The sequence below is a fragment of the Ambystoma mexicanum genome, chromosome 3q, assembly GCF_040938575.1.
Source record: "Ambystoma mexicanum isolate Mex_15411 chromosome 3q, UKY_AmexF1_1, whole genome shotgun sequence".
In the NCBI taxonomy this organism is placed as follows: domain Eukaryota; kingdom Metazoa; phylum Chordata; class Amphibia; order Caudata; family Ambystomatidae; genus Ambystoma; species Ambystoma mexicanum.
The window spans coordinates 361406663-361550841 of NC_090926.1; positions in this window are offsets into that span (position 1 = coordinate 361406663).

Genomic DNA, 144179 nt, shown 5'->3' on the forward strand with positions numbered 1-144179 from the left:
ATGCAGGAGCAACCCACGTTTCAACAGGCACTTTCAGTAGACTCGGCATGGCCAGCTGAATACATAAACAGCCAAAGCCTCACAGTCTTGCTGCAGCTGTCCAGACTGGTATAAATGTCCTGCAATGTAGAGGCATTTTTTTTCATAAATTAAGTAGTGTGACCAATTAAAAGTGCAAAGCCCAACTTCCAGTATTCGCTCAAAAGTGTTTCTTACTTCATCACAATAAGACATGTATCACATTTAAAATTCTGGACACACTTATGTTCCCATAATGCTCTTTGCTGTTATGCAAATTGCCAGGACTGGATTCTATGAAGAAATTCTGTAATGTGACCTGGCCTTGGACCACACTTCTCGACCCCCGCCCTCTACTCCCCATGATCCTGCCCCTCCAAGAATCAGAGGGTTCCCCCAGTACATTTTCCCATTTCCAGCACTGCACTCCATGATAAAAGCAACGAAAGATATGCACTGGTGCCAGTGCTTTCCCTGTTCTGTTTGTCAGGGATGCTTGCAATATTGCTTCCAGTGTTGTACCTTTTTTGTGTCTGAGGGAAGTTTGCACTGCTGCTACGTGTTTTTTTCCTGTTCTATGTATGCAATACGATTGCACTGCTGCTTCCCATGCTGTGCATGTTGAGTGTGCACGACTAAAACCTCTGCTACTTCCTGATCTGTCAGAGTGGAAGTATGCATTGCTGCTGCTTGTGTTGTACTTTGACTACTTGTGCAGTTCCTGTTCTATGTGAGGTGGGGTTCAAATGTGCATCTTGCGATGGAATCATACACTGCTGCTCCACTTGTTCTTTTGGGCTGTCTGTGGTAAATAATAAATAAAGCCATTGAAACATGGGGTTATGGCAGAAGCACAGATCCTACAGATAAACTGGATATACCTGTTTGCATTAAGTCACACTCCCTGGTAACACGCAAGATGGATGCTCTTATAGCTGAGCTACTTGCTTATCTATTGTAGGAATGTCCCAAACACATGAATATCATTATCATGGACCTTTACATAAGAACAAACCTTGACTCTTTCATTAGGAGGAAGCTCAGCCGCAGAAATGTGCATATTACCATACAGCGACCAATATCACATAGCATTGGTTCTAAGTACACTATGAAAAATATGGTTACAATATCACTGTAACCTGAAATACATTTCATAAAGAATGGATCACCATAGGTATTGGCAGAAAAAACATGCGATAACTGCAACTTGCGAAAAGCAAAATGCATAGAGCCTCATTACACGGTAGGCGGTAACCATGGCGCTATTAGCGCCATGGTTGCCTCAGGATCTTACCGTGTCCACCTTGGTGGATGGTGGAATTACCGCCCTACTCCAAGGCGAGCGGGGGCGGTAATTCCCCATTCACCAAGGCTTTTCCCCATTCCCATTTTTGCCCCCATAGGGCATAATGGGAACGGGGAAGGTGCTAATTACGGTACCGCAAATTGCGGTACCGTAATTAGCTCCAAGGTCCCTTTGCAGCACCCACCTTTAACGGCTGGTAAAACCAGCCATTAAAGTCGGGTCCCGCAAGGGGAACTCGTAGTAAGGCGGTAGGGGTTTACCGGTACCGGTGCCCTTACCGGTACCGGTAAACCCCTACCGCCTACCGTGTAATGAGGCCCAAAGTCTAAAATGCATGCTTATTCTACTCTAAATGCCTTGTGTAGGATTTAGTCTGCATTGTGAATTTGAGGTGTTTAAGAACAGACTAAATCAGTGACTCACTCCCTGAAGATTGCCTGAAATAAACCTATTTCCTCATTCTATTCTTTCTTATTTATGGTCACTTCTCCCAGTGTTACACTTGTGGAACCCCTGTTTTTTTTTAAGCAGCCTGAACAAAAATGCCAACAACTCTAGAAGCAAAGAGGCACATGGCATTGTCCACAGCGCAGGAGTTTCAATTCATACAACAGAAAATGCAAAAAAAGTAAAAAAATGTTTAGGGGTAGTAAGGGAGACCACAGGGGTAGCAAGAGAGACCTCTAAATGACAACACTGCTTGGAAGAATTTAAAATGATAAACATCTCGAAAAGGTCAAATGAACTATACAAAGACATCACTAACTTTTAAAAAGGATATTGCCTATCACTACTTTACAAGTGACTACATTCCAGCACCTGGATTCCATACCCAAGTGGTTGATCTTTTCAGAGCTTTTCTTCAGAGCACAATAGTCAAGGGTGTTAGAGGTCAACATGGCGAAATACAGTACTGAAACGTTTTAGGAAGAAGAACCTGTTGGGATGCAAGTGCACCATCCCAAACATGGAAAGAGGTTTAGACTGAGTACATTGTATTAGCAAGAAGAGCTGGTCATTTAGTGTCAGTATTTTGGCGTGTGGTTTGGCAATTCTGCACACGTGTTAATTGTAGTTAGCTTTGACAAGCTTTAGAGCGCATCACTGGGCTTATATGATAAAAGAAGGAGCAACAATGTAATAACATTGCTTATTATGTTCAGAGGTTAGAGCCAGGGTGTGTTTAATGGATTTGCAGCTAGTAGTAGTGATTGATGTGGTGCTTAGGTTGCATTAAAGAGATCTTAGAATATGCTGTTTTATTTTATTTCGAGGAAAACTCTTGGTCGCAGGTGAAAATGTAGCTGAAGTGTCCAGCGGCGAGCTAGGGTAGGGTGGTGCTTTAGTATCATGAGGGCTGTGTGCCGCATGAGCAAAAGTTCTACTATTTTGTAATAGGCCTCATTAGAAGTTGCAGCTTTTGGTAGTCAGAGAATTAGGCTGCCTTTTGGAGTTTTTTCTCTGTCCATGTCATTAGAGTGTATGCATCCTTTCTCCCAGCGAGTATGCAGACAGCCAAGGTTATGGAGAAATGGAGAGGCGCAGCACAGATGGCTGTTAATTATGCCAGGCTGGGCAGCACACAGGTGGTGAGACTGCATTTTTGGTTTCAGACTATTAGATTAGTGCTGCCGCTGTGAAGGCTGAACTCTCTTAAGAACAGAGGCTGTTGGCTGGCATTGCCAAGGTGACAAGCTAGGTTTTCAGTAATACTGCCCCCATAGTGAAGTGGCCAGTCCATTTGAACTACAGGTGTCTGAGCTAATAGAACAAATACATGTGAGAAGTGCCTTGATTGTGTTTTTTATAAAGCACCTAGTTCCCAGAAGAGATACAGTAGGTGGCCTGCCGAGGAAGTAACGTGTTCTAAGATGGTAGTAGCAAGAGGTGATGCCAAAGAGTACACCTGTAAGGTCGAAGTGGATCGCTGGTCATGCTAAATTGTCTGGTCTCATGATGAAGCCATTGTATTACCAGGCAGGGTTGATTTCATTGTTCGCATTCGCTCACTGATTGTGTCCTGTTGGGGGAATGCTCATCACGAGTTGTTCAAAATTACCATGACCAATGAGGAGATCCCATTGTTGCAACAGAGTACCTGAATATAGTGGACCAATCACATCGCAGTGTTTTCTGCTGACTGTACAATTAGGTCATCTAGTAAGAAGTTGTATTTAGATATGCACGACCCATGGGGTAATGAACTATAGGGGATGTCTAGATTTCAGCATAGTTGTTAGTTACTTGGGAATTTGAGATTATGATGTATCTGATATGTTTTGCTTAATTTAATTCACAGTTTTCCATTATAAAAGATGTAACTTGAAACGGGTGTGTCGAGCGTGGTTCCTATTCTTAGCTTTACGTAACTGACTGACACTCTAGGTCGTATTTGCATGTAATACAACTTTGTTTTTCTTGCAAACGGTGCACTTCTTATTAGTCCCCTTGGAGTTGTTTTTATCGATCAATGTTTGGGCCCAACATGCTTCTATATCCTCCGTTAAACTGGGGGCTTCCCTGCCATGCATGCTGGGCTGGAGCACCCATGATTTTTTGCCAGAAGTCCTGCCTGATCCTTGGAGCAGGGCGCTGCTCCCAGATGTATAGGCGATTGGAGGGGGACACTGCATTGGAGGAGCCCAGAAGAACGCTTAGCACGTGAGTGCATTTTTCAGGAAAAACAAAAATGGGTGACAGTTTTAGTTTGATTGTGTATGAGAGTGTGAAGAAAGAGCAGGGTGATTTCCTCCAAGAAGCGGAAAAGCATGTGATGACATTATATATGTTTTTGAGTATTAGGAAGGTAAATCTCCCCAGCTGCTGGGAGAATGGCATTAAGGTAGTGTAGTAATGCTAAAAGAGAAGAATTGATGTGTAATATCTACTCCTAAATGAGGAAAGACAGCGCTGTAATTGAGATGACTGTCTCTTATATAGAGGACCCGGTATCCTGCCGCTCTATAGTGAAAGGGGCATGAGGAGGGTTAAGTTCCCTCGTCTTGAGAGAAAGGAGACAGAGAAAGGGTCTGCATCATTGTGTAAATACCTATGTGTTTATTTAATGATTTTGTTAATAACTGTGTATGTAAAAGTGGAGTAGTGTGGAGCAGTGGTTGCCCATTTGTGTGGATAGGGGTTGTGTGGTGGTGAGTGCATGAGTAGAAATGTTTTGAAGGTGTGGGGTTTGAAGTCTGAGTGTGGGAAGGAGAGTGTGACTTTGCTGAAGCATTGCCAGGTTTTGGAGTAAGATGTTGCTACACCAGTGATTGGTAAACCTATGTTTTTTAATAAACTTGGATTTGAGAAGGAGAAGGGGTACTGCATAAGATCATATGTGTGTGACCCTTCCACGGTACAGGGAGAAAAACATGAAGTGCCATCACGAGTGGGTTCAGGGGACTGAAGGAAGGATGTTTAAATCTTGGCCCGAGGAGGGCACAAACAATAAAGCAGTACTCAAACACATGTATAAGTATTTGGCATCAAAATATAAAGTAAAATATTTAAAAAGCAGGCAGAATATAGTTGAATTGTAGAAAATGTTTCAAGATTTAGAGAAAGCCAATGACAACAGAGAACAAACCCAGTACACACACATGACACCAGCATCACTGCCCCGCCTCCTTATGGTTACTTTCCTCTGCAGCCCGCCACGGTTAACACATACCCCCAGTATGCCCCCCCCCCCCAGCCCAGGCAGGGAACCCCACAGGAGAGTAATGATACAACAAGGGACCCATTGATTATGGAAGCATAGAATAGGGCATGGAGAGAATTAGAAACAATGCTGAATAAATCAGAGGCGTTAGTGTGAGCAACACAGGGACAAAGAGTGGGGCGGAATATGGCAATAGGCATAGATCAGTGGAGGGTATGATAGATTCTTTTTAAAATAGGGCAGGGGCACCATGGGGTCCGATGCTTAGAACATATCAGGGCCAAATAGCCCTAGCAAAAGCCAGCAGGGGAGGGAGAACACCACAGGCTATGAAGATAGGAGCACAGTTCCCGTTGTTGTTCAAGTGACAAGGGAGAGGACACTATGTGCCCTGGCCGCATATGGATCGTAACAACTAAATTAAGGTACCACTCTCACTCACAGCGGGGGCGAGTAAGTGGATAAATGCACTAGCAAAGCAGACAACAGGGATCAAGTTAGCTGTAGTGGACATTAACAGTTTGTTCATCGTGATGTTGGGGAAACCAGCGAAAGAAATATGGAGAAAGATGGGGTATTCAGGGGTACATATGAACAGTGTTGATCATGATGGAGCACCATTTAACAACTGTTGAACACACGTACGGAAAGCTTTGAGGTTAGCATACCCCGACACAACTGACATAAATTAAATCAGATGAGGACCCCATACTGTATCAGATTCAGGAAATGTGGCGAGCAATGTCACGGGAAGCGTGGGACAGGAATATAGCTTTATGTTATCCGATGTTACGTATGGGACTCCCCAAGGAAGTACAACATGGCTGAGATAATGTGGTTGGTATCGAGGCAAAGGGATGGCCAACATTCAGGCACATATGGTACATCACTGTAGAAGCAGACCAGGGAAGGAGAAGGAGATAGCGCAAAGGGCAGTGGCAAAACTGGTACAGAAGAAGTTAGCTAAATTGAGTGTGGAAGGAGGTTTGATTACTAGTACCACACAAGGGCAGCCTGACCCGAGAATAGTGCGGGAATGGGTCGAGGGGTACACAGACAGAAGAAGGGAAACAGGAAGTTTCCAAAGGGGAGGAGGAGGGGCTCAGGGAGGCATAGGGGTAATTATGGATGGATAAGGCCTAGGGCTGGAGGAAAGTGTTGGTCCTTTAGGAAGATGGGACATTTTGTGTGAGAATGCAGATGCAGACCACCCTATTCTTATGATTCCTGCACCTACCGCAACGGACCAATGTTTGCACTCACTTACTGCCCACCATCGAAGATGCTGCCCCCAGTTACCTAATCTGCCCCAGGTCCAATACCCACCCCAACCCACACTCCACTACAACCACAGCAGTTTCAGTACCCAATGGGCCAAAGCCAATTCAATACCCTGCACCAAATGCTACACTGTCATAAGTGCAGCAGCCACCCGTGCATATATGGGATACAAATCCCTTGCCATAAGGTACAGTGATGCATTACACCACAGCAAGCATTTTAGGGAGAAGCCCCTTCCCACTTCCCAGAACATATGCCTAGCCCTAATAGAACAGCCCACCAAGAGCTCTTAGGTGCCCAGTTCTGTCAGTCACTGCTGATCCTGAAGAGGAACCCCAGGTAGCAGTGCAGATACAAAATAATTCATTCACATTTATGGTTGACACAGGAGCTACACGTCCTCTATAAGGGAAGGAAGGTTTCCCTTGTCGGTTGAGATAATGGACACTCAGGGATTCTCTAGGGCAAATACGTTGATAACATTCACTGAAGATGTAGCCATCACAGTAGGCACACAGGATGTGTCAGCTCTCTTGTTGTATTCAAAGGATACCCCAGTCAACCTTTTGCCAGGGCTGTGGTGATAACGCAAGCACTTTACAGTGACAATGCCACAAGAGGAGTGCCCTTATCCAGATTATTTTCCTTTTGTACCAGCTGAGTTTTTGTTCAGGTTAGTGGTCTCCCAGGAAAATGCTTATTCAAAACATAAATGAGTTAAAAACATCAAAATTGGAGAACATACACTCGAATGTGCACAAAATCCATGTGTGTGAGGTTAGTGACAAAAAAGTGCAATGTGCATTGAAAAAATAATCAATTCACATAGATCAAAAGTACTTGATGCATAATAGGGACAATGGTAAGATAATCTCACCCCTTGTGGTCAACAGATATCAAGGACACCTAGCCTGGTATCCCCTAACCTGAGTTTTAAGAGTGGTTAGATTGCAGTGTTGTGGCCATGAAGCAATACATTTAAAGTTTGTGCAATCAGTCTTGATCCTTGTGGTGCCATGATCACCAGAGGATGTACAATCTATAGTGAAAACAATCTCTTAAATACTTTTATAAAAACATTTCAACACAGGTGTTGCGGCCAAAGAATGCCAGGAGTACACCCATGCTTAATGCGCCACCAGCATCATTATCTGGCATTTATCGTTAAATAAGATGGGATTAGTAATCACATCATCAGATTCTGCGTACTAAAGACTGTATAGCCGTGAAATACCAGAATACGCAGTAGTGGGGCATAAAGATCATACCCAGGTCCATCATGCACCGCTAGTACCCATTAAAGGGGATGTTCGCTCAGAAATGTTATTGGCCCAATCGATCAGGCATGTTTTTTTAATCATATATCTATTGACCTTAAAAATAAAAATCCAATGCATCTAACCTTGGTTTCTCTCACATTTAAAAATGCAAAATTGCCAGGTCGGGTACCGCCATCTTGTGCTAATCTTGTGTCATTGCAGCAGTAATTCCTATCACCTGCCCCTAAAGCTAACTTTGCTGGTCAAAACAATATGCTCCACCTATTCCCATGGCATGCATGGGCAGCATAGCCAAATATACCCTGTTATCCCCCACGTCATAACGGTACCTAAAGCAGAACCAGAAACATAAACACACACATCCACACATAAGTTTTGTTTCTTTTTGCAAAAAGAACAAAGAAAACTTATATTTTGAAGAAAAGAGCAATAGTCAGGAATGTAAGAAGTAATTTTATTTTTGACATAACACTCAAAAGAGAAGATTATGTACACAAAAACATTGATTTGTTGCCAATAGAAGGTATAACTAGCAAACATTGCATACTTTACACTTTTCCTATAACTTTAAACGTTCATCATCTAATGCTGATTGCATTCATTGATCAAATAACCTCTGTTTTTGCATTCTTTAGTGAACGTTCTGTGTGGTTAAATCTAATGCATTTATGTTCCTTCAAAGATGTTTGATCGACACACATGGCGTTCCGTTAGTGAGATGAAAGGAGTTGTTTCACTTCCAAATTTAACACTTTTACATCTGCAATTTTTATAACACAAACACTGCCATATTGCTCCTTATTACTGCTATCACAAAAGGACATGCAAATCGTCAAAGATAATGATTTTCACAGATGGTTATTGACAATTAATGTCCAATTCTGGTTGAAGAAACCGTCAACTGGAAGATTGAACGCATGACAAACGCACACTGGTAGAACGCAGCTACATAAAATTGGAGAATAGTAAAAGATACTTTGACACCCAGTTTATAATAGAATATACACAGTACATAAATATGTTCACTTACAATTGACAATTGATTCTTTTTTGTCAAATCTAGCATTCATCTATCGCATCATTAATCATAAAGCATATAGCACACATGCCATCTACAGTCGCCTACATATTAGGTGAATCTTATCTATTCTTTGTGGATATTCGACACATTGTGTCCATGAAATTGTTAGTAATGTTGATTCATGGACAAATACCATGGAGACCCTTTCTTGTGTGTTCTCAGCCAGCCACTGGTTGGTTTCATTTTCAGGACACATGTCACAGAAATGAACAATATCATTTTCTGCTTTCAATGTCAAGCTTTGCAGTGAAACACATTTTTCAACTATTGTATATCGCAAACTATTTACTTCCATTTGAAAGGTTTTAAGGCACATGGTCCTACAACATGTATGAATTCTTTCACAGATGCTTCTAGGCGAGGTGCAGACAGCCTCAGACTGCCTATAGGGCAATAGGGCAATCCCTGAAACAAATACTAAAAATACTAGTGTGGGACCGTTTGTTTGGTCACAATGTACCACTTTTTAGCCCAACGTGGTCCACTTTGGTGAGATACTTCACAATGTGGCTATCAGTTTTGACCATCATTGCTGAGTAAACATTCTTTACATTTCACAATTTGCATTACATTTTATCAAATAAACTCCCTTTTGGGTATTATTCAAAGAGTCTATTACAAAAGGAATGAATTGCCATTTGCAACTGTGGGACTTTTTTTTATTTTTGCCCGAGACAATATTATGCCCCAGTCCGGCCCTTGGTGCACATCACACACATCACACAATGCTGTTTGCTAGTGCCCACAAACAGGCATTTCTGCTCTGGGCATGTATGTATTGTTTGAAATAGATATCCAGAAGGGAGGCCATCCTGCAGCTTTGTGGTTGGGGTGCAAATATGTCTGCACATACGGTTCAACTTGGGCTAGATGATGATTGCCTTACTATTGAGAGAGTTTTTACAAACAAGTGACAGACTTTCTTGAATGTAAAGTCAAGCAGCAACATCACAAGGAAACCTAATTGTATTGTGCCTACGCATCCAAATCACCTCCTCCATTCTCAAAAAAAAAGAATTCGAATACCCACCATGTAAACAAGCTTTTCCACCTCGAACCCAATACTATGACTCGTGAAGACTCTGCAACCTTTTGCAACATTACTCAATGATCCTACTTCCCAACATCTGATACAAATGTATTGCTGTTATGTAACTAGCTATTTGATTCCCACCTTAGGTTTGGATTAAAGACACACAAAATCATTTCACAAATAATATGGGACATATAAGGATAGTTACAGTGCTAAATACAGATGCGTACATATTGATGGAAGACAAGTGGTGGGTTAATATGTGGAGGTGGCATGGGCGGACCGGGAAGTCATGGGCAAAGGGATGATTGGCTGTCAGGCTTGCTGGACTCTTACTGCCAGGCCACACATGCAAAGTGGGGGAAAAAAGATGCAATCCTTACAATTCCAGCATGCCTAGAATGAGCTGAGTTTTAGAAAGGGTTACTGGCTTTTGTGTAGATCTACTCCAGCAGTCATCTTGATTTCTGCAATTTTGCAGATGCAACTGGGTGGCCTCCACGTGTGGGCCTCCACAGTGAGATGGAGATGGGCAAAGGTCACAGGCACATCTTCATAGTGCACATCGGCAAAGTATACATTAAATGACATATCATATAATTTAAATGACATATTCTGTCACCTGGGATTTCAATGAAGGTTAACACTGTTTCTTATAAACCTTTGGTCTATTGCAAACTGCAGCCATTTATCACGATTCCTACTTGCCATTAAAGTTAGACTCCATATATTAAAAGAGTTTTTCCTTGCTTTCATTCCACACTTTTCTGATGAGATTCTTGAGCACTTGTGAGTTTATTATCAAACATTTTTTGTAGCACCCTGAGTGATAACCACGCATAATAAAATGATGGTTGATTGTGGGACTCATTTTTGGGTGCAGTTCAATAACACGCGCAGAAGGATGTAACAGTCAGATATTACATATTATAATAGTACCATTAACTGTCATATTCTATGCACATAATAGACAATATTGTCCCCTTAAAGCATTTCCTGTGAAAGGCCGTGGGAATGTGCACATTTGAGATGCCATCCTTTTCACCTCTTTTGATGGCCCTTTCTAAAAACTTTGTCTTTTGAAGGAAACCTCCTCTGCTTCGTGCAAAACACAAAACATATTAGTGGTCAGACTTACTCCTTCTCCATAACCATATCCATCATGACACACCACACAGTTACCTCTGCTTCCCTGAATTCAAATATGCTGCAAATCTTACAAGAAAGCGCAATATGTCAGCAAAATAAACGTGAAGTCCACTCAGCGTCTTTCCCTGTGCTGTCCATGGGCAGTCGCCAGCGTTGGATTGAGTAGTCGGCCAATCGGCCCGTGGCCGAATAGAATTAGAGCTGACTGGACTATGGGCTGGTTTTATTCAGCACCTAGGAGCCGATTTATCACACACACACATAATAAATAATTCATGTCCATTACCATTTCCACTCAGCTGCCTTGGCTCTCAGCCTGATGGCACCAGCGGGCCGGCCCGCAGTGCTGCCTGGCCGGGCACGGTGTTGTTATTTTGTTACATTTCAGAAAAGTAACAGTCTCCGTCCGGCGGAGCGCGCCCATATGCCCACAGGTGAGAGAGCAGAGCAGGCCATTTAGCATTTGGTTTCGTTTTGCTTCCTTTCAAATTTTGCATTGAAAGGGAAGCAAGACTTTGAGTGCTGACTGCCTGCCGAGAGGAGCAAAGTGCTCCCTGCAGAGGCTGTGGGGAAAGCGTGCACACAGCCATGGGGAGAGAACATAAATCCGACGAGCTGGAGAGGTTAGTTGGCGGGCACACATAAACCTTGTTGTTCTCCTTTCCCAATGCGTGTGTGCCCGTTTTGGGATTACTAAATGATGTTCTTGCTGACTCGCATTGGAGCTTCAAGCATGAATTGTGCAGCCCGTACTGTAGAAAATATATATTTTTTTTTTAAATTGATTGCATTCCTCATACACCAAGAAGGGAGGGAAGGAGGCAGGTAAAGGAGTCAGCTCAAGTTATTGATCAAAAGTCAACCGCAGTTGTATCTGTGCATTCATCGCAGGAAAGTTGTGCAGCCTCTGTTTGCCTAGGCTGGCAGGCCTGGGCTGTTGCTTTTACAGATTCTCTTTGCTCAAATTATGTTTTCATGTTCGCTCTGATGTGCACCATTTGCCAGGCTGTAATGAATTAATTTCAGTGCTTTGAGGCAACAGCGAGGTGCGCTATACTGGGTTCGGAAAACCACCAACCCATTTATTTTTCTGTTGTTAATTAAGACAAACAGCAGCGCACAGTTATACCGAGTCATCTCGCTGTGTGAGATGATTATACACAATCACCTGAGAATTTTAAAGAAAGGGTCCCATTTTACCACGGCTGTGAGGTTCGAAGAAATTATAGGACACACTTATGAATGCAGCATTTGGAGAAAGTGCAGGCATTTATTTCAAGTAGTGCAACCGCCATTGCTATGTTGAAAAACCTCTTTTCCATAAGAAAATAAAAAGCCTGCATTAAGAGCCTGCATAGCAACTTATTGGGCTCATCAGTTAAGATGCTTAACACAGTGGCAGCTGCCCAGCCTTGGCATTAACTTTCTTCGGGCGCCCTCCCTCGCGGCCCAGGCTATGACGAAAGAGCTTCTGAAAATCTCAGGCCGATAAGGCGCCGGCACTTCCTGCCCTGCGTTTAACTGAAATGTAAAAAGTTACAGAGCAGACCTGTGGCAAGTAAAACACGAACACTCAGGATCTGAACTGAAAGTGGATTGGTGAGGCACAAGGTACAACCTCACAGCCAGGGGTGCGCACACCGGCCATGGAAGATCCAAACCTAGCTTCAGCAGCTGTTGCTGCGGCATCTATATGGTAAGCAAGCACCCCATTCCTGGTAAGCAAGCACCCCATTCCCTGCTGCGAGATTTCAGGTAACCTTATGATGCATGACTCTTTCAGGCTTGTTAAACCCCTTGTTGAAGCATAGTATTGATATATTTGTTAAGCCTATACGTTTCTCATGCATGTTTTCTTTAGGTGATAGTATATGTGTTTGACGTGGTCCAAAACGCCTGTGTGGCAAATAGCCTACGCCTTCCTGACCTCGACTGGCGAATTAATTCAAACATTTTTTTAATTCCCCCAAATTGGGATCCCAAAATCTCTGTGAATTGTTGATCATTACCACAAAAGATGTTAGAAATTGTGCCACTATGTCTTGCCTGCTTGAAATGATTTCATGTGGGTCTTGTAGCTTCCTCTCTGTAGAGTCTGCATTTTGAGGCGTCAATTTGACGAACTGATGATGTGCACAACAATTCAGTAAAAAACATGACAATGGGGAACGGGGCACTGGCATTTTCCCTTCCAAAAGGTCCCAGCTTTCTGATCCACGAACTCTGCATTCATATTTTAATGACCGACTATGGGTTTCCTGCCCTTAACTGCCACCTTTCTCTCCCATGCTTTCTGTGAAATGGATGCCCATCCCTGCACTGTATGTTTATGCCAAGGTAGAAACGAGCATACTGTTTACTCCTCCTTTTCCTGAATGTACTGGAACTTTGTGAGGAGAAGCCACGTGCATACTTTCTGACAGCCTGTTCTCTTTTGTTGGGCGAGGACTGCCCGGGGTGTTAGCAGTATAAGTTGCCTCAACAGCGGAAATGTGGGGTTCTGCACAAACATCATTGCAGAGAGCACATTAACCCCTTAAACTTGCATACTGGGGTGGGACATTCTTAAATGAAGGGAACGTGCTTCTCAGTTCACATTGGTACTTTAACACCATGCATTATTTTACATGAGTGTGAAGCTCCTTCTATGAGCTGTCTTGGTTTGGGAGTGTTCTGTAGGAGTCACAGGATTCTCTTGAAGAGTTGAGAGGGTGGCTGGACTGAGGAACACCACACACATGTTATGGCCTGCACATGCTTGTATGTACAGTCCAATAGGCGAGGGTGTCTCTGCTGTCGAGTCACACACGCAAGGTAGGGGAGGGGGGTACGGTGTGTGTGTACGCGCAGGTGAGAGATGCTGCCCCTCTGGAGATGTGGCTTCGACCAGCAACCTATTGCATGCACCCTGAAGCCTGAAAAGTAGATGCACGCAGGCACATGCATCCCTATTTGCACCAGACGTGTAGATGAACTTTACTGGTCTGCTGTTCAATTTCAGTTACCAGATTAATGGTATCCATACCACACTAGAGAATAATTGCTCATTTTACTATAGCTGATATGATAGCTCAGTGGGTTGAGTGCTCACTGCTGCAATGAGTGTGTGATTTGCAGGTTGCAGGTTCGAACTATCTCAGCCTTTCATCCTTCTGAGGTCGATTAAAAAAGTACCAACACAGGTTGAGTCATATTGTATGCATATTTGTTCTATAAAAAAGAGCTTAAGCGTAAGTGCTATACAATAGCATATTATCATTTGGCCTTGGACGTCTGCTTGCATTCACAGTAATTTGACATTTTGGATCTATACACACAGATATTAATGATACACATGGTGATCCATTCTTGTATGAAATGTATATCACATTAATGAAATCAGAACCATATTTTTTGTAGTGCACTTATGAACAATGCTATTTGATGCCACTTCCTGTTTTGTTAAGGGGTGAAAGGTCGTGTTCATGCCACCTCTGCGCCTCATAGCTGTGGACCCTGTCACAGAACTATATGCAACGGTATGTTATTTTATGAGTTGTGTTGTAATGTAACAGACACATGAACCCTCCATAAGTAGCATTTTCTGGAAAGTCATGAATTGACGCGATTCACGGATGATGGTTTGAGGGCCACTTTTTTGAGGTGAGGGGTGGGGCACTTTTTTTTATGTCCGGGCCTATTTCTTGTCCCAGTCTGACCCTGGCAGTTGCCATAGCTACAATTAACATCACGTGCCCAACCACAACTTCTTCTCTGTCTTGCAAAACATGAATGGCAAATAAATGTGATCTACCATGTACATGTTAACCAGGGCAATGGAAGGGGGTGAGTTACAAGCAGTTAGTCAATGGGCAATGTGTGCAAATGAAATGGGTTGCATGCCAGTTAAGATAAGGGAAGTCATTAAAGAATAAAAGGAGGGTGCAAAATGGTAACAGATGTATGAAACTTTATTGTAAGTAAGTGTAGGATGAAGGGGCATCCAGGACGTGGTGCACTGGTAGAACACCATATGGTGTGGTGTATGCAAAATAGGATAAATGAGACAGAGGTATAAATCATGAAAGCTGGGTCATTAGATTGAGTGGCCATTAAAAAAGATGTACCCTTGATTTGCAAGTCTATGCAACTCCTTGTGGAACTGGTTCTACTCCTTACTTGTTGTAACAAGGTCATGCTTCATTTAATTCAGAACATATGTTTAAATTACAACTAGTGTTACTGACTCTTCTTAATGCTATGTGGCAGAGAAGCAATGTTCGTAAAAAAGTTTAACATTAAATGTATCTTTGTTGCATGTTCAAATCCATATATTGTCAGACTATTTGCTGAGCGTTGTGCACAGTACAACCTTAAACAAGTGTTCAAGTCCCAAAAATAGGGTTGGCTCATTAAAATATCAATTGAATATTGTTTTATCTGAAATTAGCAAATGAAGGTACAGTCTGGAAAAAGCGAGTGGACTACTGGAAAAAGTTTGGGCTACTCAATCCACACTTGTGTCCCTTCAACTTCAGCTTAGTCATTTGTATTTGTATTTATTTTATTTAAATAGCGTTTTAATCCAAAGCGCTTTACAGATAATGCTTGATTACTATCAATCACACAACTAATAGTTACTGTCCCATCAATCCATGTGATTTGTGCAAGATTCATTGTAACCATGTTATTATTACAATGATATTGAGGGAAAGAAATATAAAAAAGGACAAGTAAAATAGAACTACTAATGTTTATGGAGCAAGATTATATCACAAAAAATTGTAATTAAAACAAATGATTCAACAATTACATTGTACATTTTATACTGTAAAATGTTTTGTATAATCAATACAGTTTCCAAACATTGGGCAAACGATTGAAACTTGCTTTGTGAAAAATAGTGAAGACATCTACACATCATATGCATCTTGAAATCAACCTTTCAACAAGTTAATGTTTTGGACGGAAAACCTCTTTTGCAATGTTTTGTGCAAAGACTGCTCCCTGAGAACACAATCTGGAGCCATTCCATGCATACATGGCCAGCACAGTCAATGTCAGATCTTTAACAAATTCAAAATCCATCTGCTGCAATGTTGGCTTCAACACCCACTGTTTGCTTATTTTAGTAAATGCCATTTTGTAACAAAGCATCCAGAAAGTTCCTGCAGTTTTTGCTTGTTCTCTACCAATGCTCTTGTAGTGTGCAAATATAGCCAGTCTTATTTTGGCATAAATAACATTTTAGGCCTTTACTTTAGGCACATATTATAGGCGTCCTCGAAATCTCCAGTTTGGCAAAATTTGGTTTGTCCTTTCATGTCTCTAGAAGGCATTTTGTCATACACAATCTTCTCGAGTTCTTTGTGAGGAAGGGAGCCTTTCACCAACTACCTTTTCTTACGCTCCTAATCCTTACCATGCCCATGTGCACATTTGTGGAAATGTTTGTTTTCTTCCCAATAGTGTACGTTTGAACAATTGTGCAGCATTGAACACCAGTTTTCAAGCAGAATATCTACAGATCCATCACAAGTTTTTGAGAGCCACCAAAAATGGTTGCTGATTGACTGTGACCAATTTAAAATGTTTTCTGTATCCTTTTATTGCCAGAAAATATATTTTGTTTTAACAATTGATTTTGCTATGTGCCAAATATCATATTGATGCTGTATATGTGGAAACTACTCTTGCATGACCTTTGCTGTTCCAACATGCCTGTCAGTGGATCTATTTGAATTCCTCTGGATTGCAGAAGTTCAATGGATTTAATGAAACCATATTTCTCTATGGCAACAGAAGATGTACATTCAGACACTTGCCCAATGACGGAACTCAATATGTTTTGCGTTCCATGTCTTGGAAGTGTTAAGTGTTGTATTTAGCAAAATAAACAGGACTGTCACACTGTGCATCAACAGCAAGCCTGTGCCTTTTGCCAGCGGGAGCATTGTACATCAAAATCTGTTCAAGATTCCAGACCTGGCTAATAGTGGGGAAGAGGAAAGTGCTCTGATATTTGTAGTGGACAGCTTTAGCAAGGAACTCTAGTCCCACAAATGTACAGAAATGTGAAATTTTACTGAACGTTGATCTTCTAAATTATAAAGATGAACAAAGTACATTTCCAGCAGGCACTTTTCCAAGCATAGGTTGAGCTGACCAGGAAAATGTGTTATGATGGTGGACACAGCTACCCTTGATCTTCTTCAGGTTGGTGCCTTTGACTTCACAAGTAAACTTCACCAATGGCTCCCCACAAATCCTACTACGTAGTTTATGATTGCATGCAAAGAATGTCATAATATCCAGCAGGCAGCAGTCAAATGCAATGTATTTTGGTTCCCTTTTTAGCCAATTGTCCTGCAGTACAGTTTTTTGTGATTCGATGGTGGTGGACAAGTCCTACACACGAGGAAGAGTGATGTCCAGATCATGAACACATTCATCTATCAATTGCTGAAGATGCTTCAGTTATTTCAATCAATATTTCCTGATTTTCTTCATGTACTGGGGAAACATGGAACATTGTCTTTTTGTTCAATTAAACTTTTTTTTTTCAACATAATCGGTATTGAGTTTTGTAGTACAAACAATAAATTCTACTCCCCCTCCTCCCCCACATCCCCTTCCCTTCTCTGGATCCCTTAACAGAGGCTTTGATGTTTCTTTTTACATTATACCTAGGATGCGCAGTCCCTGGGGGAATATAGATTCCCTAAAATCATTGCGTAGGAAAGTCATTACCATTCCCCAGTCTCTGCTAAACAGAGCATGCTCGCCCTGGATAGAGTATGTCAACCATTCCATTGCAACAAAGTACCACATCTTAATACACAAGTCCTGTTCCATCAGGGGGTCTGGCTGCTACCATTTTTGTGCTATTACCAACAGCGCTGCTAGAATCATAATAACTTGTGACTTCCTCTGGCTTTTGGGCATGTGTCGATGAGCCTGTTTCATCAGGCCCAATATAGCTTGTTCAATGCCTCCTCCCGTCACATGTTAAACATTTCTTCCAAGTAACTGTTCACAATCCCGTGGTTTGGGGCTTGCCCACCACGTATGTTCCCAATTACCCACCCCACCTCATACCCTCCTACATAAGTAGGGTATATTCTTTTCATTTTAGCAGAAGTATAGTGCCACCTCACAGTCACCTTCAACCACATCTCCCGGATCGGTATTGTCCTCGTCAATTTGGGGATTTCTGCTCATAGTGTCTCCCATTGTTCTAGTTGTATTGGATGCCCTAAGGTTGTGTTCCAATGTTTCATGTAAGGCCATTTGAGGACCACTTGATCCACTGATAAAAGTTTATAAAGGTCAGAGATCAGCTTTCTATCTCCATGTTGGCAAACGGATATGGGGTTAACCAGCCGGAGCCGGAGTCGCTGATAGCAAAATATCTCCTTTTTTGGTACTCCAAAGTCAGAATTACATTGCTCAAATGTCTTGACCTCCGCCTTGTACATCCTCCTTCTTTCCAATGTCGATATGGTATCTCTGTTCTACTCGTTTCCTCAATGTAAGCGACATGATGCCTTTGACGAAAGTGCCCTCTAGAAGAAACACATTAATTGATTGATTGATTGATTGATTGATTGATTGATTGAGGGTCCTCCATATGTCTCTTAATGTCATGTGGTCTATTCTTTGTTTCAAAACATTTGTGGGGGTTACCCAGCCATGATATGTTCTAGCGCTGCAATCTTTTTGAGGGTCCCATGCAATGTTCAAATCCCCCATAAGCATTATTTCCCCAGTGACAAACGTCTCCAATTCTGCTAGCATGGAGCAGAGAAAACTGTCCTGTCCCATATTGTGAGCATATATGGAAGCAATAGTCATAGTCACTGTCCCCATTTTGAATTCAGCAAATTGGTAAATGCCTCCCTTGTCTCCCTTAGTGGCCAGGATGGTTAGGGCTTCAATTTGTCTAAATACTACATTTGCCTGTCCCTCTTACAGATATGGGTTTCCTGGAGAGCTCTTACCACTGCTGTTTCTCCAGTTTCTGTTCCAGTTCCTTTCTCTTGACTGGGAAGTTTAGCCTCCACATAATATACGTTAGAAACATAATGTGTGGGCCCATGTTTTATTTCTGCCCTGCCTTCGGCTTCCGGCCGCCCCTTTGTGAGTCGATATTGCCCCCATATGCAATGGCCCCTTTCTTTGCCCTCCAATGTCAGCTCTTGGAATGTGCATGGATCCGGGTCTCCCCTTCCCTCCCCCTCCTTCCAAACCTCCTCCCCATCCCTTTTCCCTCCCCCTCACGCTCCCATCCCCCACACCACCCCCCATTCACCTTCAATTGGCTCACCAGCTATCCCAGAGATAATGGAGGGAATGACTACCTATTCACAGATTACAGAAATAGGTTATGTCCTCAGTTGTGATTATTCAATCGTGTTGATAAATACATCCTATTTGTCCTTTCAACCAATCTATCTAAGCCCTCATGTGAGAATTAAACCCTAGGATATGGTGGTGTGCCGCTTATCTAGTGTTAGGGGAGAGAAGAAGAGGCTTTCCCTAACTTGTGGTAACAATGTGCAGGACTGCAAAAAGTGGCTAATTTAAAAACACCTTGCAGGTGTTGCTAATCAGGCCCCAAACAGTGTTGGAAGTCATACAGTATTCAGCTAATTACTTTTAATTACCCTGTTTTATGGCTTCAAAGTTGTTAAAAACAAAAAATGAAAAAGGTTTGAACTAAAGTCTGTGTTTTAATGGCGCAAGTACATCATGCACTGAGGTTCCTTTAGTGCAAGCTCCTGAGTACTTAGGAGGTTGCAGGAACCCTTCTCTTGGAACGACTGGTTTCAGTGGTAGTTTGTGAATGTCACCACTTTATTCAGAGCTGTGGTCCACTTATGGGCACCACACTCCAGTTGAGGTACAGACTGGTTCTTGCTCCTGTACAGGAAAAAGAGTTCAGTGGGGAATGATATCACCGTTATTAGCTGAAGGGCATGAATGTTAGATACCGAAACCTTTAAGCTTTGAGAATGTCCTCACCCTCAATGTGCAGTGCCACATTTTTCCTCAATTTCCTTTAGTCACGATTGCCTCCTCAGTTTCGGAATGTTCTGTAGTACTGATTAATGAGGCGTGAATTGTTGTCACAGTCATGTTTCGTAGTTATGAGGGCATTTTGTGGTTACATTTTGCATTATTTACATGGTTTTCATTATTTTAGTCTAATCATTTCCAATAATTTCCAATAATTTCCAATAATTTCCAAGAGGCTACACAGTTGTGGATCAACTGTCGATCCCACAATTGCTATAGGCTCTTGGGCGGACGATTAGCTCCTACGGAGGCATGGGTGGGTAGATGTTCTCTGATCTTTCTTTTCCCGGTTCTCGAATAACTATCCCTTATATCCTCCTTTACACCAGCAGGTGCCCCCTTCACACAGTCCTGGCTGAATCTATAGACCTTTGGTAGATTCTGTGGGTTCGCACTTTTTAAACCCTAGTGCTCATGATTCATATTGCGCTTCTCTGAGATCTCTACGTCGAAGGTGAGGGTCACAGTCTTTTCCCAGCCGTGGTTGCATCTCACTCTCTCGCTTTCCATGGATGTTTCTTGGATTTGTTGAAGATATTGAGTCTGACCTGCTTTCTCATGTCTTTGCATAGTACCTTCAGCCATTCCCTGAGTTTCCTTCATGGTGGGGGTCGATTTTCGCTTGAAGTGTCTCCTTGATCGGGCTCTTTATCCATTTGTAGTATGGTCAGTCCCTCATCACATGTCATAATTTGGTCTTATCTGCCCTCCCAGGAGAACAGGAGGCCAAACTGAAATGTCAATGTGTACTTTATTTTCCTTTGCAAAAGGGCCCTCGTTACTAGGCCCATAGCTTGGCGTTTACTCAGCATGGATTGTGCTATGTGCTGGAAGAGGAGTATCAATACCCTGTACATTCTTATTGCGCCAGAAGAACGTGCTGCAGATATGATTCTTTCCTCTTGCTCTGGCCCTGGTTTGTTCCTCTCGGGACCCACCCTGTGTATTATGTCACTTGGGATAAGCTCATCTGGGCTTTCTCCTAGGACTTCCCTGAAGACATCTTGCACCGACTCTTTCAGGTCCTTGTCTTCGAAGGCCTGCAGAATATTCTTAATCTGAATATTTGTCCTCTGGGAGCGATTCTCCAGATACTTGCACTGTATTTCTAAATGTTGTGCCACACTCAATAGATTTTCCAACAGTTCTTTGTCCTTTCTCAAGTTGTCCACCAATTCCTGGATAGTAATTTCATTGGCTTCCATCCAATCACCCAGGAACGCTATGTCGTTTCTCATTTCTTGCATGGTTTGTTTCATTTCAGACTTCATCTCTGTGAATTGCCCCTGCAAGGACTTCGTCATTTTGGTTTGAAGGTCTTGGAAACATAGCAACGTCTCCTCCCTATTCATCACCATTGTGGCGGCATCGCCTGTGCCTGTTTGTGGTCCTTGCAGTTCCCTAGGGGTGGATTGACCTTGCCTCTTGCTCTCCTGTTCCCTGCATTGCTGTATGCTTCCCTCCTGATGTCTCTGCATTTATTTTGTAATGGCTGACCCCTCCTTAGGCTTATTTCTGGGCATTGGTGGGGCACTTCGCTGGTTCATCCCTTAGGATCCCTTTTGCTTGCCCTTGCGGAGGACACTTGTGGTCACATTAATGATACTCTCTGTAAAGACCGGTGGGGGGGTCTGTACTTCCGCTCTCTATATGGTAGAGGAGAGGCACAGAGGACCCCAGCCAAGATTCTCTAATACGGTAGCGATGGACGAGCAATCAAGGCCTAGCTTCTCAGGAGGTGATGCAGGCTGGTTCTTAAGTACAGTGTATCCCCAAGCCCCCCACAAAGGAATGTCCACACACTGTATTACTGAAAACACAGTCTTTATATAATTAATATTCAAGGGTTATGTACACTTATCACAACAACGCACTTTGTGCTCAGGAAAACCAATAATGATAAATATCTACAATTCTAAAGTGGTACCACTAATATTAGACCTCATTAAAGTGCATTCACAATACTGTAAAAATGGCACACAGATCAATAAGAAGGAAACCAGCAATAGAGAGAGGAGAGATAAAAGATGGTTGAAACAATAGGCAGAATACTGGCCCTAGCTACTGGACACAGTTCTGTGTGGAGATCCCCCCACCTGGGCAACCTGTAAAATAAAGGGATATGACACCAGCCCAGTCCATATATTGTTCAACAGTCTTATTCTCTCCTACAATGTTTTTACCCCCCCAATGTACCTGGTGGAGTCGAGTTCTTCGAAGAGGCGTCGACAGATCCTTCTTGAATGACCCCCTTTTAAGCAGGAGTCACGGATCGTCGAGAGGCGTCGAGAGACGTCGAAGACCTCGGGGTTCGGCGACGGGGAATCGACGGCCCTTCTCGAATGCCTTCCCTTTCAAGCGGGAGGCACGGGGCGTCGAACGTCCGTCGACAAACGAGGTAGAACGATGTCGAAGAGGCGGCAGCTTCGTCCGAGCGGTGCTCGTCGGCGTCGGGGCGTCGGCGTCCTGCAAGGCGGAGGTGTGCGGGGCACCTCGATGACAATAGTTCTGGACCGCAAAGATTGTAGAGACGGGAGCCCAGCAAGGGCGTCGAGTCGCTCGAGTCTTTGGGATCGTGAGGTGGCGGGAAACCCACCGGCGGATTCTCCTCGGCGCGTTGGTCGTCCTCGACTTTCTCCGGCAGGGCAAGAGCGGTCGACGGTGCGGACGAGGGAGTCCTTCGAGTCAAATGTTCTTAGGCAAGGAGCGGACGGCTCCGGTCGTCGGCGGCTCGGCGTCAAGTGGTTCCCCCGGCTGGGCAACACAACTTCGACGGGCCTCCAGCGGTTGCACAGACCTGCGAACCCTGGTCGACGGCAATGGACTTCGACAGCGTCGATGTCCGGGTGCTTTACTTCGGTCTCCTCGGCAGTCCCCTTCTCCGGTCGGCAGCCTTTCGATGGTCTGGCGTCCAGGGAGCTTCGGCGAAGATTCAGCGGTGCTCGATGGTCCCTCGGAGCACGGGAAGAGGGCGCCTTACCAGGTCCTCTCTCGGGTCAGTCCTCGACGATTTCGACAACCTTCAGTTCCGTCGAAGCAAATGCCACAGCAAGTCTTCTTCTTCCAGCTGGACGTCGAGGATCAGCAAATCCAGTTACTCTTGAGTGGAGACTCAGCTTCTGAATGCTTCTGAACAATTTCCAGTGGTGAGAGGTCCCCAGATATACTATTCTGTCTCTCATCCACACTGCTGGCACACACACAGCAGCCAATCACAAAGAAGGGCATTCATGCAGTCAGTCAGCCAATCAGGCACACAGTGCATTCAGGCCACACTCCTCCCTTTCAGACACTCACAACAAGGAATGTGGATTGGGACAAGTACCCAGCCATTCAACACTACACACTGCATTCAGGCCAGTTTCGGGCAGGGCTGTCTCAGTCTTTGTCTCTCATGCCAGAAACCAGACAACCACAACAAGGAGTGTATATTGGTCACACACTCCATTCACCCAGGTCCCACCCACAGGAGGTACCCACAACATACAGTCACTGGGAAGGCTCCAGTCAGTCTAGCTGGGCCTTTACAACAACACCATATATGGAACTTCCACCCAACAGCCAGTCAGGGGGAAGGGACAGAGTCAGGGCTTCCCAGGACTTTGGGAAAAACAAGATAACAGGCAATAGAAAGCAAGAGGCCACAGGGGCCATCTTGTTTCCTATCAGGAATCAACTGATTCCAATGGCAGGGCCTGGGTATCCCAAAATGGAGGACACCCAGAGCACCTGTCAAATTCAGCATGGAGCTGCCACCAGCCCATACCCTGCTCTGTGGGCCACCCACAGGTGCCCAAAAACATACACTAGGGGCACAGGGTTGTACCCCTACCCATGGGTGCCATAAGGGTATCCCATGGGTCTGTTCACCAAACCAAAAGAGAGCTGCACTGCCAGGAGTCCCTCATGGACTCCTGGGCAGAAAACATGACAGAACACACGGTAAAAACAGAAAAAGGACAAGGATTCAGAGGCCCTGTCCCTCAGATGCATTTCCGGCATCACAGTCGCCCCCCCCAGACTGAGGTGGAGGGTGCCTAATCTCCCACGGGATAGACACCCTCATCCAGACGGTCAACATACCTTCTGGAAAGGCCATCTGCATTATCGTGACTCTTCCCTGGTCTGTGCTCTATGGTGAAGTCTAGCCCTTGTAGGCTAATCGACCACCTGAGCAATTTCGGATTCTCACCCTTCATCTGCATAAGCCACTTCAGGGGCTTATGATCTGTTTGGACCTTGAAGGTGGACCCCGTAAGGTAGGGCCTAAAACGCCTAAGGCTCCAAACTATACTAAAACATTCCTTTTCAACAGTAGCCCACCTAAGTTCTCTACCCTTGAGTTGTCTACTGATGAATATGATAGGATGTTCTCTCCCTTTGTCATCTAACTGGGACAAGACAGCTCCAATTCCGGTGTCGCAGGCATCCGTCCGGACGATAAAGGGTCGGCTGTAGTCAGGCGCACTCAACACAGGTGCCCTACACAGACTTTCTTTCAAGCCATCAAAGGCCCTCTGACAGTCTTCAGTCCAATTAACCTTCCTAGGCTGTTTGGGTGAAGTTAGAGCTGTCAGGGGTGCAGCTATGGTTCCATAGTCTGCCATGAAATTGCGATAGTACCCAGTGAGGCCCAAAAAGGCTCTCACCTGGGTTTGAGTAGTGGGAGTCTCCCAGTTCTGTACGTCCTGTACTTTACTGGAGAGAGGTTGGATTTGACCCCCTCCTACCTCATGACCAAGATAGGTAACTTTCCCCTGAGCTATCTGGCACTTGGTGGCCTTGATAGTGAGGTTAGCCCTTTTCAAGGCCTGCAACACCTTATCCAGATGTGTCAAATGCTCTTCCCAGGTGGAACTGTAGACGGCAATGTCGTCTAAGTAAGCCACACAAAAGGCTTCCAGCCCACTGAGCGCATGGTTGACCAATCTCTGGAAGGTGGCAGGGGCATTCTTCAACCCAAAGGGCATGACCCTAAACTGGTAGAGTCCCTCAGGTGTGGAGAATGCCGTCTTTTCCTTGGCATGGTCCGTCAGAGCTATTTGCCAATAGCCTGAGGTAAGGTCAAAGGTGCTCACAAATTTGGCAGCACCTATAGTGTCCACGAGCTCATCAGCCCTGGGCAATGGGTGCGCGTCAGTTTTGGTGACGGCATTGACTCCTCGGTAGTCCACACAGAACCTCCAATCCTTGGTACCCGCCGGGGAACTTGCCTTGGGGACAAGGACCACTGGACTGGACCAGGGACTGGTGGAGGGTTCAATAACACCCAGATCCAACATCTTGGCGACCTCAGCCTGGATGTGGTTTTTGACGGTATCTGACATACGATAGCTCCTGCTTTTGACAGGCACACTGTCACCAGTGTCAATTTCGTGCTTACACCACGGTGTAAGGCCCGGTGTCAGTGAAAACAGAGGGGCATACTGCTGGAGCAAAGCCCGGCAGGCCCTCTGCTGCTCTGTTGTCAAATCGGGAGAGAGTTGTACTCCCTCCACTGAGCCATCCTGAGGGTTGCTATGCAGCAAATCAGGAAGGGGCTCACTCTCATCCTCTTCTTGCCCTGAAGCTAGCAAGAGACATGAGACCTCTGCTCGCCTGTGGAAAGGCTTGAGCCTGTTGACATGGAATACCTGGGGGGCTACCCCAGAGGCTCCCATGTCCACCAGATAATTGACTTCGCCCATCTTGGAGATGATCCTGAAGGGTCCAGTCCACTTGTCTGCCAAAGCTCTAGGCTTGGTAGGCTCCATCACAAGGATTTCCTGTCCCGGAGTCCAATCCACTTGCGAAGCTTTCAGGTCATGCCAGTACTTATTCAATTCCTGGCTGGCCTTGAGATTTGCTGTTGCCTGACCCATCATTTGTGTCATCCTCCGCCTGAGGCCTAACACATAGTCCCCCACTTGCTTGGCGGGACCTGGAGGGGTGGCTTCCAAGCCTTCTCGGATCAAGGCGAGGGGCCCCCTCACGGGATGTCCAAAGAGTAACTCAAAGGGGCTGAAACCAACACCCTCTTGAGGTACCTCTCTGTAAGCAAACAGCAGGCATGGCAGGAGGAGATCCCATTTCCTCCTTAGGGGCTCTTCCAAAGCACCTAGCATGCCCTTGAGAGTTTTGTTAAATCTCTCAACCAGACCATTGGTCTGGGGGTGGTAAGAGGTGGAGAACTTGTAGGTTACCCCGCACTCTTTCCACATGGTTTTCATGTAACTAGACATGAAGTTGGATCCTCGGTCAGAGACAACCTCCTTGGGGAATCCAACACGGGTGAAAATGCCCAGGAGAGCCCTGGCAACCACCTTGGCAGTAACAGTCCGAAGGGGTATTGCCTCAGGGTACCTGGTGGCATGATCTACCAAGACCAGGATGAACCGATGTCCACCTGAAGTGGGAGGGTCAAGGGGACCGACGATGTCGATGCCCACCCTCTCAAATGGTGTGCCAACCACTGGTAATGGCTGCAGTGGGGCAATGACCCTGCCTCCAGTCTTGCCAGACAACTGACAAGTTGGGCAGGTCCTGCAGTGGGACTCCACCTCTACTCCCATCCGTGGCCAGTAGAAATGGGCAGAGAGCCTCTGCTTAGTCTTCTTGGTCCCAAGATGACCAGCCAAGGGCACCTCATGCGCCAACTGCAGTAGGAAGGGCCTGTAAACCTGGGGTACCACCAACCTCTTGCGGGCACCAGGTTCGGGCTTAGTGGGCTCACTAACAAGGAGCTCACCCTCCCAATAAATCTTGAATGTCCTAGGCACTTCACCTTGTGCCTGGGACAGGGCCTGTTTCCTCAGGCCCTCGAGAGAGTGGCACTCTCTCTGTCCCTTACAGAAGTCTGCCCGGGAGGGTCCCCCTTCAGCTAACAAGCATTGAAGGTCGGGATGATCCTCCGGGTTGAGAACCTCTCCCACAGGAGAGTCTTCTGTCTCTTCTCCCACAGGAGTTGAGTTTGGGTTTTCCGCTGGACCCAGCCCGTCCGGAGCATGGATCCCAATGGGTGCTGTCGGAACAGCAGGAAGAGAAGGTGTTCCCTCCACAGAGGTGGCCTTCTTGGTCTTCCTTCTTCTTGCCTTAGGCCTCGCCTTTGGCTCGGGTACCTGACTCACAGCCAGACCCGGTGTCACCTGTGACCTAGTGACTGCAGCAGCAGTCATGGGAAGACCATCCGAGATCAACCCCAACTCTACTAGATCATTTCCTAACAGAATGTTAGCAGGGACATTGTCCTGAACCAGGACAGGAAGCTTTGCTGTCTTGTCTCCAATCATGAGTGTGACTAGGGCTACAGGCGATAATTTGGGAGGCCCACCAGCTAACCTGGTGGTTCTCAGAGGAGCACCTACATAGTCCTCTGGCTTGAGCAGGGTCCTGTCCACCACTGTCATGCTTGCCCCAGTGTCTCTCAAACCAGTAGAAGGCTGGCCATTCAAGAGGACACTTCTCAAAAACCTACGGGTGTTCTGCGGGATAGTTGCCAGTACTTCTGCGTACTGGTCCCAGGCCCCAAGGGACACTAAGGAAATCTCTACCGGAGCACCAAATGTGATTCCTGTAGAGGAGGGGAGGACAGTGGCCTCCACCTCAGCCACGGGGTAAGGGTAGGTCAGGCTGACAGCCTGTACTCCAAGTGCCTTACCTTTACACTTGGGGTCACCCCTTTTGTGATCCAGAGCCCCACAATCCCAACAAGTGCCAGGAGTGCGGGGTACGGTACTGGAACCACTGGGAACCTGCTTTGCAGCAGGTGGACCACTACTCTTATTCCCACCCACAGAGGACTTATCCCCACCAGATTTTTGGGTCTTAGGAGAGGAAGGTTTTGGTTTACCCGACTGTGATTGCTTTTGGGACTCCTCAGCTTTCTGAGAGGTCCCCTTTTCTTTGTCCTTGTCCTTCCCACTGGAGTCCTTAGGGGACACCCGGTGGGAGACCCACTTGTCAGCCAACCTAGCCAGCTTAAAGGGGTCCAAAATGTTCTGGTCAGCCACATACTGACGCAGCTCTGGTGAACAGGCTTCAGAAAAATGCTCAAAAAACAAGAGGTGGGACAACTCAACAAAAGTTTTCACCTTGTAACCGTCAATCCACCCCATCATGTTCATGTGCGCAGTACTCACCCAGTCAACCCAAGACACATTCTCTCTTTTCTTAAAATCCCTGAACCTTTTAAGGTATTGGGTAGGTGTCTTGCCAAACTTGGCAATCAAAGCAGACTTCATACACTCATACTGACCCCTTTCCTCCACACTCAGCTTCAGAATACAGTCATATCCAGTTTGAGGCACTCTGCTTAACAAACACTTAGCCCAATCTCTTTTATCTACATCATGAATTGCACAAGCCATTTCAAACGCTTCAATCCATTGGAGGATATCTGAACCCTCCACAAACACACCAACCAAATCTTTCATAAACTTGGTGGCTGGGGACCTGCCACTCTCAATTGGTCTAGCTGAAGTCTCCACTCTAGCTCTCTCTAGCTGGATTCTCTGACATTCAGTGTCCTTGTCTTTGAGCGCAAGATCCCTCTTCTTGAGTTCCACTTGCTGTGCCAGCTCCTCTTTCTTAAGCTCAGCTTCTATTTCCAACTTGCGATATTCAAAGGCCAATTTCATCCTTAATAACTCAAGTTCCATGGAATTGCTGGGGTTTGGAACAGAGGCAGCAGGAATGGTGGCATTCCCAGAAACAGATTCAGCGACAACCCCAGGGGCAGAGTCCTCACTGGTTGCATCCCCCCCTTCATCAAGGGTTTCACCATCAGTCTGGTAGTCCACCAGGGCAGCTATCAGCTCAGCCCTAGACTTATCCACAAAGTCCAACTCCCTGGCTTCACAAGCACTCTGGAGAGCCTCTAAGCTCATCCGAGTCAATTTACCATTTGCAATGGGCTCCATTGCCTGTAATGCAGTTATTTGGTACACACCCAAACCTTAATCTAATAAAGTGCGGATATTTTGTAAGTGGCACGGTTATACACTGAGTCTTAAAACCATAAGCATCCCACCGCTGCCACCAGCTTGTAAAGACCGGTGGGGGGGTCTGTACTTCCGCTCTCTATATGGTAGAGGAGAGGCACAGAGGACCCCAGCCAAGATTCTCTAATACGGTAGCGATGGACGAGCAATCAAGGCCTAGCTTCTCAGGAGGTGATGCAGGCTGGTTCTTAAGTACAGTGTATCCCCAAGCCCCCCACAAAGGAATGTCCACACACTGTATTACTGAAAACACAGTCTTTATATAATTAATATTCAAGGGTTATGTACACTTATCACAACAACGCACTTTGTGCTCAGGAAAACCAATAATGATAAATATCTACAATTCTAAAGTGGTACCACTAATATTAGACCTCATTAAAGTGCATTCACAATACTGTAAAAATGGCACACAGATCAATAAGAAGGAAACCAGCAATAGAGAGAGGAGAGATAAAAGATGGTTGAAACAATAGGCAGAATACTGGCCCTAGCTACTGGACACAGTTCTGTGTGGAGATCCCCCCACCTGGGCAACCTGTAAAATAAAGGGATATGACACCAGCCCAGTCCATATATTGTTCAACAGTCTTATTCTCTCCTACAATGTTTTTACCCCCCAATGTACCTGGTGGAGTCGAGTTCTTCGAAGAGGCGTCGACAGATCCTTCTTGAATGACCCCCTTTTAAGCAGGAGTCACGGATCGTCGAGAGGCGTCGAGAGACGTCGAAGACCTCGGGGTTCGGCGACGGGGAATCGACGGCCCTTCTCGAATGCCTTCCCTTTCAAGCGGGAGGCACGGGGCGTCGAACGTCCGTCGACAAACGAGGTAGAACGATGTCGAAGAGGCGGCAGCTTCGTCCGAGCGGTGCTCGTCGGCGTCGGGGCGTCGGCGTCCTGCAAGGCGGAGGTGTGCGGGGCACCTCGATGACAATAGTTCTGGACCGCAAAGATTGTAGAGACGGGAGCCCAGCAAGGGCGTCGAGTCGCTCGAGTCTTTGGGATCGTGAGGTGGCGGGAAACCCACCGGCGGATTCTCCTCGGCGCGTTGGTCGTCCTCGACTTTCTCCGGCAGGGCAAGAGCGGTCGACGGTGCGGACGAGGGAGTCCTTCGAGTCAAATGTTCTTAGGCAAGGAGCGGACGGCTCCGGTCGTCGGCGGCTCGGCGTCAAGTGGTTCCCCCGGCTGGGCAACACAACTTCGACGGGCCTCCAGCGGTTGCACAGACCTGCGAACCCTGGTCGACGGCAATGGACTTCGACAGCGTCGATGTCCGGGTGCTTTACTTCGGTCTCCTCGGCAGTCCCCTTCTCCGGTCGGCAGCCTTTCGATGGTCTGGCGTCCAGGGAGCTTCGGCGAAGATTCAGCGGTGCTCGATGGTCCCTCGGAGCACGGGAAGAGGGCGCCTTACCAGGTCCTCTCTCGGGTCAGTCCTCGACGATTTCGACAACCTTCAGTTCCGTCGAAGCAAATGCCACAGCAAGTCTTCTTCTTCCAGCTGGACGTCGAGGATCAGCAAATCCAGTTACTCTTGAGTGGAGACTCAGCTTCTGAATGCTTCTGAACAATTTCCAGTGGTGAGAGGTCCCCAGATATACTATTCTGTCTCTCATCCACACTGCTGGCACACACACAGCAGCCAATCACACAGAAGGGCATTCATGCAGTCAGTCAGCCAATCAGGCACACAGTGCATTCAGGCCACACTCCTCCCTTTCAGACACTCACAACAAGGAATGTGGATTGGGACAAGTACCCAGCCATTCAACACTACACACTGCATTCAGGCCAGTTTCGGGCAGGGCTGTCTCAGTCTTTGTCTCTCATGCCAGAAACCAGACAACCACAACAAGGAGTGTATATTGGTCACACACTCCATTCACCCAGGTCCCACCCACAGGAGGTACCCACAACATACAGTCACTGGGAAGGCTCCAGTCAGTCTAGCTGGGCCTTTACAACAACACCATATATGGAACTTCCACCCAACAGCCAGTCAGGGGGAAGGGACAGAGTCAGGGCTTCCCAGGACTTTGGGAAAAACAAGATAACAGGCAATAGAAAGCAAGAGGCCACAGGGGCCATCTTGTTTCCTATCAGGAATCAACTGATTCCAATGGCAGGGCCTGGGTATCCCAAAATGGAGGACACCCAGAGCACCTGTCAAATTCAGCATGGAGCTGCCACCAGCCCATACCCTGCTCTGTGGGCCACCCACAGGTGCCCAAAAACATACACTAGGGGCACAGGGTTGTACCCCTACCCATGGGTGCCATAAGGGTATCCCATGGGTCTGTTCACCAAACCAAAAGAGAGCTGCACTGCCAGGAGTCCCTCATGGACTCCTGGGCAGAAAACATGACAGAACACACGGTAAAAACAGAAAAAGGACAAGGATTCAGAGGCCCTGTCCCTCAGATGCATTTCCGGCATCACACTCTCCCCGGTTGTGGGATGACAATGTTGGTGCTGATCCCCTCTGCTTTCCTTTTCAACCCAGTGGTGTAGCGTCCATCTAGCTGGGAGGTAACCCTCTTTGGCTGTTTTCTCTTGATCTTCTGCAAGGGTGTTCTCTCGCTCTCTCTTCTAGTCCAATATGGGAGTTTGCTCCCTTTTACCCTTACACGGCTCCTGCTTTGTTCTCCCTGTCTATTGGGCGCCTTCTTTTGTGGGTCTCTTACTTGCCCTCGTATCCTTGAACTCTCCCCTTGCGTTATTGCCGCACGCCGCTATGTCTTCCCTTCATCTTAATGCCAGAGATCTGCTTCTCCACAGGTTGCTTATCACACTGGTATGTTCTTTATTGCAGCCGGTCCTCTCTCACCCATGTTCTCATTCCGGGGAGTCCCCTGTGGCTTCTCAGTCTTTGCTCCTCCTCGTCAAACCTGTGTTCCCCTTATGTGTGCTGTCCTCTGGCCTTCACTGAGGCCCACCGACTTGCTCTTCACCTGGTCTCTCCCCGACCTTGTGACTGGTGCCTCTGGAGCATCCAACTTCACATCCACCGCTTCCCTGAATTAGCAGCGGGAGTGCTTCTGTCTGGGCCTCACAACCCGCTAGTCCCCAGCAGCCGCTCAGTACTGGGACCGCCACACTGCCTCGCCGCTCGCTGTCCGGCAGTGCCACCATGGAAGGCCCTGCACGTGTTTCCCCCGGGATGTGCGCCAAATCTGTGGGTGGCGCACATGGGCGCACATGTCATTGCAACATCCAGAACGCTGTGCGCGACGCGCACAATGTCAGCGCACACAGCAAAATGGGGGCGGAACACGGGGCAGAACATGCGGAATGGGGAACAACACGTGACAAAGAAGGCGTAACTGGGGAAGTACTGCAGGAAAATACACGGAACGCCCACACGTACGCGGACAACATGTATTCATGGAATCGAACAGACGCGCACAGGCGTAAACACGTCCGCGACATGAAGGCAGGTTGAAGCATCCTCGCTAAGTATAAAAGTGCACATAAACAACAAACAGGTATACACAGCTACAATGAATGCCCCATTTGTCGCAGCACTGATCGTGGGACACCGCAGGAGGAGGAGAATAGCCAGGCCCCGCATTTTCTTGCCCAGGACCAGCCTTTTTGGGATGTCTGATGACCAGGTCTACGGCAGTTATTGGTTTCCACCTCGTATCAACCTAGACCTGGTCAGGGAGTGGGAGGATGACCTCACATCACCCACCCTGTGCTCCCAAGCACTGAGCCCCTTGGAAAAGGGGCTCAATGTCCTGCCATAGTCTCACAGGCCACGCAGTCGCGCTGCCTACACCAGGTGTTGCAATCATGAATGCACGCCCCTCAGTCCGCAGGCACATGTATATTCCCAGAACACCCGCAGAAAGGCAGGCGGTGGTCCTGGTCCTGGACTTTTACAGGGTGGCATACTTCCCTAAAGTGCTCATCCTAGGGCCACTGAGCACAGGCATTCCATCAACGTACAGGTTGTATGCGATGCCAAGGGAATCATCACCTCTGTCTATGCAAACTATCCTGGATCTACCCATGACAGTTTCATATACAGAATGTCCACCCTGAACCGGGCCCCGGAAGCTGGGAAGCATGGTGACACATTGCTCCTAGGTGAGTACAAATGCCTATGCACATGCATGCATGTCACACACAGACAAATACACAAACCCAACTAATCACAACCATTATCACCTCCCCAGGGGACAGTGCCTACCCTATGAGCAACCACATGATGATGCCAATACAGAACCCCACCACACAATCCCAGGTAAGATACAACGCTGCCCATATTGCAACCAGGGGCATTGTGGAGCACACATTCGGAGTGCTCAAGTCAAGCTTTGGCTCCCTTGACCACTCTGGTGGGCAGCTACTATATGCACCCCCAGTAGTGTGCAGGATCATTGTGGCAGCATGTGCCCTGCACAATGTTGCAACATGGCAGGGCATACCGGTGGACATGGTGGTGCCCCCACATCCTCAACCACAGGCACAGGTGCTGCGCATGGGAAGGAAAAGGGCATGTGGTGAGGCAGCCCAGACCCAGCTTGCTGCCACATTTTTCACCTAAACTCCTACCCCTGTGGAGTGCACATAGGCCTGGCACATATCAGGTGACAATCGATGATGACAAAGAGACAGTCAACTGTCACAACCCTACCACCCTTAGAATGTTGCCACAGAAGTGCCACATTGTGTGCATCCCTAGCTACTTAAACATAACCAATTCTGTGTGACCACAAGGAACACATGCAAGGTGTACATCACACCACGCCCCTGCAAAACAGGCCATGACAATCACTGGTATGTCACCCAAACCCTCCCAACCCACATCACCCTTGTCTGCCACACCATTGCATTCAACAGCAAAAGAGCAAACCAAAATCCCAACACATGACCAATTACATACAAAGTGACATGTGATAAATGGTAACAGGCCTGAGACAATCACACCTGACATGACATCAGGTCAAATGACTGATCAACAACCCCCCCCCACATACAAAGTCATACACAAATGCATGCCACCAGCGGTACCATCAACAAAAGACAGAATGCCTGTTGGCATTCTGCCAAATTCGCAAATCCCTAACCCGTGTGCTCTGTGTGTCTCCTGCAACACACCACTCAGCACACAGCACAATGAGTAGCCATTCTCTTGGGGATACACCTTGAGCATCATATAAAAAGGTCAAACAACAAAAATAACCCATTGACGCATGTACACGATACCCAAATGGTAAGTGATCATGCGCTGCAGGGACACAGCATGCCAGAGAAAGCAATCTGTGTGCACGGAGGGGTGGTTGTATGTGTGGTGGAGCATTGTGGAAGTATGTGTGTCAGTAGGGACATGCACGCAATACATGCATGTGAAATCAAGTGACCCTCAGTGTCCTGTACACATCACATGTGAACTTTGCCCATGTGTACACCCCAGTATGTCAAACCAAAACAATCCCCTGAAACCTGAAAAGTAAACCCAACACAGGAATAGCCATTGACAAGCAGAACACATCATGTACATAGTACCCCACAATGACAATGTCAGAGAGTGCCCAAACACTGTAGCCCAAGGGTACTGTCCGACAACAAAAGCCTCTCCCTCATTTACTCATCACCATGAACTTCAGAAGAACTGTGCCTGGGGTCCGTTGGCTTTTTCCTTCTAGTCTACCTGTCTTCAGGGTCCCCCTACCCCTTGGTTTCCTTGTTCTACCCTGCATGAAAATAGGATCCAGCCCCCTCAGAGGCCACCATGACTGGTAAAAATACCAAAACTCCAAAGATCCAAACCCCCAAACCTGGGAAAAAGCCTGTAGCCCACCAAAAACCCTGGAAGAGTCTCCAGTAGATGACTTGAAGTTGCTGAATATGGCCAAGCACATGTCCAAGCAGAATAACTACCAAGGTAGCACATTTGAAGAATGGATCAACAGGATGTACCCAATAATCAATGAGGATGCAACAACTGATTGGTAGTGTCATAGATCCGGTCTCCAGGGGCAGGAGTGGCACAAACCAACCACCCCCTCCGCGGTCTGGTCACCTGCAACGTCAAGGGATCTGTTATTTGGATAGGCATCAGTATTTAGGATAACCAGAAAGAGGGACAGGAGAGGGGAGGTGGATGGGCAAGGGAAAGTAGGCAAAACACAAAATCCTACTATTGACAATTACACATACTCAATCAGAGAAACCATGTTCCTCATGCACATTGTACAAAATGGCTCAAAGCCGAGACAAAGAGAGACTTATCTCTGGGGTGAGTGCTGGCCTCCTGCCTGCGCACTCTCGGGTTCCGGTAACAGGAGTACTTCAATGCTGCACAGAGAGCGTGAGTTACTATTCTGTGTGTGTTTTCCCCACACACATAACACCATTGATGCCTCAAACTTAGTGCCTCCTCCCCAAACAAGCACTCTTATCTGCTGCTTTGTTTGTATCCTCTTGCTTGTGCCCCCGTGATGCTTCATACACTGTTAATGCGTTATGGCAGCGACACGTGGCCCCGCGGTGGAAAACCATGTGGTAAGAATCACACATGATAGAATGGTCCTTGGGTGAGCGGCTAGACGTGTGTGGCGAGGTGCGACTTCAGTACAAGTTGCGTTCTGCCAGCCGTGGATTTCTATAGGTAGCACACGTGGCAATTTGGATATGCTAATGATATGCACTGCACTCAAGTTTGTGCGGTGCTGGGTGCCCCCCCTTGTGCTGTTTTAGTTTGAATATAGGAACGCTAATGTGCCAATAACTTAGCTTCTATGGAGCAGAGTGGACTCGAGGATATGGCTGACAACTAGGAAAGCTTCTTGGCATTTTGTCCTGAGCACAGTTTAGCTGTACTGTGTGCATCTTCCCCAATGCCTGGCCAACCTCCCCAGCACTGGCACAAATTAGCTTGCATGTGTGAGGGGCCTGGAGGAAGGTCAGCTGGGGCATGGCCCCTCGTGCTGCTCACCTTGCTTGGAGCTCCTAGAAACACATCTGCTTCTGTCTGACGTCTGAGCACAAGCCCCGTGCTTCTGCTTGCGCGCGCATGCGCACGTGTGCCCCACCCAATGTGGCAAGGGTTTAGTAGTTCTTGGACCGGTGTCTGCTGGCAAAGGTAGTCTGGATGCTCCTTTTCCTGCAGAAAGGGCATAAAATGCATCAATAAGTATTGAAAGTTTACTGTGTGGGCCTCATTACACGGAAGGCGGTGATCCAGGGTGCTATTAGCACCCTGGACCATGCCGGTAAATTACCGGCACCGCCTTGGCGGTAAGGGGATTTACCGCCCCATTCCAAGGTCGGTGGGGCGGTAAATCCCCCTTCCGCCATTGCCCTTCCCCATTCCCATTTCTGCCCCATAGGGCTCTATGGGAATGGGGAAGGCGCTAATTACGGCACCGCAATTTTGCGGTGCCGTAATTAGCTCCGAGGTCCCTTAGCGGGTTGGTTTTTAACGCCTGCAAAAAGCAGGCGTTAGAGCACCAACCCGCTAAGGGACCTCGTAGTACGGCGGTAAGGGTTAACGGTCACCGTTGCCATTAACGGTGACCGTTAACCATTACCGCCGTCCGTGTAATGAGGCCCTGTGTGTCTTTATGCTGATTGTCAATGGGCCATGTCTGAGACCTAAATCCCACCTCCTCCCACACAACCCCAGGTTCTGGACCCGGACAGGTAGAGCTGGAACTTGAGTCGAAAATAACCAAGGAGGCTGGCACAACAGGATGGTTGGCCTGAAACCCAATCATTCATAGAGAGTGTGAACAAAGAAAGGCAGAGACAGCAGAAGTTGTGAAAACACAGAGAATGTGAGATAGCCAGAAACATCTGACAGCAAGTCAAGAGCTACAACAGTCGAATAGCATTGGAAAAAACCAACAGCCAACATAAAGGCATGGATGTAATAGATGAAAGACAGGAGGAGTGACAAAAAGATGCTGTTGAACAGAATTCTACAGAGGCAAACCTAGGCAGTGTAAATGTATGTGGAAATAACAGCCCGACAGACAGGTGGACAGATTGGCATCAAGGACAGTAGCAGGAAGAAGAACAGGGACTAAAGGCACCAGAGTGTGAAAAACAAGTCAAAGAGCAGTAATTCAGTAGGAAAACTGTGCCTTCAGGCAGCATCAAAGTTCAAGAGGGAAGATAGACACAACGTGCTGTCCAAAGGGAACAGTTTAGTAGTAGTATAGGCGGAAATCTCAGGTGAGGACTGGACCCTGACTTGTGCCTTTACCACAATCCCCAGGGACTGAACTCAACATGCACCAACTTGACATTGCCAACATCATGCCCCTTCCCACCATCACTGTGACTCTGACAGGCAAAGGGTGCAGGCTACTGTCCACAGCATGAAGTGCATCAAGCACATCAACTGGCAAGAAAATAACATACATCAAAATTAACATCAATAAATGGACATTTCAATAATGTACTCACAAAAATTGATTGCAGACATGCCGTGGAGAAAACATCCATAATCCTGAATAGGGCTGTTAACACAAGTAATACAGCAGCAGACAGGCCATAGATATGACTAAAGTCTAATGCCCTTGTGTAAATGGTTGTAACACTGAACATCCTTGCGAGCCATGGACAGGGGAAACAGGAGTAGCATATGTGTCAGGACCCCAAGCCACAAACACATACACGAGACAAGCTTGAAGGGCCCAGCTGGAACAAACAGTGGATGCTTTCAAAAGCTACAAAGCATCACACCGTCACATGAATGCACAATAGACAAGCAATTTTAAACTATATTAACTAATTAAACTAACTATAAAAATCAAAAATGGGCACCTACGACTCGGGGGGGCACCCATTAGGGGGGAGGTACAGGGTGAACCTCATCACCCACATGCGATGATGTTGAGAATAAAAAAAACCTCCATGGGCTCAACGCCTGCACGGCCCGACCTGTGTGGGAGATAAGTCGTCATCCTCATCACCCGCTGACTCAAAAGGTGGACGTGGCACAGTACCCTGACCACGCCTATGCGCAGCTTGCCCCTTGTCGGCAGCAAGTCTGTGGGACTGGTGAGCCTGGTTCTGTGCAGCGATGACACGTAGGTCAGCATACAGAACTTTGCGTGATACGCGTGCTTCCTCTTGCAAGGTAACACGTGTAACACGGAATTCTTCCTGCATGGCCTGGCATGACATCTGGAACACCTCCCGGCAAGCATGTAGCTCAGCCGAGATGGTATTCTCAAGCTGTTCCAACCTCTCCTCTGTCCGCTGCCTCTGGGTCATCAAGAGCACACCCAGAGTCGATCGGAGGGAATCATGGTCTACCCTCAGGGCCTCCATGTGTGCCTCAGAGACGCCATTTCAGCCCGGTGTGCCCTGTCTGAGACCGCCATGCCCAGCCCAAGCGAGCGGGCCATGGACTGTGCCACCCGCTGCTGGAGATCCACCTGCCTAGCAGGGGGGAGCACGGATTGGGCCACACGTTCCAAGCTCTGAGCGATATTATCAATTGCTGCCCCCTGTTGTTCAGAATTGGCAACCATGGCTTGCTCCCATGGCTTGCGTTGCTGGGCTTGACACCCACAGGGCCCACGGAGCTGCGGTCCTTGTTGGGTTGGCACCGCCCGCGGCTGCAGGACTACAATCCTCCGTTGACGTGATGCCCCAAACACATCAGCAACTGGTGTGGAGTGTGACCGTGCGTCCCGATCCACCACAGGCGGAGGTCCCATTACCGTCTGGCCCCTCAGTGCAGGTGTCGCAGACAGAGGATCGTCCACAGCAGAATCACTCACCATTGATGAATGGACATGACGCGCATCCAACTGAACATTCTCGTCAGATTGATCATCTGGGCTAGACTCATTGCCAGCCCTAGAAACGATGGTCTGGAGCACAAGTGGGTTCTCGTGGCCAACCACCCCACGACCCCCACTTGTGCTGGGTTGCTGGTGTGATAGCAACCCTGTGCCTGGAATGACATCACCGTCCTCTTCCTCCATTGCGTCATCATCTGAAAAGTGGAAAAAACAAACGTGAGGACACATGTCAGAAGCACATAACCCACACACACATAGACATCACATCAACAGCCAACGCATGAAGCAGACATGTCACACACAAATGAGAACCTGGCATGCATCCAGTGGCATTGATATGCAAACATATCCCAAAACACAGAAATGGATGTGCCTAAATAGCAAAGCCTACACAAGTACAAAATGTAATATATCACCTCCATCACACACCACCTCTGTCAGGCACATGTCACAGGTAGAAATGACAGATGGCAACAAAGAGATGGTACATACCAGAAGCCTGTCTGAACTGCTAAATGCCCACACCTGCAAGTGAATCCAAACACACAATGACACACGTAATATACATGTACACATGCATCACTAAACCATCATCACCAATATAGCTTTATGCATCTGCAGATCAGCCCGTACCGGGCATCATGGGCCATGTAGACATAGAGAATGTCTCGCGCAAAGCGAGGGCCTGCCACCAGGCATGAGGGACCGTAACGCCCAGGACGGTCCAAGCAGGCCATGAAGCCTCCAGAACACCCCTTAGGGCCTGATTGAGCACATTGTGAAATGAATGTGCCCTATTTCATTATTCCGTGTGTAAATTCATCATGGCCAGGCCCCACCATATTAGCTAAGTGGGCCTGGGCGTACACATACTCCACAGCAGTGCACCTTCAAGATTATGCCAGTTGAACATAATGGGTGCAATGCTGAAATCACACCAGCATAAACGTCAATCAACTACATATTAGTTAACCAAAAAGCTGTGGAAGACACATGTGCAAATGAACACTTTCACACAAACATAAGTGAGTAGCTGCAGTGTTGCACTATACAACGTAAAAGTTGCTTGCATATCTACATGTGAAAGTGTGCAAAAACACCCCTTTCCCTATACGCCTGTATTGTGAACTTGAAGAGCATCCAATACAGCAAAGCAAGCAGTTACAACGCTGCTTGCTTTGATGTATCTGAAAGTGTACACATACACACGTGAAGGCAGCTTCACAGTCATTACAACCCGATTGGCAGGCTACAATCAATCTGCGCCCTAAACCCGTTGGTATAGGCCGCAGATTGATCAATCAACTTTGCTAAACACCCGCTAGGGTATTCCAATACAGAGTACATGTGTCACAGGATGCACCTGTGCCTGTGGCATTCCTGTCAGTGAAGGTATGAAAATCTGACCATACATGTCAGGTCACTTTGACATTGCAACAGTGAGTAGGCATGCAGAACGGTGTAACACGGCTCAGAAGTGGGTTGATGCAGTGCAGAAAATGTATGTTACTCACTATCTACATGAACAAGTACATTATGATGTCAATCAATAAACATGAAGGCACTGTAAGGGCAAGTTCAGGCATCACGTGCAATGTGCATGCAATAAGTTCCATGGCTACAGGAACCCCCCCCTCCCCTTATTGAAAATGCATGGAGGCATTGCATGGCAGCAAAAGGGTGACCAGAGAACTGTGTATAGGCAGACAGTGTTGACTAGCGTCAATTGCATCATCTGATTCAACTGACAACACAGCAGATGAGAATGGGACAGTAAGCAGGACACATGATGAACCCTCAGTAGTACACCCATGTGTGCAGAAGCCACTACACCAGTTGAACAGAGTCATAGGGCCTGAAACAGGGGGAGGCCTGTGCCCCACACAGACTGTGACACCCTAAACATGTGCGTGATGCAGGACTGAGCAAGAGTGGGCATGGAATGAATTATGAAATGCCATTAAATGTATGTCATTCTTTACACGTACTACAATAATCATCCGGGTAAGCACACATAGGGGCATGCATGGAATGCACATGGAGCATGAATGGGCACTCATGAGCCTGCAGAGCATCTGTCATCTGCACAGTCCGAGTGAGACACCCTGCATCAAGGACAAAGGATGTACCCCCACAGGATGTGTCAGGCAGGTTGGCAGGGGGAAGTGTGCATGTACACAGGAGCGTTGAACACGCCATTGCAGTACTCCAACATGATACCCACCAGTGCCACGGTGAAATTGAGGTGCAGGAGTGTGGAGGGGCGAGAGGGCATGATTACATGGAGTACCCACATGCAGGCAGAACCCACATGCACGTCAGTCATGCGATGACATAGTCCCAGTGCTGAGTGGAGCGACACCCCAGGCTACATGCGGAAGGGCAAGTGAGCTGGAACATGGACCGGAACGGCTGCCGGGTGACTAGCATGTGAGCAGGGTGCAGGTGTGGTGATGAGGACAGTCCTCGTCTGCTCTACATGTCCACCATGCTGCACAGCAGGCACGCATCAGGGATGCATTGCATGACTTGCACATGAGCACCATGTACACATAGCATGTAGTGGCAGTCAAGCACAACACATTACACAAACAAACCACACATGGTCTGTACAAACATGCAACAATACTCAATGGACAGGGCATCAAAGTCCAGCATCTCTCCCACTCCTTCGTACAATTCTGGCGGTATGAACTCAGCAGCAACTGACTCGTGCGGAGTGAGATCCTCCTCAGGTGGTGGCCCAATGCCAGTCACCAGAGTCATGTTGTAATTAGAGGCACGCTTTAGTTTAGCAGAGCGTCAGAGGTCATCCCAATGCTTTTTGCACTCCTGAGCTGTGCGCACCTCATGGCCAATTGCACTGACACCCTCCGCAACATTCTTCCAGTGGGACAAACGCTGGGCAGCCATAGTGTGACAATTCGGGCCCACTAGCATATCACGGTCGTGTCCCAACATGTAGTCCACAAGGAAGTCCAGTTCCTGCTTGCAGAAAGGCTTCTTCCATGACATGCCGAAGGCCGGAGCTGTGTATGGGGTCCCAGCCTCTGCTGCAGATGCAACCTTCCTGCTCTTGGACAGTGGTCCGGACCCTGACTGTCAAATACCGCCCTGATCAGTATGGGCAATGGCGCTGGTGGATTGAACCCGAGGGAGTGGCAGGCGGAACAAGGACAGAAGCCCTGACCTGCTTCAGTGGCTGCTGGGTGCCCTTGACTTGACCCTGCACAGCAACATGTGCTGTGCCAAGGTCATTGACCGGGACTGTCCTGGATGGTAGACTCACAGCCGGGGTGGTGTCAGCTGCATCTGCCCATGCACTTGCCAGATGACAATACTGCTCCAGGGACATGTGCCTCGGTCAGGGCAGCCCTGCGTGCAATTACTGTGTGCCTCCTGACTTCCTGGAAATTATCCTGGGACTCTTCAGGTGCCAACGCAAAATGCGTTGGCCAACCCTGAGCCTGGGTGGTGGTGTCCACACCTGCACCTGTAGCTACCACTACCCTAGGGCCCGTGGCAGTCTATGAAACGCACTGGCAGGTCACATGGGCGTCAGTGCCAGATGCAAGAGCTGCATCTCCCGGAACCACCGGGGGTGGTGGCATGACTGCACCAGCACGTGGCTCAACATCGTGCCGAAGTGGCGCACCCCTGACTCTTCCCCCTCTGGGGACACCCTGTAGTCCCCCTACTCCCTGCTCACCCCGACCACATCCCTGACCACGCCTGCCACATGGAGTGGCCTCCCAACCATGGCACAGATGTAGTAGTGCTGGCACAGATGTAGTAGTGCCAATGGGAGGTGTACACAACAATTGTCCTGCCAATTGGGGTGAAGGGGGTGGGATACAAGATGTTGACAGCACCCCTGTGCACCTGCAAGGCTATATGTGCCCCGGTGATAATGTGACGGGTCACGCAACGCTCAGGCATCCCAAAACTGCAGTAAACCGTGCACGCAACCCCTGGTAGCCCACGTGTGTGGAATTAACCTCCTGCAGTATGCATGGCATACAAGGACACGAAAAGCACGTACACGTGGGACACACAGGCTACTATGACCTTGGAAACGGGTACATGATACACAGGGGGACCCACAGTGGGAAAAATAGCATGCGCGATTTACCGTCTGACTAGCGTGATAATGAAAAACACGCGTAGGCAATACCCCCGCCAAAAGAAGAGATACGTCCTTGATCCGCAGTGAAGTTGTGATGGCGCACAAAACAACCAGATGTAGCAACACACGTCGGTCTCCACCAAAGGCACATGCAGCGAACTGCTGGCCCCGCTCACCTTTAACCCGTGCAGAGTGAAACTCCCGCATTTGTCACGTCACTTACACGCTTAGTCCCTTTCCTCGAATTACACTCATTAACACGCGGATGTGCTGTTTTTTCATGTGCAGAAACACCATGCACCCGTGACGAGGGAAGCCCCGACTCAAGTCCCCCACCCACCCAGCAGTGACGGGCACCTGCCAGCAGGCCCCGACTCAAGTCCCCCATCCACCTGCCCACCAGTGATGGGCACCTGCCAGCAGGACCCGACTCATGTCCCCCATCCACCTAGCCACCCACCAGTGACGGGCACCTGCCAGCAGGCCCCGACTCATGTCCCCCCACACTACCACCCACCCACCAGTGACGGGCACCTGCCAGCAGGCCCCGACTCATGTCCCCCACCCACCCACCCACCCAGCATTGAAGGGCACCTGCCAGCAGGCCCCGACAAATGGCCCACCAAACAACATCTCATAACTAAACAGACCCATGGCCCTAATGCCAACCACAATTCCCCATTCCCCCCAGTACAAGCACACAACCATCCACTGTGACCACTCCCAAATTAGCCACGCCATGAGAGTCTCAAATGAACCAGCATGGCCATGCATGAGTGTACAACAGAGCCACACAGTGGCAACACATGACTGAGGCAATGCTCATAGAGACATGCACAAAACCAATGAGAGTACACCACACCAATAATGAATGAATATGAAATGTATTGAAAAACGTAATGAAATTACTAAATGAAAAATCAATTGTGCTAATTAAGAAATAATTAAAGGAAAAAAAAGAAATGAAAAATTCAAATGTAAAACAAAAATCCACAACAGGAAAGTACAAAAGTGGTCCATTGCCATTGTCCATATAAAGTACATTAAAAAATAATCAAAACCATTGCTCCATGGAATGTCCAAAGAAAGAAAGTATTTACAAGTCTGCAACTATTTACAATTGAAGTCCAAAGGGTCCATGATCCAGAAACAAAAGGAAACCTACAAAAAAGTCCTATGAATAAAAAAACTATATACATAAAGTGGAGCAATGTCCATGAACTCCAAATAAAAATATTAAACGAAAGAAACCTAACCCTAAAGAACTATGTACAGAGGCGGCAGGCAAGTCCTACGGCTCACTCTTTGATGTTCCGGGCCAGGGCATCATCAAACTCCTCTTCAACATCCAGGAGGCGGGCCTCTTCCCTGGCCCTGAGGTCTCGCAGGGATGCAATCATGGCCTTTTCCCACTCCCTGCGAGTTGCCTCGAGGCACTCAGCCCACCTTAATGCCCTGCACATGGAGTTCTCCACCCTGACCATAGTGAGCCGTGCCTCCTCCTCCCACCGCCGCTCCGCATCTATCTGCTGGCCCAACTGCTGCCACACGGAAGACACTCCCAATCGAGGGCCTCCTAGCCTCCGGCCGATGCCTGCCCCTGTGATGTTGATGGCCCCGAGCCATGATGCCTCCCATGCTGAGCCTGCCGCTGCCTTCGACGCAATTGCCTCTGCCACCACGACGGCATCCGGGATGATGGAATCCACCGGCGCCGTCGTACACGTGCCCTGCCCGATGATGCCGGCACATCCTCCATCCGCTGGGGTCCAGTTGGTGGGGTGTCCACCCCTGCTGGAACTCCAACTCCTGACTGTGGCAGGGATGGAATCTCCACCAGGCTGGCTGCATTGGTTGAGGCAGATCCATAGGGGGCCCTGGTGGCATCTTGGTCAGAAGACGGCACAGAGAATGACTGGCATATAGTGTGCACAGTGGAGGAGAGGGCGGCAAGACTGGCTGGCAGATGGAGGAAACCCCCAACCATGGACCCTCTCAACTGGGCCATGTTGGAACACAGCTCTTCGTGATGATGTGCATGGTCCCCCCAGGAAGCCTGCACGTCATCACGAATGTCACGTGTGCGCAACGCAACACGAATCAGGATGGACTCCATCCGGTCACGGGTCCCCTCGTCCGCAGGTAGAGGAGTGCCAGATGACGTGGACCTCCCCCCTACCTGCGGAGGGGCCTGGGACGTGGCATCCCTGCTGGTGCATGGTGATGCAGTCACAGTGTCAGGGACAAAGACATGCACGGGCACCTCGTTGGCGACCTGTGCTGTCTCCTACCCCTGCCCCTGGACTGCACCACTTGCACCAGTGGTACCACACCCACCAGGCCCCATGTGCGGCTCTGTAGCGGCCCCCTCCTCCTCTATACACACCACCAACCTGGATGTCTCTGCACCGTCTTCCGCCATTGCACGCCCCTGTGGGGGCTCATCCGCCCCTTCCGCTGCAGCCATAGTGACAGACATGGCACCAGTCCCCTCGCTCCCGGATGATGGTATTTCTTGGTAGGGTGACTGGGTCTTGCGTCGCCAGCCGGTGGAGGCATCCCTGTTGCTTTCCTCCACAGCGCTGTGTCCGCCCTCTTCTTCACTCGCCGCTGTGTAAAGGGAGACATTGAACACAAGCATCAGGGTACTGAACTATAGTCCCCTAGACAGAAAGCAATAGCACATGAGTGGCACTGTCAAACGTCACTTCCATCATGTCCCTCCACAACACATGGGTTAGTGCAGACAACACACATGCAGGAACAGGCATGGCACATGCAACATACATTGGCATCCGTGTCCAAGGCACCGTAGTTGCATCCAATGGTGGGCTGATTCTCACATGCATCATGAGACATGCTGGTCACATGCACACCCATCACCGGAGGGTCATGCATCTGGCCCAGTACACCTCCAGACACAGTGGATACAAGGATGACTAGGCTGTATAAGTGAATGAACACATTGTCACGGACATGTGTCATGCATCCATGGTGCACACACTACTCAGACACACGGACATGTACATCATGCATGTCCCTGCCAGCACCACACATCTCTCACACCCCAAACATGTCAAAGTACAGACACAGGCATGCATACATGTGTGCGTTCCACATGCTGCTCTGCATGATGCATTGTAACACATACACCATCCATGTGGGTCACGCCTGACTGGACTCACACATCCAAACATGACCCATGTCACACATGCAGCCAAGTAGCTAACTACCAGCACACTGCAACATGCCCTATGTTAAAAATGAATACATGGACACTTACCACTGAACTCCAGACAGGCCTGCATCCTGAGGATCTGGTGGTGAAGCACTGAGCGAATGTGCTCCAGGACCCTCATCTGCTGGGTGGTAAGCTTGAGGGTCCTGGACTTGTAGTCCTCCAGGCACTTCTGGACATGTTTGATGTCGCGGTGTGCCACCACCTCCGCGTTGATGGCACCCGTTATGGCCTTCCAGATCCTCTTCCGTCCTTCCTTCCTGTGCACAATAGTGTGAAGAGGGCATCATAATGCACCAGAACTTGCTCCATCAGGATACCAACTTCCTTTTCACTGAAGCTGGTAGCCCTCTGCCTCTCTGCTGGGGGGTTGCCACTGGTGCCAGAAGGTGTTGTGTCGGACATGGCAACCCCGGAGGCAGGTGTGGGTGTGCAACTGGGTCCTGGGGCTGGGCTGTGGAGTGATGAAACTTCAGTTGGAGTCTTCTGTTCCAGCAGGGGTGGTCACTGCAACTGGACCCCTGCAGATGGCAGATGTGCAGGCACCAAATGGCAGGGCATGGTGGCAGCAGGCAGGCAGCAGCAGATGGCTTGTGGGAGACTGCTCGGGGCTGTGGGGGGGCAGTAATTCGGCCTTCTGGGCATGAGCGTGGTCTTCCATGTGTTGTTGCATGGCCAGCTTGATACGGAGTGATTTGGCACGTGAAAAACAGCACGTCAGCATGTCATTCGAGGAAATGCCCTTAGAGCGTAAGTGCGTCTGTGAAGGTCCCACGTGGGTTTCCATCGATCTGTATGTGCTCTTCGTGGGAAGTGGTACGTGGTTTCCGGGGTGCGTGTGGACTTTTCCACGTGTTTTCTCTAGCGCAATCGGGGTACGTATTCCGAGGGGTGCGCGTGGACTTTTACACGCTTTTTCGATAGCGTGAGCGGGGTACGCCTATTCCGAGGGGTGCGCGTGGACTTTTACATGAGTTTTCGATAGTGCGAGCGGGGTATGCATATTAGGGGTACGCATATTCCAAGGGCTGTGTGTGGACTTTTACATGCATTTTTGCTAGCGCGAGCGGGGTACGTGCATTCCGAGTGGTGCGTGTGGACTTTTACACGTGTTTTCGATGCACGATCGGGGTATTCCGAGGGGTGCCTGTGGACTTTTACACGCATTTCCGATAGCACGAGCAGGGTATGCATATTCCCAGGGGTGCGCGTGGACTTTTACCCGTGTTTTCATTCGCGCGAGCGGGGTATGCGTATTCTGAGGGATGCGCAGGGAGTTTTCCACGCATTTTCGTGGTTGGAGGGCTGTATGCTGGTCCACTGGCCTTTGTGCTATGTAGGGGATTTGTGCAATGTTTTTGGGCCACAGGGCGGGGTTAGGGGCGTTACTGGCGCTGCTGCAGGGTCACTGTGCCGCTCTGCGCCACGACTGATATGGATGTTGAAATCCATGAATATGCTGTGTGCTGAAATGGGTTTTGCCGCATGCGGCTGGTGCAGACTTCCTCATGCGCACTCTGTGCGCCAGCCGGGTGCGCCACTTGTGTGCCGAATTATATGAATTACCCCCTAAATCTTGAGAGGACCATGCTGAGCCTCAAAATGTTATTGTTATTGTTATTGTTATTTTGCATTTATAGAGCACCTTATATACCATTGGTATGGTCTGAAGGCGCTGGTAGGTTGAACGCCCCTTGGGAACCGAAGTTCAGATCAGTAGAGAGAGTAGAGAGAGTCAAAAAGTGCGTGTGAGCACCGGGTATGTGTGCCGCTCGTGCGGGATCCATGTGATAGCTGCTTCTTAGCGGTAGGTATGGTGGTTGAGAGAACAGGAGTATGTGTTAGTTCTGGCAGGATTTATCCAGACCGGATGTGGCTGCATTGGGCCTGAGGAGAATGCCTGGCTGGGGGGTGTGTAACCAGCAGTGTTTAGTTAGAATGATGTGGAGTGAGCGGCAGATGTTGCTATGAGAACAGTTATACCGAATCGTGTCATAGTATCTTTGTGTTCTAGTTGAGTGGTGATGTAAAGGAGAGAGTAAGCGTGGTGGTGAGGTATGATGGGTTATATGCTCTTTCAAATGTTCTCTGCATTCCAAACGATACTATATACAACATGCAATTCTATGCGCGCAGTCCGTTCCATGCACTCCTATCCACTCATGCATCCCAGTCAGCTCCATACATTCCGGTCCGCTCCACGCATTCATGCATTTCTGCTTGCCCCGCATGCTTGAGTCCGCTCTGCACGCTCCGGTCCGCCATGCGTACTCCAGTCAACTCTCCACATGCACTCTTGTCTGACCCACGCATGCACTCTTGTCCGTCCCTCGCATCTACTCTTGTCTGCCTCACGCATGCACACCTGTCTGTCACACGCATGCGCTCCTGCCTGCCCCACACGTGCACTCCTGCCTGCCCCATGCATGCACTCCTGTCTGCCCCATGCTCAACTCATTTGGTAGCTCTACGTATTCATCCATTCTATGCACTCATCAGTATTGGATGCAATCTGTGCTCATTCGTTCTACGTACTGGTCCGCTCAACGCAACATGTCAGTTCGCTCTGGGTATTCGTTTGCTCCAGGCATTCCTATGCTTTAGGCCCTCACATGTACTATGCATTCACCTGTTTTACGCACTCACCCCCTCTACGCACTCACCCCCCTCTACGCACTCACCCCCTCTACGCACTTTATGCACCTCTTCGTCATAGGCCTTTAAAAAAACATGCTTATTTCATAGCAGAAAAAGAAAGAATATATGAATTACAACCTCAAAATGTATTATGAATTAAATAACTCCTAAACAACATCTTTAAAAAAACTGTTTATTTACCCTTGTTTTCCTACCTTGCTTTGAAACAGTTCATTGCAATTTATTTTTCCACTTCAAGAAACATATATGCTAATCTACAACTAGAACTTAATTTCTGTGTGTAAGCCATTAAAACATATAAAAAATTACATGAAACAAAAAATGGGTGATAACTGAAATGTTCCAATCTCTTATGTATACCTCTGGTCTTCATTTTCGACCTCCTCATTAGTAAATTCCTTGTACATAACAAATTCAACAAAAATGGTTCAATAGTTAAACAATGTAATGTTAAAATCTTTGCTCTCACAAAGTACATCTTGAGAAAGTTGCAGAGTGGTCACCTATGGGGGTTTGGAAGCGCGATATTTGATCAAATGAGCTGAATGGTGGGAGAAGCGTAAATTTGTGTGGAGGTGTTGGAAGAGGACATTGTGGTCTATGAGGGCAGATGCTGCTGTTAGGTCAAGAAGGAGTAGAATGGCCAATTTTCCCAAATCACAGTAATGGTCGAGTTGGATTTTTAAGTCCAAGAGAGCTGTTTCTGTGCTGTGTTTTGGTCTTGTACCTAGAAGTTGATGTTTTTCCAGGTAGTTTAGAATTTGGGAACAGGCCACGTGGTCAAGGATTTTGAGGAGGAAGGAGACAGTGGTAATGAGTTTGTACTTGGTACAAAAGGTGGGATTGAGGGATGGTCTCTTGATAAGGGGGGGACCCATGTTGTTTTGAGACATGTGGCAACATTGTTCAAGGTGGAGGCATTGATAAAATCGTCAAGAGCTGGGGCAGCGTGATTGTGCAGAGTTTGACAATGTGGGCAGGGCATACATCACCATTCACTCCTTTTTAATTTATTTTTAATTTAGTTTTGTAAGGTATATGGCAATGACACACTGAAAATGTTACTGTTGCGGTTGTGGTACTGTCTATATAAATCCCTTGTATTGTCCGTATTCACTGGGGAATTTCTGTGGAGTGGGGGATGGACATGTTTCAAGTGTCAATCAGGACATTCATTCTTCCAGTGACCCCTCTGTTTACAGTAGATGCAGCCTATGGGACTCACAAACCCACTTCTCTTATGATCCTGTCCAATTGCCCTACCTCTTCCCCTAACCCTCTTCTACTGTTTCCCATGTAAACTCCCTTGTGTCCGGTCTGGGATGCTTGTCCTTAGATATTTTGCAGGTCAAGGGCACAAGTCAATTTTCAGTATTCTATTCCTTTTGTTTTTGGCATGCAAGAATGAGTCACTACCATAACCAATTAAGATAAGTGCTTCATTTGCCACCCAGCACAGATTAGTTTCAGCTGCTGCAGCAGCTTTGGTTGTAGTCCCATGACAGGAGAAGTTGCCACTGATTTGTCAATAGTTTGTAGGCTTTATGATGAAAATGGTGAATGAATGGTGAATGAAAACGATCTTGAGCCTGCCCAGAAAGCCTGATGGAGATTCCCCATTTGTCTGCTTACAGTTATGTATTTTTGAGGGGAAAACAACTCTCTTTATGGGGCACATTAGCAATTTTATTTAACAACCTCTCCCTTCCATATATCAACTCTGTGCCTATTCCTGGATCAGTCACGGGACAACCACCTTGCTGGGTCAGCCTTTCACTAACATTCGCAAGCACGATTACCAATATCAGCTAATTCATGTTAGCCCATCATGATATGATATCATGTGGCATTTATAACATGCCTGTACACAAGTGTTTCTAGGCGCGACAAGACAAGGAGGGGGTAAGAAAGGAGGACAAAATAATGATCTTACTAGGCATTGTGTCATTCAGATCGCGCAAGTGCGGGTAAGAGAGAAGGAGAGAAGTGCCAGGGGGAAGCGGAAGACGGAAGCGCAGATAACCCAAAAGTGAAGCCAGCGGTTGGCTCATAAGTGCAGAGACAAGGGACTGTAGGGTTGCAGACATGGACCCTTAAGTGCTATGAGGACAGCAGGCAGTGCTAGGGCATCTGGACATGCAGGAGCCTGGGCCCGAGTTCAGAGGGTGACCAAGTGACCAGTGCACAGAGCAGTCAGGTGCATCAGCGGGGGGGATGAATAGAGAAAGTGGAAGCAAAAAGGAACGTCTTGAGTTGCTTCCGAAACTGGAGGTAGTTCTGCTCAAGTTTGAGAGAGGCAGGGAGGGTGTTCCAGTGGGATGCCCCAGCTGAGGAGATAGATCTGCCCGCAAACCTCTGCTTGGAGAAGCATCTGACCCTACGAGAGTTGGAGGTGGACGAGCATAGATCTCGAAAAGGGCGATGTTTTGGAAGAGAAAGTTGGAGTTACAGCGGTCCCAGGACCCAGAAATCCTTCTGGATGATGCAGAGGGTCTTGAACATGATCCTTGAAGCCACAGGGAGCTGGAGAGATACAATCCCTGGGCTTCAGGCCAAGGACAATTCTCGCAGTCCTGTTCTGGATAAGTTGTAAAGGTCGAAGAGTAGAAGCAGGAAGATTTAGAAAGAGGCTGTTGTGATAGTCCAGCCTAGAGAGCACCAGAGCTCTGGTGACAGTGAGCTTCTGGGTGAAAGTGAGAAAAGGAAGAATACCTCTGAGGAGGTGCAACTGATAGTTTAAACTTCTTAAAGATGTCAAATATGTGATGAGAGGAAGAGAGGGTGGGTGAAAGATGACACCAAGGTTCTTAACCTCACAGGAAGGAGCAGGAAGTGGGCCCAGAGTGGGCATCCCAAGAGAGAAGAAAGGAAGGAGCCGGTGTCCCAATGAGTACCTCACATGTGTGGGTGAACCTACCTGCACGCCAAGGGGGAAGCCTAAAACACAAGTAACCCCAAGTCTGTTTTCACACCTGATTTGCACACTATCACATCATACAGATATGGGCCTCGGGTGTACAAGCCAGCAAGGAAACAAGGGAACCCCATGCATTTCCGAAAAGAGGATAACCGTGGGAATGAGGAGGTATGATTTGCGCAAATCGGCTCAGAGTTTATTATCCATACACCCCCGCAAATTCCAAAATGTGGGAACAAAATGCATTTTCCGCCAATGTCACCTGGCGCACCCATCGAAACACGCCCGCGTGGCCACAGGTGTCCTGATGAAAATGGTACCTCACTTGTGTGGGTGCAGCTGCCTGGGCACCAAGGGGAAAGCCTAAAACACAAGTAACCCCAAGTCTGTTTCACACCTGAATTGCGCATGTCAAGAAAGACCGGTGGGGGGTGTCTGTACTTCTGCTCTCTATATGGTAGAAGAGAGGCACAGAGGACCCCAGCCAAGATTCTCTAGTACGGTAGCAATGGACGAGCAATCAAGGCCTAGCTTCTCAGGAGGTGATGCAGGCTGGTTCTTAAGTATAGTGTACCCCAAGCCCCCACAAAGGAATGTCCACACACTGTATTGGTTAGAACACAGTCTTTATATAATCAATATTCAAGGTTATGTACACTTATCATAATAACTCACTTTGTACTCAGGGAAATCAACAATGGAAAATATATACAATTCTAAAGTGGTAACACCCTTTGTATTAGATCGTATTAAAGTGCATCAACAATACTGTAAAAATGTCACACAGATCAAATAGAGTGAAACCAACAATAGAGAGAGGAGAGAAAATAAGATGGTTGAGCAATAGGCAGAATACTGGCCCCTGCCACTAGACACAGTTCTGTGTGGAGATACCCCCACCTGGGCAACCTGTAAAATAAAGATATAGCACAAGCCCAGTCCATATATTGTTCTGCAAGTCTTATTCCCTCCTATAATGTTTTTACCCCCCCCCAATGTACCTGGTGGAGTCGAGTTCTTCGAAGAGGCATCGACAGATCCTTCCTGAGCGACCCCCTTTCAAGAGGGCGTCACGGATCGTCGAGAGGCGTCGAGAAGCGTCGAGGAACTCGGCGTTCGGCGGTGGGGAATCGAGCGCCCTTCTTGAATGCCTTCCCTTTCAAGCGGGAGACACGGGGCGTCGAACGTCCGTCGACAAACAGGGTAGAACGGCGTCGATGAGGCGGCAGCTTCGTCCGAGCGGTGCTCGTCGGCGTCAGAGCGTCGGCGTCCTGCAAGGCAGAGGCGTGCGGGGCACCTCGGTGACAATAGTTCTGGACCGCAAAGATTGTGGAGACGGAGGCCCAGCAAGGGCGTCGAGTCGTTCGAGTCTTTGTGGTCTTCGGGTGGCGGGAAACCCACCGGCAGATTTCTCCTCTGCGCGTTGGTCGTCCTCGACTTTCTCCGGCAGGATAAAGTGGTCGACGGTGCGGACGAGGGAGTCCTTTGATTCGAATGTTCTTAGGCAAGGAGCAGACGGCTCCGGTCGGCGGCGGCACGGCGTCAAGTGGTCCCCACGGCTGGGCGACACAACTTCGACGGGTCTCCAGCGGTTACACAAACCTGCGAACCCTGGTCGACGGCAATGGACTTCGACGGCAGCGATGTCCGGGTGCTTCACTTCGATCTCCTCGGCGGTCCCGTCTCGGGTCGGCAGCCTTTCGAGGGTCTGTCTTCCAGGGCGCTTCGGCGAAGATGGAGCGGTGCTCGATGGTCCCTCGGAGCACGGGAAGAGGGCGCCTTACCAGGTCCTCCCTCGGGTCAGTCTTCGACGATTTTGGCAGCCTTCGGATCGGTCGAAGCAAATGCAACAGCAAGTCTTCTTCTTCCAGCTGGACGTCGCGGATCAGCAGATCCAGTTACTCTTAGAGTGGAGACTCAACTCCAGAACGCTTCTGAACGCTTCTGAACCAATTACCAGTGGTGAGAGGTCCCCAGATATACTATTCTGTCTCTCATCCACACTGCTGGCACACACTCAGCAGCCAATCATACAGGAGGACATTCATGCAGTCAGTCAGCCAATCAGGCACACAGTGCATTCAGGCCACACTCCTCCCTTTCAGACACTCACAACAAGGAATGTGGATTGGGACAAGTACCAAGCCATTCAACACTACACACTGCATTCAGGCCAGTTTCGGGCAGGGCTGTCTCAGTCTTTGTCTCTCATGCCAGAAACCAGACAACCACAACAAGGAGTGTATATTGGTCACACACTCCATTCACCCAGGTCCCACCCACAGGAGGTACCCACAACATACAGTCACTGGGAAGGCTCCAGTCAGTCTAGCTGGGCCTTCACAACAACACCATATATGGAACTTCCACCCAACAGCCAGTCAGGGGGAAGGGACAGAGTCAGGGCTTCCCAGGACTTTGGGAAACAAGGTAACAGACAATAGAAAGCAAGAGGCCACATGGAGGACACCCAGAGCACCTGTCAAATTCAGCATGGAGCTGCCACCAGTCCATACCCTGCTCTGTGGGCCACCCACAGGTGCTCAAAAACATACACTAGGGGCACAGGGTTGTACCCCTACCCATGGGTGCCATAAGGGTATCCCATGGGTCTGTTCACCAAACCAAAAGAGAGAGCTGCACTGCCAGGGGTCCCACATGGACTCCTGGGCAGAAAACATGACAGAACACACGATAAAAAGCAGTAAAGGACAAGGATTCAGAGGCCCTGTCCCTCTGATGCATTTCCAGCATCACAGTCGCCCCCCCAGACTGAGGTGGAGGGTGTCTAATCTCCCACGGGATAGACACCCTCATCCAGACGGTCAACATACCTTCTGGAAAGGCCATCTGCATTATCGTGACTCTTCCCTGGTCTGTGCTCTATGGTGAAGTCTAGCCCTTGCAGGCTAATGGACCACCTGAGCAATTTCGAATTCTCACCCTTCATTTGCATAAGCCACTTCAGGTGCTTATGATCTGTTTGGACCTTGAAGGTAGACCCCGTAAGGTAGGGCCTAAAACGCCTAAGGCTCCAAACTATGCTAAAACACTCCTTTTCAACAGTAGCCCACCTAAGTTCTCTACCCTTGAGTTGTCTACTGATGAATATGATAGGATGTTCTCTCCCTTTGTCATCTAACTGGGACAAGACAGCTCCAATTCCGGTGTCGCAGGCATCCGTCTGGACGATAAAGGGTCGGCTGTAGTCAGGCGCACACAACACGGGTGCCCTACACAGACTTTCTTTCAAGCCATCAAAGGCCCTCTGACAGTCTTCAGTCCAATTAACCTTCCTAGGCTGTTTGGGTGAAGTTAGAGCTGTCAGGGGTGCAGCTATGGTTCCATAGTCTGCCATGAAATTGCGATAGTACCCAGTGAGGCCCAAAAAGGCTCTCACCTGGGTTTGAGTAGTGGGAGTCTCCCAGTTCTGTACATCCTGTACTTTACTGGAGAGAGGTTGGATTTGACCCCCTCCTACCTCATGACCAAGATAGGTAACTTTCCCCTGAGCTATCTGGCACTTGGTTGCCTTGATAGTGAGGTTAGCCCTTTTCAAGGCCTGCAACACCTTATCCAGATGTGTCAAATGCTCTTCCCAGGTGGAACTGTAGACGGCAATGTTGTCTAAGTAAGCCACACAAAAGGCTTCCAGCCCACTGAGCGCATGGTTGACCAATCTCTGGAAGGTGGCAGGGGCATTCTTCAACCCAAAAGGCATGACCCTAAACTGGTAGAGTCCCTCAGGTGTTGAGAAGGCCGTCTTTTCCTTGGCATGGTCCGTCAGAGCTATTTGCCAATAGCCTGAGGTAAGGTCAAAGGTGCTCACAAATTTGGCAGCACCTATGGTATCCACGAGCTCATAAGCCCTGGGCAATGGGTACGTGTCAGTTTTGGTGACGGCATTGACTCCTCGGTAGTCCACACAGAACCTCCAATCCTTGGTACCCACCTGGGAAATTGCCTTGGGGACAAGGACCACTGGACTGGACCAGGGACTGGTTGAGGGTTCAATAACACCCAGATCCAACATCTTGGCGACCTCAGCCTGGATGTGGTTCTTGACGGTATCTGACATACGGCAGCACCTGCTTTTGACAGGCACACTGTCACCAGTGTCAATTTCATGCCTACACCACGGTGTAAGGCCTGGTGTCAGTGAAAACAGAGAGGCATACTGTTGGAGCAAAGCCCTGCAGGCCCTCTGTTGCTCTGTTGTCAAATCCGGAGAGAGATGTACTCCCTCCACTGAGCCATCCTGAGGGTTGCTATGCAGCAAATCAGGAAGGGGCTAACTCTCATCCTCTTCTTGCCCTGAAGCTAGCAAGAGACATGAGACTTCGGCTAGCCGGTGGAAAGGCTTGAGCCTGTTGACATGGAATATCTGAGGGGCTACCCCAGAGGCTCCCATGTCAACCAGATAATTGACTTCACCCATCTTGGAGATGATCCTGAAGGGTCCAGTCCACTTGTCTGCCAAAGCTCTAGGCTTGGTAGGCTCCATCACAAGGATTTCCTGTCCCGGAGTCCAATCCACTTGCAAGGCTTTAAGGTCATGCCAGTACTTATTCAATTCCTGGCTGGCCTTGAGATTTGCTGTTGCCTGACCCATCATCTGTGTCATCCTCCGTCTGAGGCCTAACACATAGTCCCCCACTTGTTTGGCGGGACCTGGAGGGGTGGCTTCCAAGCCTTCTCTGATCAAGGCGAGGGGCCCCCTCACGGGATGTCCAAAGAGTAACTCAAAGGGGCTGAAACCAACACCCTCTTGAGGTACCTCTCTGTAAGCAAACAGCAGGCATGGCAGGAGGAGATCCCATTTCCTCCTTAGGGTTTCTTCCAAAGCCCCTAGCATGCCCTTGAGAGTTTTATTAAATCTCTCAACCAGACCATTGGTCTGGGGGTGGTAAGAGGTGGAGAACTTGTAGGTTACCCCGCACTCTTTCCACATGGTTTTCATGTAACTAGACATGAAGTTGGATCCTCTGTCAGAGACAACCTCCTTGGGGAATCCAACACGGGTGAAAATGCCCAGGAGAGCCCTGGCAACCACCTTGGCAGTAACAGTCCGAAGGGGTATTTCCTCAGGGTACCTGGTGGCATGATCTACCAAGACCAGGATGAACCGATGTCCACCTGAAGTGGGAGGGTCAAGGGGACCGACAATGTCGATGCCCACCCTCTCAAATGGTGTGCCAACCACTGGCAATGGCTGCAGTGGGGCAATGACACTGCCTCCAGTCTTGCCAGACAACTGACAAGTTGGGCAGGTCCTGCAGTGGGACTCCACCTCTACTCCCATCCGTGGCCAGTAGAAATGGGCAGAGAGCCTCTGCTTAGTCTTCTTGGTCCCAAGATGACCAGCCAATGGCACCTCATGCGCCAACTGCAGTAGGAAGGGCCTGTAAACCTGGGGTACCACCAACCTCTTGAGGGCACCATGTTCAGGCTTAGTGGGCTCACTAACAAGGAGCTCACCCTCCCAATAAATCCGGAATGTCCTAGGCACTTCTCCTTGTGCCTTGGACAGGGCCTGTTTCCTCAGTCCCTCGAGAGAGTGGCACTCTCTCGGTCCCTTACAGAAGTCTGCCTGGGAGGGTCCCCCTTCAGCTAACAAGCATTGAAGGTCGGGATGATCCTCCGGGTTGAGAACCTCTCCCACAGGAGAGTCTCCAGTCTCTTCTCCCACAGGAGTAGAGTTTGGGTTTTCCACTGGACCCGGCCCGTCCGGAGCATGGATCCCAATGGGTGCTGTCGGAACAGCAGGAAGAGAAGGTGTTCCCTCCAAAGAGGTGGCCTTCTTGGTCTTCCTTCTTCTTGCCTTAGGCCTCGCCTTTGGCTCGGGTACCTGACCCACAGCCAGACCCGGTGTCACCTGTGACCTAGTGACTGCAGCAGCAGTCATGGGAAGACCATCCGAGATCAACCCCAACTCTACTAGATCATTTCCTAACAGAATGTTAGCAGGGACATTGTCCTGAACCAGGACAGGAAGCTTTGCTGTCTTGTCTCCAATCATGAGTGTGACTAAGGCTACAGGCGATACTTTGGGAGGCCCACCAGCTAACCTGGTGGTTCTCAGAGGAGCACCTACATAGTCCTCTGGCTTGAGCAGGGTCCTGTCCACCACTGTCATGCTTGCCCCAGTGTCTCTCAAACCAGTAGAAGGCTGGCCATTCAAGAGGACACTTCTCAAAAACCTACGGGTGTTCTGTGGGATAGTCGCCAGTACTTCTGCATACTGGTCCCAGGCCCCAAGGGACACTAAGGAAATCTCTACCGGAGCACCAAATGTGATCCCGGTAGAGGAGGGGAGGACAGTGGCCTCCACCTCAGACACGGGGTAAGGGTAGGTCAGGTTGACAGCCTGTACTCCAAGTGCCTTACCTTTACACTTGGAGTCACCCCTTTTGTGATCCAGAGCCCCACAGTCCCAACAAGCGCCAGGAGTGCGGGGTACGGTACTGGAACCACTGGGAGCCTGCTTTGCAGCAGGTGGACCACTACTCTTATTCCCACCCACAGATGACTTATCCCCACTAGATTTTTGGGTCTTGGGAGAGGAAGGTTTAGGTTTACCCGACTGTGACTGCTTGTGGGAATCCTCAGCTTTCTGAGAGGCCCCCTTTTCTTTGTCCTAGTCCTTCCCACTGGAGTCCTTAGGGGACACCCCGTGGGAGACCCACTGCACCTGTCAAATTCAGCATGGAGCTGCCACCAGCCCATACCCTGCTCTGTGGGCCACCCACAGGCGCCCAAAAACATACACTAGGGGCACAGGGTTGTACCCCTACCCATGGGTGCCATAAGGGTATCCCATGGGTCTGTTCACCAAACCAAAAGAGAGAGCTGAACTGCCAGGGGTCCCACATGGACTCCTGGGCAGAAAACATGACAGAACATACGATAAAAAGCAGTAAAGGACAAAGATTCAGAGGCCCTGTACCTCTGATGCATTTCCAGCATCACAGGAACAGGAGAGGTAGAGACTGCAGCAGGATTGGCCAGCTCATTGCAGATTTAGAAAAGTTCGGCCGAGTTGTGAGATGCCACAGAGATGTGGGCTTGGATGTAGGCTCTCTTTTTAGAGAGGACAGAGAGTCTGCACTGCCTTTGGAGCAGCCTGCAGGCCAGTTTGTCCGGGGGTACGCAAGGGTCCTCCACTTTCTCTCCGCCCCCTACACTTGCATTTATGGGCTACGAGATTGAAATCAATCCAAGATTGAACTTGGATTTTGGCTACAAGCCGATCCTCATGACAGGGGTAAAGACATCCAGAGTGTTAGAGATAGAAGATGAAGGTTAGAGAGGGCTGTGTCAGGGTGTGAGTCAGTCAGAGGTGCAGGAGGAGGAGAGAAAGTAGTGGTGAAAGCATCCACTGACACACGCTTTATGAGTCGGATGACTGAGAAGCTAGGTGGCCGTGCTGGATACATCTTCACATGCGGGGACTCGAGAGAGAGGTGGGAAGAAAGGAGAAAGTGATCACTCCAAGAGAGAGGAGTGGTGAGAGAGTTAGAGAAGGGGAGGTCTGAGGAGATCAGCACGTGTCCTGTCGAGTGAGTCGGGCCAGAGGGAAGAATAGAGAGAGAGCGAGAGAGAGAATCAAAGTTTATAACCTCATAGTGTATAACATTCTACCATGGTCTTTAATTCCTCAACAAAACTTTGTGCCTCCTCTCCTATTTTTGGAAATTCCTACACCAGATATCTGAGGTCTCTCGTTGAATGTGGAACATGTGTGGTGACTAAATTGTCTGTGTTTGCTGAGCCTCGCAGCATTTGTCTCTGTTGAGCATGTAATTCATGGGTCTCCCTTCTGTAGTTGGTATCTACCCTGGCACCGGACATTGGAAGGGGTAAGAAGCAGGGGTCTGGGAAACCGGGGCATTGCAATATACACAGGTTTTTCATAAAAAAGATAGCTGGCAGAACTGACTCTGGGCAAACGGACTAGATTATTAGCAGCCAACTGTGGGTAGCCGGGACATTAGATTGGATATTATGTTTTAGATTGGATTGAACATTAGTAAAACACATCAATGGTACCCTCGGCTGTCTCCACTTCGTGCTTATCTGTTATTAACTCTAGATAAAGCAGTGCAGATACTGTACCTGTGTCTATCCCTTCTATTAGTTTATTATTTCCTATCCGATTTTTTATTAGCCATTTCAATTTGATTGTTTTAATCCCCTTAATTTGGAGGTGTTCTGTCGACCCAAAGCCTCTTCCTAAGCATCCGAATATCTGCCTCAGTGAGTAGGGAAACGTTTCCACTTTTAAACCTCTAAAGTATGTTTCAAATGTCACATTCTGCCAACCTTGAAGGTACCTTTACGAGTGAATTGTCTGTGACAATTCACCTGCATTAGAGCATGGCATTCCACTCTCGTCATTATATATTGTTTGCTGGGATGCACTTAGGTGGTGTCATCACCTCCTTGGATGGTTCTATTCCCATTGTTCCAGCTAGACATGCTAACTTCAGCAGTGGCGCTCCCACTATTAAACTGCCTCAGAGAGCATGGGCCTGACCCATGGAACGTTTTCCTATGGGATTGCGCCATTATAAAACACTTCCATGAATCAGGCCCCATGTCTTCATCAACTGCTCTTCCCACATCCATGCTTAGAAAAAGTAAAACTCCACTTCTCTAGTGTCCTGTCTGGTTACAAATGTGGTTATGAAAATGACTCTGCCAAGCGACCCTGAGGAGGACCAAGATGTGACACATGAAAGGCTCTGCAGGTGTGGAAGGCACAGAAAAACAATAAATAACCATATGTCTTTCTCGTGTACCACTTCCCGCCCCCATGGTCTGTTACACCTTTTTAGATTAGTTGGTGGCCGTTTTAAGTGATGCAATTCGTGTCCATCCTTTTAATAGTTGTTCTTAGAGATTTTAATTTAACCACTAAAGATATACCTTCCCCACCTCATAAAGGACCAAATCTTCTAGATCCTATTAGTTCTAATTATTTCCGTTTAGAATTATTTTTACCACTTCAGTTAGTTTGATCCGATCATGTTTTAGTCCTCTTCATCTTTTTTTTTTTTCTCAGTTCTTATTTCTCAGGCCTGGCTGATATATTGAAACACCCACATTCGAAATGTCTCTCCTCCAAGTGAGAACTTGGAGGACATTATGACTTATTTTTCTTTTACTATGGATCTTTCTTTACCTGCAAAAATATCAATGTTCAGGCATGTACCGATTTTATTCACTTTAGGAGAAGTCACAAAGTTTCTAAAAGTTTTCCCGTAGGAATGAACAGGACAAAGTCCAAACGCAAGCAATGTGTATGCAATGTATTTATTTATTTATTTATTTATTTATTTATTTATTTATTTGTTTCATATTTTATACGCCCAGACCCGGAGGTATCTCAGCGTAGTTATAGACAGTTTAGTATTACTTTCATTCAAGATTTTACATTAGTGGCTGTGGGGGGTGAATAGAAAACAGAACAAAATGAGTCAGGTACATGATGCTTAATAAGGAAGTTATAAAGGGCTATCTGGCTAGGTTAGAATTAGTTGAATAGCCAGGTTTTCAGTGACTTTTTCAATTGCTGGTGTGAGACTTCATTCTTGATGTTGGACGGGAGGGCATTCCAATGTTTGGGGGTAAGGACTTTGAAGCTGTTGCCTCCCGCTCTTGAGCTTTTGAAACGTAGGATTTCTAGGAGAGAGTGGTTACTAGATCTAAGGGGTCTGGTGAGGAGTTTTTTCGTGACTGTGTTGTTGAGGTATTTAGGGGCTGTGTTGGCGTTGCATCTATGTGTGATTCATAAGGTTTTATATACAATTCTGGATATAATGGGTAGCCAGTGTTTATTTCTCCTGATGATGGAGATGTGTTCAGACTTTATGCCTAGTGCTGCTCGAAGGAATTTCTTTTGCATGATTTCGAGTTTGGACAGATTGGAGTTGGAAGCACCTAGGGGGAATACATTACAGTAGTCAAGTTTTGAGAGTATGAGGGTTCTGCTAGGGTGATGCAGTTTTCAGTCAAAAGGAATTTGCGACTCAAGGTGATAAGATTCACTGTGTATGAGGTGGCTGAGGAGAGGGCATTTACTTGTTTTGTCATAGTTAGGTTGGCATCTAGGTAGACGCTGATGGTTTTGACCTGCTTGAGTATGGGGATTGTGGTGCCATCAATGATGAATGAGACATAGGCGGGATGGGGAGAGTTAATTCTCCCAGGGGATCCGACTATGAGTAACTCTGTTTTATCATTTTATCATCATTGAGGCAGAGGCTGTTGTGTGCCATCCAATTCTGAATTAGAGCATACATTTGGTTGATGAGCAGAGACTCTTGCTCGTGGTTGACAGGGGCATGAGGATCTGGGTGTCATCTGCAAAGTTACTGTAGATGACACCCATGTCATCCAGGGTTGCGAAGAGTAGCTTAGTATAGACATTGTAGAAGGTGGGGGATAAGCAAGATCCTTGGAGAACGCCTAGGGAGACTGGAATGGGGTCCACTGATTCTTTGCCAATAAAAACTCTAAATGTTCTGTTGGCTAAAAATGATTTGACCCATTTGGTAGCATCGTTGGAAAGGTTAAAGTTGTTGGCCAGAGTGGCGCAAAGTTAATCTTGGTCGACTAAGTTGAACGCCACGGGAAGATCTAGCATCATTAGAAGACAGAGTTTGCCGGAGTCTCTGGTGGCATCCATTTGTATTTTCAGGTCCAGTACCGTTTCAGTGCTGTGGTTCGGGTGAAATCCTGATTGTCTGGCGCCTAGTAGTTGGTGTTTTTCTAAGTGGTTTTGGATTTGTGTATATGCTATTTTATCAATTATTTTCAATAGGAATGGGACCGTTGTTATGGGCTGATAGTTGGTGGGGACGGCGGGGTCCAGAGTAGTTTTTTTCAGGCGGGGAGTCACCCAGGCTTTTGTGATGCTGATGGGGACTGTATTGGAGTTGAAGGAGGCATTGACAAATTCTGTGATAATGGGGGTGAGTGTGGGGGTGCAGAGTTTAACTAGATGGGGGGAAATTGGTCTTCTTTGCAGTTTGACGCTTTTAATTTGGCTACAGTGTCTGCCATTGATGGGAGTTATAGCTTGACAGGGATTCTCTAGTTCTCTGAGAATTGAGAATAGCTCCTTGGAGTTAGAGGAGGCATTGGTGATCCGTAGATTAAGGGCATTTGCTTTGTGTGATATTACTGCTTTTTAGTAGATTTTATTGGCATTGTTAAACGCTTTTGCTGAGTCTGGGGTGTTTGTTTTTTTATGCCGATGTTCTAGTGCTCTTTTAGTGTGTCTCAGGGAGACTAGTTCCTCATTGAACCAGAAACTGGTGCGTTTATCTGGTCTCCGAGTTTTGGTTGTGATGGGAGCTAGTGAGTTGATGGTGGCAGAGAGGCATATGTGGTAGCAGTCCGCCAGCTGAGTAAGGTTGTTGCTATCTGGGGTGATGGAGGCCAGTGCTTCTCTGAGGACTGGAGAGAGGTTATCCACTGAGAGTTTTTTGATGTTTCTGGTTTCATAGGTATCAAGTTTTTTAGTCATGCTGGGGTCTGTGGAGTTGATGCAAAGGGTGAAGCTAATGATGTGGTGGTCAGACCAGCCACTAGGCAGGATGGAGTCAATAGAAATTTGAGTGGTAAAAGCTAAGACCCAGTCCAGTATTCTGTCTTTGTCATGGGTGGGGGCATTGACTAGTTGTGAGAAGCTCATGTCTTGCATGGCTGTGTGGAAAGATGTGGCTGCATGATGAAGGGGGTCATTATAAACTAGGTTTAAGTCCCCTAGAATGATGCATTTAGTGTTTGGTTTGATATAGGGGGTGAGCAGTAGCAGGATATTTATTTCTGGGTGAGCATTTGTGTTAGGAACTTTATAAACAACAAGGAAGTTGGTGGTTGTTTTGGGTTTGGAGGCGTATTTGGCTAAAAGGAAGTTGTATCCTTGTGTTGCATCAATGAGGCAAGCTCTGATATGCAGGGAGATTTTAGCTATTATGGCCACTCCGCCTCCTGGGGTGGTAGTTCTGTCGTTCCTGAGTATGGTAAATCCTTGGGGGATGGTGATTGTTAGTAGAGGAGTTATAAACCAAGGGGCAATAAAGGTGCAGTAAGCAGGGTGAAGCCCTAACAGGCTAGTATTGTAAGACAAAAGAGGAGGGCAACACACAACTGTATATCATTGAGATTTGGCAGTGGGAAAAACCCATTAGGTGTAGGGCAAAAGCACTCAAAAGTGTGGACAAGGGTATACAGGGTCAATTGGAAGACAGTAGGATAGAAAGAACAACACTGTCTAACCCTGTCCTAACCCTAAGGTTTAGGAAAAACCTTTCCCTAGGAAACGCTGATGTGCTGTTTACAAAATAGGGGGGGGACAGTAAAAGAAGTCAAAGAGAATCCATTTTTGAAAAACAATAACAACATGAAGGTTGTTAGACTCCTGTATGTCCTTGGTCACCATTCGTCCTCACACAGGAGAATAGGCAGAGAAAGGAGGTGTAAAAGTAAAGTTTACACCTTGGACTGAAAACACATATAGATGATAACAAATCTGAGCTGTCTATTGTGGGTACATTACACTTTTACTATCCCATAGACATGTCAAGACTTCCCAAGGTGACTCTACAAGTATAATCTAGAGAAAAAGGCTCAGAAAGATGTTGTTGTACTGCTGTAATACAAACTTATTAATACAGCAGATACCCCCTGGTGGGGATGAGCCAATTTCCAAGTGAAAACAAAATGAAGATACCATGTAGGCCACGTTAACCAGTCCTATAGAGTGTTTAAATGGTAGGAAGGGACGTGAGACTACATTAAGAGACATATAAAAGGTTGTCATGGTAAAGGTAGAATGTGTTTTGGTTCTCCACCATGTAGCAACCACTGTCACTGTCTACTGGTTTCAGTGGTGTATTTTGGGTGTAACCACTTTCATCAGGACAGTCTTCTAAAACAAGGGGGAAGTATTCTATGGTGGTACTCAATATTCCATCACCATATTTCTGCCACAGGGTTTTTATACTTTACCCCATTTTCTAGTGCCAGTGCAGGAAGGTTCATGAAGGGAACCTTTGCGACTGCAATGGATATATGCCGAAAAATGTTGTGCCAGCTGTTGAAACCCCCGAAGATCTTCCGGGGTTTCAACAGCTGGTCCGAGTCGGTAAGCACAATACAGCGCTACGTACAGTGGCTCTACCTCGGATCACCTATGTGGTTTTCTGCCCATATGCACAACATTTTTCTGCATATATCCAATAATAAGTGCACCTTTGAGGTTTTGTGTGGGATCTATGGGGGAGGTGTTGCCTGGTATTAGTATAGGGTTTGGAGTAGCTTTGGTGAATATTTGTGGTTTGGCTGAGGCTTTGGTTGGACTGTTGTGGAGGTGGGAGGTAGGTGTGGTATGTATTTTTGGGGATCAGGATATAGTGGTTGATGGTAGGATTGGTTGGATGGAGGAATTTGGTGCGAGATCTGACTGTTGAATCTGACGATACCCAGGGTGGGTAATGCCTTGCTAGACGTCTCGGGGGCAGGGTTAATGGAAATCAGAGTAGAGGTGGTGAGCTCAGCATTAGTGGTTGTAGTTTTGGAGGAGTTGGTTCTAGGTTCCAGTGATTTTTGTTAATTAGGGACAGGGAAAGGGGAGATGGTGGGAAGAAAGGGGGTGGGGCAAGGGATGGGGTGGTGGTGCATGCAGGCAAGTCTAGCTAGACCATTGTCGTATTTGATGAAGGTTCCTTCTGAGCATGGTACAGAATTGTGGATAATGCAAAAAGGAAACATGATGGTGGTTAAGAGTCCTAATATAATGGGTTGGGTTATTTTGAGCAGAGTAAGGGGTGGTCAAACGGGAGGCGGTCGCTGGCCAAGTGCAGCAGGCACAAAAGTACAAATCAATGGCATGCAATAGTACACAGTGAATACCTCTAGGTAGGGGCAGCAGGTACAAACATGCAAATCTATGGTGTGCAATAGTACACCGTGAATATCACAAGGTAAGGGCGATCACAGGCAGTAGGTAACAGGCAAAAAATAAGTTATAGCCAGGTAAGTGCATGTTCTACCCCACAGACACAGCAAAAGAAGCAACCAACCTTATGGAACACTAAAGAGACTCTATTGAAAAGCTATTGTTCCAGCCTTGAGAGCTAAACTGGCATAGAGGGTTTGATGCCAACCTTGTTATGGGCCAATGTAAGTCAATGGAAATTCACAGCAGACTGCACAATCCCACTACTCTCCGTCCACATGGACCACTGAAAAAGATTACAATGAATATATCAGGACCCCTCTAGAGTCTGGAACCTGCATGCACTGGGGGATGTTTGCTGACTTTTAGAGACGCAGCTGCAGCCACTACTCGTTCTCTTTGTCACATGGGCACCATGTTCGTTATCATATGATACGTGGTGCATTGTTGATGGATGAAAAAGGTGAGGGAGGTCTGTTGGGGATTGCCGAATGGGTAATATGTGTGAATCACTTGCCTTTCTGCACTGGAAGTCTTGGACAGTTGGATCTGTTTGCTACTCCATACTGCAGTTCTTCTTTTGTGGACCTTACAACCTTTGTATACTAGCTCTGCAAGGAAACTGATGTACACATAGTCAAGTTTTTTTTTTGTTGGCCTCCCCTCCTCAGAGCTAGACCATGCATATATATGCCTTATATACAGAGATTAAACTTGCATGTTTTACAACACCATGATGCAACTCTTTATTGGGGCACTTACCACATTCAGACACTGACTTTGCAGGCATACATTTATGCACATAGACAAGATAATGTGTAGCTAATTCCCACCCTCTTACTCAGCTCTGACCATCGATATCTTGTCTCCATATACAGAGCCTAAATTACAATGTCTACACTCAGCTTCTAATTCCGGAACAATATCAAGCTTGACCTCCACCCCTTCCATTTACCATTTGCCCAACCAACCATAACTAACCACCAGCTGTATCAACAAGACCAATGGACACCTAGCATGCTCATTACCATCCAACGTCAATCACCGGTAAGAGCTGGGCTTTGCAAGTTCATTGAATGAACACTGATCCCTCACTCCTATGTCCGTTTCAATGCTTCAGGTAACAATCCTCCTCATCTCACCAAAGTCGGGCCTTGTCTTATTCTACATCATCTTCCCTGCGTCCCTTGAGTCCTTTTCATGTCTTTATATATTTTTTACATTATTTTATATGGTTTATTACAAACCTTTAAAATAGATTTTAACATCCATGCACATTTTCTTTCAGCTTGTGATGCAGTCCAAATGGTCGCACTGTGTTCTACTTTATCTAACCATTCTTTGGAAGAACCTACACTCAATAGGGCTTGCACACAATTAGATAACACTTTTTAAAATAAAGATGAAAATAAATTGCCATTTACAGGTCCTCCACCAAGGTTTGAAAGCGAGACAGGATTTCTACTATAAAAGAAGTCAGCACTAGGGTTAGGGACCTGTCAGTCTCATCAAACATTTGCTGCCACCAGTCGTCAGCACTTAGCGTCGGACGCTTCGTTATGAAGCTTCCTAAGTGTTTTATTTGCTCATGGTGAATGGCTGGGCAAAATAACGTCAGATGTTTCAAGGTTTTTTCATCAGAGTTGCAAAGCCTGCATTATTCAATTGTGTTGTAATTCTCTGTTCATGTGTCTGTTCTTTTGTTTTGAACAAATTTAATTGAAACTTCATCTAGGTTCTTCTACGTTGTGAGTCGGAAACAATTTCCAAAAGTTTTGATTTCATTGAGGGCTGTATTGTCATAAGGAACACTTTTCATTATGCGATGGGCTCTTCTTTGTTCACAGATCATGCATGGGATCAAAGAGTTTGCCGGAGCGATCCAATCTGATTCTTATTTTCGTATTTGTGTGAAGTTCCTTTATTGCCAAAAAGAGACTTGCAGGACATTTCCACTTAATCATTTCTTACCATAATATCTCCTGATCAATGCTATCAAAAGCATGTGATAGATCAATTATGGCCAGATGGATCTTACTTCTTGTTCTTATGGCATCCATCTTCAGGATGTTCACAATTAAGGGGTTTAGACTGCACCCAATTCCCTTGACAAATCCTGTTTGACTCTGATGGTAGTTCAGGCTAGGAGCTTACATTGTAGTAGTACATCCAAAAGTGCAATTGGGTGATTGTCTTTTGGATTTGCCCTGTTTCCCTTTTTGAATACTGGTACAATAATTGCACTTTTCCAGGATGCTGGTGTCGCACATGCACTTTTGATGTTCTTGAAGAGAGAGTAACAGAAATCTGGCCGGACCTGTGGATTTTCTTTTAGTGTAAAATTGGTTAAGCCGTCTGGGCCAGAGGCACGCAACGTGCTTATTCTGTTAATGATTTCTAGAATTTCAGATCCCTCAAATGTCAAGTCCCATGTGTCTAATGTGGGAAATGAAGTATCTACAAAGTTCCCCTTATTCTTATAGAACTGGTCGTAATGGCTCGTCCAGTCCTTCTCAGTCACCATGTTTGTTTGGAGTGCGGTCTGAGAACCTCTTGTTCGTTGATCAAGGTCCAAAACTCCTGTGTGTTATTATTTCTCATTTTTGACAGCATTAGTTCTGCATCATGTTGTAACATGATGCATCTATGTGATTTGAGCCAGTTTTTATATGACTGTTTTATAGTTGTGATGTTGACTGTGTTTGAATTGTATGTGGTTTCCCACAAGCTCCAATTTCAGATTGTATCTTGCATTTTTGTTTCATTATGTCAAGATCAAAAGCATTTTTAGCGCTGAATGTGTGATTTTTCAAACCTTGCTTTTTGTCCATAAAGTTCACAAGTGTTTGTATTCCAATTTGCCATGCTCGTTCTGATAAGCATTTTTGATGTTTTTAGCATCGTGTTCGTTCAATCTAAATCTAATTCTGCTTGATTCAACTGCTATTTTGTGCTTCCATAACTGATCAGATTTGTTCTGTAGGCCAAACATACATAGTAATACCAAGTTGTGGTCACTTTCCAATTTTGGAACTGCGTGTAGAGATTTAACACACACATGTAATGCCTCAGAAACAAAAAAATAGTCTAACGGTGACTCTTGCGACTATCTCTTCCAGGTTACATTAACTGGTATGTCGCCTGTGGTGTTAACGTTTAGGATTTGTATATTTCTAAGTTCCATCTCGGAACACCATTGCTCAGCTGCGTTCATACTTGTCAGGCTTACATGTCGTAGTTTATTAAATAACTCCAGGTAGTTGGTGTTTAAATCTCCACATATCACAAATTTATGAGCTAATTCCATCTCAAGAATTTGATCTATTATGGATGTGATTTGATCAACAAAGGCTGGTATGCCAGTTGTTTTATGTTGCCAATAGATGTTAATGACACAGAGACAATATTTTTCGGTCTTTTTTGCACCTTCAGCGACCACAAGTGTTTTTTGGATGTAAGGTGAGATGTTATTTGCTTCTTGAATTTTATAGCCAGACTTCTTTTGTACAAACGTCATTAGACCCGCCATGGGCATACTCATGGTCTTTTTAATTGCGTGGTTTAGAGCAATTTCAAAACCCTCTATCGTTGGACACTCTACAAGCCAGGTTTGTTGCAGGCACGCTATGTCCAAGGTTTCCAGCCAATTTGATTGAAATAGATGTACGAAGCCACGAGTGTTCCAACATCCGATCTTGATGAGTTTGTATAGTTCTGGTTTACAACGTTAGCTTTGGTTCTGGGCAACCAAGGCTTTAGAAATCCAACTCCAGTCATTAGAGTCCCCACCTGTTGTATTTGGACAGGTTGGTATAGAATCTCCTCCCAATGTCAACCACCCTGCACAAAGGTTATCTTAATAGGTTCCATGATTTGAGTCGCTGGTGGCTTTCTTTTTACATCTTGTTGATGTGTTTTTATTTTTTACATTGAATTCTTTCTGACGGCATTCATCGCTCTCGGTTCAAAGGTTTTCCAAGCCTTTCTGCGTTACCACTTGATTTTGAGATCTGTCCGAACAGATATTTGCAACGGGGCTAAGTTGTTTGACTTCAGGTTCTCGATGATTTTGAATCTCTGTAATGTCAAAACCCATTGATATTAAAGTTGGTGCAGCCTCTAGTGGGATGTTGCATATTATTCTAGAGTCGATGTGAAGCTTCACTGCGTCGTTTTGGTCCTCCTTGAAAAATTCCACAATTTTTATGTCATTCGTTTTAATCATTTGGAGGCTCGGCACATAATGTAGTAGTTGTAAAACAATGTTGCGGTTGAGAGACAAGTCATCTTCAATGTCTTCTATCCCCCTAAGCATAAACAGTACTTGGAGTTTAGATGTTTACTAATGTTTTGCTTCTCGCTTTTGTTTTTTGAAGATTGTGTATTTTGGACTTGTTTTCACCAAAGACCATGGGGGCCACCCTCCTGGAGATTTCTGCTGTTTTTATTACTCACATTACTGTCTTGGGCATTTATTTGATAGTACATGAGTTTTTCACTGCCGACATTTGTGTATGAGCCCACTTTTTGTTTTGAGAACTCAACTGTCCCAAAGGTGTGTTTCGCTGTGAGTTTGTCCCATTTCTGGCCTAGGGTTACAAATGGGGGACTCTGTGGTATTTCAGGCATTGGAGGCATCTGGGAGGAAGAATGTACTATCATGCATACTCTTTATGGTTTAGAAGTTGGGATAGGTAGCAAGGAGAGAAGAGCAATACGTTTGGCTGGTTCGCCATTGGCAGTTTTTGCTTCTTGATCAGCCTCAACATCAGCAATTTCCTCATCTTCATAGGTGGATAATTCCAATAGGTTCATTGAATTTTCATTGTTAGGGGAAAGCATGTCTGGAATTGAGTTTTGCATTAAGCCACCCTCTTTAGGTTTGTTGGACGCCAATGATGTTTCCTTTGGATATACAGCTTTTGAATTTAGATTGAAGCTTATAGCTTTGATGTTTCAAAGGAATTTTCTCGAATTATTCGTCATCCGTGCTTTCTTTCCCTTTAGATTTTTTGATTTTTTGATTCGTGCTGGTTTTGGATGTGCAGTTTTTCTGACTACTTTTTCGAAAACACGTCTTCCGTAGGATCTGTGATCACAAACACAGGCGTTTCAGGACCCTGAGGATCAATGTTTTGGCGTCTGAAGTCTGTAGAGGTAGAAGGAAGTTATAAATCAACATTTGCAATTTTTCCACTATGTTGAGCACTTTCCAAAGCACTAGCAAACGACATAATTTCAGCCGCCGGCAATTGCACAATTTCCACACTTCTGCCATGATCTAAAGTTGTTGGGAATAATTGTAGTTTGTCAGATGCTGAATTACCGCTATGTGGTATGCTTTTAGGTGTAGCAACAATGAGCAGTGTTGGGTCCATTTGCACTTGTGATGTATCGACATCCTTGGGAAATTGATGAATTCCAGGCAGAGAGGGTGCTTTCTCGTTGGCAACCAATTCTTTATCCATTGGCTCCATGTTTGTATCTTTGCTAACTGCGTTTTTCGCTGTGTTTTTATTTTCAGGTTCGGCATAATTTGTCCTGCTCTGTTGACAACTTCCCTCACAAGAATGGCATTTTTGTTGACGTAAAAAGCCAAGAGCTTCCTTAGCCACCTCGGGCATAAGCTGTTTTATTGTCGCTATTGTTTTGTTTTTGGTCTGCTAGTGAGGAGAAAGAGGAATCCATTTTGTTCCTAGATCCGTAAAACATTTGTTTGAATAAGTGGTTGTTGCATTGTAGGTTAACGTCTTTGGAGTTCATCAAGGGGACAAGTGTGGTTCAATCATTCAAGTTGTCTTTCATTTGTTCATATAATTTAATGAGCGGACAAGGGTCATTGACATTGTGGATGTTAAAATTGGTTGCAGTTCTCGCACAATTTGTATAATTAGTTCATCCTGGTTAAGGTATCCTTCAGATCTTCTTAATTTCGCTCTATGTTGTAATCTTTAAATTTTGGGATGCCCCCGTTCCATGATCGATGATTCGGAGGAAGAGTCATCTGAGCTGAGCTCATTTACATTGTCCACTGGGGGCATACACAAGACTGCTGCTGCAATGCTGTGCACTGGTCTTTTGTTGCTTTGTCTTGAGTGTGTCGTGTTTTGGTTCAAATCCTTTCATGCTCTTTGTTGAGAGCAGTAAATGCCTGGAGAATCACGGTCTTCAATCGTTCTGCATTTTGACGGGTCACTTCATCCCATATTGTGGGATTTTTTAAAAATTTTTTTGCAGCAGATAATTTCTTATGGTTTTTGGCTAGAAGATGTTGTCAACACATCAGATTTTGCTCCGTTGTACAATAGATTGATCTTAGTTAGATCTTGTAAAAGTTTATTCACCACCTCAAGTGAGTTTTTCCTTGTCGGCTGACAAGGAGATTTTCCCAGTACGCATTGGCCTTCTTCTTCTTCTGTCGAGCCATTGCTCCAGGGGACTTCAGAACTTGTGGGATGTAGAGGAGATATGGCAGTCAACAGTATGGTTTCCTTCACTTGCCCACTAGAGGCATTTTCCCCAAGGCCGGGCCCCCACAAGAGGCATGTGGGATGTTGACAGTTGACGCTTCGGGGACAAGATCCCATGTTTTGGGGCATGTTGCATCTGTGATCATTGTAGCCTCCTTTGAGATTAATTGAGAGCCACAGGAGACAAACACTTTGTCATGTAGTGTCGATGGACAATCTTTATGGTTCTGCTCATTCACAGACACCTGAGGCATTTTGTCCATAAACATGAAGTGTGTTGTTTTCATTTTGAGCTTAAACGAGCTCTTTGGAGTCTCATTCAGTTTCTCAAACATTTTACAAGTTGTGGCACGCGGGGCTTGTAGATCTTCAAAAGGTATAGTAGAATTTTACATACCCCAAAAGTTCACCTCTCAAAAAAGTTGACCCCCAATTTCCCGCATATATATATATGTGGGGGGTAAAGTATATAAAATATGTATAGGGGTAAGGTAGGGGGGATGTGTGGGGTATCCCCCCACATATATATTTGCGGGAAATTGAAAAGAAAAAAAAAGTCAAACTTTTGGGAAGTCAGACCTTTGGGTTCGGTAAAATCACTTAGAACCCTTCAAAAGCATCTGAGGCAGAGAAAAACAGAGTGGCATGCAGCGGACTCTCCGTTCCCCATTCGGCCAACTGCTTGCCAGGAGGAGCAGGCTGCAGAACCTCCCAGGCATCGAGCGCACGCGCGACCAAGACACGCAGAGAAGGAACAACACAGCACCCTCCCGATGAGCCCACAGAGCCCGAGGTGGCCACCGCGTCCCACTCCTCCAGCTGCCCAGGAACCCACGACAGATGCACATCGTCCTGGATCACTGTAAGTGTTTGCTGGCTGGGCAGTCTCATTTTTTGGATGCTGGTATTGGCTGCACAGGGCATGGATGCGGGCTGCCAGGCTCCTACATTCTGGGGAACGGGTAATGTAAGATTAGTCTCGCCAATTGGCAACTTGTTGAAGTGCTTAATGTGGGAGTGGGCGTATGAGGGCTCATGCTGTTTGTAGGAGCACATGTAGAGGGCGAGGCACAGCTTACGTTCATGATGGTGTTAGAGTAAAAGCTAGTATTAACATCAGGAGGCAACCTTACTTGAGAAGAGGGAGGAGCCGCTTCAGCAATGCAAAATATGTCACTCGCTCCTTGACACAGCTGTAATCGGGTCAAAGGGTATTGGAGGACTCTTCCTCTGGGGCGGATTGGGGTGTGCAAGTCTCCCATTGCAGCAAGCCTCTCCACCACTCCTCCAAAGACTAAGACTCTGCTGCCTCTGCGTCCGCTCCGCCGAGAGTCCAGGGTCTTATGGCACTGCAGCAAGGTATGCTCCACCTCCAGACAAGAGCAATGGAAAAGTTCCTCAGTAAAACAAAGACAGAAAGACTCCCAAGACTGCTGACTCTGTGTCCGCTCCGCGGAGAGTCCAGGGTCTTATGGCACTGCAGCAAGGTATGCTCCGCCTCCAGGCCAGAGCAATGGAAAAGTTCCTCAGTAAAACAAAGACAGAAAGACTCCCAAGACTCTGCTGACTGCCTTTACATTTCTCTTTACTCCATAATTCCCTGATGGCTTAGGTCGCTTCCCTTCACACCTCAATGTCCTACTTTTTGTAGTTGTGCCCATAGCAACACACTTCTAAATTACACCATGGCCACCTATGCTCCTACATACGATTATAATAAAATATTTACATTTTAAAGTGCCCCCCCCACCCCCTCGCCACCCAACCATACCAAAAATGTCTACATACACCTTGGTTGATTCCTTTTCGCCATAATATAAAATAAAACCTGCAGAGCCCTCAAATTAAGATATTTAGAGCCATGGGCTTCTGGAGATGTGTCCTTGGTGAAGAGCCTCTGGAGAGCGGATGGACAGCAGAGAGGCAAGTCTGGAAGATTAATCTGTGGGCCAGCCTTGCGTCCATGCAGCCTTGCAGATGATGCACCAAGATGAACCTTCCCGAACAGAATGATCAGGTGTGAACCTTGTTTAATTATGTTTGTCACATATATTTGTGTTATTGTGTTATTTGTGTCATTTGTTACATTTTCAGATTATCATAGTCAAATCAAATACTTTATTTCGGTTGATGCCTCAAAAGTGTAGAGATAAAAGAATTGATACTTTCGATAATTACGTAAAATCACAGTGCGTCAAATTGGCAATGCAAGAAAAAAAGAGCCCAAATAATGTAATACAATATTAATAGCATATCAAACCATTAATTATTAAAACGATAATAATTAGTGCTACAAGCAGCACCTATGCAGTTCACACCCTCAATTAATAACATGTACACTGATCAAATTTATTTCAAATGCATTCATGCTGTGTGTTCCATTTATAGGAAGTGCAAAGTGCAAGTAATGTTAAGGTAAAGTAGAATCAGCAATGTTAGGGCATGATCAGCACCTGAGAGGCACATCAGATTTAATTTCAGAAACATTTATGAGGTTTTCCTTCTGAGTAGCCAGGCCCGGTGGATATAGTTAGAAAATGTGAATAACGTCAGATCATCTACAGTGCATTTGGACAAAGATAATGCCCCATGCAAATGTGTTACAACAGAACAGGCTTGAGATTGCTTTTCCTATATTTGTTATAATAAGGACAGAGGAATAGACAATGCTCTATGTTTTCTTTCTTGGCAGAGCAAACAGAACATTTCTCAGAGTCCACGGCCTGTCATTTGAATAGCTGTGAGTTCCAGGGTAACAGACCATGCCTATGTCTCATATACAATGACCTTGCATAAGGTGGATTTATAATATTCAAATATCTTTCCCGCTCTACGGTTGGTTTGCAACAGTGGTGTTAACGGGCTAGGGCTAGAGAAGTAAAATAGCTAGCAATGTTTGCCTTTGACCTTGACTAATGTCCTTCTCGGATCAGTTTCTTGGTTCGAGCATTAATGGTGGCAGGAATCGTCCAAAGATTCTCGCATTCTAGGGTTCTCAATTCTGCCCTTTGCACCACTGAATATCTCTTCTGCTGCTTTGTGATAGGAGATCGATTAGGGCTTTCCTGTATTTAAACAACTTGGTAGAAGCCCACAAACATACCCAATATAGTGCTGGCCTACTAACCATTGCATCTGCTACGTTGGCATGGGCTAGTTCGATTTGGAGGTCCATATTCAAAGTACCCCTTGGTAGCAATATGACCTTTTTCAATAATGTATTCTCAGCTACCTGCAGCTTGTCACATTTGACGTTCCCCAGATATCAGCCCCATAGATCGCGGCAGCCTTTGCTTGCAGATTATACATTTGTATTGTTGGGGATAAAGCCTCTTTGCCAAATGATCATGCCAATTTCAAGATGGCATTGATGGTTCTATCTAGGCTCATGGCTGCCTTCTCTATTAGCGCAGACCAAGAGCCATTTAAATAATCGAAGGTTCTCTGTTTCTTGTCATGCAAAATGTGTTTGTTTCATATGGTGAGAATTGAAGACCATTAATAGGATTTGTTGAATGTTAATCGTGAAGCTGCATTCAATGCAGCCCTCATAAAAAAGCATCTACCTGTCTTCGTAAACTGGCAGGGGTTTAAGATATCAAAATTGCATTGTCAGCAAAGAGCAGGAGAGGAATGGGATCACAGCCCATTCTAGGTGCATTTGTCTCCAGTTGTTCCAGTCTAGCAATCAATTTACTAATGTAAATTGAAAACAAAGTGGGGACAAGTATGCAGCCTTGCCGTATGCAAGGTTTGTGTTTATCAGGGAAGTGGTGTCTTCTGCTCAATTCCAATGAATTCTCCCTACATTATTAGAATGTAGGCTTACAATGGCTGGAATAGCGCATTCGTAATACCAAATTCTAAAAGGTTGAGCCAAAGTTTATTTCTCGGGACCCCATAAAATGCTGCTTTGATGTTACTGGAGATGGTATAGAGATTAATTTTCCTCACAGCCACATATGTTTGTTGGATTAGAAAAACCCTGAAGGATTGATCCACTAGGCTCAAACCAGGTTGGAATCCTGCCTGCAGGTGGCTCACCACTGTTGTATCCTTGACCCATGTGGCGAGATGGAACAGGAGTATGTGAGCAAATATTTGGCCGACCGCATCCTGAAGAGATATGGGCCTATAATTAGCCAGATTGTCCCTCCCCATTTCTTGTAGTTGGGAACTATTACAGCTTCTACCAATGAACCAGTTGCTTTACCCAGTCTAATTACTGCCTTGAAGATTACGTAAAAGACTGGTGCCCAAAGATCTGCTTCATGCTTGAAAAAATCTACTGTTACCAAATCAGGGCCCACTTCTTTACCCCCTTTTGTAACATTATTGCATCTTTGATGGTATCAGGTAATATTATCCCACCAATAATATCACCATATATATGGTTGTGGGGTAAGGCCATAGGCGATATTATTAGTGGGGATAATTTATTGGGTTAATGGGACTGGGGATGATGGGGGTGTGCCCCGGTCTATTACAATAATTATGGGGGTTGCGGGGGTGTCCCCCACAGGTTCCTTGCCTTAAAATCACCACAAACATATGGTGATATTCTTTTATGGCGATATTTTTGTGGGGTTATTAACAATTGGAACCTCTTTGATCTCTTTAATGGTGATGACTAACTCTAATTTAGAAGGTAAAATACAATCACCAGAAAGTTCAGGCTCCTTTGCTTCGAAATGTTCTCCCATGGATGCATAGAAATGGGCAACCTGTGTTCTCCATGTTTCTTCTGGAATGCTCCCATGGATCATATTTGTTTTCCTGGCAGACGCTCCTGCTACATTATTCCAAAATGTTGAACTATCTTTATTTCTTTATGTTTCACTGCTATTAATAGTTCAAGCCATTGCTTTTCCCTGAGTTCACTTTTTTTAATTCACATTTTTTTTCATAGGAATCTCTCAGAGTTATCAGGTTAGAACGATCAGTGCCTAATGGATTGTTTATTTCTGTTACAATTCCTGTTTTGGCCTGGCAACATTCGTTGTCATACCACTTGTTATGACTAATGACTATATTTTGAACATCTTTCTCCGGACTCGTGATTAAGGGTGTTATGCTTGTTATCATGGCTTTGTGTGTCTTAATGATCACAATGTCACCTAGATCTTTAGAGGATAGTGATTCAAGTGATGCTAGCACAGACTGGTAAATGAATAATTCAATACGATATGTCATGATTTTGTCCCATTTTATTATGTTTCTAACATAGTTTTTATTAGCCTCAGCAGGGGCTATGTGATCTAATTTGACCCTTGTAATTAGTGGTTCGTGATCACTATCTACACAATCGTCCACATGCATATCTTTCTATGAGAGGCCAATCTTTGGCACTGATGAATATATAATCTATATGAGACTATATCTTGTCAGTAACGTATGTTGGGATGGCTGGCGTTTCGCTCGCTAGCCTATCATTACAAGCTTTAAGCTCCAGATTCACTCAAATGCATGCAGACTCTGAAGCTGATGTATAAGCAGTTTCTGGATACGTTTATTTATGATCCAGTATATCTGTTGGGATGCACTTACAGCATCCCAGCCAAGCAAAATGTTTCAGGCTGAGAAAAACCTATGAGCCCATGTGTGCAGTGAGAGCAGGTTGAGTTTTGCGTGGCCGAAGGCACACATATCACTAGTAGTTCATTTTGACACATATTAGATATCCACATACAGCAACACAGAAAGTGCAACACATCAATTAATGTTGCAGTTTCAGAGGTTATAGATAGGGCAGTGGTATATACCCTGGGTTTAAAATGTATATACAAAGTCATGGTTCTCAGTGAGGTGCAAGGAAAGAGCAGAAGCAGTTGAAAGATGGATTCAGAAAGGTACTGCGTTGGGAACAAGATAAGCGTGTTAAGATGGCAGGAGGGCCGCCATACTGGATTTTATGGCCTGGTACACAAGGAACAGAACAGAATGCAGGCCTTGATGTGGATCTGCGGCTCTGTTTAGCTTAGTCCCAAGATAAATCCCTCTTATTATCCCCCTGAGTTCAGAGACACCTGCGGTGCACACATAAGCATTGATTCTATACTGCTGCAGGGCCTGAATGCAGTGGGAATAAAATGTTAGCTGTGGGGAGGATTGGTAGTGATAGACAAATTCATGAGAATAGTGCATGAAGTGTTGTAATGCCAATAGACAAGACAAGGATGTAGAGCACTATTGTCCTCTCCCTATGAGTGGTCATCCTATTTGAATTACAAGTAGGTACATAACTAAAGCAAATAAATACCCAAAATTACGACTCAAGAGCAGTGCCCTGGTCACATCATTACTGGGCACCTGGGATCTGAAGGAGATAAGGGGGAGCCGTGTCTGGAACTTTCCATGATTTGAGAAAAAAGGAGCAGAGGTGATTCCATAAATTCAGTACAAGGTCGGGGGTGCTGCTTGTTCTATAGTTCTTGAGCGAAAATAAGCCACCCCCAACTGGTGTGCGCCACAGTGTCTGGGTTAGTGAGAAGGCCTAGTGTCTTATCAAAGCAGAGTTGGCCTCACCAGTTTACTTTGAACGTGTCTGAATCGGAGGGTGCAAATCAAGTGGCGGGCATGATTTATTATTGTACCAATTTACTTATTAACCAATCCCGTACCTGGATTTAATGGTGACAGTGTAGTGGGCCACGTGAATAGGGGAATTGGTTTAGATAAGGTGTGGCCAATCGGTACAGGGGATATAAGGGGGAATTAGCATGTTCTATAGGTGGTAGCGAATGAGGGCGGTGAGATAACTTTGTAACCTATGTATATTGATTTGAAGTTTTCCGCTATAGAACCTGTAACTTCTTTGGACGTGGAGAGTTCTGTGTCAGTTCCATTCTATGAGACCGGCTTGTCAGTCTAGAAATACGGATACCTCTACTTTGAGACCGCAAACGCATTTTGGTGGCCGTGGACCAATCGTCTCATGCACGATACGACAGAATATAGGTTTTCGAGTTTGCCAATGAACGGCCATTTTGATGTAACAAGAATCGCCATTTTGTTTTCTAACCATTGCTCATTGCTTTCTGTTCCTATTGCTTCGCAGTATATTTTCCGCTTACACTGCTCGACTGTGGAACATTGTTGTCTGTATGTGAAAAGGACAAGGCCGCAGGGCCGTGAGGATAACAAGAGTTCGCTGAAACACAAACGTAGGCAGCGCCAGGAAGAATGCCCGGCTCCCTCCCGAATGTAGCCCTGAAGCAGAGCTGCAGGGCATTTAATAATTTCACAGCTGCCAGCCAGTCTCGTTATATGGTAGAATATGTTAGAATAATACTGCTAAAGGCTTGAATTATACTTTTCTAACGGCCCCCCTTTGCTGAGCCCGTTAGAGCATGTCGGCTCCCAGGACGCGAATAGCACCTGATAGATAGCAAGGTCCGGAATGCAACTCCCCCCTGTATGTAGTTCGCTTCCAAGAACAGAAGCGCTGTGTTCTATTCAATAACCGAAAGATGCCTTCGCACTCACAAATTGCAAATTGTTACTAGAATAGATGTTTGAAGGTGTCATAGTGGTCGGAGATGTCCATCATCACACCAAGTTCAAAGAAACCCAATAAAGGGGGGGTGTTAAACATGTCATAGCTGATTGTTTGATATGCATTTTGTATATATGTAACTGATGTACGTAATTCACTTCTTGCGTCCCTCGAGGTCTAGAGATACACGTCGCGGGGCGTGAGACCGAGTTGGCCAACTGAGACTTTTGCTTTGCAATAAAACCCTAGCTTTGGGAATACAACCTCGTGTCTGGCGTCTCTATCGTATGTGGTGACCCGCCTTGTTTCCATAGATGTCAGGGTCCCGTATGGGCCCCTTTCAAGATGGCGCCCGAATAGGGATCCTCCCCCACTTGTTCCTTCGCGTAACGTTGTAATTGAGAAAGGCAGAGAACAGCGAGGACGGGGCGATCGAGCCGGGATCAAGAGGTGTTTGGGACACCCTGTAAAAGTGATGAGAGACTCCTTTGCAGATCTGCACACATCTGATCCCTGATCGACGTGCCTGGCTAGAGAACAAGGAGGCGAGGGTCCCGAAATGAGGCGGAAGCCAAGAAACGCAGACACAACGTCCTTTGGTGCATCAGTATACAGACGACTTGATTTATCAGGTGAGTCATTCCCCGATTCAAAGTATCCTGATATTGGTTGAAAGTTGACTTTGCATCCAGTATTCCAGTGGACAAGACAGTAGATATTTCTTCGCGTTCATATTAGGAGGACGATCATTTACATTTACGCGGATTCCGCAAGGTTATACGGAAAGTCCAAGTATTTACAGTAGAGCATAAAAAGAACAGCTAGACATGCTGGAATTACCCGTGGGTTGTGTACTTTTGCAATACATAGATGATCTATTGCTAGCTGCAAACACAGAGGAGATTTGTAAAGAAAGCACTGTATTACTACTGTCACACCTAGCGGCACATGGCCATAAAGCTAGTTTGAAGAAATGTCATTATAATCAAAATGAGGGGGCTTATTTGGGCTACCTACTTTCGAAAGGAGGGAGAAGACTAACGCCAGAACGCATAGAAAGTATTTCTTGTATGCCTATTCCAAAGACACAAAAAGGAGTCAGAGCCATAATAGGCATGGCTTCACATTGCCGACAATGGATTGGTAACTTTGTGTTAACTGTGAAACCATTAGGGAATTTGACTAGAAAATATGCGCTTATGCCTTTGCAGTGGGATGAGGAATGTCAGAGAGCATTTGATTATTGAAAACTGCATTATGCTCGGCTCCAGTTTTAGGTACGCCGAACTATAAGAACATTTTTCGACTATTTGTGTGTGAAAGTGAAGGATGTGCATTGGCGGTTTTGACACAGGAACAAGGTGGAAGAAATAGGCTGTGCGGCTATTTTTCTTCTGCGCTGGACCCTGTAGCGCGCGCACTACCACAATGTTTGCGATCTGTCACGGCGGCTGCTGCGTCAGTGAAACAAACGGAAGGGATGGTTCTGGAGAATACTTTAATTCTGATGGTGCCACATGCCATAGACGTTCTATTAAATAGGACACAGACGCAACACCTCACCTCTGCTAGATTGACAAGATATGAGATTATCTTGTTCATGCCCCATATCCAAATTATGAGGTGTAGCGCTTTGAATCCTGCAGAATTAATGCCACTGACCTTAAAAGAAATTGGGAAGAATGAATCACCCCCCCCACGATTGCTTAATGGTCACTGAAGAAGAAACCAAGGGAAGAGTTGATTTAAGTGATATTCCACAGAAAGAGCCGGATGGAGAGTTATTTTGTGACGGCTCATGTTTTAAATTACCAGATGGCATGACAACTGCCGCATGCGCTATCAATACCCTAGAGAGTGTTGTAGAAAGTAAAAGAATCCCCTATAATTCAGCACAAGCCGCGGAAATAATAGCAGTAACAAGAGCCTGCGAGTTTCTGAAAATTTGAATGTGAATATATATACTGATAGTCAGTATGCGTTTGGAGTGGTTCATAACTTTGGTCGACTCTGGGCTGAGAGAGGGTTTCTGACATCACATGGTGCCAGAATTCAACATGGCCCTTTGATTGTACGATTGCTGTCTGCACTCACGTTTCCAAAGAGCCTAGCAATAGTGAAATGCGAGGCACATAAAAAAGTAACATGCAAAATAGGAGAGGGAAACGCGTTTGCAGACAGAATTGCGAAACAAACTGCCACTGATTTGAATATCAAGATGATGACGGTTCAGACAGAGGAAGTACCCTGTATGATAGAAGATGGAGTTGCGACTGTCAAAGAAATGCAGGCCGAGGCTACGCCAATGAAATACAGGGATGGGCAGAGGGATCTGCTGAGTTGGATTTGAAGGGTTGTTGGGTGGACAAGGGAACTAGAAACTGGATGTTGCCAAATTCGTATGTGACTGCAATGTTCACAATGGCCCACAGCCCTACACACATCTGTGCCAAGAAAATGATACAGCACCTTTCTACAGTATGGCAGAATGTAAACATAAAAAAGAATGCAGAGAGGTTGGTGCAGAACTGTATCACGTGTTTACAACACAATGTAGGAAAGGGAACAGTGACTCCAACAGGCAGTTTTGGGCCGCCCTCCATGCCGTTTGAGGTAGTTCATTTTGATTTCATAGAGATGGAGAGGTGCCAAAACTTAAAATACTTCTTGGTGATATTCTGTGAATTCAGTAAGTGGGTGGAGGCATATCCTTTAAAAGATTGCACAGCAATGACTACAGCAAAAGTAATGTTGAAGGAGTATTTTTCCAGATTTGGCTTGCCCCGGGTCCTATGGTCTGATAATGGACAACATTTTGTGGGTGCAGTGGTATTACAGATATGTGCTGGTCTCCAGATTGATAAGAGATTCCATAGTTCAAGGCATCCGAGTTCTGCCGGTCTTGTGGAGAGGCACAACGGGATTCTTAATTCAAAGATTAGCAAGATTTGTGCGGGAAGCAAGTTGAGTTGGGTGGATGCATTACCAATAGCACTATTATGCATGCGTACGTCTGTACAGGCTAAAACTGGGCTTTCCCCGTGCGAAATCATAATGGGAAGGCCGGCAAATGTTTGGTGCGCACCTCAGCCAAAACGACTCAGTGAGATAGAACATCCTGTGCTTAGTACTTATTGTGGCCTTTTAATGCAGAAATTGCGTTTGATTCATCAGCAGGTGCAGGAGGCATTACCAGTACGGTATACCGGTCCGGGGCACGCGCTGGAGCCAGGAGACTGGGTGCTGCTAAAAAACTTTGAAAGAAAGTCATCATTAGCACCCAGGTGGCGCGGGCCCCATCAAGTATTTTTAGCGACGAAGACGGCAATACGGGTGGATGGAAGGAAGTCGTGGATCCATGCCACCCATGCCAAAAAGATTCCAACTGCACTGAAAGTCTTGCCTGACACTGCTGACCGGAAAGAGACAACGGTCCCAGAAACGAAAGAAACTGTTGCCAGTGAGCACCCACCTAATCTGCCAAAACATGAAGTGAAACTCGAAACAAAGCCTGAGATGATTGCCAAAAAGGGGGAAGGGCAAAGAGGGCCCCAACGTTGCCCAGCAGAATCGACATCACTGCTGACCGAAGTGAAATCTGCCTTGCAGCTACCAGCAAAACCAAATCGTGTACCCCTTTGGCGCGGCGCACACCAGCACCTGCAGTAGCGCCACAGGCTGACTTCAAGCCTGAATCTGAAAGTGCACCGGCACTGTTCACGGATCATATGATACCAAGAGCAAGGCGATACAACCTGCGGCCTCGGAAGACAAAGTGATCCGCATTCTTTTTTTTTTGTGGTGTTTATGTCAACCTCTGGTTCAGCTCATGGACGGAGAAGGAACCAGGGGTGTAGAGGAGAGAAGCGTGAGAATTGTGTAAATCGGACAATTCAAGACTCGCGGCTCCTCAGTGCGATCATAAAAAGTACATGTGTCCGGAACCAGAGCGGACAAGCTGGGCGCACATGGTACTATGGCAAGTGAGATAATTGATTAACAGTACATGTGTCCGGAACCAGAAGAGACAAGCTGGGCGCACATGATACTGAGGCGATAACTGATCAAAGGTCCTCTGAGAAGTATAAGAAGGGACAAGTGATCTCGCCTAAAAATGAATAATCAAATCCAGGCTAAGAAGGACAGGCAAAACTGAACTGTGAGAATTCTGAATTTATAGACATCAGAGCAAGCGCGACGAAGAGAGATATCCACAACGAACTGTGATAAGGAAGAAGAAGGACGACGAGAAACATGCCGGGACCGGTTCCAGCCTCCTCCTGCACCACAACCGCTGAGAATGAGTCAGGTATAAAGACTATAAGTTTAAGAAAAATGCATGGTAAAACAAATTGTATGCGGACACTAACGATAATAATGTGCTTTATGAGCGTGGTAGCACCAATATCGACAACCCTAATATTTTGGTGGGTAGAAACAATACACCCATTAGAAATGTTTTTACCAATAATTAATATATCAACTACTGAAAGCCCAGTTCTGGTGATCACTTATACCCTACCCCCAATGGAAGAAAAACACAGGGAATGTTTTGGAAATAACACCTTACTTCTGATAATGAACATGACACATGCAATTCTAAAGAAAACAAACTGTTGGGTATGTGGCCATTTACCACAGCATGCCGGAAAAGGAATAGGGTGGTATGTGCAGCCATTACCATTAAGTTCTGCATGTAGTGCATCTTTAGGTGCAATGTTCTATGGGAAGTGGAATAAGAGTAATACGGCTCAATTAGACAGAACCAACATGAATGAGTTTGAGGAGATAATAATGAAGCCTGTGGGTTGTTCCATTTTCCATAAAGCACAAGTAATAGCCCCAGAGCCCACGAGGAAAAGTACACGGAAGATAATACGACAAAATAGACGAGATAGATTGTCCCCGCCAGAAAAAACATCTGTAATGACATTTCGTTTAAGAACAGAAGGGGACAGAAATGCAATTCCCCCATTTTACACGGTGAATTATAACCCAAGAACTGTCCCTTTTTGTCTAAAAAAGAAAGGCTCTTTTTCAGTCGGAACATATACTGGTTGTATGAATACAGTGGTATTAAAATGGGAAATAGAACCGCTATACGTAGGTGATCCAGTTTATTTTATATGTGGAGAGAAAGCATACCCTTGGTTGCCCAGATACTGGGGAGGTACATGTTACCTAGGGCTACTTTTCCCAGGAGTATTCCTCTTAGAAACAGCAGCCATGGCCAGATTATCCAGAACTAGAGTCAAAAGGACTGACAAAGGTGTTTTAATAGCAACTGATGTAGCGAAATCATTCATTCCATTCTTAGGACAGATAGTGAACTCCTATAATATAAGGCAACTGTCCAGAATCCTAAAGAATACAATAAACACAACAACAGATATATTATTTAACATGACTTTGGAAGAAAGAGGAATAAGGTTAATGACGCTGCAAAATAGAATGGCTCTCGATGTAATCCTGGTTGATCGTGGGGGAATTTGCAAAATAGTGAGATCAGTATGTTGTGTTTATGTCAATGACTATTCCCCCATGATCTTTGAAGCAATAAAGAAAATGCACATTCTAAGCTCTGAACTCCCCATGGGAGAAGGGAGCTGGGGAATAGGATCTTGGTTTTGGGGAATACTACGATCTTGGGGATGGAAGTTAATCTCAATATTAGTAGTGGTGTTCGGAATATTCCTAACGTGCTGTTGTTGTATACATTGTTCACTCATAGTTTGCGCAGAGGTAACTGAGGGATGTACGGAAGGATGCATGCATATGATAACAAAGAAAAAACAACCTCATGATCGAACTAGCCCAGACCCAAATGAGATGAGAGCAGTGAAAGAGTTGATGGCAATAGATATTGATAAAGACAATGATGTCCACGATAGCATGCAAGACTCAGATATAAGTACTTCAGATTCATCATCACTAGAGGAGGTTTCAATAAATAGATGAGACGTTTGGCATATGGCCAAAGGAGGGTTTGTCAGTCTAGAAATACGGATACCTCTACTTTGAGACCGCAAACGCATTTTGGTGGCCGTGGACCAACCGTCTCATGCACGATACGACAGAATAAAGGTTTTCGAATTTGCCAATGAACGGCCATTTTGATGTAACAAGAATCGCCATTTTGTTTTCTAACCATTGCTCATTGCTTTCTGTTCCTATTGCTTCGCAGTATATTTTCCGCTTACACTGCTCGACTGTGGAACATTGTTGTCTGTATGTGAAAAGGACAAGGCCGCAGGGCCGTGAGGATAACAAGAATTCGCTGAAACACAAACGTAGGCAGCGCCAGGAAGAATGCCCGGCTCCCTCCCGAATGTAGCCTTGAAGCAGAGCTGCAGGGCATTTAATCATTTCACAGCTGCCAGCCAGTCTCGTTATATGGTAGAATATGTTAGAATAATACTGCTAAAGGCTTGAATTATGCTTTTCTAACGGCCCCCCTTTGCTGAGCCCGTTAGAGCATGTCGGCTCCCAGGACGCGAATAGCACCTGATAGATAGCAAGTTCCGGAATGCAACTCCCCCCGTTTGTAGTTCGCTTCCAAGAACAGAAGTGCCGTGTTCTATTCAATAACCGAAAGATGCCTTTGCACTCACAAATAGCAAATTGTTACTAGAATAGATGTTTGAAGGTGTCATAGTGGTCGGAGATGTCCATCATCACACCAAGTTCAAAGAAACCCAATAAAGGGGGGGGGTGTTAAACATGTCATAGCTGATTGTTTGATATGCATTTTGTATATATGTAACTGATGTATGTAATTCACTTCTTGCGTCCCTCGAGGTCTAGAGATACACGTCGCGGGGCGTGAGACCGAGTTGGCCAACTGAGACTTTTGCTTTGCAATAAAACCCTAGCTTTGGGAATACAACCTCGTGTCTGGCGTCTCTATCGTGTGTGGTGACCCGCCTTGTTTCCATAGGCATCAGGGGCCCCTAGGGGCCCCTTTCAGGCTGAGTCCTTTTTGCATGTAATCAACCTTGTTTTCCTTTGCAAAATGGTGGGCTCTTGGATTCCTGTCATCGCACAGGATTTGGGTTGCTATTCACTTTACATAACCCAAGCTATGTCCTCCTCATCAAGTACCACAATTAAATATTTTACGGGTTCGAAATGTCATATTTTAAGTTAATGCTTTCTACACAGGATATCATGATTACTATAGACTTCTCTGTATCACACACTGCATTCTCTAGATCTTAAACCTGGAAAGTCAATTATGTGTTGAACCTTAGGTAGCCTCTATGGTACTACTCACCTATCGCTGTGCCCTTCCTGACACACCCTATTGGGCCTTAAGCACTGTATATTACCTTCACTTGACATGTATGCTGTACAACACAATACAGGCAGCATACACGACGCACTACAGTAGGTTTTCTAAAGTGTTTCTTCAACCGGATGCAGAGCCAGATAGACTTTATTACCCGACTATAAGTTATATTATATATATAGAGACCCCACAGTTTTCTTATAAAATTCATAGGGTCTCATCACAAGTGGGCAGTATCCGCCCAACGTGAATAGCGTTACCGCAACTCAGGCCAGCGCTGTTATTGCCGGATCTCAAGTTGAGGTGGGGCATTTTCAGTGCTATTACCACAGCGCTAATAGGGCCACCACAACAGTGCCAAAAATAAGCAGAAAGAGGCCAGATTTACCTCCAGTACAAAGCTGGAGGTAAATCGAAAAATGTCCTCCCAACTCATAGTTGAGCAGAGCAGTAATGAGGCGCAATAGCGTTACTACCATATTTATATTGCTTCACCCAACTTGTGATGCGTCCCATATTCTAAATAACCACCTAATAGCACAGGACTGAAGTCCATCATGTCCTCTTCCCTCTCTGGCCCAATAACCCCATGTTCCCCATGCATACATCTTTACAAGTCCAACCCTTGGAGACAACTCTTCTTAACTGGCTTGGAAAACCCAGTTCTCTCCCGTGGTACAGGTAAAGCTTTCGTACAAAGTGACCTGGTGAGAGTCTTCACAATACTAAGACCCACTTGAGAAAATCTACAGTCCATCACACAACCAATCAGCAACATTATATAGTACCTTGCTTTGGCTGGTTTATATACCCACTCAGAGTAAAAGTGAGCTTTACATGGACTCCTCTTTTCTTGAATACCAATAACTACCACCAGTTATTAGACCCATATCCTACAACCACAATCTTACCCCATGATCCTCTGTGCTATGTTGCATTATAGTTCTTGAGCGAAAATAAGCCACCCCCAACTGGTGATAGCTACATAACATCATACAACATGTCTTTTTAGATAAAACATGTGATTGAGAGATGGGGAGAAGAAAGACAGTTGGCTGGATGGTAGGGGAGGGGTGGCAAGAACGTACAGTGACATGGTTAAAGGAAAAGGAGGAAAGGAGGGTCTCTGAAAGACATAGGGCCTCATTACGAGATTCCCGCTAAAAACAGTGTCATTACCGGCATGGAGGTAATAGCGCGTACGTGCACCCTTGACGCCGCTAATAGCGGCTGATTATGAGTGCGCGAGCACGTGCGAACCACCATGCCGGTAATGGCTGAACCGCCATGCCGCTAAAGGCCCTCCAACCCCCCAATAGCACCATCACGGGACCCGCTGATACCGCCTCCGCCAAGGAGCAACCCCTTAATAACACCCCGGTAATAATATCATGCTAATACCGGGCTCGTAATACCGGACCCGGAAGTAACATCATCGCGTCAGAATGGGAAATGCGCTGGCGGCCATCTTTAAAAACACAATCCATTGCAATCCTCTCAATCCAGCAGTGCTACAGAAGAGAGAGCAGCACCATACCATCCAGCATGTCCAAGGCTACCCGCTAAATTACTCCCCGCCTGCGCAAGAAGCGCTTCTCCGATGGGGAGATAAACCTGCCGGCTGATACTCTTGCAGCCCATGCTGCAAACAACCTCAAAAGAGAGGTGCAACTAAGAAAAAAAGATATGTGAGGAGGTTGTGCGAAAGGTGTCAGCGGTTGACAGCACCCCCCGCACACTCAAAGACTGTAGAAAACGATGGGATGACCTATGTCTCCGGGTCCCTAACATCCTGGCCTCTAATCGCAGGGAGGCCATGGCCACAGGCGGGGGTGCCCACTCACCAGTAAAACTGATGCGCTGGGAAGAGACCTGCAACACGACCATACAAATAGAGTCCATAGAGGGCTTTGGCGAAATCGAGACGGGTGCGGTGACATCGTGAGATGGAGGTGAGTGACCTTGCAAACGCCAGTAGGGCAAACCATGACGTAGTAGAACTGATGTGAAAGTGAGCCAAGCCAATGCATGGCCCATCATACACACATATACAGATCCATGTCCAGATGGGGGCCCAAACACTGGCACAATGAAATGCATGATGCGTGCCAATCCCATTACCAACAGACACCCAACTCAGGGACCATTTGCATGTCACACATCACACAAACCGCAATACAATGACAAAACTCTGGCAAAAGTCAGTACGCTCCGACATTTGACTCCTGAAGACTTTCAGTTGGTTGAGCCATACCATCGGGAACATAGAGCCAAGGCGTATCTCCACATAAGAAATAAAGCAATATGTGAAGTTTCTACAGATGTTCCAAAAGATCTGCACCATTTGGGTTTCAAATTGCAACCATTACAAAATCCCCAATCAGATCAAATTGACCGGTAAATACGTAAGAGGGGTTCGCCGAATAAATCCCACTACATAAGTAGAACTGAAGCACTTTATAAACAAAAACGATGGCAAGACTCCCCAAGACGGCGAGTAGTTTGGCAACAGAACATGAAGACTCAGTCTGAGGAGGCCTATAGAACGGAAAAGGGAAGAAGCCATGAGCAATTTCCAGGTTGTACAAGCACATGTACGATGAGTCTAAATTCTCCATCATACTCAAGGCATCAGAGGCCCCTGGAAAGGAAATCGGTCGGCCTGAATCGTTCCGTGAAAAGTGAAAATTCAAAAACACACCATACTGAAAAAACTACAAAAGGCCCATCGAAGTGGCTAGCAGACACTTTCGGTCACAATAAAAAGAGATAGCAGCAAACACCAAGTTCCCAAGGTTTTGCTAATCAGCTCGAAAGACCAGCGACAAAGACCTCCAAGAACGAAATGGTGTTGGCTTCTTGGAACACAAGAGGGTACAGACATCTAACCCACCCAGCAACGTTAACCTGGGAACTTTTGATATCATATGCCTACAGGAAACCTGGCTAATTGATAAACCCACCTTGGCTGGGTTTTTTATTGAACTATCTCGTGCATCAAGGTCTCTGCTGGGAAGACCATCTTCTGGCCTATTAACTGCCATTCGTATAGGCTCAGGGATAACACAGAAAACAAAAAATTATGGAAGCCTACGGAATGCTCGCCACTTTAACATCATGGCACCACCGTGACCTAGAACTCGACACATGGACCACATCAGACCTGGTCATAATCAATCTTTACTGGAACCCTGAGAGAACAACTACAAAAGAATTCTGTAAATCCGTTGCAAATGCAATCGACTCAATTAACGTGGACCTTGATGGGCACAACATCATCATCTGTGGAGACATAAATGCCAAATGTGAGATGACGACCACAGCCCCAAGTGCATCATCTCTTCGTCCTTTGGCTAGTGAAAGAGGCCGGGCGTGGTCAACGTTAATGAAATCCAGAAATGTTTATAACGTGGCAACGATACAAGCATTGACCCCCAGATTCCTACCTGGGAAAGGCAAGAAACATCAGCCACACTGGACTACATCTTTATAATACAAGGCCTGATTCCCCAAACATTTCAATCAAGGTAGAGAAAACAATTGAAAGCAACCATAACCTTCTACTGATGTCTTGGGGGGGCTTGGGCCCCAAAAAGCCATTCTATTCACCGGCCGCTGAATCAAACAAGTGGCAAAACCAGCTTCACCTCGCTTCAGGAAATATAAGAACTATAAAAGAATAACTAATCATGGATCCATGTTCAACATTACTGGGTTGGTTCGCTAAGAGACCTGATTACTTACCTCTACTGTCTCCCCATAGGGTGAGTTTCACAGGAAAGAAACGGAAACAGCCACACCACAACCATACTTTTGATCAAATGGTGGTCGTGAAGCGCCGTGAAATGATAAACTTGAAAAATACTGCACTTCGCCACCAAACTGAAGAGGCGTGGACCACATATTACAAGGGAGCAAAGTATTACAAATCGTGGATTAAACACTACAGTTTGACTCTTTATCAAAACGATGCCAAAGCATGTTGAACACCTGGACCTCTAGAAAAACAAGAGACTTCTGGACCTTATTGAAGAGCATAAGCGGCCAGAAAGCCCCCTTACTCTCAAATGCCGTCTCTGAACACAAATGGGTCACTCACTTTACTGACCTGTTTCGTCCCCCCTCAATTCATGAAGTGAAGGAAACATTGATGAGTCAGGAACCTTGGATATCTCTAACAGATGTGGACGACATCATCAGAGTAATTGTCAAACTCAAGTCCTCGAGAGCCCTAGGCCCTGATGGCCTGACAAACATTGATCTCAAAAGACATCCAGAAGAATGGGCGGCAGTGATTAGCGAAATCTTCAACCACTGTCAAAAAGCAAAACAAATTCCAGAATCGTGGACAGAAACAGTACTTGTCCCAATTTTTATAAAAGGATGCAGAGTAAGCCCAGCCAATTAAAGGCCAATTGCCCTGCTGGATATTATTGGTAAAATTTTCGCAACATTGCTGCTCGCGCATTTTCAAAAATGGGCCAGAGGTTCACCCTCTGCCGATGTGTTTCACACAGGATTTCAGAAGGGAGCCTGCACGGCGATCAACTTACTAGTTTTAAACATCATGAATCTAAAGTGAAAGCAGGCGCTCCAAAGGTACATCTGGCGCTAGTGGACCTCTCACACGCTTTCAACCTGGTGGACCGCAGTAAACTTTGGTCAAAATTAAGAACCTGGAACTGTCCTCTACCGGTGCTTGAACTAATAATGGCCTTACACACAGCAACATCGATGCGTGTCCAATTGAGCCAACAAGGTCAACTTTCAAACATCATTTATTCGGAAAGAGGGGTCAAGCAAGGCTGCTCATTGGCTCCAGCACTCTTTATCGCCTTCATTGGAGATTTCCAAGTCTCCGAAAACAAAATTTGATCTGTCCCGCCTAAGGTTGGACTGAGCAAAGTTTCCAGATTGTGGTACGCTGACGATCTGATACTAAAATAGGACTTCAACGTCAATTAGCAAACCTGACATCTTATATGAAAAACAACAACCTGGAAATTAACAAACAGAAAACAAAAGTCCTCCTTTTTTCCAAATCAACAAATGAAGGTAAAGTTCCTCCTGCGTGGTACCTAGAAAACAAAAAAATTGAAGTGGTAAAAGAATATAAATACCTCGGTGCATGGATTGATAACTCCTTGAAAGAAAACAGCATGCAGAAATCCCTATGGGACAAAACAAGAAACCTGATGGCACAAATAAGAGCCGTGGACAAAAAATTTGGAAAATTCTTGTGGATCCCAGCTTTGCAATTCTACAAATCCAAAGTTGTGCTAGCATTAACATATGGAATGAGTGCCAATTTAAATTTGCCAACGGAAATCTGGGTCCAGCTTGAATGTTTTCTGTGGAAGTTGGTCTTGGGAGTTGCAAAGTCAGCACCTATGGCGGAAATTCGGCGAGACTTGGGCCTGGTGTCTCTAGCGTCAGTGGTGGAACAAAGTGCAATGCAGTTGTATAGAAAAACTCTGCTGACCAATACTCTTCCAGTCTTCCAGGTGGTAGCCGACGAAATAAAGAGCGGTGGATGCAAACCACTTAACAACTGGGTAAGAAAACTCCAAGGAAAATTGGAAGAGATAGTCTGTACAGAAGAACTCCTGATCACAAATCCGGACAGAGTGAAGATCAAAATGGAGCAAAAATACTGGATTGTCACCAATGAAAAGATCCTGGCCCATAAGTCACTAAAGCATCTTCCACCTGGCCATAATAAATTAAAAACGCTGCTGACGTACTTTGAAAAATGTGCAGACAAGGAGCTGAGAAAACTCTTTATGAGAGCTTGCCTAAACCTGCTCCACACCAGGGAAATCTTGGCTATTGGATCTCAATTTCCCATAGCTACATGTCGTCTCTGTGAAAATCACGATCAACCAGAAACGCTAAGACACCTCCTTACGTCCTATCCAGAAATGAACAAGGAAAGAGAGGCGTACTTGGCACCACTTTCATCCCACCGTCAGTGCTAGATGAAGAAACTGGATGGAGACGACTAATTGCAGGTGACTCAGCCAGATGGTCTAGGGCTGCAGCAAAACTCCTGGACATAGCACTGAAAAAAGCAAATTCTGCGAATGATAGCCCTTAATAGATCAAGGGCTACGTAAAAGAAAACGCAAAAGAATACTGAAAGTGATGTCTTAAGTACTATACATAAACTGTGAAAGTTGAATGCCAAAAGTTGTAAAAATCTTAAATGGTTAAACACAATAAAAAAAATGTAAAAAAAACAAAACAATGATATGCCACCTGGTACGCATCAGTGCCGAATGGAGAGGCCACGGCTTATGCCAATATGCCCCCCCCCTTGAAAGTACCCTGTGTGACACACCTATAAGAATGCAATGCATGAGAAATGAAACACTATACAGCACCAACTCATGCATCTTGCATGTAACACCATCACTGATGCCCTGCATCTCTTGTTCCCCCACAGGCACTGATGCAGAAGGTGAAGGGCAGGACCCTGCCCCAAGGGCATCAACATCCAGGGCCAGACCACAGGGCACTGGACATTCCACCTCCGCGGCAGCACAGCGGCCAAGGGCACCTGTACAGGGCAGGCAGGCTGAGGAGGAGACAACAGCAGCAGACGAGACTGCAAATACTAAGCTGGCAACAACAGCTGAAGGCGAGGCTGATGGCACGCAGTCTGCTGCCACCAGTTCAGTGGGTGAGGCAGCAGCCACAGCCCCCCTCAGCGATGTGGATGTGCAAGCGAAGGAGTACGAGGACATTGACGGCACAATCCTTGGCGAATATCCCTACACACCAAGCCCCCCGTCCGCCCCCCACACTCCACTCAGGGCACACCATCCAGCCCCATGCAGGACCCTGACTGTTGAACCAACCACTTGCCTGCAGCTGAGCACCTACATTGATTTGTTTATATGATTGCTGTACCTTATTATGCCCTGATCGTGTGCACGTGTACTTCTGCCATACATATCTGCTATACACCATACTCTGGTACCCACGCTGGTGCTACCACCATATCTCACTGCCTGTATGTGTGTGCCGATTAGACTCCCGCCTCATGTATACATCAATGTCTATCTAATTGACCAATCGTTCGTTTTCAGCTCTGACCTAGCCATATGTGACCCACTTGCAGGGTACAATTATTGTTCCTCAGTTCTGACTGGGCCTATGTGCCATCCATGCATTGTACTGCTTTCACTCCTAGTCCTGTATTGGTCACATGTGACCACTTGCATTGTATAATTTACTGCTCCTCAGCTCTGACTAGGCCTGTGTGCCATCCCTTCATTGCATTACTATTAATCTTAGTCCTGTATTGGTCATTTATGACCCATTTTTAGTGCACAATTATTGTTCCTCAGTTCTGACTGGGCCCATGTGCCATCCCTGCACTGTACTGTTATTACTCCTATTCCTGTATTGGTCACATGTGACCCACTTGCATTGTATAATTATTGCTCCTCAGCTCTGACCTGGCCTATGTGCCTTACCTGCATTGCCTTATTATTGTTCTGACCGGGTCCCATGCGCACCATCTGTACTGTATATTGACCCTATTCCATTTACCCACTCAATTTTGCCCTGGAAAGATTGGCCTTCTGCATTGCCCCTAACACATTTTACCCATAATTTAGTTGTGAAAGATGCTAAGTCCAATGACTTTCTATTGCATAATGGCTGCCAGTTTACACTTTCTTACTAGGAGCCAGGAATGTCATACTGAGCTCCCCCCGCTTACCCCGACTAAAATGCCATGAATAATGCCACCACCTCCCAATCTAAACACTACAGTGTCATACGGACAGTAGCCCTCGCCTCTCTTCCATGTACCACGTCTGACAGAAACTATAGACTCCGTGCCAGACTTACCAAATTGCATAAGCCACTGAGAAGATCCCTACTACCAACTAATCCCGAAAGCAAACAACCAGCATAGTATGAAACTTAATCACACCAACTTGCCTTCTTTAAATTCTGCTTCTAATATAAACGCATTCCAAACTAATAGTCACAAACCCAAGCTAACTGATACTAATATAGCTAATCCTATCCAGGCCAAAGCTGCAACCGAGATCCTTTCACTTAAAGGAGCACTTCTCAATGCAAGATTGCTCGTCGCCCATGCCCTTGACATAGCTGATCTAATCACAGAATGTAATCTGGATTTTCTTGCGATTACTGAGACATGGCTACATAATGCGGCAGGACCATCGCTCATGTTAGCCATCCCAGACGGTTATACAATATCCAGAAAAGACCGAGATGGCGCCCGAGGAGGTGGTATTGCCATTATCTCCAAAATGTGCCTCTCCCTCAGATTAGCCCCTGCTCAAATGTTACAATCCTGTGAAATTATCTCTGCTAAACTCCAGATAAAAAGCTCACAATCACTTACTATTCATCTAATATACAGACCTCCAGGTCCTCTTGCTACCTTTGAGGAGGATTTGCATAGTATACTCACCAACAACCTCAAACCAACCTCTCAACTACTCCTACTAGGGGATTTTAATATAGGCTTTAATGATCCAATGGATATAGCTAACACCATTAATGCATTAGGTTTGTCTCAAAAAGTCAACAAACCCACCCATGTGAAGGGGAGAACATTAGATTGGATAGCGGATTATAACTGTACAGCTACTATCTCATCCATCCTGCCTCAACCTTGGACTGACCAATCACTGGTGTCCTTTAACTTATCAACCACCAGACCCCTTCCTACGAACCTTCCAGTAGCGCCACCATGCTTAACCAGAAACAAAAAGAGCATCACAGTGGATAAAGTAATCCCTGCTATCCTACCTACTCTAAATGCACTGGCAGAAAATCTAGACCCTAGTACTTTAGTCCATGTATACAACAATATCATACTTACCACAATGGATAAAATCGCCCCTCTTAAACTTAGAACAAGTAAACCCAAAGCCCATTTAAATAAATGGTTTATGCCACAATTAAGAGACGTATGCCTCCTGAAAAGAAAAAGTGAAACCACTTGGAGACTATACCCTTCCAATGACAACAAAGCAAAATTAACCTCCATCTCCTTGCACTATAAGAATGAAGTCTGCTTGGCAAAACGTAATTCTTATGATGAACGCATTGCCAAATCTAACTCTAGTATGAAAGAACTTTTCTCCATACTGAAAAAACTTGAGTCACCAATGGCCACACCTGATATATGCACTAAGGATGAGTCCTGGTGTGCAGATATCCAACATGCACTAGCAAATAAAACTAACACACTTCAAAATAAAATACAGCAAAAAAAAAAAGACATGCTGAATCTACAGCACTTGCCCAATATCCCACCACCCAGTGATTCACATACGGCACACAACAAAAAATTTCACTTCACCAAAATATCTACCCTGGAAGTAGAAAAAGCATCCTTTCACTCAAACCCTCCAACTGCAAAGATGATATCTGCCCAGCACAGCTAATAAAAGACGCTGCCAGAGACTTATCACCATTCATCTCCAAATTGATTAATGCTTCCTTTACCTCAGGCACTACCCCTGCCAACTTAAAACATTCTTGGGTGCTCCCACTCCTCACAAAACAGACACTAGATCATCTCATCCCCACTAATTACCATCCCATTACCACAGTACCATTCTTACTTAAAATATTGGATAAAGCTGCATACATCCAGATTCAAAAATACCTAGAACTGCATGAACTCCTAGGAGCTAGAAAATCTGGCTTCCACCCACTACACGGGACGGAAACTGCTTTAATTGATTTAAAAACCTGCATTGACAAGCTGAGAGACAAAGGTAAGACAGCACTTCTGCTCCTACTCTCAGCTGCATTTGATCTAGTGGACCACAAGGTCCTCTGTAGACATCTGGACTCTGCCGCTCACTTCTCCTCTGAGGCTATCAGATGGATAGAATAATTCCTGAACGAGAAAACCATGAGAGTATTCTCTCCATTGGCAGCTGCAGACCCTACCCCCATCTTGTGCGGTGTTCCTTCTGCAAGGCTCATGTGTCTCGGCAACTCTATACAACATCTTCACCAAGCCCTTGTTTTATGATCTGGACCTTCTGGGTATCACCTACACTAACTATGCAGATGATACACAGATTCTCCTCCCGCTTTCTGGGGATCACAGTAAGGGCACGCAGCTGGTGAATAGGGTATATCTTATCATCCAGGCATGGATGACCACTTATGGCCTATGCCTGAACGATGATAAGACTGAGCTGATAATCCTGGGCACACATGCCAGCATTAAAAAATTAGGCCAGGAATTTTCCTCATTCAATATCGATGGAAATATCATCAAAGTTTCAGAGGAAGTAAATATCCTTGGTTTCTACCTTGATTCCACCATGTCCTTTGACAAACAGGTAAAATCCCTGGCCTCCACCACTTCCTACACTTGCAAGTTGATAAGAGCTGGCAAGCCAGTCCTTTCCAATGACAGTTGCATGATCCTGGCCAGAGCCTTAATACTCTCCAGAATTGACTACTGTAATGCCCTTTACAGCAGTGCTAATAAAATCACCATCCAGAGGCTACAAACATTACAAAATAACGCCTTGAGAGCAGTGCTTCGCCTAATTAAAAGAACACATACCTCCTCCGTTAGACGCCAACATAAATGGCTTTCCACTCATAACAAAATACAGCTACAAATGATATCACTGACCCACAAAGCCCTGAATAACGCTGCCCCTACTTACCTTATAGATAAACTGCAGAGAAGAACTTCTCTCAGGCCATCTAGAGCTGGCAATGCCAACTGCCTGGCAGTACCTAGATATAGGCTTACTACGATTGGTGGTAATAGCTTTCCAGTGAAGGCTGCTAAACCCTGGAACCTACTGCCACAAAATCTGAGAGTAGACCAACCCTACCTACACTTTGGAAAGAACGCTATCAAACATATCATCTCTATTAACCCCTAGTCACTTTATCTTCTAGGCTGTTTCCGTCTTTGGCTCTCTCCAACCCTAGGCCACAGCATACTCCCACTTTCCCAATATTCCCATTTGAACAATGTTTCACTACCGGTAATATTATGTGTAATTTCATCTGCTTCTTTGCGATTCAGTGCACTATATTGTAACCTGTATATATTTGTAACTTTGTAAGCCTTGCATTTTCTTATTGCTGCGTCCTGTTACCTATGGGTTTGGTGCGCATTAGAAGTGAATAAACAAACAAACAAACTGCACAGTCCACATCTGACAAGCACCTCAGAGGCAAGCCCTGCAATGGCCCACCCAGCCGCAGAACCCTCCACCTCCACAGCCCCCACTGACATGAAGGCACGCCTGTCAAGGGTAGAGGCCCGCCAGGACTCGGTGATCGAGCTAGTGCGCCAGTATGTGGCCGAGGGCGAGGAAACACGCCGTGAGATCCGAGAGGCGAATGCAGGAACCATTGCAGCCATCAATAGCAGTGTCATAATGATACGTGACAGTTTGGCGGCCGTCACACGGGTCCTAAACAGGATGTTGGAACACATGCAGCACCAACAACCTGCAACGGTGGTGCAAAACCCATCCGCCTCCACCCCATCATCCACAACTGCAAGCTCTGCTCCCTCAAGCCCTGTGCGGATGATGAGGCACAGTGCAAGGCACAAAGAAATGCTGCCCCCTGACACAAAAAAGTCTGGAAATAGTCGGTCCAACCACATCGTGTGTGGGATGACAATGGGTGATGGGGGGGGGTAGTGTTGGTGGTGTTGAGGAGGTTAAGGGGGTGTTTATTGGGGGTTTGGGTTGTTGGGAGGTATGGGTTGTTTGGGGGGTATGGGGTGTTTGGGGGGGTATGGACTGTTTGGGTGTTTTGGTGGGAGGGTGCCAGGGGGGAGGGTGTGTGGGTGGTGGAGGGAGGAAGCACTATGTTGTTATTTTTATTAATACACCCGTTGTGTTCAAAATCATTTCATGCCTTGACATTGTTAATTTTGTGTGTGTTCATGTGGATGCTTGCATGCTTCAGGAGGGCATCAAGCACTTGAGTCAGCATGCAGGACAAGAGTGGTTGTGATATGCCGGTAGGTGCCTGTGGCCAGGAAGTGGAGCATAGGCTCCACCTTTAGTAGTAGGGGATGGCAATGCAGATTTCTATCAGGCTGCCAATGTTGTTGTGTATCATGTCCACTATGGTGGTGATGGTGTCCCGGTCCAACCGGTACAGGGTGTGGATCTGCTCAGGGGTTAGATTGAATGGACTGGGTCTGATGCAAGGGATTGGTGGCTGCCTATGTGGTACGACTGGCTGCACTGGTGGAACTTTCTGGCCCTGTCTCACCCTCCTTGTCCACCTACATTTCCTCTGTGCTGCCTGTTGTTGTAGGTGTAGTTGTTGTTGTTGTTGCTTTTGTTGTAGTAGTACAGGCATGTCCTCCAGCGCCATGATTGCAACAGCTAGTGGGATCATTTTGGTGTAGGAAGGGGTGTGGTGTGTGGGTGTAATCCTTTTGTACTGGGACAGGCTCAATTGACTCCACCTGTGGTGATTGTGTGCACCTGTGGCTGTTGCCTGCACTGCAGGTTGCTATTTGCGGGTGGTCCGTGATGACTGTATTGCCGCCGTCATGCAGGCACTAATTACCGCCTTCGGGATGCCGGTAAGTGCATGCCCGCGTAACTTGTGATGTCCTCCTGTTAGCGGCATCCCGGTATTGGCACCGCGAAGGGGCGAATGTACGCGCACATGCCAGTAAGAAGGGCATGGTATGGGCAGTGGCGGTGTTGGCTGGTTGTCGGCTCATAAAGGCCCGGACCTGTTAACGATGCCAGTATTGCCATTCCGCCTTCCTTTTTTCATGACCTTCATACTCGTAATGAGGCCCATGGTGTGGTTACAGAGGGTAATTCCATTTTTTTCCAATAATTATTTTCAGCAAAGAAAACATACACAGTATTCTTTGAACCAGCATTTGATAACTGGAAAGAATCATGGCTCATGTTCATGAAAACTAGCGGAATAAATCATGGCCCAGCAGTGGTCAAGTGGGAAATTTATCAGGAAACCACTTGAATGAAACACATAGGATGATTGATTGCACCTTCAACAAATGGTGGATTAGGCATAAACTCTGAACACACACATTCAATGTTAGAAGACTTGGAACTTCATTATCAAATGTGTGCCCCAGACAAAACGAACGTTGTACCGTATGCCCTTGTGGGGGACAATGAATTGCTGTTAGTGCCCTGGTCTCCCATTCCTATCCTCTCATTGGCTTTTACAAGGTGGTTACCACATGACAATGATTGGGAGTTAAGCAGCATTTTCTGATGTGAGCGCGCTTGACCCACTCTCTGCAACTGCACATCCCACAGGCATTATGCCTTGTAGCACCTGCTTCCCCTCAAGCCATCTGCTGTCACTCACAAGGCTGCTTGTCTCTGTTTACCCTTTCCTGCACCATCCTCTGCTTCCTTGCTAACTCTGGTACCTCACCCTCACTGACACTAACCCTCAACTCAGGATAGTATTTGTATTTCTTTATTTATATAGAGAGCCTGGCCCAAGGGTAGTCTTTCTTCGGTTTTCTTGGCCCCATTCTGCGTTCATCTTTGGCTCACCATCAAGACTCCCTTCTTATTACTCCAGGATCATGAAGGTTCTTGCATCCTAACCTTGGGTACGACTTGCCATATACACTTCTGAGGGGGGGTTGTTACTGGCTATTAATGGTGCCAGGGCCCACATTAATTACCTTACTTTACTCGGACCTGCAACTTTGGTCTGGGCTATTACCAGCTTGCAAAACCACCTTCTGAGGTGTATATTGCTTCATTGCAGAAGATGTTCCCAAACCCCATTTATAATTCTCAACGGGTGCCCACTATGTTTGCAGATGCATTCTTTTGATGGGGCCTTCCCAACTTATCTTACATGTGGGAGTGCTTCAGGCAAATGTGAAAATCCTTGTCTGAATAAAGCTTTCACGCGTGAAATCAGGTCCAATTTGTATGGCCTGACCAAAGGACTCCCATATTACACAGTGTGGGTATGGTTGAAGGGCAGAATGATTCCAGAAATCTGCCCCCCCCTCCAAAGTTTTTCAGGTACATACTGCACCCACCGCCCCCCCCCAGTTTTCAGTAGGGTGTCGTGGCCCTTCCTAAATGGTTCTAGTGAAGCCATATGATAGAGTAGCTGCAGAACATTAGTCAGAAAAATTGGTGCACTGACTGCTGTACCCAATATGCTATGTGCTACACTTTTCCAGACAGATACGGCAGTGCTTAGAAAAGCTGTTTTCCTTCTTAATGGCAGTTGGAGCTATGCTGAGAGTCGGTTTGGGGATACTCGCTCCCACAGCAACGGCAATGGGATGCACTGCATTTCAGCTCCCTGCTGAAGGATGGAGATGACCAACCAAGCTGCAAGAACCATCGAGTTGATGGATGGTGACCTACATACCCCAATAACTGAGAATGAGATGATCAACTGTTGCCCATTCTGAAGCTTGAAATGATTATGACAGGATTCTGATGGTAGAAATTAACTGCGGGGGAAAACACGTGGTTTCCTTTTTTAGGTTATTGCCTCTAAAACTACTTTGGGCCTATTTATATTGTTTTTTTTATACGCTCTTTCATACCTGAATTTGGTATCTAAGTACCATCGTTTTGTTTACAAGACCAGCAAGTTGCCCCTCTGACATTATCCGTTCACGTGTTATAACATTCCCAACGGAGAAATGGCCAGAAAGAATGTAATCAAGATGGTGCTATAATTTACCGATTCCAATCAACTTTTTTCTAAGGAAAAAACATGTATTGGTTAAGGCAATAAGTAAACTGACGGCAATACCCTTCCGGTTAACTGTTTCTCCTAAATCCCGCCATTTTAAACTAATTAACCTTCACTGATAATCCCTCCTTCAGCAGACAGGTGGTCGTTCTGCTGGTGGGTTTGTCTTTCCCCCTCTAAATAATGATGGGAGAGAAAGAATATAGGTTCTTACAGGGTCGCTTACTATTTCCATTAAGGGGGTGTGGAGCTGACACTAAGCTGTGTTTGCTTACCAGAGTGTGTACAATTTAAACATCAAGTGAGTTTTTTCAGCAGTTTAATTTGTATATTTATTTTTAGTTGTTAAATATGTCAAGCATTGGATTTTTGAGATTACACAATGTAACCGTGGTTTTAGATGCAAGTGACTTCTGGCAACCCTACATGGCTTTCAGTGACAATGGGCTCAAATTTGAGGCGGCTGGCAGCCTGCCAGCAGGTGACTCTTCAAGACTGTCAATCTCTCTCTCCCTTTTCTCTCATGAAGAATACACCTTACCAGTCAGTTGAGTTCTCACGTAACAGTTATTAGGCAGATGGAAATGTCTCAATGTAATTTACCGGATGCACACACGTAATTTATGGTGCCTATGTATTGTAATGCGTTATCATTGCTGCTGTTTTTGGATTGATCTTAATATTTTCTAATGGTGCGATTGGATTGACCCAGAGCTCTCAAGTAAAACACACAATCAGTGTAATTAATGAATGTTCGTTTTTTTTTTTTTTTTTTTCTGCAACCCAATCCGTTCCTGTTAGTGTGGGTAATAACAATTAGACATTTTTGGAAAAAGTCAATCGAATGAGTGTTGACCCGAGTAGATGTTATCGGATTTCTGTCAAGATGCAGTATCAGCAGACACAATGATACATCGGATTCTCACATGAATAACTAACGCGCAATCACGACCTCAAGGGTTGAGTCAAACTAGCCACTTTAACCCCCTACCCCATCCCTTGCAGCAGGAGGGAAGCACACACTCTCTATGAGTGATGATGTTGGCTTGGCACCAGGGTCATTTCAATTTGCCCCGCTGTGTCCAGGTATGATGAATGAGCCATCGCCCAGTGAAATGCCATGACTTATTGAACCAGTAGATGAGCGCCAGCCCACACAAGCATATTTGGCTTTTCAGGACTGCGCCATTAAAAGCCTGCCGGCTCTGTGCGGTCGTCGATGCGTCTGGAACTGGAAAGAGCAAATTCTATTCACAGGGGAACGCTCATCTCAAAGTCTGGAGCCAAAGCCAAACCTGGTGAGATCTACAGCAATGACAAGTGAAATCTGAAACCAGCCTGGCCCTTGGAAAACGAGCACTGCCTGAGCTGTAGGGTTCAGTTGGCATAACGGTCAAGATCTGGTCATATTATTAGAAGCCGGGCGAGAATAGAATAATTTTTTGGAATGATGCAATCAGTTTCGGATGCAAGGGGGCTTCATTGTCAAGCGAATACGTTTTGCAGTTAATTCTAGCTGATAGACTTATTTGATAGTATTCAATATAAAAATGTATTCCTTGTGATGAAATGCCTACTGCTTTGCAGGAGTACAATGATGAGTAGTGGCGCAAGTGCCTGCTCAGCCTCACACTACAAATAATCCAGCAGCAATGTCAATCATAAAGGTGAAACAGGCACAACCCAACAGGGACACCTCATTTGCCTTTTGTTGTAAAGTGAACAGAGGGCAGGTTAAAATCTTCAGGGGATCTGTGAGCTGGTACAAAATAACAATAGTAATGTGATACCAAAAGTATGTCCAAACACTGTTCTATACAATCAGGGTTTTAATTAAATAATGCATACAACTAATAAACACTCTACAGGCCCACCCCTGATGGGAAAACACAAGGAAAGCAGGCTTTTGAATAGAGGGAATTATGGATTTGTAAACAAGGGTGTGCAGGCAATGATATTAGCAGAAAATGTAAAGTTTATCAATATGTCTTTAAAAAGTTAGTAGAGAAGGTCTTAAAAGTCTCTAATGTCCTTTAAAGGGGAGAGGTGGTGCAGCGCCATTCCAAATATCTTTCAGGGGTGCTTTCAGGGTCAAGTTGGGGAGCTGCAGCAACAGGTTCCAAAAATACAGTGCTGTTCAGCAGTGAATTTCATGTCGAAGTCACTGGAAATGGCAGCCGGTGTTGGGCCAATGGTACTGGGAAACTTGGTGGTCGTTTGTATTGAGAAGAGAGACATTCTTGCCTTCAGTAAAGAGTGAACTTGGCTGGCTGAAAATATCGTTGGGGGTACAGCAGCCGCATTGTCTTAGAACTCGAAGAAGCTGGTGACAAAGTGTCAGTGTGGAGTTGGGGATGGTAGAAGGCTCAGAAGGTCTCAAATGTGTAAACAGTAAGTGAAACACAGAGATGAAGAGGCCGTCATAGGTCAAGGTCCAATAGGGGATCTATGTGATTTTTGCGATTTTTGTTGGTCGCCTAACAAATAGACAGATTTTTTTGGCCGATTTTAGGCGGCCTACAAACAGCGGAAAAAAAATTCTTCACCCCCCAACCATGATGCCTCCCATCCCATCACCTCTCTGGCGGGATTAGCTCCAAATTGGGGGTTTTGCCCATTATCCTCAACCCCCACACCCACCCAAGACTCCCCCAACCCAAACACCCAACACACACACAAACACACATGCACACATAAACGTACAAGTTCTCCCTCAATGCCGCTTCCCGGTCCTGGCCTGCCAGTCAGCCTCTGCTTGCACTCATGTGTGGCAGGGGCATGACAGTTCGATTTAGAAAGACTGCTCCAAAACGACATATTCACTTTGGACCCCAAGAGGACTCTGGCGGTTCCCTTCCAATAGCTTAGAGAGTGTGGAAGGTGCCTAAACCAGCATTTTGATGGTTTGCAGATGCAGGAAGAACCACATGCCACTTCTTTGATTTTGTTGTTGTTGGGAGACCCAGTCTAGAATCTCAGGGGCAGGGTTAGTCCTTTCTTCCACCCGTCCAAACCAGTATGTTTTCAGAGGGCACCTTTAGGGTTCTGTCTCCTCCTATGAGCAGAGTCCTATGTACCAGTGCCTTAGTTAAAGTGGGCCTTGTCCAGCCGGCTGTTCAACACACATGGATCCTGGGAATGGTTAAGGAAAAGAGCTTGCCTCTTCATTGGAGGTCTCTGCATTCAACTATATGGAAGAGGACTTTGGAATAGATTCTACCCCCAATTAAGCTTCAGGTGATTCCTTCTTTCAAAGATGTAAAACACTAATGGAGTGCCCCCCCCCCCACACACACCTTTATATATGCAAACTGCTACAACAGATTGCTGCACAGTAAGACTGTTGTGATGGATCCAACACTGGCTGCTGAAACACATGTCCTTCACATGATGATTTCATACCAAGAGTGCCTTGTACGCAGGAAGTGGCAAGTGGGAACAGGAAATGTAGGTGTTTTAGAACAAATTAAGATAGTATGACCCTGTTTTTCATCGGAACCTCTCCTCTGGCTGATATAACTCTGTGCCCTTCCTCTGATTGCCTTTTTTAAAAAGACTGCAGCAATCAGCAGGCTGGTTTGGGAGAGCCATTGTCATGGCATGACTTTGAATAACTGGTTTCCCAGGGACCTCCAAGGGAGGGTTCCTGTTCCCAGGAGGAAGGTATCAACTCTCCCTTGGTGATCAAATAAGACATTCCCTGGGCTGTGTCCCAAGTGGTAGTAGTGGGCCCACACCGGCCATAGGTCTAATAACACCATCTCTGTAATAGATGAGTCACTACTCACCAGGCTGGCAATAACATAACATCCAATGCTTGTGGTTGTTTGTAATTGTTTAATAACAGTATTCACCATGTCAAAATCATACATGACTTATATGCATATTTTAATAACTACCACGCAGTTGCTACAGTATTCAATTATTATATTTTGAACCAGAGGTGCAGATAGTTAAAAAGCCATCTATGCCTGTTGGAACTTTCAGTTCAGTTCCATCAGATGTGTTAAGGGTTGACAATGTGACATTTGAACTTCCACTGCTTCTTCTCCAGGGGAGTTTCTGGAGATTTCATGAGGCAGTCACAGCAAAGGTACATGTGAGCATTGTATATTTTTGGCATGGGGAATTTTGAAAATGTGATTTGATAAGTAGATCCTGCTTTTAGAAACAAAAAATACAATCATCAGTTTGTATTATTAAAAATGAAAGAAAGCAAATATCAGGTCATTTAGCCTTCGTAGATTACATTCCTCCACGTTCCATTAAATAGATATTGATTGGCAAACATCAAATAGAAGGTTTAAAAAACATGTGCACCTATACATATTCCTCTTTATTTGAGAGATTACTGCTAATTTTGAGCGGTAAGTTTAAGGTTTATTTTCCAAAAGATTCTGAGAACTAAGAATAATAGTTTCTCTATTGCAGTGCAGCTTGAGTTTAGTGCTCTATCCTCTCATTGGCGGGTCCCTTACTGAAGTGAGCTTTCTTCAACCACAAGTAAAGGCACTCCAAATGTTCACTACTTATATGAATTCTCTCTTGTAAAGAATCTTCGCTTGAGTAGAGATTTGGCTCAAGCATTTTTCCCAAAGAAATGTACTTTCTTTTTTTTATTTATTTCCATTGTTTTTAGTTTGTAAACAAACTTTTACAACGTAAGAAAGATTTTACTTATTACAAGGTAAGATTACATCAAAATTACATCATGAATCTCTTAACATAGAGTTTGATACCATTCTAAGGAATTATTTTTGAAATAGCCTTTGGATAAAAATAATGAGCATACAGATACAATTAGGTAAACATCCGAATAAATTATTTCTTTTCCTTCTGAGTAAATTTGACTTGCATAAATACATTCTGATATAGACCTGTGAGTTGTCCTAAAGATAGTGAAGATAACAAAATAATGAACAAGTCATTTCAAGAAGAAACATACACATCATAACATACAGGTAAGTAAGCACATGGATTGCTGATCTTTACAAACCCTGGACAATAAACGTTAGTTACTACGCTTCCAAAATACAGTAGGAGATCATTGCTAAGAAGCCCATACATTTGGCCAATTATAGATGGAGATAAAAAGTGCCAGCGCTGGGCATGGTATAAAGTGCATAGTGACCAAAATGCAGTCAATGGAAACGGATGCATGGCAAATAGCCATGTACAATTGAAACAATGAATTTGTGAAATAGATTTCTCTCTAAGAAGTCATAGCTTAAGCGCCAGCTCTTCATTAATAGTTTCAAGCAGTCGAGTTACTGACAGAACCAAGCTAGTACTTGTGCCCCACATACAAGTTGTCCATAACCAATTTCTTGAAGATTCAGTGAGGCCAATTTTGTTCGGGTCAAAGATATTGTGTGTACTTGAAAGTAATCACAAAAAATTAGTAGATGTTTAGCAGTCTTGTTTTGGGACTGGGTATTACAGAATCTACACGCACCATTGGATGACTCTTTAATATGAGGTACCAATGTCTGATTCTTTCATAGGTCAGAATCTGATTTAATTTAAATATAAGAAAGATGTCATGTGCCTTGTTACAAGGAAAGAGGATTAAGTAAAGTTGGCGAGGCAATCTTTTGGTTATAAACTGTGTAGCTGTGATATGTAGCAATCAGTTCAACCATGTGACACCAGTCTCAATCTTACAGTTTTTTATTAACATAGGCTGGCCTGAGTTGCAAGTCGTCAACAGTTAGTGCAATTGACTGAAGCAGTTGTAGTATTCTGTCATGGTATTTTCCAACTGGTGGAGGATTGCGCTCCGCTATCATGGTACCAAGATTCTCATATAATGAATTAGAAGGAGGAAACATCATTTTGGCAAAGTCATTAAGTAATCGTCAATGGTATCTTGCTGACAATGCAGAAAGACCCAATTCATATCTCAGTATGGCTTTCGGAAATTAGCTTGCTAGTCTCAATGTGCTTTTCCGTAAGGACCCTTGGATCTGGTTAAGAATGACTTCAATGTTGTTGAAGCACCTATCCAATCTGTAGAGGACAATTTCCTCTACTTTCAATATATAAAAATCGATTAGAGGCAACATAGAGAATTTGCAGTATCTACTGTAAATCATTTGCATCTGTGCAAGTAAGGGAGTAGTAAGGGAGTAGTTTTCCTGCTCATGCTTCCACATAGTTAATGAGTTTGAATCTCCTAAATCGTATCACAAATAACTAACCGATTTTGCATGAGCAACATTGAGTCCATCAATGGACCAGCTGAAGGAGGAGATTTTTCTTCTGAGATTATTGAAAATAATAATTCTTGTTGTATTCATATTGAAGTGAAGATTGTGAGCCTGAGAATAATGAGTAAAGAGATCAAGTTTGGCTTGTTGCCCGAATGGTGTGCGGTCAAAGATAAGAATATTGGACTGCGCATGCGCGCGTCGTATGCGGACCTAATCGCACCAGCTCCTGGCGGCCGCTGCATATATCCTGCAATTTAACCCTCTCCTGCTGAATAGAAACACCCCAGCGGCACATAGGAGGTGTTGGACACGGCAAGGAAGCAGTCGCCGCATTCCTGTGACGAATCGGAGCAGGGGGTGCGAGGATCGGCCTGTACTCGACAGGCGGGCGATCTGCGGCCATTGTGGCGCGGGTGAAGCGACCGCCCACCTCTCCCCCCTCCGCGACACGGCGAACGCTGGAGACTCTGGAAGCGGAGACGGAAGGCATACGCTCGGCTGGGCTGACCGCAAGACCCGGCAGGGACCCGCCGATACAGCCAGAGAACCAACGGCGGTCCCTGCACCTGCCCCACCCTGGTGAAATCAGCAGATGGCGAGACCCGAAGCAACCGAGGCCATCCCCGACGACACCCTTCCCGGCCCAGGCAGCGCTGCAAGTGAGCGGACCCGGGAGGCATTAGTGAGGGGCGGGTGTTATAACACACCATACCCCCTCCTCGGACGCCAACCTGCATATTTGCTCGGGGCCCAGGCCCACATCATCTACCTCCCCCCTGGAGATCGAGGCCCTCCCCCCATCAGCGAGACTGCAACGTGCGGGGTCGAGCCGTAGCACAACAAGAAGGACCGTGTGCTGGGCTCCCCTGCTGATGGACGATACGCTGCACACGGGCCCAGCAACAATCAGGTACGCGTGTGAGTGAGACAGGGGAATCGCCACATCTCCCCCCCACGGCCTCTTATACACTGGGGACAACGGTACTACGGCTCTCCCCACGTGGTTTACGTGCAGCGGAGCCTAATTTGAAGAGCGGCGGCGGGAGGCATCTCTCCCCACAAACAACTGAGCCACCCCCTGCCCACGGCGGGCCCCCCAGATGATCTTCTCCCCCGTGGTGCAACGACCGCAACCAGGGAAGACACGCAGCAGAACGACCCTCACGGGGCACCACCACCACGGGGCTGAGTCCCGCCCATGCTGCACCCCTCCTTTCCACACGTCCGGCAGCTCCCGAGGAGAGGCCCATACTCATAGAGACAACGCTCTTCCTCACAAGGAAGCAACTACGGACACACACCCCCCTCCAGCGGACTCTTGACGCTCCAACTAGCGCACCAGACTAGCCAGAACAGGGGATCGGCTCTCACCAATCCACATTGCCCCGCCGAGGCCCGGGAGCGAAGACAGAGTGGCGAAAGATAGACGCCCAGCAAGCCCACCCCACCTTGGTTTCCACGTCAATCCCCGCTGGGCACCCACGAGACCCACCCGGGCCCAAATCCTCGCACAAACTACCGACTTGGCCATAGGCAAAGACAAGGCCAAGAGACAGACCATGCAGAGCAAAATGGACCTTTACACAGTGGAGGCCCCCCCTCGCCAGGGGACACAAAACTTGGCGGAAGCAGGCGACAGAGAGGAAACTCAGGACCCCCAATTCTCCCTCAATGACTTAATGAAGGCAATTGGGGACGCAAGAACATCGCTGGAACTCAAAATAGGTGGAGTTTCCACAGAAGTGTCTCTCCTACGCCAAGATCTCCGCAACCTATCGTCTAGGGTCGGAGAAGCGGAACAAAGAGTGTCAGACACAGAAGACAACGTACGCCAGCTGGACAACAACTCGCCATAATTGCCAAAAAAGTCAACCAACTTGAATACCGAGCCGAAGACAGTGAGGGCAGGGCACACCGCAATAACCTCAGGATTCTTGGGATCCCGGAGAAAGAGGAAGCCCCCAGTGTCGAACTTTTCCTGGAAGACTGGCTGACTCACATATTCGCCCCCAAGAAACTGTCGAAATTCTTCTCTATTGAAAGAGCACATAGGGTACTCACCGGGCGACCTGCCCCAGGAGCACCGCCCAGAACTATAATTGCGCGCCTCCTCAACCGGGACTGGGACGCTATTCTACAGATGGCACGGGTCTCTGGCCCAATCACATACAACGGCTACAAAGTGGGGTTTTACCTGGACTATCCCAAAGAGGTCCAGAAGGCCCATCAGTCGTTTGACTCTGTCAAGAAGAAACTTCACTCTCTGTCAATCAAGTTCGCCCTTTTCTTCCTGGCGATGCTCAAGGTCCACTACGAGGGCACGACCCACCTATTCCACAACCCCAAAGAAGCATGGGATTGGCTAGAAACACAGATCCTCAACGGGCCTGCGGCCCGACGCTCGCCCCCTGGACCGTCCGCCCGTAAGCCCGGGCCCGGGCAGAACTCGCCACCTCTCACTCCGATAGACCCGGAAACCGACTCACCACGGCACCCCACCAGAAACACCACAGAGAACGGATGAGGCCTGGGCATCACAGAATTGAATCTGCTACGAGATACCACGGAAATGACACCACTGCGGCCGCCTAGGCACCGCAGTCTCAAGCACAGTCCAGGTAACTCCACAGGAGTTACCACCCTAGTTCGGGTCATTCCGACGAAGTTTAAGTTTACCAAGTTATAAGTTCAATGTTTGGGCGACAGGTGCTCCCAGTTGGGGGGGAAGTACACGGTGGGGGGAGTTTTGGAGACTCAAGGAAACGGAATCACGAGAAAAGAAAGCTAGAATCCGATGAGCGCAGGCAAGGTAAACAAACACTGTTCTGGGCCAGGACCGCGGATGCAATTGTCTGCCAGTCTTCAGGCACTCCAATGCGAGGCAATCCCTGGACGTCTCCCCAGAGAGGAAATCGACACGCGCCCCCAGAAAAAGCGTGACTGCCACTAATCCTCCCAGCCACCCCAACAAGTAGACTCACGCAGACAGGATGAACTCTAACAAGGTGACAATACTGTCCTGGAACGTCAATGGCCTTGGCTCCAGCATTAAGCAGAGACTGGTGCTCCAGTACCTAAACCGGTACTCACCGGACATTGCCCTCTTAAATGAAACACACTTGGTCTGCACAAACACCAACTTTTTCAAAAGATCCAACTACTCGAATGTCTACCATGCCGGATTCACGAAAGGTGCTAGGGGCACGATGATACTAGTTCACAAGAGAGTCCCCCTCCAGGTCAGGAAGATCAGGGCAAACCCCCGGGGCTGCTATGTATTGTTGCTGGCGGACATCTGGGGCGAGAAGTGGGGCCTGGCAGCAATCTATGCCCCCCCTACGCTGACAAAAGAACTGCTCTCCGAACTACAGAGCCTACTCCTGGAGGAAGAGGCTGATACGTGGGTGCTTGGAGGGGACTTTAATGAAGTAATGGACATCGCAGTCGATAGAACCTATAGGAGAGCTGGAACACGCCCCACCCCCACACCGCTCGCCACGTTCGCAGAGGACTCGGGATTGGTAGACAAATGGCACTCACTTCATGGAGACGAGGTAGGGTTCTCCTTCTATTCCGGAGTCCACAAATTGTTCTCCAGGATTGATTACGTCTTCACCCCCCGCAACATAATCCACAGGCTTCTCTACGCTGCATTCCTCGCAAGAGGAATTTCGGACCACTCCCCGCTCCTTCTAACTGTTAAGAACACCTTCTGCCGTCCGGATCGTAATTGGCGCCTAAATGCATACCATCTCCGTCTTCCTGAAATTGCGGAGGAGCTAGAAAGGAAGACAACGGAATATTTCGAACTCAATGAGGGCTCAGTGGACTGCCCGATTCCGATCTGGGAGGCGTACAAAACAGTCCTACGAGGGGAGGCAATTTCCGTGGTTTCCGCCTGAACGACAAATCCTCATACAAAACACCCAAGAAGCAAAGGAAGCGATGCTCACGGCGCAAGACGCCCTCAGTAACTTGTCCCTAGACAACGCACGAACTGCCCACCAAGTAGTCCGGAGCCAAATATATGAACGGGGAGACAAAGCTAACAAGACTTTGGCCTGGTTGGAGAGACACACACAAAGCAGGGGACACGTAAGGGCGATCAGATCTCCGGATGGAACACTGTTGACAGAAGACTCTGATATTGTCGAGGCATTCGCCACCTATTACAAAAACCTCTATATCCCTCCCACTGGGAATCCACCCGTGGACCCCTCTCGCTACCTCGACCAAATCGAGATTCCGACACTCCCACAACACCAGTCAAATCTCCTGAATACTGACATCACCGATACTGAGGTCCAAGAAGCGCTGGCACAACTCCAACCCGGGAAAACCCCAGGCCCCAATGGGTTCCTGACAGAAACGTGGAAATGCCTCGGCGGCAGGCTACCTACCCACATGCATCGCATGTTTCTACGCAGCAGAGACCTAGGAGCACTTCCATCAGACCTCAGGAAGGCATGCATAGTTGTCATACACAAGCCTGGGAAACCCCCGGAGGAATGTGCCTCCTATCGTCCGATTTCCCTGATCAATGGCGAAGTGAAGGTTCTCGCCAAAACGCTCGCTAACAGATTACTGCAAGTGATTGAGACCCTCGTCCACCCGGACCAATGTGGTTTCATGCCCAATAAATCGACTCGAATGAACTTATGCAGAGTCCAATTGGCGCTGTCCAGGGCAAAGGAAATACCAGCCCCACTCGCCCTCCTGGCGGTGGACTTCGAAAAGGCGTTTGACTCTGTGGGGTGGGATGCTCCGTGGGAGATCATGGCTAGGATGAACCTGGGGCAGACATTTATATCCTGGGTAAAATTTCAATATGCATCCCCAGAGGCCATTGTGAGGGTGAACGGCAGATCCTCCAAATCATTTCCCTTGGGTCGGGGCACGAGACAGGGATGCCCGCTATCCCCACTCCTCTTCCTCCTGGCCATCGAGCCACTAGCGATTGAGCTTAGAGCTAACACCAACTGGACCAGTTTCGCTTGGCCAGGAGGTGGGAGAAGACCTGCTTTCGCTCTATGCGGATGACCTGCTCATATATCTCAGTAACCCGAGCATCTCGTGCCCGGCGGTCTCCCTCATACTCAGGGAATACCAGTACTTTGCAGGCCTGAAGGTTAATGATGCCAAAACCATCTTCTTCCCAATTCAGGTCGGTGAGTCTGTGATCCCGGAGACCTGCCCATATCATGTCTCTATCAGGGAATTTAAATACCTGGGTATACGGCTTGACCCGACGCTTGATGGGTTCCCCCGACTTAATCTACAACCAGTAATTGAGCGGTTCAACAGAGACACCCCCCATTGGCAATCTCTTCCCCTACCGCTAATGGGCCGAGGCACGCTATTCAAAATGTTGACCCTTCCCAGATTGTTATATGTCGTCCAGAATGCCCCATTCCCCATCCCCTGAGAAACCTTCGCACTCATAGACAAGAACCTGCGTACACTGCTATGGGTGGGAAACAATCCAGGATCGCCCTTGACACACTCCAGAGATCGGTGTGGGAGGGAGGCATCGGTTTACCCTGCATACACACCTATTACCTGGCCACACAGATAGGAGTAGTGAATGACTGGATGCACGCGGACCCCACATTGCCACACACCCGTATTGAGCTAGAGACCATGGCCCCGCTAACACCGCTGCAAATCCACTACGCCACCCAAGATCAACTCCCTGCGCTGCCCAAAATGACCCACCACATCCGTCGCGCCTGGTGGGCAGCACACAAACTAATCGGCTGGGAAGGACAGCCAACACTGACATAACCCATATGGCACAATGCGCTCCTCCCGGAACTAGTGAAAATGGGCCCCTTTGGTCATTGGCAGACCAAAGGAATACACACACTAGCACACGTGATTCAAGGGGCCGCCTCCTAAATTTTGAGACCATGCAAGAACAATTCTACCTGGCACCCATGGACCGGTTCCGGCACGCGCAACTATCCCACGCCATCCAAACCCAATTCCCTGACACAACGATCATACCGCCCTGCTCTCCCATTGAGACCAACATTCTCCCGCAGCACATCTCTTCTAAGGTCACTTCTACTCTCTATAAGGCACTTAACTCATTCGGGGCTGCACAGCTCGATGGGCTAAAGGGAAAGTGGGAAAGAGATGTGGGTCCCCTGGAACCTGAAGATTGGGTGGAGGCGTTAATGTCCCCCAGAGAAATCGGTATAGAATCCAAGATTAGGCTAAAACAGCTGAGGATCCTCCATCGCTCATACCACTCACGCACTGCAATGGCCAGATGGGGGGGTGTAGTAGATGGGACATGTGTTTGATGCAAAACTGAACCCGCCACCTTCTACCATATGATATGGGAATGCCAGGCGATACAGGCCTTCTGGGGGGACTGTGTTGACACAATCTCAGCCGCTCTGGCAACACCAATCCCTAGGGATGCCAAGATGCTACTCCTGGGCATCGGGGGTGAAGTGGACCTGTCTAAATATGAGAAAATGTTTTTGACAATTGCGCTGGGGGCAGGCAAAAGACTTATTGCGGCCAACTGGGGATCTGCCGACCCACTGAGCCTGAACCGTTGGAGTAACGAGTTGGACAGGTGCGCAACCTTAGAGCGCCGGATCTATGCAAGGGGCTGCCCCCGCAAATTTTTAAAAAATATGGGGTAAATGGCTAGATGCTCAATGAGACCAGCGAGTGGGGGCTCATCACCAACACTCCCAGCATTGTTTGCCTGCCTTGTCCTATTGATGTCTTGCGGTCCTCGACCCAGTGGGCCCACGCCTGCTGTTATTGTGGCCAATTGCCTTCAAACATGTGTATAACGATGATTCATGCCTCATTCATGTTCGTTTCTTAATGCTTTGTTGTTTAAACTCAATTAACAGAGTTATAAAAACAAAAAAAAAAAGATAAGAATATTGTCTGCAAATGCCAACCAGTTTAACTGTAAGTTCGCAGGTTTTGCTGGAAAATTGATTCCTTGGTGCCATATCACACATGTACAGAATGAATAGGGTTGTGGCTAAATTACACCTACGCAGGTGGATATTGGCTGAGTTATAGCACAATGTTGATTGATTTTAACAAGACAGGAGGTGTTCTGGTGCAGTTTGGCTACTAGAGTGAGAAGTTGTGGAGAAAAACTAATTTTAACATTTTCCCCCACAGTAGGGTGCGAATCACAGAATCAAAAGCTGCTGTATCATACCAGAATTATGTTATTTGCTTTTGTCAAGTAGGTGGGCCATAATAGTAGCATACGTAACGTGCCCTCTGCTTGCGAAAGCCATTTTGAAAGCGGGGCAGAATTTTATTGTGATGTATGTGACTTTCCAACTCTCTTAGTAGCAAAATAGAAACAACCTTGGCTGAGGCATCCAATGATGCAATAGGGCGGAAATTTCCTTTATCGGCGGGATTACCCCCTTTGAAAATCGGGACAATGATTGATTGGAGCCAAGATCGTGGCATAGTGGTTGAGAGAAAGATATTGTTGTATTTTAATTTAAGAACAGTAGCCCAAAAGCTAGAATCCTTTTTGAGCACATATCAGGGAATGCCATCAGGACCAGGGGCTTTCGAGTGATTGAGCCTAGAAATAGCCCTTTCTATATCTATAATGGACCAAGGGCAAAGAGTGGAGTTGAGTCTAAGGGAGTGCGGCAGTGTCACAAATTGAAATGGGGGCGGTATTTGGAATTTATTCATAAAATAGTTTGTCCACATATTTGCAGATATGGATGAAGAAAGATCGTCACACTGCTTAGTGGTGTCTTCTCGTAAAATCGCCCATACAGATCTTCTGTCATTGCGGCATAAATGAGAGATCATCTTTTGGTTGAGAAGATTGTATAAATGGAGTTTGATATTTAATCAAGAATTTCTATAATAGTTGCAAATTGCTTTTTTGTTGTAGAGAAAGGTGACAAGCGGTAAGTTAAATGATTTTAACTCTCTCAGTGATTTATTTTTTAGACGTTTTTATGATCGAATCTCTGTGCTATGTACATGAGAATGTGATTTTAAGAGTGCTCATTCCTTCGTTAGTTTGATAAGCATAGAGTTAATTATCTGATTTAGCTGGTCTTCAGATTACTGGGTGGACATTTGTTTAATGCCAGAATGCAGGTCAGCTTTCAGCTGTTTTTCGATCATGGCATTTAACTTATCGCACAGATATGGATTCCAGCGTATAGAGAGACAGAGCCAGTCGCATTCGATAAGCGTTAAATTAGAATCAATTTGAAGAGAAGGAATAGCATATTCAATTACAGTAAAGATAGCTAAATGATCCCCAAGACCAGGGTTTAGGGTCCGAACTGGCTTGCAGAGGTGTAATAAGTTGGTAGATACACTGAAAAAGTCTATGCAGGTGCTTTTGGAGCCGCTATGCCATGTAAAGTGAGAAGCACAAGAGTCAAAGCTGAGAATAGAAATGTCCCACTGAGCTAGGTAATCAATCCATAAATGGCCTCTAATAGTGGAGATTGAGGTTTGATCAATGTGTTGCAGAGAATCGGAGATGGGAGCTGATGATAAACAACATGCGTTGAAGTCCCAGCCTAAGATAATCCTGCAATTAGGATCAAGCAAAAGTGCCTCTTCAAATATCTGGGAGAGGAGGGAGAATATTTTGACAAGCGGTTGGCGAGCAGGATTCCAATAAAGTGAAATTATTAGATGGAGTACCTGGGGGTATCAGCAGGGATTACTGTAATGGCTAAAATGTATGGTGAAATCGTAAATGATTTCATTGAGGCCACATTCCATTATTCACTAAAATGGTATGGTCTCCATAGGGACTTCCCAAATGGCCCCTCTTGGCAGTCACAGAATACGATGTATAGCCATTTATATGAAAATTATGAAGCTTCATAATTTCCTGACATAATATAAAAGAAAAGGGGCCTCATTACAACCTGACATGTCTGGACCGCAGTGATTCCGTGACGGCGGTAACAAAGTGTCTGCGTCCGCAAGGTTGCAGAAAGACCGTTCGATTACGTGCTGTCGGTCGTGCGCACCACACGGACGTGGAAACGTTGTTACTGCCATCACGGAAAAAGCCACGGAAATGGACATAGCGCTGCCACAAGTAGCGCAAAACCTGTGTCTGCCACCATTGCCACGGACACGGAACCAGAAATACCGAGATCGCCAAAACAGGAAACAGAGAGGCGGCCATCATATAAAGCACAATCCATTGCCATCCAGAGTCAGCACAAGCAGAATCCACACTGTGAGAAGGCAAAAGGGAACACCAGCATGTCTGCCAGGATTCCAGCCCAGAGGCAGCGCAAACAGCGCTTTAGTGAGGCAGAGCTAACTGTTCTGGTGGAGCACATAGTGGAGCATGCAGAGATGCTGGTCAGTGCCGATCAACGGCGCGCCACACAGCAGCGGAGGAAGGAAGTGTGGGCGGAAGCAGCACACAAGTGCACCGCTGTGGGCGTGCCTGTGAGGAGTATAAAGGACTGCCACAAGCGGTGGGACGACCTCAGGCTGAGGGTTCGGAACCTGATCTCCACACACCGCCAACGCAGCAGAGGGACAGGTGTAGGACCCCCTTCCCCACTGAGGCTGCAAGCATGGGAGGAGCATTGCAGCAGTGTCCTCCACCTTGAGGGCATCCATGGGATCGGGGAGGCTGAGGCAGGAGTGAGCCCACCCGCAGATGCTGGTAAGTGGAAAAACATGAATGCCATATTAGTATATGTTGATGGCATGACTGGGCCAAAGGACCCATTAACAACCCCCCCAGGCAGTGCATGACTGGGCCAAAGGACCCATTAACAACCCCCACAGGCAGTGCATGACTGGGCCAAAGGACCCATTAACAACCCCCCCCTCCCCCCAGGCAGTGCATGACTGAGCCAAAGGACCTGTTAACAACCCCCCCCAGGCAGTGCATGACTGGGCCAAAGGACCCATTAACAACCCCCCCCCCCCCAGGCAGTGCACGACTGGGCCAAAGGACCCATTAACAAACCCCCCCAGGCAGTGCATGACTGGGCTAAAGGACCCATCATGATCCATATGGCAACCAATACAATGCATACCCCCAACAAGCAGATGCATGCAACTGGCACTATTAAATGATCAACCTGCATGATGCATGTGATGCACCCATCAGGCACCACCACATAACTACTTACATGTCCTCTGTGTCCCCACAGCACTATCAAGTGACAGTGATACTGCACAACAGCCCAGGCAATCAGCACCGGCACGTGTCCAAGCCACCGCCCCTGCACAGGAGGATGCTGACAGCAGTTTGGCATCCCTGCCCCCAGTAGCAACTGCAACACATGTGCCAGCCACCATCACTGACATCCCCACCGTCTCCACGCTGCCTGACGCAACACAGGTACCACGGGCACCCATCATGCCCACCCAAACCACCACAGAAGGCAGCTGCACTGCAGAGGAGGCGGCCTATAGTGACAACAGTGCCCCGGCAGAGCAGTCTGATACTGGCCCACAGGGGGAGATGCCCACATTGGATGACCTGGAATCCTTCCATCAGCTGGAGTTCAGCCCCACATCACTCCGAAGTCCCATGAGGTCACCCACCCCATCAATGGCAGAGCTAAATTCCCGCATGCAGCGGATGCAGGAGCAGCAGGCTACCCTCACCCAGCTGGTGGAGAGGCAGCTCGAGGAATCTAGGCTGCAGAGGGAGTGCTACGGCACATCAGTACATCGCCTCTCAAGGTCCATTGGACGCTTTGCCAGCACTATAGTCACCCTGGCACGCCATGTGCGGGAGGGCAATGACAACACCTCCAGGCTCATAGAGTCCATGTTGATTGGCCAACAGGCAAATATTGCACATATGCCATCTATTCCTGATTCTGTGCCATCCAATACCACCACACCATCCAGCTCCACTACTGCCAGTCCAAGGAGGCGCTTGAGTCGGCTAACAGGGCTCTCGGGCAAGGATGCACAGGCACAGAAGCGCACACGGAAGTGATGGCATGTGTGTGGGGCATTGCAGGACACATGTGGACTTGAAGGGTGTGAGGGGTGGGTACGTTTGGGTGGTGGGGGAGGTTGTTTGGGGGGTTAGAACATTGGGGCCTGGTTGGGAGTGGGTACGTTTGGGTGTGGGGGAGGTTGTTTGGGGGGGTTAGAAGATTGGGGCCTGGTTGGGGGTGGGTACGTTTGGGTGGTGGGTGGGCACGGGTGTACAGCTTCCCCTAACCATTGCACCTCCTTCCCTGTTGTTAATTCAGCAAAATATCATTTAAAAACAAAACTTACATGAGTGGACATTGATCATTTCATTTGCAGTACACCAATTCATTTATTGGCATTGCCATATCCATGCATTGCTGTGAATGTGCTGTGTCTCAAAAGTAAATGCAAATCAGTTCATCCTGTGCTCTTTGGCCATCTAGTGAACCCCCAGGAAGAGGTGGTGCCATCCCATCCCCATCTCCATCCCCATCTCCATCCCCATCTTCTTCATTTGCGTCTGGGGGCATTGGGATGTTCCTGCGCAGGCAGAGATTGTGCAGCATGGCGCATGCAAGCGTGATTTTACCCGTCTTCACTGGGCTGTACAGCAGTGATCTGCCAGATCTGCTCAAACAGCAGAACCGGGCCTTCAGCAGTCCGAATGTCCTCTCAATCATGCCATGTGTGCGGACATGTGCCCTGTTGTACGCCTCTTCATGCCTGTTCCTTGGCCTCCGTACAGGTGTCATCATCCATGGCGTGAGTGCATATCCAGCATCACCTACATGGGATGTAGATGGGGGGACATGTCGGTGTTAGTGTTATCATGTTTTCATCTGATGCTGTGCTATCTTGTGTCATTGTTCATTCATGCATATGTGTCATGCAGTGGTTGGTAGTGTTTTTTGGCAATCGGGTGAAATTTGATTGTGAGTATGGCATTGTGCATTGATGCGCACACATGGCAGAGTCACTCCACTGTGATGAAGTAGTCGATGCAGGACGTCTCATGTACAGGCATCATGTGCATTGGGAGGGCGGTGTTCCATTTGTGGGTGGGTGATTGCAGTGGCACAAGGTGTATTGGACAGTGATAGTATCGGCTGTGTGTGTCATGTGGCAGGGTGTGTACGGGCACACTGTGGTGACCTGTCATATGTTGCTTTGTGATGTTTAGGATCCACTGTCTATTCAGTTGATGGCAGGGAGGGTGATGCATGTGCAGTCACAGCAGCACACTCACATTGCTCATTGGCCTGGACACACACACACCACTTCAACATGGTTGGTGCATTGGCAGCTGTACTCAGCCAATAGCCATGTGCTTTGTCCGGCATAGCGTTCCATGTACCGTGGCAACGTGGAATTCCGCAGTACCATTGAGTCATGGGTTGAGTCTGGGAAACGTGCGCAGCAGTGTGTTATCAGTTGCGTGGCATCACATACCATCTGTACATTCAGCGAGTGATACTGTCTCCTATTGCGGAACACCATCTCAATTGCACGTGGTACAGTCAACTGCACCTATGCAATTTGGCATGCCTGCTATGCTATGGAAGGCCAACCTGGTGGCAATGACCTCGAGGAGGGTACGGGGTAGGGCTATCTATTCCGACACATGGCGCAACAGGGCATACAGTACCTGTACCAGGATTTTTGAGAAACAGGGTTGTGATATGCCGTGCAGCTCACCGACCGTGTGTTGATAGGTGCCAGTGCCAAGGAAATTCAGTACAGACACAACCTTCGGGGGGGGTGGCGGTGGGGGTATCTATGTGGCTGCTGATGTTGTCCTCAATCATGGTGGTGTTGTACAGGATTGTTGGACGGTCCAGCCGGTATAGTGTGTGGATCTGTCCTGGGGTAAGGTTCCAGGGTGAGGCCCTGATGCGTGGGATTGCAGGCTGCCTGCGGGGTTGTGCCGGCTGGACAATGGGGTTTGCCATATGTGCAGGGTTGGCTGGTTGCTGCCTGCGTCTCCTCCGCCTCCTCCTCTGCACCATTACTGCCATCATGTGCAGTGCTGCCTGTTGGTTGAGTAGGCCCAGTCCCAGTGCTACTAGAGCTGCTGCCTGCATGGTTCTGTGTTGTGGTGGGCTGGGTGTGGCCCTTTTGTAGGCTCCCAGTGGGCTGCTGGGTCCAGCTGGGCTGATTTGGTGCACCTGTGCCCTGATTCAGTTCAGCAGGCACTGTTTAACGTCGTGTTCGACACCGTGATCACGGTTTTAATGCCATTTTTCAGGCAGTGTTTCCATGTCCGCGCTAGTTGTGATGCTCGCGGTGTTTCGTATAGCCGGAAACGGAGGGGTTTCCGTGCAGGCGGACTTTACGGGACCCTTAACTCCACGGTGGCAGTTGGGGGTGATGCTATTTCCGGGGCCGCAGGTCATGATTGGGCGGATGCGGTAACGGTGCCGGTATGGTTTTACCTGCGGCGTTAACTCAGGACCGATGTACTTGTAATGAGGCCCAATGTGTTATTGCAAGAGATAGAAGTCAACCAGGATGATAAGTTACAGAATACGCAAGAGTTCCATGAGGTGATCGATATAACGAATGGGCTACGCTCCCTTGGTCGGTCCTTTAACAATATTAAGACTGTTTGCCAAGGATACCAGCCATGACCAGTCTTTAATGACATTGGACAGAGCTGCAAGTTGTGCAATCACTGAAGGATCGGGAAGTGATATAGTTGAATTGCTAAAAGTTGTTTTAGTGGGTTCTATAGGAATGTTGTCATAAGTTTCAATAAAACTTGTAGCTTCAGTTTTGGATTTGAATAAGTGAGGCATTAGGCCAATGTGTGTAAGGTCCAATCTATGTGCCCATATTAGTTTGGTTAGGATTGGCGAGTGAAACTCACAAATCATGCAATTATTATTAGTAATGGTAAGTGTGACCATGTCTTCAGAGATAAGGCTTCTCAATGCAGGGATGTTATGGAAAGTCTGGCGAATAAAGGAGCGATTGAGTCTTTTTCCATCATTAATAGAGGAATCGCTGTTACGCTCACCTGGTACCCACGGGGACGCCACCCAGCTGTGGGGACTCTGGTGCCCTTGTCAGCCGCTCCCAGGTATAATCAGCGGAGAGGTTCTGCCTTGTTATGGGTTTTGGCGTGCTCTCCGTCCTGTCTTCTTGGCAGGGGCGCGTTGTCGTTTGTGGGCGAGTGTGATCTAGTTACTTCACTGATGCAGGCCCTTTAGAGTCTTTCAGGTAGGTCTTATTACTGTTATACTGTATGTCTTTCTTGGATTTAAATAATGTATTTTCTCTTTCTTTAGGTGCACAGAGATTTGCTGTGGAACGTTGGATGAATTGGGACTCGCCGGCAGGTGATGGTGCTTCGAGAGCGCCTTGATGCGGTAAGTAGGCACTATGCGTAGCGCTATGATGCCTTTCCTTTGCTAACCTGTTGTCTTTTGTTCCCGTAGGTTGTGGTGCTCACCCGGAGCAAGAAGTCCCAAGGCGATGCTGGTCAATGGGCGACTTGTGAGGTAAGCTGCCGGCACAATTGTAAATGTCTAATGTCCTGTTTCTCTCCTTTTTGCAGATCCAACGGTCCGGGAGGCTCGCTGTTCCTTGGTAGCTGTTTGCAGGAGCGGAGGGCAGCTAGCGGTGGAATCACAGGTAAGCTGCTGCTATTAACGATGTCCTTTTGTTTTTTAGACGCTGTTCTTCCGAGGTTCACAGATGCAGCTTAACACGATGAGCGTCACGTTGCAGGATTGCAAAGTAACGCGAAGCGTGCTATCCAAGTCGGGTGTGGTTTAAATAGCATCAAGAAAGTAGTCCAGGTAAAATAGTCCCTAGGCTACCACACCCAAAACAAGCTTGGTTCCAAGGAGCCAAGCTATGTGGATGCCTCCATGTTGACTGGCACTGAAATAAAGTAGTCCCCAAGCACAAGTCTTCATTAAGTATGAGCCTGGCACCAAAGGCGCCACGACTGGGCCCAAGAGGGCCTAGGCAAAGGATGCTTAAGCTTGTTGGGGGCCAGAGCCGAGCCGAGACCCCTCCTGGCCCATGGACCTGCTGGGGGTTTTCAGGAAGTGGATCGTGACAGCACTGCCCCCCCCAAGGCCCCTCTCAAGGTGTTCCTTCTGTCTGGCCCTGGTTTAGTTGGAAAGTTGCGATGATATGTTCTGATCAGACGTGGTGCATGAATGTTTTCACAGGGTTCCCAGGATCTGTCTTGGGGTCCAAATCCTTTCCAATCGACTAGGTAGTATAGCCTTCCCCTTACATACTTGGAATGCAAGATGCTTCTGACTTCGAATTCTGGTTCTCCGTCAATATGTATGGGTTTTGGTGGTGTCCAATGCGTGTACTGGGCTGCATTGGTTTTAATAGGGACACATGAAATACTGGGTGAATCTGTAGGTTAGGTGGTAAGTCTAGTTTGATGGCCGCTGGATTGATAATTGCCTTGATGGTGTAAGGTCCTAAGTACATGGGTTGAAAAGTCCGGGTTCCCTTGATGGGTACAAACTTGGCAGCCAGCCAAACCTTGTCTCCTACCTGATAGTCTGGGGCCTTTTTCCGGTGTTGGTCGGCAAACTGCTTTTGTTTTTCTTTGGCGAAAATAAGATGTTCTTTGGGCTTTTTGAAAGCCTGAGTGATGTCGGTGTGAAGAGTTTTTACTGCTGGCATTTCCAAACTTGTTGGGACATCTAATTCTGAGGTACGTGGGTGTCTACCATAAAGGGTATAAAAGGGTGTTTGTCCGGTACTGGAGTGCAAGGAGTTGTTATATGCGTACTCGGCTATCCATAACAAATCTTTCCAGTCTCTTAGTTCATGGCGTAACATGCACAGTAGGTATTGTTTGAGGGTCTGGTTGGTCCTCTCGGTCTGACCGTCTGTTTGGGGGTGATGGCTAGTTGATAGCCGGATGTCAATTTGTGCCATTGCACAACATTTTTTCCAGAAGTTGGAGATGAACTGGCTACCTCGATCGGAGATCAGGACTGATGGGAAGCCATGTAGTTTTACAATACCATCCAGGAACACTTTGGCTAGAGTGGGTGCGTCAGGGAGGCCTTTGAGTGGAATAAAGTGTGCCATTTTTGAGAACAAGTCCACGACTACCAAGATGGTGTTAAACCCTTGACTGGGAGGTAGGTCAGTGATGAAGTCGAGGGAAAGAGTATGCCAGGGAGTGGGAGGAATGTCCAGAGGTGGCAGAAGACCGGATGGTTTTTGTTTTTGAGACTTGTTTTGCGCACAGACGCCGCAGGACTGAACACATTGGATGACATCCTTACGCCAGACAGGCCACCAGAAGTTCTGTTTTACCTTGGCTAGAGTCTTGGTGATTCCAGGGTGCCCTTCGATAAGGGAATCATGATAACCTGAAACAATTTGTTGTTGTAAGTCTTTGGTGGGTACATAAAACCGATCCATAAAAAAGGGTAAGTGATCTTTGATGGAATATTGTTCTCCTTGCACTTGCCATGCGAGGAAGGCATCTGGGTTCATGGTTCGTTGAATCTTATCTCTCAGTTCAACTTGGGTTAAGGCCATAGCGAGGCCCAAGAGCTTGTCTTCCAGTATGATGGGGACTGGATCTGGGGGCCTATATACCAAGTCATCAGTGCCTGTACGAGAGAGTGGGTCAGCTTTCCCATTCTTGACCCCTGGTCGAAAAGTGATGACATAGTCATATTCGGCGAAGAAAAGGGCCCACCGCAATTGGCGTGAAGACTGGGCATTAGCTGTTTTAAGGTATTGGAGGTTTCAGTGATCCGTGATAACTGTAATGGTGTGTCTGGCCCCCAGAAGGTAGTGCCGCCAGGCCCTAAAGGCGGATTTGATCGCCAAGAGTTCTTGGTCCGTGATGGCATAATTAATCTCCGGGGGAGAGAATTTCATCCACCAAAAGGCCACTGGATGTAGCTGGCCTGTTAATAGGTCTCTTTGTGAGAGGACAGCTCCCATCGCTATGCTGGAAGAGTCTGTTTCCACGATATAAGTAAGATCTGGGTGAGGATGTCGCAAGATTGGCGCGGAGGTGAACCTTTTCTTGAGTTCCTGAAAAGCTTTCTCTGCTTCTTCGGGCCAGGCACATTTTTTGTTATTTTTTCTTAGCAATATGGTGATCGGGTGTACGACCTGTGAGAAGTCTGGTATGAACCGGCGATAGAAGTTTGCAAAGCCCAACATGCTCTGTACCCCTTTTACTGATGTTGGTGATGGCCATTTCAAAACGGCGTCCACTTTATGCAGGTCCATTCTGATTCCTCCTGGAGTAAGAATAAAACCCAGAAACTCAACTTCGGTGACGTGAAAAAAGCACTTCTCCAGATTTGCATATAAACAATGTTCCCTGAGCTTGGAGAGGACTGGGACGTGCTTGATATGATCCTGTTTTGAAGTTGAGTACACTAAGATATCATCTATGTACACTAGGGTGCAGACATCAATTAACTCTCTCAATGCGTCATTCATGAAATAATGAAACGCTGCAGGAGCGTTGCATAACCCAAAGGGCATGAGTTGATATCCGAACAAACCATACTTGGTGCGGAAAGCAGTTTTCCATTCGTCTCTGCTTCTGACCCACACCAGGTGGTATGCTCCTCGAAGGTCCAGTTTGGTGTAAATTTGGGCATCTTTGACCTGGTCCAGCATTTCTGGTATGAGCGGCAAGGGGTAACGGTTCTTTACAGTGATCTGGTTTAATGCGTGTTAGTCAATACAGGTTCTTAAGTCCCCTTCTTTTTTCGGTACAAACAACAAAGGACTAGCTGCATGGGACTTGGATGGGCGAATGAATCCATTTGCGAGGTACTGGTCTAAATAAGCCTTCAGATGAAGGTTTTCAGGTTCCGTGAGAGCGTAGATTCTGCCGCAAGGAACTTGAGCACCGGGAACAAGGTCGATCTGGCAGTGATAGGGCCTGTGCTGCGGCAGCGTGTTTGCTTGGTCCTTCTGGAATACATCCTGGAAATCGTGGTATTCCTCAGGCAAGGTAGTAGTCACTCCCAAAGTTGCCACTTCAGGAGTCGTAGAGATACTGAAAGCAGATTTCTGTTCTTGGTAGTAACAGGCTGGAGAGCAGTCGCTGGGAAAGGTTAATTTTCTTGCCAGCCAGTTAATCAAAGGGTTGTGAGCAACTAACCATGGCATCCCCAGTATGAGCCGGAATTGAGGTGCCTTGATGAGATCGAACAAAATAAGTTCCCGATGTCCGTCCTGGCACAGCAAGGTTATCTAGACTGTGCGCTGGGTTACGGGTCCGGACGCGATTTCTGTCCCATCCACCGTGGTTACCTTGTCTGTAGTCGGCTTGGAACACAGGAGAAGCCCCATCTCTGCAGCCAGGTCCTGATCTATATAATTCCCCAACTACTCCGCTGTCGATGTATGCTTCAATGGCATGCATTCTTGACGACCGTTGGTTATTAATTAAGATCACCGGAATTGCAAAGTGTGAGGTCGGTGGCTCTTTTCCCTCAATCGACAAACTGACCTCTACGTTTGCCGAGCTGGGTAGTTTCCCGACTGACACTCCTTCTCTTCATTGTTCTCCGTGGCTCCAATGATCTTCCTCAGAGGTTTCACAGGGCAGTCCTTCAGGAAATGCCCTGATTTTCCACAGTACAGACATAGTTGTTTTTGTCTCCTTTTATCTTGCTCTTGTTTTTGTTAGCGGGGGTCGTACCCCTCCGATTTGCATGGGCTCCACAGTATTTTCTTGCAGTCGAATTACATTGTCTCTAGGTCGAATGTACACTGGCCGAGGGTCCATTTTAGAACGGTCTGTTTTTTGGTCTTGCAACCGGTGGTCCAGTTGCATAACCAAGTCTATGAATTCAGAACAATCTCTGGGAGGATGAACCAAGGGGACCAATGAGGTATCCATAGCTGCAATGTCCTTACTTTTACCTGTTAGCTGCGAGTTGGTCTCCAAATTTGGTAGCCCCTCCCGTGAGGTATCATTAGTTATAGTTTTAGATGTAGCTGCTTTAGATTTTTTCATAAGGGCTGGCGTACCTCCTGAATTGGCAGGTGTTGCTTTCATTTGCAGAGCTACGTTGCTCTCATTGTTAAGCTGGCTAAGATCAAGAATCACCTCTTCATTTGATAAGTTACACATATTTTTAATACGTGAGTTTTGTCCTCTGCTCTTAACAAAAATCATGTTTTTAGATTTTTTGTCTTGATCCTTTTCATTAGCTTGTCTGAGAGCCCTTTGTTTAAGTGCTCGGAGATGCAGCCGCTTTTCTTTGGGTGAGAGATGCTTAGAAGAGCACGTTTCAATCATCTCTACAGAAGCATCATGTGTGTCTCTATCAGTGAGAGCTTGTCTGGAATCCTAATCTATTAAGTTAGTCAATGCTGAAGGACTATCTGGATGATCAGAAGTGTGGAGGGCTTCAATGGTCGTGTGTTGGGGCTGCACACAGCAATTAAGCAGGTCGCCGTTAGGTGGAAAAGGAGACATTTTGCATAATAATAGAAGCTGTTGAATTTTAGCTGTGTTGATAGAGACGTTCTGACATAGTATCAAGTAGTGAACGGCATAGCTTTCAGGTGTTTCAGGTAAATCGGCAAGAACTTGTGCATAAAAGCGAGGAGCTGAGATGTGATCTTTGTCGAGGCTAGATGTTTGAGTTGATTTTGAGGAGATTGGGGTTGCAAACGTTTGACACCCTGGTGACCTTGTAGTCTCCTGATGTGAGTTACAGACTTTAGCAGAATTGCAGGCCATTATTGTCATTTCAGCACACATGAAACCTTCCAGCGTATGCAACTTAGACAATATGTTGGACATTGATGCTTTTAAGTCCCTTAACTCGTAATGGGTGAAATTGTGGCCCTTATCTAGCAAGTTCAAGATCCTTGTAAGAACAGAGAAGGAAGATTCTAGATTATGTACGTCCTAGGTTAGCTGCGAGTTGTTGGTTAGGGTGGTGGTCGCAGCATCATGCATATTCAATGAAATGTGCCGGCGTTGCAAAGACTTATTAAGTCCAGAGGGTAGTTGACTACTGTCTTGAGTTTGCTGTAAGGGATTGTTTACACTTATCTTAGGAGAGCTGGCGTTGGGCCTTGAAAGGGAAATGGCATGGCAAGCATCGTCTGTATGCATGGTATACCAGTCGGCAGGCATGTCAGGCCTATGATGGTGAAGGTGCACATTGTCAATTCCGCCAGCCGCAGCTGCTGATGGTGTGGAAAGGTGCACTCGTTTTTCCAAATCTGCCATTACTACAGGAGCAAGATGAGATACGTCAGATGGAGGAATATTTCATAAGTTACTTGCTGGAGCAATGGGGGACGTATTCGATTGCTCACGCATACTGAGGAAACATTGTTGCTGTAAGAGGTCCATATCAAAGGCCTCTTGGATTTGAGAAGAGTGTGACTTTCTAGCGGCATCCAAGGGTGCATGCATTTGAGCAGAGGCTATATCATGAAGGTTTGCATCATCCTTATCATGGTTAAATCCCTTGCTAGTATTCAGGTTGTGTGGAGCAAGGTGAGATGAGCTTTGGGGCTTGAACGAGTTGTCCGGGGCCATCGAAATGGCCACGGAGTGGAAGGACAAAGAGTTCATGGTAGGGTCTTTACAGTCTTTATTACTGCAGATTCTGCTGCTTCTGAGACTACCAAGCATGCTCCGGAAACGTATAAGGATATATAGCACCTAGCGAAATGCAGACCTTCCTAGTTCGACTTATAGTTCAGATGGAACACTGTGCACTAATTCCAAGCTGGGCGTCCCATCTACTATGCGGAAGGCTGTAAAGAGGAAATTATCACAAAGTCAAACCAATATAAGCTTTACGAAAAGCTGCCTATCAGACAAAGGATAGCAAAATAAGGATGACTATTACAAGGTCGCAACGTTCAATAGTAAATAGGGATGCATGCCCTCTCTAGTCAGAGCAGATAAATCGTCAGGAATGATATCACTGTCAAACAGACATGTGGACTTGGCTGAGTGGAATACTGCACGAACGCCCACAAACAAAGACAGTGGGCCTCATTGCGAATATGGTGGTAAAGCAACAATGGCGCCGGTATCGCTACTGGCACCGTTGCTACCATGCCGCCATACTAGGGGTTCTGCTCGCGGGTGCCCTTGCAGCCACCAGGTCTGACCTGGTGGCCGTACAGGCACCCGCGAGCAGAACTTCATGGTAGCAACGGTACCATTATTGATGGTACCGTTGCTACCACCCTCCCCATTCCCATTGAGCCCTATGAGGGCTCAAATTGGAATGGGGATGTACCGGGCCCGGCACCGGCACAAGGGGAATTACTGGGTCCGCCGAGGTCGGAACGACCAGTTAATTCCCCTTTCTCAGTTGCCAGACCCGGATGCGAGTTTGGAGGTAGCCTCGCCGGTAAAACCGGCGAGGCTACCTCCAACCTCGTAATGAGGTCCCTTGTCTTACGATGAAAAGCAATTAAAATCTAGAGCATTGATATAAATTAGCTTGCTAAATGGTACATAACACACAATGTGAAAGCAAAAGTAAACAATTCACATAAAGGAACAAAATCGCAATCTTGAAGATGCACGTGCAGTTATTTTACAGAGTATCGCGTAATGAGCACTTCATAGGTAAGCAAACAATGGACCAAGAATTAAGTCGCTTGTTGAAGTGTTGAAGTTCCAAAGAGACTCCAAAGGTACAAAGGTAATAGAGGCAAAGTAATATAAGGGCTGTTACGTGTCAGATCTATATAAAAGTTTTGCCTTGTAACAGCATGAACTCACTTCCTCGTGCGCATGGAGAGCTGGGCAGGAACCGCCAGGGAGACCGGCAGGGAGCTGGGCCGGGCGGCAACTATGAGATTAAGGAAAAAGAAAGAATTAGGCTGCCTGTTGAAGTTCCAAAGAGAGTCCAAAGGTAATAAAGGCAAAGTAATATAAGGGCTGTTACTTTTCAGTTCTTTGGGCGCACTTCTGGTGCTTTTGTACTTTCTCCAAAGGAATCCCTTCGACCTGGATGGGAATGTTCAATGACCATTCACCCAGTAGCCTTGTTGCAAGGATGCACAGTACATGCCTCAAAAAATGCCTTTCATAGTTCTCGTTGCAGGGATAGAATGTTTTAGGGGCGAGACTGACATCTTGAACTCTGAGTGCTAGCTCTGTGAAGGATGCATTGCTGTTTCTGACTATCGTCTTTCTATCGATTAGATACAGCAAGTGTACATGGGATTCAGTATACACTTAACAAGGCTTGTCCAAAGCCACTATGCAATTAAACTACAGTCACTAAAGCCCTTGATGTGTATGTCATTATCTCTTGGAAACTTATGTAATCAGGAGAATTGAAGCCTGATGATGAGAATCCTCTAAGTAAAGAGGTCAGAACGTAGCGAGGCAAGCAAGGTTTGAGATGTGTGTTAACCACACTATATGTGTGTGATTGTGGGGGTGAGAAAGTGTGTGAATTGGTGAATGAGGGACTGAGAGAAGCAGGAAACAATAGAGAGCAAGAAAAAATATAATAGGAAGGAGAGCCAGGGAATGAAATGAAGCCGGTCAAGTGGCACAGCGAGTAGAGTGCTCGTTTTGGCACCCGTGCAGAACCCGCTAATGCAGGTTCGAATCCCGGCGAGGCCAAACATCTTTCCAAGGTCAATAAATGAGCACCACACACCGTGGGTAATAAGAAGCACGCAGATAAAATGCTAAATTATTATTATATCTCTAAATGGTTGCTCGAACTTTGATGGAATGCCATCTGGTGAGGAGCGGGATAGCCTGTGCAGCTATTTTGATTTGAATTAAAAAACTGATGCAGGTAATTTTGTTTCTGAAAGGGAGGCCGGCTGGCAGAGGTGGATATTTTGTCTTCTGCACCTCTGATTGAAAAGGTTGAATTTGTGTAGCCCATTTAGCCCGGTGGCATGTTAGACTGTAAATATAAGACATACCAGAGTTGTGTGCCTGGTGGCTACAAGGATCACACAACCTACGTATATCACATTGTGTCAGCTGGGTGAGCAGGGCCTTAGTCATGACAGGGCAGATTTCTTTTAGCTGCCTGATCTCACTGTCTCCTCAACTGCCATGTAGGGCAATGGGCGAGAAGCTACTTCTTTATTCTCACAGAGGAAGGCAGACACCTTCCTCCCAGGGCACCTGAAACTTTCACAGAATTTTCTCTCTGAAATGGCACTTCAAAGACAGTGCTGATATAACAAAACAACTATTGCATTAAAGATCTAATCACTAGAGTCCTTTTGAAGTCAGCAGTCATGGAAAGGAGGTGGGTTTAAAGTAGATTAGAGGATAGGGTAAGCCAGAAGAGGATTTCCACCATTTTATCTTTTACAATGGCTCTCTACAACATCCTCCCCCGCTGCTTCCTGCAAAGAAAGTACTCTGGGTATAACATCAGAAGGCAAAGGGCGCGTGTTAGAGCAGCCCATAATAGGCCTATGACAGCAGGCTTGCTTTGGACCAAACTTGTGTAGAAGTTATCCTTTAGAAGGGCAGGAAATCCTGTACTTGTTTGTTTCATCTCTGAACTCTCAGATGATCAAGATACATTAATTTTGAACCCTGTTGTGGGTACAGCCTATTCAAAAGTCCTCTGCCATAGAGGATAAGACAAAGAGCTGGAACTGCAGATATATTGTGTGTTATCATCCCAAGAGCACTTTTGGGGTGGCAAGTCCTTGGACCAAGGCCACTTCACGTCCTGTTCACTAAAACAAGGATTCTGCTCACTTTAGGTGAAGGACCCCTGTAGGTGCCAGCCAAATTCCTGGACTGGAAGTGCAAGACTAAAAACTCAATTTGCCCCTGCAGTCCCTGGATATTGCCTCTCAGCAACCAAGAAACCCAGAAGCAGCTGGACCCCTGTTTTACTGAATTGAAAAATCTTTGATCTGGCTTCACCATGCTTTACTCACTTGGAGTGGCTACAGGACCCACAATGCTGCTTTTGACACTATACATTTTTCAAACCACTGATCGCATTGAATGAACACGACTCCCGGCTCGTCTCCATGTAAGCAACATATTGAGCACTGACACAACCTGTTGGAAAACCTCTGAATCTACATCTTGAATGCTTAATCTTCTCTGCAAAAGCATTGTTTTATTGGTAACTGAACTGATGAAGAGACCATTGGAAGCCATCAACTCAACAATATTGCACTCTGACTCGATCCAACAGGAGTCCCGCGCCTCAAACTGACTCAACATCGACTCACTAGTGGGACAAAGCAACAACTATTTAGTCCCAAAAAGAACATACAAAATGTATTTGAAGAGGCCTTGTCCCCCTACTCCACACTAAAGAACCATTGTGCAAAATTACTTCAGCTCTGTACAGGTATAAGGATGAGTAGTGTATAAACTGCCTACATACACTTCTACAAACCAGTAGTGATCCAAATCATAAAAGGAAAACAGCTAAGAGATAAACCTCCTTTGTCTTTTGTAGTAACATGAGCTGAGGGAAGGGTATACTCTCAGAAGGCATGTGAGTGTTATCCAGTAGAAGTACAACATTCCAAAATATAAACGAATGTACTATCATGGTTCTATAAGAATAAATATAACAACATTTATTCAACAACGTGCATTTGTAGTTAAAATCTTCATTTCCCAGAACGAATCATGCCGGCAGGCAGCCCGACGCGTTTAGCCACAGACGTGTGGCTCGTTCACAGTGGCTCTACCTCTCCCCAAACATCATTCAAAACACTTTTGTGCTAAACACTGAAAAGGTGACTTCCATTTTAACCTAGAAACTGTGTGGCCATGTTGATTAGGGCCTGCTTAATGCCATCTATATTTCTTGCTATGACAATTTAGCTTCCACCTTCAGTTGACATTAATGCGTATTTCGTGTTCATCACATTTTAAAATGCATTCAAATGAAAAATAAAAGCATCATTAGCCAAGTCAATATTTCTTGTTGTTAACATGTATTTCCGCCGATACACATAGGCGTAATGTCTGTATCCATATCCATAATTGTCTAGAAAGGACAAAAGAAGTACTTGCTTATATGCATCTCCTATAGATTGTCTGATTCAACCAGTAAAATGCATAATACATTATCGTTATTTCGTAGAATTTTATAACATAGTTTATCAACCTGCATGTGTATTGTTCCTGCATTATACTTTAACTAAACACACTGATGTACAAATAACTATCACAAGCTATAAAAACCCACCCCTGTAAAGGAAAAACACACATTATTGAATATAATTGTGCAGGACTCTGGTTTTTTTTAGCAGGGAGGACACACAGGCAAAAAATACAATGAGAAGTTTAAAAAAATATATGTCCTTGGAGGAAAAGTTGAAAAAGAGACTTAGCCATTCTGGATGGTCCCAAAAGTGGAACAGGAAGACAGGACCACTCAAAGAAACGTATTTCAATGCTTGGCAGTTCGAGTGCATTGAGCTTGAATTCGAGCGGCTATGCTTGTGGGTTGAATCAGGTTCAGAGGTATTGAGTCACGTTAATCCAAGTAGTGAGGCAGCATTGAGCCAGGTTCGAGCAGATGCTCTGTATGATTCTCAAGCAGCGTTGAGCAGTGCAGGTCGAAGGAATCACCAAGAGTGGTTTGAAAATCTACCGTGTTTTGAGACATTGAGTACTGCTGGTTTGGGTCAAAGAGCTATGTGATGATACAGAGCTTCAAGTCAAGCTGTGATGCAAAGGCATGGTGTTTTGGCTCTGTGTCCCATGCAGCAATTCAAAGTTGGGTGCTCGAGACAGACATGTGACAAAACTCTGCTGAGGACTATGGCATTGAGCCAATTCAATGAAGCCAGCATGGCAGTTGAACGTTGAATGTGACCCAAATGTAGAACTGGTGGTTTCCATTGGTGTGCTGGCATCACAGGTCACTGAAAGGTAGTGTGACACAAAACAGGGATCCTGGCTGCTCTAGCTCTCAGGATGCTAAGACCCATTGCAGGTGGGCTACAACAGGGACAGTCCTTTGTAGTTCCGCTCTCCCAGCTTAGGACAGTTTTCAAGTGGACTCACAGGTCCTGGTCCTGGTCCTCAGCAAGTATCACCCCCGATGTGCCCTAGGAGTGGGTAGGAAGGAGAGCTTTTCCTTGGATCCTTGGATCACTCATTCACCTCAATGGCTGAGGGCTTTGGAAAAAGCAATGCTCGTGAAAGTGTACCCACATGGATTCTTTCTAGAGACCTGGATGGCCCAAAAGTGAATCAAAGAAGTGGGAGACACCCTCTTTTATTGGTAACCATCCATGAGTGATTGGACTAAAGCAGGCCTACTTTAAGGGGGTCCAATCGATGTTCTTGTGAAAAGAGGGTTTTTCCTGCTTGCATTATTCTGAAACTGCTAGAACCTGTCCCAGGCGGGATGAGGATGGTGACACTCCATCACAGATTCTGGGAGATGTTTCTAAGTCCTTGTACCATTTTGGGGACAGATAATAAACTCTCAAGATATTAGGAAAAATATGCTAAAATAAGAAAAGAAGACAGCATAGAAAGAGAAGTACAGAAGGAAACACGATTGTAGAACCATTACCCACTTGTGCTGAGCTCCATCTAGCTACAGTAGCCCCACCCCCTTCTAAGACCCGTATGCATGATGCATAAAGCAGGCAGACCCCCTAGGGTTCTCCAAAATTTGTGACGCCATACAAATCCATGTGTATGGTGAAGAGGAATGGAGCGGCGGAAACTCTGCCCCTCTTCTCTGCCATACAAATGATCCAAAATGAGCTGTGGCATCAATGCAAGGCATAAAAGTCTTACAGAGGGCTTTTACTTCTTCCATTGATTTTACGGCTCAATAGAAAATGAGCTCCTTAGCCTGGATAACATCTTAACCGCTGGCTATCATCTTTAAAACAATGCAGCTGAGGACCTCACTGGCTAAATAAAAGGCCTATACAAAGATGCATTAAAAGGCTAGGGTTGGTTGGCAGCAGGTTCCATAACTGTGATCAACCCAGATTTAAGAGTTATGTTCATCTATGTCTACTGCAGTCGATAATAAAGAAGTTAAGCCTGAGAACATAGAGGTGATAACCTTAGAGATTATCTTTCTGTTTCCCTATAACACAGGCCTCCCTTCTAGAAACAAATATTATAGCCTCCCCACTTAGCTCCACTTTTAGGGAGACAGGTCTCACTTTCCTACTATCTGTACACATAAGCAATATTCATAATAAGTAGCCTTTTTTAAATGTATTTTCTTTCATCCAATTTGATTAGTTCACCTGTGAAAGATTAAAGATTATCAAAGCTTACAACCGCATAATAGAGATATGCCAGTCACAAGGTCAAAGTTACAATTGAACTTTATTGACAAACAGCTGTTTGGTTCTCTACACCTCGCAGTGTGTGCAAGCAGACACCGTGAGATGAGGGAGTACTGAACATTCCACAAATGCACATATTTATACAAATTCTTTACAGCCTTTGACACACCGTCCAGCCCCTCTTCATGTAATACATAACCTAGGGTTTGTGACCTAACTACATAACTAATTCATGTTTAAACATCTTTGTATAGTCTGCTGTTTTCCATCAAACAATTCACATGTTTTCCAAATACAAGACACAAAGGTAACATTCCTAATTTTACTTGCTTATATTTGTCTACCATTTGTTCTTGAGCTTAAAGTCAGTTAGTTCCAAACAGAGAAAACGAGGATTTCTGCAGAAGAGCACGTTTAGCCATTCATTATTTTACTTTGCTGTGTGAACGGGGAAGGCACTGTTTGGACAGATGGTATCTAAATTACTGATTAGTACAGCTTTTGTTTAGCTCCAAGGTTCTTGTAGGATAAACAATCCACCTTAGCAGCTTCAACATTCTTATCTATGTTAACATCATAAAACAGCACAAAGTTCGTTTTGCTCTGTTCAAGCTGAAAACACAAATTCTGAACATGGAACAGAAAGCAGGAGGCGATCAAAATGGTGGAGAACTCAAAATGGCAGCGTAGTCAGCCTGTTTCAGGTTAATTAAATGCAATATTACAGTGTGATGCTTTTGTAAAAAAGGTATCTTCTCACCCCAGCACCAGCCCTGATAACCCTATGACCCTTTTACCACGCCTCACAAGTTTGTAACTATGTGAAACACAATGTACTCAGTCTGGAAGAAACCCACTCAGAAGATGATTTTATACTTGCATTTATTTACTAATAAATCAGACTAAATGCAAGCAGCAATTTGCTATAAAATGGGAATTAAAAATTCAAGCTAAACAATGTAGATTATTAGTTACAAATGAGATGCAAATATCTTACGCTCCTAGAAATCGCTGATCTTGATGCAAACTGGTCACACCTAGGACCCATGCTGCCCTTTGTGCCCGGCACCGCTTTGGAGCTGGCCTAGCTCCAGCAGCCTGCACAGGAATGAGATGTAACAGCAAGAGCTTCTGCCTTTCAGTGTTTGTCTGGTATTTCCAGACACTGCTCTGTGTGCTCACTCCAAACAGCCCTGGAAGAGTCCCTACCCCCTTGCAAAGGTGAAGACATCTTATTATGGCCTGCATGTCTATCAATGTGACGTATTGGATTTTCAAGAACCTTCTCGACAGAGCCTGTCGTGCACAAAAACATGTTTTGATAGGAAATTTCCAACTCTTTGGTTCCCAGGGTCGCTTCACCTTGTTTTGTGAAGCTGCGCTTCTCTACATTCTAATCTTATCAGTGCTCAGTGTTCCTAGTGAAAAGTGGTGCAAGGCAGTGCCGGGTTGCAAATGTCTACGCAGAGCCTCTTGCAAAATGGATCTTTACACGCTGAGGCGCTTTTTGCAGTTAACCCCTCACAAGCACAGATGGGCTCACCCCAATCATGTGCTTGAACAGCATTTTTCTACACTCTTCGAATAAGCTGAATATATGCTCAACATGCCTTAGGCCAAGAAAGCACAGTTGGCTCAGTAGGTAAACACCAGTGTCTAGATGCTTTCCAATACAGATGTGAATGTGCTTAGGCCAGTATTTACTATCAGGCGGTATTATGTAAAATATATTTTCACAAACCCTCCTTTTGGCCTAAGGCAAAAGCATTACTCAAACATTAGCATCATCTGAAAACCACATACCATCATCAGAACATCCAGAATCGCTATCTTCATAAACTTTGATCGCCGTTAATTCCTTTATGGTGATATCCTGCATTAGCAAGGCATTAGTCATTTTTACTGGCATATGTGTTTTAAGTTCTAGTTTATCAACCGCTTGTGCACAACTACCCCCTATCATGGAAAAATGACAGGAAAACACTGAATGCAACAACAACAAAACAGAACAATGCCAAGGATCACCATCAAAACAAACTGCAAATATTTTCCAGCCCCAAGTTCGTAACAGGTCCCAGAACGATGTGCCAATATTCCAGTTTCCCTCTGGAATGTGTACTTCAGTGCTCAAGGTGTGCAATTTATTTATTGCCTCAAATATGGTGGGGGAGGAATCGGGTGCAAAAATGAAACACACGGATCCCAACACTTTGCACACTCCACCATGCTCAGCTAGAATTATGTCTAGCACCATCCTATTTTGGAGAGCCACTAACCTAATAGACTTTTGCTCTATTGTTATGTTATATAGGATGTCAGTAGTTTCATTGATGGTTTTCTCTAAAACCCTCTCCAATTTCCTAATATCTTGGGAGTTTATTATCTGTCTCCAAAATGGTACAAAGGATTTAGCAACATCACCCAGAATCTGGGATGGAATGTCATCCTGCCTGGGACGAGTTCTAGAAACAGCAATTGTGGCAAGATATACACTTGGTAAAAGTATCCCTAAATAACAAGTACCATTCCTGTCTCTTGGCAACCATGGATATGTTTTTTTACCACAAACAAAATAAACACGATCCCCTACGTACAGAGGTCTATCCTCACTGGTTAGTACAGCAGTATTCATACATCCCTCAAATGTACACATTGGCTGGGATCACTCTCTTTGTATACAAAATGGAACAGAGTGCGGACTATGGTTAATGGTATAGGAAGGAGGCATGGCATTCTATTACCTACTGGAGCCATTTTTAAGGTAATCATGGATTGGTCGGGGTGTGGAAAGTCTATCACACAGCCTAGTAGAAGCACCATTTAGCTTGCTCTTATTTGCAAACATGGAAAACCAAAGAAGTGCCAAAACCCGCCTTTCAAACTCATGGAGATTTGTACCATCAAATGTTCCAGTGACACTATCATTCCATCTGCCAAAGAATAATGCCCTTAGTGAAGCGTAACATGCAGTAGTTAGAGGGAGAGGATGTATATACCAACCCAACCCCTTTTTTCTGTGTTGTGGCAAATGTGAGCAGACCCAACAATTGGTCTTATTTAGAATGGCTTGTGAGGCATTCATAATCATCAAGAGGGTGTTGTTTTGATAACCCCATATATGTCTGAGGTCTCAAGGATGATGGGTAAGCAAATGCACATATGGTGGAGACACCATGGAAACACTTGCAGTTGGAAATGGTTTATCAAGTGGATACACACTCTCTAAATGCCATAAGACAGGTATCAACGTGATTGCAATACAAGCTATTGTTGTGATCAGTATACATTTGGTCCTTGGGGACCATGACCCTTGATAGACAGGCCCATCATCAGAAAAATGGTCAGTATCCTCATTAGTACGAGTGGCCCCAAACACAGGAATAGTTTCTCAATGTCCGTTAAGATGCCTCAATGTTAAGCTTTTTTAGTTCATCCGTAGGTGGCACTTGACCACGTGGCCAATCTTGCTTGAAGTAGCTTTGTCGGTCCCTGCCTCTTATCATATGCAGCAGAGGAATTACAAAGGACTGACTCAACTTTGGTTTCTTGTGGGTTTCTTGTGGATGCAGAATCCTAGCTGCACTTTCCTATTCTATTACATTAACGTAATGTCAGGCCCTAAATCTAAATCCTGTTTCGTGGTCGCAGATTGTACCTTGAAACTCCACGTATAGAATGATCAATTAACAGAGCGTTGTCTTTTCCTGAAGAAGATGAAGAAACAAGATCAGTCGATGGTGAAGAAGGCAATGAAGAAGAAGCAGCAATCGCCCTAGCCCCACGGGCTAAGGAGGTGAATTCATAACACACTCAGTGTTGATCAAAGCTGGCTCATTCTGAGCGTCAGGATCATCAATTTCCTTCTCCTCCCCTTTGTCATAGGGCAGAGGTAAAGGAATCCTCTTCACATGTGTCGGGTGGATCCAGTGTCTTTTGCCGGTCACTCGTACAGCAGTTTGCATGGCTAAAAGAATCTGGTGGGGCCCCTTCCCACGAGGTGCAAGGCAGGTGCCCCTCTCAAAACTCTTTAACAGGACCCAATCACCAGGTCGAAGTCGATGACCTGGACCCTCGTATTGTACAGGGAGGGCTGCTCATGCCTGTTGGTGAATCAAACACACGTTTTGAGTCAACTGATCACAATAATCAGACAAAAGCCGTTATACAATTTCCTTCAATTGTTTCAGTCTCGGTGCATTCCATACATTGGCAGGTCTCCCCATGACAATCTCATAGGAGGAGTGCCCTGTTTTTGACTGTGCGGCCATCTGCATTGATAGTAAGGCTATAGGCAAAGCGTCAGGCCATTTCAGATTGCTGTGTGCACACACCTTGGCAATCTCATTCTTCAAAATACCATTGTGGCGTTCCACCAAGCCGGTACTCTGAGCATGCCTGGCCGAGTGGAAATGTTTATCGATCTGTAATCCCGCACATACTTGCAGGATGACAGCAGCAATAAAATGTGGGCCACTGTCGGACCAAATTACTCTCCGCAAGCCAAACCTGGGAAAATATTCCTTCATCATGGTCTTTTCCATTGACATTGCTGTGGCCTCATTCAGTGGGTAAGCCTCCACCCATTTGCTGAAGGCACAGATCACTGCCAATAGATATTTGTAGTTCTGGCAATGTTTCATCTCAATGAAATCAAAATGAATCACTTCAAATGGCTTGGAGAGAGGACCAAAACTGCACTTCGGTGTTAGTGTTCCCTTCCCAATGTTATGTTGTAAACATATCATACAACTCTGAACCAAACGTTCAGCAGTTTTCTGGATATTAGCGTTATGCCAGATGGGATCTAACAGTTGACAAATCTTTTTAGCACATATGTGTGTTGGGCCATGAGCCATGGTGACTATACCAGTGACATAGCTGTTGGGCAGAATCCATCTTGTTTCTCATTATCCACCCAACAAACCTCATCATCTAGACCCACTGGACCCTCAGCCCACTGTTTGATTTCTTCTGGAGTAGCTTCATCCTGAATATCTTTTACACTGCTAATCCCTTGGTCCATTATGCACATATCAGTAACCCATCTCGCTGAATCGAACACATACATTTTTGAGTGCAGATCAGTAGCAGTCTGTTTGGCTATTCTATCAGCAAAAGCATTTCCTTTTCCTATATTGTCCGTCACTTTCTGGTGTGCGGCGCACTTCATTATTGCTAGTTGTGTAGGAAGTGCAAGTGCTGACAGCAACCGGACTATCAGAGTGCCATGTTGAATTTTTGTTCCATGTGATGTCAAGAATCCCTTCTAAGCCCATAGTTGGCCAAAATTATGAACCACCCAGTCCTTCAGAAATTTCACAAGCTCTAGTTAATGCAATAATTTCTGCAGCTTCCTCAGAATTATGCGGAATTCGTTTGCTCTCTCCAACAGTGTTTAATGTGGTGATTGCATAAGCATTGGTGAAAGTACCATCCGGTAATTTAAAACAGGAAACATCACAAAATAGCTTCCCTTGTGGATTCTTTAAGCGTGTACTAGTAAAATCAATTCTACCTTGGTTTCTTGTTCTGTAACAAAAAGGGAATCATGTGACATCTTGTCACTGCAGTCTGTCTCTTGTGGAGAAGAAAATAGTTCAGCCGGATTCAATGAACAACATCTCTTAATTTGGATATGCAGAGCAAATAGAATCAGCTCATACCTTTTTAGTCGAGCGGATGTGAGATCTTTAGCCTGCGTTCTGTTTAATAGAACGTCTACGGAGTGGGGTACCATCACAGTTAAAGAGTGACATAAACCCATACCCTCACTTTGTTTTACGGATGCAGCAGCTACAGCTCTCAAACATCTTGGCGAAGCGCATGCAACAGGATCTAACATGGAGGAAAAATAGCTGAACAGCCTATTCTTGCCCCCATGTTCCTGGGTCAAAACAGCCAAAGCACACCCATCACGTTCATGCACATACAAAACAAAGCCCTTTTCGTAATTTGGTGTGCCCAAAACTGGTGCTGAACACAACGCAGCTTTAAGCAAATCAAAAGCGTTCTGGCAATCCATGTTCCACGGTAAAGGCAAAGGAATGTCCTTCTTTGTCAGTGCCAACATAGGTTTTATCAACAACGAAAAATTCAGAATCCACTGTCTACAATATGAAGCCATGCCAATTAAAGCTCTGTCCTTCTTCTATGTATTTGGAACAGACATATCAGAGAAGCTTTGTATCCGTTCAGGTGTAAGCCTTCTTCCCTCCTTCGACAGGAGATAGCCCAGATAGCCGACCTCCTGTCGACAATACAGGAATTTCTTCAATTAATCCTTATGCCCATGTTCTCCTAAATGAACAAGCAGCAACACAGTGCCCTCTTTGCAAGCCTCTTCAAAATCAGCAGCTAAAAGTAGATCATCTACATATTGCATCAACGTGCACGTGGAAGGCAACTCAAGCATATCAAGCTGTTCTTTCAATGCTCTAGCGTAGATACTTGAACTCTCAGTGTTCCCTTGCGTCACACGAGTGAATGTGAACAAGCGTCCCCCTAGGGGGAATGCGAACAAATATCTACTTTCAACATGCACAGGAATACAAAAGAAAGCGTTTTTCAAATCCACAACACTAAAATGTGTAGCCGTGGCTGGAATCCTAGTCAGAATTGTGGTGACATCAGGCACAATCGGAAACTGCAGAGCAACCACCTTATTAATTACACGTAAATCAATAATAAAACAAAAAGGAATGGCAGTATCCCCTTTCTTGTAAACTCGTAAAATTGGGCTATTACACACGCTGCCCTCAATTTCTTCAATTATACCTTGGTGTATGAAATCAGAGACAATACTCTTCAGGGCCTGTTCACCTTCGACCGAAATCTTATACTGCGTGATACGCAGCAATTTAACACCTGGCTGCAAAACAATTTTAACTGTCTCAACCTGTAAAATTCAAACGTCATTGTCATTAACTGTGCATTAACAGATGGGAACCTTATTTAATTGAGTTGCTAAAGACTTAGACAAAAATTGTGGAATGGAACTTTGTTGGGGTGAAATCGTCAGATACACTCCATCTGGAGAACAATGTATTACAGAATTCAATTTCTTCAATAAATTCAATCCCAATTCTTGCCACAATTTGTTGTCAATAGAAATGGACAATAATCAGTAAATGGTCCCAGTGCAATTGGTACCGGCCAAGAGACCGGACTAACCACTGGTATACCAGAGAACCCTACAGAAATGTTGCTCTGCCCTGACAGTGGAATATTTGGAACCTGTGAATAATCAATAGAACACTTCTGTGCTCCTGTGTCTAACAAAAAGAAATGCTCCCTATTCCCCACCTTCATTTCAACTTAGGGCCCTTTCAGATTGACGGGAATAGGTATCGGTTCCAGACCCTGCTTCGGACTGTCCTACCTGAACAGTATATTGTCAGATGTAAAATCTTCAGAAAAATAGACATTTGAAGGATTATCAAAAATATTGCCCCTATTCACATTCTGTTGCTGATATTCTTGTGGTGGTGCCTGTTGATTCTGTGCAAACCGATTTCTACCAGGACCCCCTATCCCAGGACGCCTCTGGATCATCTACAGATGTCACCATACATGTTATCCGATCTCTGCTGAAGAAGCAGGCATTGTGCTCGCCAATGACCTTCCTGTCTACAATATGCACACGGGTTTATGTGTACAGGACCCAGTTGTGTCCACCCTGTGGTGTAAATTGGCGCCTGGACTGTGTATTCCCACCTCTGGCTCCTCAAGCTATTTTCTGCAACAACACTCTAGTCTTCAAGTCTCCCTTCTTCTTTTCCACCTTCACCTCATCCATATTAACCCTGTTTTCATAATAATGAGCCACGAGTAACACTTCAGATTGTGATTTCGTTTGCCCTGCACTTTCAGAAGTCATAATCTGTGATTGGATTTCAGGCAACAATCCACGCACAAATTTGTCAACAAACAACCTCTTTCCTGGCTCTGTACTTAAATCTTGACCGCTAAAATCCAAAAACACTTGCTCAAATCTGTTAAAATACTCTGTTTCACCTTCTGACTTCCCTTGCATGCAAGCTGTAAGATTATACCATATAATTCTCTTTTCAGGTACCATATTTTTAATTTAGTCACTATTCTATCTGGCAACATCAGTATCACCTGTGGCGGTTTCTCGCTGGTTTCCTTTCCCCATCTGCTTGTACCAAGGCATCCCATGTATCACCCATTCCTGCCTGCTCATCTATAGTTCTAATCTGCTTCCACAAGTCAGCAGGAAGGATCACGGGAAACAACAATTCAATATCAGCCAGCGTGAAAACTGTCAAATTTGTGACAGATTCTATTTCTTTGTAAAATCCTGTTGGATTCTTCCTAATATCTGGAATTGATTGCCTAATGGTATTCACTTCCTGTCTAGAAAACAGGAAATGGACAAACTGTGAGATATAATGTGCTGCAATAGTAGTGGCAAGTGTTCCTGCTATGGCATCAGCAGAAATCTCTACTTTTGGAACAAATGTCGGAGGAACCTCCCTCATCAGCAATTGTAAAGATGGCAAATCTGAATGTCTATTAAGTAGTAAGGCCAATTCGAGTGACAATGATGTCAATGCAGTATTGGGCAAAAATGCTCTTTTATAAATAACCATCAAATCTGCAGGACAAAATACCTTTTTCTCCATACATGTGTCCTGTAAATACTCTACCATCACCTGTAACACTATCCATTGCATTGCCGGAGCATACTGACTAAACGTGTCATGCACTTCAATGGGAGAAATTGAAACATCTGAAATCCATCTCAGAGCGTCTCTTGTGCAAATGAGCATTTCTTCAGTCATTGGTTTCAATGGAGGAAGGAATCGCTTCAGCACATATGAAGCCTGCCGTCCATTTTCACCCATCTCATCTTTCTGTAACCAATCTAGCTCCCTTTTAAACTCAAATCCCTTTGCTACATGCTCATATAATTTTGCTGCAGTGTCCTTTGAGCGGACGAGGACATTCAAATCCCGCAACCACTGTGGGACATTCATGTCCGTCAAATCACTCCATCTATCAACTAAATTCGTTCCCATCCATTCTATCAAAATATTCTGTTCAGGAATACCCCAATGGTCAGAAATCGCAACTAAAGCAGCCGATTCATCACTCTCTTCTATGTACTTCTCAGCCCACATATACAATTCTTTCTTTCTGTCTTTAGTTACTGTGCCACGAGTCACTATTCTTGAATCAGCTCCCGCCCCTTCAACCACTACAGGTGGAGCAGGTCCACCTGGCAAAGAGAGTTCATGCAA